The 114,934-nt window shown below is 44.8% G+C and overlaps 1 protein-coding gene across 1 annotated transcript; it reads left to right on the forward strand.

The window, feature by feature from the left end:
• The first annotated feature begins 7,474 nt into the window (after nt 1-7,474).
• HSPA4 (heat shock protein family A (Hsp70) member 4) lies at nt 7,475-99,705 on the forward strand. Its single transcript, XM_068277476.1, has 19 exons — nt 7,475-7,740; nt 47,230-47,287; nt 49,605-49,745; nt 52,993-53,115; nt 54,754-54,853; nt 61,751-61,884; nt 64,374-64,618; nt 67,500-67,576; nt 68,006-68,157; nt 78,615-78,721; nt 80,179-80,312; nt 80,760-80,941; nt 81,346-81,432; nt 81,703-81,855; nt 82,994-83,119; nt 85,755-85,862; nt 87,459-87,578; nt 94,053-94,214; nt 98,183-99,705. The coding sequence occupies exons 1-19, from the start codon at nt 7,634-7,636 to the stop codon at nt 98,381-98,383; spliced, it is 2,517 nt and encodes an 838-aa protein (XP_068133577.1). The 5' UTR covers nt 7,475-7,633; the 3' UTR covers nt 98,384-99,705.
• The last annotated feature ends 15,229 nt before the right edge of the window (nt 99,706-114,934 follow it).

Below are 114,934 nucleotides of genomic sequence, written 5' to 3' on the forward strand. Positions count from 1 at the left end.
ACCGACTCTGAATCAGCCTTCCGTTCCTGTACTGTTGCCGTCTCTCTGTTGCCGAACCTCTGCTTGTCTGACCTTTCTCCCTCCAGTGGAACGTCTCCCACTGGTGGGCTATCTCTGAGGCTTGCCTCTCCGAGACGCCTGCCCTAGCAGACGATTACTGCCAGGGGCTGAGACTCCTCTCTCTGCCTGGCTTGAGGATCTCACACACGGGGTTCCCATTCAGAGGTAACCACACTTCTGAGGAATTACCGTGTGGTGGATATTTCCACATATGTGTGAATTATTATTATTGTTGTCTCATTGTCAATTGTTGTATTGGGCGTCCAGACTTTAGCTGCGCTTGTATTATTGGTGATTCTGTAGATCATCAATAATCGGTAAACATCTGTATTGTTGGTGATACTGCAGATCGCCAACAATCGGATTCTCTCTGGTTGCTTACACCGATCCTTACACATTTCCTCTGCTCTCTGCAGAGAGCTCAGTCAGAGATAGGCAGAGCTTTCTCACACACATACAGAGTAAACAGATTCACTGTGAAGGAATGACCCTCCCCTCATGGCTCAGTCTGTCGTCAGAATTGCCGTCAGTAAAGTGTGAAAGAAATTAGATAACAGTAAACAAAGAATTCAAATGTATACACCAGTACTTAGTAGCACTTCCCAAACATTTCATATGTCAATTGAAAAAAACATGTTAATCAATAGTGTTCCTTTAACTAACTAAATATAGGTTGCTATGCAGGGGGGTAAAGAGGAGACAAGTGGCATGCGACAGAGCAGCTTGCAGAGGGCAGAGGATTGGTGATAAGAATGGCTTGTGTGGTACTCTGGCATCACTAGAGATCCAACAAAGGGGCCAGAGAGGGCAGTGAGGGAGTCCACAGACCTCATGGAGCCATAGGGAGCCCCAGGTAAGTATAAATAAACACATTGGGGCCATCTCAGGTTCCCTTTAAGCCTATGTGGATGGATGCACAGCTGCAGCAACCTTAACTACACAAAGAATTTTTCAATTTAATGAGGTTAATTTCAAAAGGTAATATTTTTCATTTACATGAATCACCATGGTTGCTAAATTTTTCATTGTTTAAGAGTGGGTTTAACCACTTCCGGATTCCGGGTGGTTTGGCTGATCTGTGCTGCGGGGGCTCTTCAGCCCGCAGCACAGATCAGAAATCAGGCAGGGCGATCAGACTTCCCCCCTTTTTTCCCCACTAGGGGGATGTCCTGCTGGGGGGGTCTGATCGCCGCCCTCCTCAAAGCCCCCCTCCGCAGCACTAGTCCTCCCTCTGCCTCCTTCCCTCCCTCTCCCGTCCCCTGTGTGCGGCGCAGGACGGAAAGCTGTCCTGCACCGGATAGGATAGGCTTTAGCCTATCAGATGCCGGCGATCCCTGGCCAATCAGAGGCCGGGGATCGCCGATCTCCTCTACGGCGCTGCTGCGCAGCAGCGCCGTATATATGTAAACACCGGGGAAGATCTTCCCCGCGTGTTTACATTTACCCTGCGAGCCACGATCGGCGGCTCGCAGGGTGTTCACGGAGACACCCTCCGTGAACTGACATGGAACGGCCGCTCATACGAGCGGCAGTTTCCATGCAATCCACTTCAGGATTCAGGGGCGTAGTTAAGCGTACGCAGAATCCTAAAGTGGTTATTTAGGCTTTAAAGGAGGATTCCACTCCAAAAAAAAGCATTAAAGTGAACATGAGGTGAGAAAAATGTGAAAAGTACATTTAAGTACAAGTCCCAAAATACTGCATGACCCTTCATTGTGCCGGCCTTCCCTCCGTGCTGCCACTATAGCCCTCATTTTTAACCCTAGAGAGAGTTCAAAGGAGCTGTAATGAATAGCGGAGATGCCGCCGCGTGGGCAAGCGGCAGGGCGGCTATCTCCGCGTTCCAGCTGGCGGCTTCTGCCGCGCAGCAACATACTGCTGGTTCGCCTGGTCTTTCTAGTGCACACAGATTGAGAGCTACGCGCGCGCGCCAGGCGACAGGACCTGCTAGCAGAAGGGGAGTCAGCTGATCCCAGCTATGCTCCGGATTGGCTGAGTGACTGGGGCGGCGCTGTGGAGCGCTCTGGGTATATATAGGACTTGCCTGTCAGTTGCAAGTTGTCTGCTGTTGCGAATGCTTACGTGTGAGCACTCAGACCCCAGTCAGATCTTGCAGTGTGTTAGAACCTCCCGGAGCTGGGAATTCACACTTAGTCAGTTTCCGTTGATAGCCTCAAAAGTATTATTGTATTGTGTATGTATTAGACTAGTTCCCAGGTGTTGAGACCAAGGACCTCACACCTAAGACTAGGATTGAGATATATACTGTTACCTGTTATGATCTCTGGCTTTCCTGACCACTCTCCTGCTTACTGATTCGGTACCTTTGCCTATCTGATAACCTGTTGCCAACCTTGCCTGTACATGGATACCGAATCAGTCTTCCGTCTCTGTACTTTATCTGTCCGTGTGTTGCCGACCTGGCTTGTCTGACCTTTCTGGCTGTCACTCATTCCTTGGGTGATTAGACTCACTGTACTATCCGTGACACTTGCTCTCCAGGTGTTCATTAGCTGCAAGGGTCACCTGCTCCTCAGAAAGACCATCTCGCAGTTCAGTCAGTGGTCTCTACCCCTCAGGAGTCCACTGGCTGCAGCCCGATCACATCTCTCACTTCACCAGTTTCCACTCTTGCAGCCCAGTCAGTGGTCCCTGCCCCTCAGGTGTCCACTGGCTGCAGTACCATCTGATTCCCTGCTCATCAGGGAATCCTCGGCTGCAGTTCTATTATACCTCTCTCTCACTCAGTTCTCTCTCCTGCAGCCCAGCCAGTGGTCCCTGCTCCTCAGGTGTCCACTGGCTGCAGTACTATCCAAGGTTCCCTGCTCCTCAGGGAATTCTGGGCTGCAGTACAGTCTGTATCTCCTCCACATTAGGAGATCATCTTCAGCACAGTCAGTGGCAACCTGCCCCTCTGGGGTCCACTGGCTGCAGTGCAGTCTGATTCCCTGCTCTTCGGGGAATCCTTGGCTGCAGTAGTGTCTGTATCTCCCGCTCCTCTCTGATTACTGTTGCACCAAACACTTTATCACATTGGGTGTCCCGTGTCTAGCTATACTAGTATCATTGGTGATTCTGCAGATCACCATATAATCAGGTATAGCATCTGTATTATTGGTGATACTGCAGATCACCAATAATCAGAAAAAACTCTGTGTTGCTGACACCAATCGTTACAGGAGCATGGTCTGTCCACTCCGTGTGCAGTCTCTGTGTGTGTGGTCCAGCACAGGTCTGTGTAGGAGCCATTGCGAGGAACATCCTGGGCATGTGCTGTTTCAATGTTTCTGAACTAAACATGTCCATGATGCTTTCAGCTGCAGCTCTTCTGTACAGCTGTTCAGGAGAGTGATCCACAAGGGAGTGGAGTGGATAGCGTGCAACCTGCTCCAACTATAAATATGCGGAGCTGTGAACAGGGCTTACAGTGGAAGCACAAGGGAGCGTTCAGACGCAATAAGGGGCAACGCAGTGTCTGGGGACCTTATAGATTATGCAGGGATGAATAACTTTTTTCATTTTTTCTTATTCACTAATTCATTCATTTTTAAGCAACTATTTTTTTGCGAAGCTTACAATCTACTTGAAAAAGATAGTACATACAAAGTTAAAACTGAGATAGGTACGCCATGCTTGCTTTCTTCTTCTTTTTGTTTTTTTTTTTGCATGTCCTCCTGTTCACTTCAATGCTGTTTATTTTTTTTTCCATTTTCTCTGCTCTCCTACCTTTACCTTGGCCTCTTTTCTTGGGGGTCACATAAACCATAGTAATTTGTACAGCGGGAGACATGGCAGCGCTTTCATACAGAGTCTGTACCCGAATGAGCTATCTGCATGGATGTGCAGAGCTCCAGAAACTGGAAAACATTACACAACTAGCACTGAAAACAGGTATAACAAAGGAGGTATGTTAGCTTCAGTAAATTATTTGTGCACAGATTATTCCATATTGGACTTTCCCACGGCGATGACGGACCCTCTCGGGGAAGACCTAACACTAGTCTAACAATAAAAACATAATTTTCCTTGTGCTGCTGATCATAAATGGTATACACATTTCATCAAGCAGGCAGACAAATGACAGCGCTCAAGGCTGCACCTAAAATGAAATATGTCTATGAAGTTTGAGACCTATGGGGGAAAAGCACTTTACAACCAGGGATGCTCATCCGGATTCCGGATATCCGGGTAATCCGGATATCCAAACTTTTTTACGCGATCCGATTCGGATTTCGGATTTTAAAAAAAATTTGAATAGCTATCTGCGGATATTTGGATGTATAACATGGATATTCGCGGATTACCAGCAGTTGCTGCTAAATGGCTTTCTGGGGTTCTCTTCGGACAACTGTTGAACACAAAAGGCAAGGCTGTCCCTGGGTGGGTTTAAACCACCAACCTTTCGGTTAACAGACAAATGCGCTAACCAATTGCGCCACAGAGACTGTGCATGCAGTTGCTGCTAAATGGCTATCTGGGGTTCTCTCCGGACAACTGTTGAACACAAAAGGCAAGGCCGTCCCTGGGTGGGTTTGAACCACCAACCTTTCGGTTAACAGACAAATGCACTAACCAATTGCGCCACAGAGACTGTGCATGCAGTTGCTGCTAAATGGCTATCTGGGGTTCTCTTCTGACAACTGTTGAACACAAAAGGAAAGGAAAGGCCATCCCTGGGTAGGTTTGAACCACCAACCTTTCGGTTAACAGACAAATGCGCTAACCAATTACGCCACAGAAACTGTGCACACAGTTGCTGCTAAATGATTTTATGGGGATGTATGTGTGTCTTTTGGAGGGAGGAAGTAAGTCTGCTCCAGGTAGTTTAACACCACTTTTTCCTACAGTGAAGCATTCACTGTGTGGCAGTATAGTGGTGAGCATAGCTGCCTTCCAAGCAGTTGGCCTGGGTTTTATTCCTGGCCAATGTATGTGAGCTTGCTTTTGACATCCTACAAATCCCTGGAAGACAAGATCCATGAACAGGGAGGAGAGGGAGGTGGAGGTGGTGTTTTTCACCTTCCAAAACGGTTTGGAAGCATTTAAAAGGGCACTTTCGTTTTTTTGTCCGAACACCTTCAAGAAGGCCCTCAAAACTCACCTTTTCTCTCTGGCCTACCACCCCTCACAATTGCTCAAAACCCACAGCTGAACTCTGGTCCCCTACCTCTCGTGTCCCTACCTCTCCCTCTAGATTGTAAGCCTTTGGGCAGGGTCCTCCTCCTTTTGTGTCCTACCTGATCATGCACCTCCATTACTGTGCACCCATGCTATGCATTTGAGTGAACCTAACTTGCCTAATCTCCATGCTCCCATCCAGTGACTGACTAAGAATTACCTTGTACTCATACTGTGCTGTGTGATCTGGTTTTTTTGTATTCCTGTATTGTCATATTGCTGTATGTCACCCCTAAATATTGTCTGTAACCTAAATTAATGTCCAGCGCTGTGTAATATGTTGGCACTTTATAAATACAATAAATAATAATAATAATATCCGCGGATAATGCGTCCGGATATCCCCTTTCAAACGGATATCTAAAAAGTCAGATTTGGATATCCGAACCTGATCTTGATATCTGGATATGCGGATCCGGATCAATTCGGATTTTAAAAAGTACTATCCGAGCACCCCTGTTTACAACTGCTGTACAGCTGATAATCAGCTTCTCCTTTGCAAAGCCTTAGTGTAGCGTACTGACCAAAGACAGAGTGTCAGGCTAGGATTTACCTCACAGGAGCCTATAGGCACAAATGTCCTGGCACCTTGTACTTCACCTTACATGAACCTACAAATCCACACCAAATCACACCGCAAGTGTGCTGGCTGTCCCAGCTGTTACCTCTCCCTTACTTCCCTTGTCCATCACAGATGGCTACAAATGCCCCTTAGTATTAGCCAGAATTAACAGCAATATTAAGTAGCTAGAGGTGCCCCAAAGTATTAGGTAGCTAGAGGAACCTCATAATTAAGTAGCTAGAGGTGCCCCCAAGTATTAGGTAGCTAGAGAAACCTCAGAATTAAGTAGGTAGAGGTGCCCCTGACTGAGGGGAGATCTCGTCAGTGGAATGCTGAGAGCTGGGTGAGTAACCTCTCATTTACACACTCATCAGGACTCTGCAACGCACAACAGTGCTATTTAAGGGTATAAGACGCTCTTACCACGCGGGAGAGGCTGAACCCGCGTGCACAGGTAAATACTAGGAAAAAAAAAATCAAACAAAAACAAACAAATAGGCGAACCTGTCCATTCGAGGACAGAAAAAAGAAAGGCTGGAGGGGGCGGGTTCTTTAAACTTATAGGTGATCTGTACTATCAGGGTTTGGGGCGGAGCCAATACCCATAGGTATGCCGCCATGTTTGGTCCAGGATAGATATGGCCCGAACCGTTCGCCGGGCGAATCTCTATGGGCCTTCAACTACTTTCGCGTCGCAATGACGTCACGACCACACGCGCAGAAAGTGCCCGGCAACAGGAGCGCGATCTAGGACGCGCTCCGCCGGGCAGCACAGGCGTACTACTCCGGGTCATTGCGACCCGGAAGTAGTTGAAGGCCCACAGATTTGGAGATGTTTCCTCTAGTCCAGGAAAGTCTAACTGACAAAATAGTGTGCAAGTGATTAGGGAGGCTGACTGGCATATAACTGTTTTGGCAGTTAAACTGTTGTTCAGGAAATGCTGTTGAAAACAAAGAAAACCCTGAGAATCCCCCATGAAGAGATGGACTGGCCCAAAACCTGTTGGTTCTGTCAGTTTTTAACTGCCTACTTTTTCGAGATACACACTCACGCACTCCAATGAGTTCTGGTCCACCATGAGCTTGCTGGTTAGTCTGTACTTTTCAAGATAGTGGTCCTTTAACCAATTTATTGACACTTTCAACCTCAGTACCTCATGAGACAAGACAAATAACAGGACAATGGTATGTATACCCATAATATTCAACACTTAAGTTAAATAACAACTGTATAGCAAGCCAAGTATATCGGTGAAAGAGAACAACTAGGGCGTGTATATAAAAAATGTTCAGTCACAAATATTTTAATATTTACAGTATAAATAGGTAATTATAATATTATTAATAATGTATTCGAAATAACAGAACATCATCATAAAAACGCTATAAATAGCTGCCGTGACGGCACATCACATCTTGTGGTTGGGATTGCCTCCCTACTTTGCAGTAACCTTAGCAACTGCATCAACGTGCGCGTGACGCAGTTGGACGCGGCGGAACTCCGCCTCCTCCCCTTCAAACGCTCGAAAATCGCAGCGTAAGGGGGTCAGCTTAGTCATTAAGTACCGCCTACTCCTTATGGTGACGATTTACTTTGCGTCTGTAGTTATTGGTCATGCAGAGGCGCAGGGAGGTGCGGATTGGTTGGGTTCGAGTGAGGTTATTACGTATTAGTTATCGCGAGATGTGCCGGCACTGTTTCTTGATTTTACTCCTCCTTTGACAGCGAGATCTTTCGAGATCTTCCAGGGCTCCATTCATCTCCCTGTGCCGGAGTGCAGTGTTGCCGCTCTCCTTCCTCGCGTGGTGCTGCTAGAGTCCCCAGCTGCAGTCATGTCTGTGGTGGGCTTTGACTTGGGCTTTCAAAGCTGCTATGTCGCTGTGGCCAGAGCCGGAGGGATCGAGACAGTTGCTAATGAATACAGCGACCGTAGCACCCCGTGAGTATAGCCGGCGCCGCCATGCTGTCTGCTGCTTAGCGCTTATCACTGAACAGGCGTATGAGATGCTACATTCTCCTGTATGCAACAGAAAATACTGCCTACCTCCCTGTACAGGTTCATACCTGTGTATGGGTAAATGCTTTTATTATTGCAAAATCGCTCATATCATTGGCTGCTAAATGGGAAATATAGTGTTAATAATTTTTCACTTGTTATCAGGCATAAGTCAGGAAAGGCCTAAAGGATGTATGATGAAAGATAATTATCATTAAATACAATTAACAGCTCTGTCTTTATATGTATTGTTTATTACTAAATATAACATGTATATTTTTTTTTTTTATACATTTGAGCTAATGTTTCAATAAAGTAGCATAGTTTGCAAAACAGCATATGTGTATGTTATATTGATGACTTTAAAGTGTACCTGAGATCATTAAAACAATCAAAAATGTTTACATACCTAGGGCTTCCTCCAGCCTCCTTCAGGCTCATCGGTTCCTCGTGTCCTCCCAGGCCAACTAGATCCTCCGCTAGGCTGTAGCGCAGTGCACTCCGGGTGATGGGGGGTGTGATAAGGGGCCTGCAGAGTACGCTCCTGGTGCCATCAGCGGGAGTGAGGACACGGCAACGCAGTCGCAAGAGTTTTCAAACTTTAAAGTCGGATATTCCAGAAGTGAACTGGAGGCGGGGTTGGAGCATCGGTGAATGGCTGCGCGGGCACAGGATGTCTGTGGGGGACCATTAGAAGCCCTGGGTAACTTCAACTCATTTTCCCCTGATCCCCCTACAGTGTCCCTTTAAAGTGTACATAAGATTATAAAAAAAAATATACATACCTGGGGCTTCCTCCAGCTCTCTTCATGCCGAACGCTTCCTTGCCATCCTCCATACCGTCTCGATGCCTGGCAAATCTGCCTGTTGGGGTTAGTCTGCATATGCACAGTTCAGCTGCACGCTCAATCATCGTGCTACCGGCAGGATCATCCTGCGCGGTATGCTCCCAGTGATGTAGGCGTGCATGTGTTGTGCGCCCTGAGTGGTGGATTTACCAGCCCGCCAAGCAGAGGATTGAGGTGAGGGACAATACGCATTACTGCGCATGCACTATAAAGTAGATGGAAGTTGTGCAAGCGCAGAAGAAAATGTATGCTTGCAGCTGTTGAATTAGATCCTTGCAGTAGGCTGATCAGATTTGCAGAACCTGGTGAAAAGTTTCAAATTTGGCAATTCTTTTTGCAAAGTACAAATTAACCTTTAGGCCTGGAAACCACTAGAAAATGCTATCACAATTGCTAGCGATTTGTGGTAGCGCTTTGCAAGTGAATTTGGGAGCAATTTCCCTGCTCCTATACATTTTATTAGAATGTAAACTCGCCCAAAATGCTTAAAGTGACTCTGAGCAGTGCAGAAGCTATGGAAAGATGCATACCATTTTGAAGCTCTTTCTCCTCTTTCCAACGATATATAAACCGCCGTCCTACACTTTTAGTTTTCGCGAGTGAAATCTCGCCTGCCGCGATTGCAGAAATATCATACTAAAAGGCGTAGGGCGGCAGTTTATGTGTCGTTGGAAAGAGGAAAGAGAGCTTCAAAATGGTATGCATCTTTCCATAGTTTCTACACTGCTCCGAGTCCCTTTAAATGGCGATTTCCCTAATCGCAATCACTATAGTGGAATTTGTCCCATCCATTTACATTCAGACCGTTGTGTTTTTTTTTCTTTTTTTATCACATATTTAGTTATTAAAATTTTCTCTTAAAACATTTAGTTTGAAAAAAAGTCTGGTAAAAGTAATACTTTTTTTTTTTTTTTTTTTTTTTTTTTTTTAATGGCTAATTAATAAAGTTAAATTATGCAAGCTTTCTGGGATCTAGTCCCCCTTCTTCAGGCATATTTCCAGATATTAGCTGAAGTAATACACTGATGTAGGTAAATAGTAAACACATAGATTGTAGGTGTGGTTCTCTTGAACCACAAAAGCCTAGTTTTTGAAGTGGTGGAAGCTTGTGATCACTAAGCAGCTGGGAGTCAAAAATGGCGATAAAAATTACCGTGTGTATATACTCGAATACAAGTCGACTTCATGAATAAGTCGACGCCAGTATTCAACACTCTTAAGCTGGACTTTTTTATTGACTCTTATTAAAAAGGTGGGTACACACATCAGATCAGTCTTTGGAAAATGAAAGATCACAGACCAATTTTACCCCCTTTCATGTAGTATGAGAGCCATACCAACACAGTCTATTCTTTTGAGCTGAACTCTCCATCAGACAGAAATCTTTACATGATGCTGTACACATGCAAAAGATCAGTATCTGCATAATTCATTCAAAGTCTATATCTACAGATCTCATACACACCTTGTTTAACAGACATTCATCTGCAGATCAGACAATTATCTGCAGATCTGAAGATCCATCTTCAGAGTTCTCCCTTGAATTTTTTTCCAGCTGGGTGGCATGAAAAAGTAGCCGGGTGGGGTGAGATGAGAGAATACAGGGCTGCGTTTCTCTACACAATTCTACTTACAACAGAGGAGGAAGTGAGCTGATGACAGCCGGGTGCTCGCCAAAACTAGCCCGGCTAAAACAGCCTGGAGAGAACACTGCATCTTGGTGGATCTGATCTGCAGATGAATGTCTGTTAAGGTGTGTATGAGAACTGCAGATATCATAGACTTTGAATGCATTTTGCAGGAACTGATCTTTTGCAGATACTGTTCTGTTTCATTTGTACTGCATCTTGCAAAGATTTTTATCTGATGGGGAGTTCAGCTCAATAGACTAAACTGTGTAGGTATGGCTCTCATACCACATGGAAGGGGGTAAAATTGGTCTGTGATCTTTCATTTTCCAAAGACTTTTATCTGATGTGTGCACCCAGCAAAGTTAATGGCTGCACTTGGGGCTCAGCAGGGCTTAATGACTGTACTGCATACAGTATTTGCATGCAGCCATTAACCCCTCCTGTCCCTTAAGTGCAGCCAATACCTCCTCCAGGCCTCCAAGTGCTACAATTTACTCCCTTTATGCAGCTCAGTATTTTCCCCTGCATGTTTTCTTGTGACTTCTTGTGGCCAGGATTTTCAGACTTGTATTTTCTTGACATTTCCTTTACTCAAAGTATCACTTACCACAAGGTAAATTGTTGCAATTGGGAATTTCACTAGTAGTTCACACATTACTCAGTGTTGCACGTGACTCGTGTATAAGTTGACCCTTATACTTTTATGAAGTGAATCAGACCTAAATTTCTAGACGTATACTTGAGTATATACAGTACATTAAATCCTATCAAGTAGGAAGTACTGAATCTGAGAGTGACCTGGAGGTCTACTGCTTATGTCATATCCTCTTCTCTCAGCTGTAAACATCCTGTAGGAGTTTTCTGCACTAAAGTGCACCCACCTTGTAGGCAGGGCTGTGGAGTCGGTCCAAAAATCCACCGACTCCGACTCCTCAGTTTAGGATTCCACCGACTCTGACTCCTTGACTCAGACTCCTCTAATTTGCATATTACAATTTTGTTGATTAAAAGTATGTAACATGAAATTCGTCTCTTAACTGCCAACGCTTAGGAATTTTACAAGACAACTGAAGTGAGAAGGATATGTAGACTACTATATTTATTCCCTTTAGACTAAAACTAGTCCTTGGTAAGAGTACTTGTAAAAGGTACAAACCGGAACAAAGAACATCTATCAGGCCCTAGGCAATGTAAGTGTGGGTACATGTAAGAATGATGTGCAGGTACTCTGCAGGGGGAATGAGGAGATTCTTCCTCTATTACACATTCTTCATGCACAATCTGAACAAGGTTTATGGGTGACAGACAACACCTCTGTGTTCAATGTGCACAGCATTCTCAGTGGATTCCCTGCAGCTCTGTGGGGAGTGCATATGTAGAGTATAGTACTACTGTGTAACAAAGTAAACCTGAGACAGATGAAATTAAAGTTTTATACAGACCTGGGGCTCCCTCCAGCCGCCTTCAGGATAATCAGTCCCTCGTTGTCCTCCTCCACCACCTCGATCTTCTGCTATGAGTCAAGGTACTTGAGCCAGTCGGGCGTAGTGCGCATGCACACACTCCGCCGCCAGGAGCATACTACACCTGTGCAGCACTATTGCGCAGGTGCAGAATGTTCCTGGCTGTGGGAGCGGCATGCGGCCGGACTGCGCTGACTGGCTGAATTACCAGGACTCATAGCAGAAGATCCGGGTGGTGGACAGCGAGGGACTGATTAGCCTGAAGGGGGCTGGAGGAAGCCCCAGGTATGTATAAAACTTTACAAATTAAAGGGTACCTGAGACGGATAAAAAGTAGTCACCAAACCAAATTTTAACAACCTATCAAATTATTTGATTTCATCAGCAAAGGGAGTGCATAAATTTGCATAAATCAGCATCAATGCAGAATTATTTCCATCTCATTGACCATCTCTATTAGTGACACAGCTACACATCAGGCTTTATTCTTACAGCATAGATGTTTAGTATATATGAGATTCCTGTGTACACATCATATATACAGTCACAATCAGATCTGTATATCTGACCTTAAAAATACGGGGACTGCTTTATTGAAGCAGCACAAGTAACTAATTTTGATTGGTTTATTTCATTTTTGTGGACCAAGCACAGCTATTACTGTATATATACATTATTTTTCATGACTATTATCTGAGAAATAGAACATTTTATCTTATTTTCTATTTTAATTACAGTTACAAATTCATTAGGAGTCGGTGCATTTTCCAGGCACCCAAAATTGCCCGACTCCACGACTCCGACTCCACAGCCCTGCTTGTAGGAGTGGCCACTGATGCACACATCTCTGCCCTTACACCGCTTTGTGAAATCTTACACCACACTGTTCACATCCAATACACTTTAATTCCCTGATCTCTAGCCCGTACAAGATGCCCCATCTTCTCAACCAAATGAGCAGCTTTTGCTGGCTTTTGTAATTCCTAGTAGTGTCACGTGCACTTATCCTAGTGAAGCTCATCTCGGCAGGTTAACAGGGTAGATTCTGCAAATATTGGGTAGATTCAGCAAATATAAACTATGGGCAACCGCTGTATAGCTTTCGGGATGGATTGTAATAAAGGGGCCACCCTGCATAAATGGTCACAGTACTGTTGCTTTGCTGTGACGTCCCTTTAGAGGTGGGATTACTGATTGTTCCTCTCCAAGAGGGTACATTTAAATTGGATAATATACATCTTTCTGAAAAGAAGTGCCGAAGAACAGCCTTTTTAAAATCCTCAATAAAAAGGTGTGGCACGCTTACTCAGGAGACAATTCAGGAGCTCCAATAGATTTTGACAAGTGCAGTGTCTTTTAGGGCGTGTTTCCACTTGAGCGGAAACTGCCGCGTATCCGCAACGTATCCCAGCAAGTGAATAGTGCGGGGAATCTCTGCCATAGGGTGCAATGGTAACGCCTGTTGAATTGCTACCGCTAGCGATTTGGCCGGCTTTTCCATCCGAATCGGCGCGGGAGGCTACGGATCCCATAGCCGTGCCATGGGATTCGTCTGCTTTCCCCGCAGACCCGGAAGAGCCGTCTCGTAGATGCGCGCCGCTCAAGTGGAATCGTGCCCTCAAACCTGACCTTTTCACTCTCCAACAGGGCATGGTTTGCAAGCAACCTCACCTATGCACAGGTGGTGTAATTAGTGCCTCAGCTTGGTGGATTCCATGTAGCTGAGACACTAATTACCCCACCTGTGCATAGGGAAGGTTGTCTGCAAGACATGCTCCGTTGGAGAGTCACGAGGACAGGTTTGAGAAACGCTGGACCAGTGCGTTATTTAGTACAACTTCCCTTCATTGGGTTTACAAAGTCTGAAAAGGTTAACCTCCCTGGCGTTTTGATTACACACGGCCGCTGGAGTTTTTTTTTTTTTTCTTTCATGTAGCTAGCCTAGCGCTAGCTACATGATTCCCCCACCCTTCCGATTGCCGCCAGCGTTAATACCCATCAGGAAATCCTGTTCTGAACGGGATTTCCTGTAGGGCTTCCTCCGTCGCCATGGCGACGATCGGACTGACGTCAGAGGGAGTCCCGATCCACCCCATAGCGCACCCTGGCAGTAATTTGCCAGGCTGCGCAAGGGGTCTGCGTGAGGGGGCTCTTTCGCGGCGGATCGGGAAAACGCAGCTAGTAAAGTGCTAGCTGCATATTTAAAAAAAAAAATAAAAAAAAAAATTATGCAAATCTGCCCACCAGGGCCTGAGCAATCCACTGCGGCGTTACTGCTCGTCTGTAACGCCCAGGTGGTTAATCCAGAAAAGTCTATTGCACCTAAGTTGTCCGTGTCAAGACAAGACACCAAAGCAATTTTACATCAAGATAAGTGAGTGTGTAAAAGTAAATGGTGATGACTTAACGACCAAAGTTAATAAACGGAATATGCATTATGTAGAGCAATATTAAAAGTACGGTAATATAATCAGCGTGTATCTACATGTAGGTAATCAATAAATCATAATTCTAGCTGAAACAGTTGTTAGTTAAAAAATAGGATCCAATACAGAACAGCCAAAACTTGAATTTTGGACCATTAAAGTGTAACTGTCAGGCATAAAATCAAAAATCAATTATTTTTATCTGGTAAATGAGTAATAAGGATACTGACCAGGCAATCCAAAATTAAAAATCGCTATTACTTTTCTTGTTGATAAATGATCATTCCTCAGTTATCTGACTCTTATTTGGTACATTGCCGCACAAAGGAAGTTGCAGGGCCTGTTCAGTTGTCCTTTTTTGCTTCTCTACTCCCTTTTAGACTTGACTAATGCAACGTGATTGGCGGAAGCCTCTTTCCCTCCTGTTTTCCCCTCCCACTCCTCTGTTCCTATCAGGCCAATATTTCTTATGCTAAGACAATGCATTATCTATTGCAGAGCTGGGTGGGAGTGCCTGAAGACTGGGGGGAGGGCGGGCAATGCATACACAATCAGGCAGAGGAGAGTAAAGGTCCGTACACACGCCGGACTGGAGGCAACGACTGGTCCGTCGTCGCCTCCCGCTGGGTGGGCGTTCCAACGATAGTCCGGCGTGTGTACGCACCAGGGCTGTGGAGTCGGGAGTCGGGCAATTTTGGGTGCCTGGAGTCTGAGTCGGGAAAAATGCACCGACTCCTAATGAATTTGTAACTGTAATTAAAATAGAAAATATGATACAATGTTCTATTTCTCAGATAAGAGTCATTAAAAATAATGTGTATATATACAGTAATAGCTGTGCTTAGTCCTCAAAAATGAAATAAACCAATCAAAATTAGTTACTTGTGCTGCTTCAATAAAACAGTCCCCGTATTTTTAAGGTCAGATATACATATCTGATTGTGACTGTATATATGCAGTGTTCTCCCCAGGATTTTTTTTCCAGCCGGGTGGCATGAAAAAGTAGCCGGGTGGGGCGGCACAATACATCGCTACCGCGCGGCTTTGTAAGCTGCGGTCGTTGCTTAGTTACGCACGCACGCTACACTCCTGTTGCTCGTGCTAATAAATCAATGCAACTTTTTTGATGAATCAACCCCTTGTTCTTTCTTTCATGCATTGTACTTTGTTTCATGTATTTACATTTATCATTTCCAATATTTAATAGTTTTTTTTTTTTTAATTCATTGTTTTCCCCCTCTCCTTCCATTGCCTTAATGTTATGCTGAGGGGGATCAGTGGGTATTGCAGATTGTGTGCAGGCAGAGGGGGTCTTAGAGTACGTGGGGCCTGGGGCGAGTGTCATATGCGGGGCATAGAGACAGGGGAAGGCGGAACACACTGGACGCTGCTGGGTGGGGGACGGGGGGGAGAGGGACGCGCTGGACGCTGCTGGGTGGGGGGAAGGAGGGACGCGCTGGACGCTGCTGGGTGGGGGGAAGGAGGGACGCGCTGGACGCTGCTGGGTGGGGGGAAGGAGGGACGCGCTGGACGCTGCTGGGTGGGAAAGGAGGGACGCGCTGGACGCTGCTGGGTGGGAAAGGAGGGACGCGCTGGACGCTGCTGGGTGGGAAAGGAGGGACGCGCTGGACGCTGCTGGGTGGGAAAGGAGGGACGCGCTGGACGCTGCTGGGTGGAAAGGAGGGACGCGCTGGACGCTGCTGGGTGGGAAAGGAGGGACGCGCTGGACGCTGCTGGGTGGGAAAGGAGGGACGCGCTGGACGCTGCTGGGTGGGGAAAGGAGGGACGCGCTGGACGCTGCTGGGTGGGAAAGGAGGGACGCGCTGGACGCTGCTGGGTGGGAAAGGAGGGACGCGCTGGACGCTGCTGGGTGGGAAAGGAGGGACGCGCTGGACGCTGCTGGGTGGGAAAGGAGGGACGCGCTGGACGCTGCTGGGTGGGAAAGGAGGGACGCGCTGGACGCTGCTGGGTGGGAAAGGAGGGACGCGCTGGACGCTGCTGGGTGGGAAAGGAGGGACGCGCTGGACGCTGCTGGGTGGGAAAGGAGGGACGCGCTGGACGCTGCTGGGTGGGAAAGGAGGGACGCGCTGGACGCTGCTGGTGGGAAAGGAGGGACGCGCTGGACGCTGCTGGGTGGGAAAGGAGGGACGCGCTGGACGCTGCTGGGTGGGAAAGGAGGGACGCGCTGGACGCTGCTGGGTGGGAAAGGAGGGACGCGCTGGACGCTGCTGGGTGGGAAAGGAGGGACGCGCTGGACGCTGCTGGGTGGGAAAGGAGGGACGCTGCTGGGTGGGGGGGAAGGAGGGACGCGCTGGACGCTGCTGGGTGGGGGGGAAGGAGGGACGCGCTGGACGCTGCTGGGTGGGGGGGAAGGAGGGACGCGCTGGACGCTGCTGGGTGGGGGGGAAGGAGGGACGCGCTGGACGCTGCTGGGTGGGGGGGAAGGAGGGACGCGCTGGACGCTGCTGGGTGGGGGGGAAGGAGGGACGCGCTGGACGCTGCTGGGTGGGGGGGAAGGAGGGACGCGCTGGACGCTGCTGGGTGGGGGGGAAGGAGGGACGCGCTGGACGCTGCTGGGTGGGGGGGAAGGAGGGACGCGCTGGACGCTGCTGGGTGGGGGGGAAGGAGGGACGCGCTGGACGCTGCTGGGTGGGGGGGAAGGAGGGACGCGCTGGACGCTGCTGGGTGGGGGGGAAGGAGGGACGCGCTGGACGCTGCTGGGTGGGGGGGAAGGAGGGACGCGCTGGACGCTGCTGGGTGGGGGGGAAGGAGGGACGCGCTGCATGCTGCTGGGTGGGGGGGAAGGAGGGACGCGCTGGACGCTGCTGGGTGGGGGGGAAGGAGGGACGCGCTGGACGCTGCTGGGTGGGGGGGAAGGAGGGACGCGCTGGACGCTGCTGGGTGGGGGGGGAAGGAGGGACGCGCTGCATGCTGCTGGGTGGGGGGGAAGGAGGGACGCGCTGGATGCTGCTGGGTGGGGGGAAGGAGGGACGCGCTGGATGCTGCTGGGTGGGGGGAGGAGGGACGCGCTGGACGCTGCTGGGTGGAGGAAGGAGGGACGCGCTGGACGCTGCTGGGTGGGAGGGGGGAGGGACGCGCCGGACGCTGCTGGGTGGGAGGGGGGAGGGACGCGCCGGACGCTGCTGGGTGGGGGGGGGAGGGACGCGCCGGACGCTGCTGGGTGGGGGGGAGGGACGCGCTGGACGCTGCTGGGTGGGGGGGGGAGGGACGCGCTGGACGCTGCTGGGTGGGAAAGGAGGGACGCGCTGGACGCTGCTGGGTGGGGGAGGAGGGACGCGCTGGACGCTGCTGGGTGGGGGAGGAGGGACGCGCTGGACGCTGCTGGGTGGGGGAGGAGGGACGCGCTGGACGCTGCTGGGTGGAGGGAGGAGGGACGCGCTGGACGCTGCTGGGTGGAGGGAGGAGGGACGCGCTGGACGCTGCTGGGTGGAGGGAGGAGGGACGCGCTGGACGCTGCTGGGTGGAGGGAGGAGGGACGCGCTGGACGCTGCTGGGTGGAGGGAGGAGGGACGCGCTGGACGCTGCTGGGTGGAGGGAGGAGGGACGCGCTGGACGCTGCTGGGAGGGACACGCTGGACGCTGCTGGGTGGGGGGAGGGACGCGCTGGACGCTGCTGGGTGGGGGGAGGAGGGACGCGCTGGACGCTGCTGGGTGGAGAAGGATGGACGCGCTGGATGCTGCTGGGTGGGGGGGAAGGAGGGACGCGCTGGATGCTGCTGGGTGGGGGGGGAAGGAGGGACGCGCTGGATGCTGCTGGGTGGGGGGGGAAGGAGGGACGCGCTGGATGCTGCTGGGTGGGGGGGGAAGGAGGGACGCGCTGGATGCTGCTGGGTTGGGGGGGAAGGAGGGACGCGCTGGATGCTGCTGGGTGGGGGGGGGGGGGGGAAGGAGGGACGCGCTGGATGCTGCTGGGTGGGGGGGGGGGAAGGAGGGACGCGCTGGATGCTGCTGGGTGGGGGGGGGGGGAGGAGGGACGCGCTGGATGCTGCTGGGTGGGGGGGGGGGGGAAGGAGGGACGCGCTGGATGCTGCTGGGTGGGAAGGAGGGACGTGCTGGATGCTGCTGGGTGGGGGGGGGAAGGATGGACGCGCTGGATGCTGCTGGGTGGGAAGGAGGGACGTGCTGGACGCTGCTGGGTGGGGGGGGGAAGGATGGACGCGCTGGATGCTGCTGGGTGGGGGGGGGGGGGGGGGAAGGATGGACGCGCTGGATGCTGCTGGGTGGGGGGGGGGGAAGGATGGACGCGCTGGATGCTGCTGGGTGGGGGGGGGGGGGAGGAGGGACGCGCTGGATGCTGCTGGGTGGGAAGGAGGGACGTGCTGGACGCTGCTGGGTGAGGGGGAAGGAGGGACGCGCTGGATGCTGCTGGGTGGGAAGGAGGGACGTGCTGGACGCTGCTGGGGGGGGGAGGAGGGACGTGCTGGACGCTGCTGGGTGGGGATGGAGGGACGCGCTGGACGCTGCTGGGTGGGGATGGAGGGACGCGCTGAATGCTGCTGAGTGGGGAAGGAGAGATGTGCTACATGCTGTGTTAAGTACTGCTGGGTGTGGAGAGAGGGTCATGCTTTATGGGGAAAGATGAATGTGCTGAGTGGAGTGTTAGCTAGTACAACACTGGGTGCTGCTGCCTACCAGGTCTCTCAGGCTGGTCAGCATGGCCCGCCCTCCTTCTCTTCTCCTCAGTCCCTTCTGGTGCACATCGTTAGTGAGAGATCTCGCTCTGTGCCTGCCACATGTGCCCTGGGGTTTCTAACTTCCCATTACCCCTTGCAGCGCAGCGAGATCTCTTGAAACTGACGTATGACGTCAGCTACGGCTCTCCGTTGGAAATCCCGCATCCACTGACATGCGGCAACTGGGGTGGAGGACGGGCATAATTGTAACTTATGTGTCAGCTGTGGGAATGCGGCTGCTCCCCAATATACTCAAACCACTGAGTAATCCGAGGCCTCTGAAGAGGGTGTGGGGCCTGGTCACATATAGCCCCATGCACAATACTGTCTTCAATACTACCGACTGACATCCCCCGCCCCCACCGGAAATATCGTGCAGCATATTAAATAAAGTTTTTAAAGTCAGCCGCAACCACGTGCAGTCAGCCGCCCCAGAGCTTATTTACAGCTCAATCAGTGTCCTAGACAGACAGCCTGCAATGCGCACCAGTGGAATATCGGCTTAGCCTCCCCGCCTCTACTGCCGCTGCACCAATCAGTGCAGGAGCTTGCCGGGAAGCGCGAGATAGATTCGTGCATAGAGGAGCAGATTCAGGACAGCCTACTGCCGCTCAGCCAATCGGTGCATGAGCTCGCCGGGAAGCGCGAGATCTCGTGCATAGAGCGGAGTAGATGAGGACAGCGCTGCTGGCTTATTTTTATGAGAGAGCCCGGCACGTCCTGACATCCGGGCAAGGGTGATGACAGCTGGAACCAGGCGGGCGGTAATTGATTTGACCCGGGCGGCCCGCCCACCTGTTTGATCCTGGGGAGAACACTGTATATGATGTGTATACAGGAATCTCTTATATATACTAAATAACATCTATGCTGTAAGAATAAAGCCTGATGTGTAGCTGTGTCACTAATAGAGATGGTCAACGAGATGGAAATAATTCTGCATTGATGCTGATTTATGCAAATGTATGCACTCCCTTTGCTGATGAAATCAAATAATTTGATATGTTAAAATTTGGTTTGGTGACTACAAATTAAAGAGTAACTGAGACGGATAAAAAGTAAAGTGTTTTTTTTTTTTTTTTTTTTTTTTTAAATATACATACCTGGGGCTTCCTCCAGCCCCCTTTAGGCTAATCAGTCCCTCGCTGTCCTCCACCACCCGGATCTTCTGCTATGAGTCCTGGTAATTCAGCCAGTCAGCGCTGTCCGGCCGCATGCCGCTCCCATAGCCAGGCACATTCTGCACTTGTGCAATACTGCACAGGTGTAATATGCTCCTGGCGGCGGAGTGTGTACATGCGCACTACGCCCTACTGGCTCATGTACCTGGACTCATAGCAGAAGATCCAGGTGGTGGAGGAGGACAACGAGGGACTGATTATCCTGAAGGCGGCTGGAGGAAGCTCCAGGTCTGTATAAAACTTTAATTTCATCTGTCTCAGGTTTACTTTGTTACACAGTAGTACTATACTGTACATATGCACTCCCCACAGAGATGCAGGGAATTCACTAAGAATGCTGTGCACATTGAACACAGAGGTGTTGTCTGTTTACAATCTCCTCATTCCCCTGCAGAGTACCTGCACATCATTCTTACATGTACCCACACTTACATTGCCTAGGGCCTGATAGATGTTCTTTGTTCCGGTTTGTACCTTTTACAAGTACTCTTACCAAGGACTAGTTTTAGTCTGAAGGGAATAAATATAGTAGTCTACATATCCTTCTCACTTCAGTTGTCTTGTAAAATTCCTAAGCGTTGGCAGTTGAGACGAATTTCATGTTACATACTTTTAATCAACAAAATTGTAATATGCAAATTAGGAGTCTGAGTCGGTGGAATCCTAAACTGAGTCGTCGGAGTCGGTGGATTTTTGGACCGACTCCACAGCCCTGGTACGCACTGTCGGCGGACTGATACGGCTTCAGAAGTAGCCATATCAGTCTGCCGACAGTGCGTACACACGCCGGACTGTCGTTGGAACGCCCACCCAGCGGGAGGTGACGGGCCCGTCGTTGCCTCCAGTCCGGCGTGTGTACGGACCTTAAGGGAGGAAATGACATCAGGATTGCCTTCAAAATAGACACAATTAAAACGGAGAATCCTAAGGGTGGTTTTTTTTTTTTTGTTTTTTTTTATCACTGCATCTCTTTAAAATCAAAGTGTGGACAGTGCAATACATATGTTATGTAAACAAAGCAAATATATATATATATATATATATATATCTATCTATCTATCTATCTATCTATCTATCTATCTATCTATCTATCTATCTATCTATCTATCTATCTATCTATCTATCTATCTATCTATCTATCTATCTATCTATCTATCTATCTCTCTATCTCTCTATCTCTCTATCTCTCTATCTCTCTATCTCTCTATCTCTCTATCTCTCTATCTCTCTATCTCTCTATCTCTCTATCTCTCTATCTCTCTATCTCTCTATCTCTCTATCTCTCTATCTCTCTATCTCTCTATCTCTCTATCTCTCTATCTCTCTATCTCTCTATATCTCTATATATATATATCTCTATATATATATATCTCTATATATATATATATCTCTATATATATATATCTCTATATATATATATCTCTATATATATATATCTCTATATATATATATCTCTATATATATATATCTCTATATATATATATATATATATATATCTATCTCTTTCACCCGGTAATTAATATTCATGAAAGCATGAACGTAATCTTCGCATAAAGCGATTTAGTGTGCGTTTTGCGCTTTTCCCTATATCTTCCAGGCATCAATGTCAAACCGTTGCTTTGAGGGCTAAGATCCTCACATTTTTTTACACAGCTCACATGAATTGATGGGTCTGAATCAGGAAAGGTGTGTTCCATCAGGTAGAACACATTCCTCTCTTTCTCAGTCCATTCTAAACACTGGCATGTATCTGGCCCTCCAGGCCTGGAGTTGGACACCTGTTCATCATAGCAAAATTGCCCCAGAAATGGTGCAGGCAGTGCTTTTGGTCAGTGGAAAGCAGATGAAACGTGCAGATATGAACTGTCCCATAAGGAATCATTGCACAATCGCTTTGAGGGCGATTTTTAAAAAAAGGCAAACGCAGAAAAAGCGAAAACGCCCTAGGTGTGAACAAGCTTTAAAGGAAACATGAGATGGCATGTGTGGGCCAATTTATACTTACCTGGAGCTTCTTCCAGCCCCGTGAGGGGTTTGGGGTCCCTCGACATCCTCCCCAGCCACTCGGAAAACCTCCCGGTAATCAGGCCAGCTGCGCTCTCCTGTAGACCACAGGAGGACAGCATGGGACTCAGATGAGCTTATGAGGCTGGAGGAAGCCCCAGGTAAGTATCATATCTTTAGATATGTTCATCTCTGGTACACTTTAACCTGCTAGCAGTATGGATATGTCTGGCTTGTCCAGCAAATAGATGCTGAAAGCAGCATTGACGAGCCAGGCTTGTCAATGCCGCCAGGGAGATTTCTAGCTTCTCTGCCCTTCCAGCTCTATTTTCTTTTCTGTGGGCTTCCCTAGGATGGCTGGATGTACCGGTATGTCTGCACACTGGTTAGCGATCTGTGCTACCCACAATGTGCAAACTACGCATCCAGCCATCATGCGGAGCGTATGAGCGATATCGGCGCAGGATACAGCCGGTATAGCTTATCTTGCTCCTGCACAAGTTCCCAGCGAAGTTAAATACTATTCCCCCTCCAGGCTGCCATGGATGGTGGAGAATGAAATAATTTGGCTTCCAGCAATTGCTGGAAGCTGAATTATAGTGTTTTTAAAAGTAACTTTAAGGGAACCTTAACTGAGAGGGATATGGATGTTTCCTTCTAAACAATACCAGTTGCTTGGCACTCCTGATCTCTTTTGCTGCAGTAGTGGCTGAATCACACACCTGAAACAAGCATGCAGCTAATACAGTCTGACTTCAGTCAGAGCACCTGATCTGCATGTCTGTTCAGGGGCTGTGGCTAAAAGTATTAGAGACACAGGATCAGCAGGGGAGTCTGCAACTGGTAGTATTTTTAAAGGAAAAATCCATATACTTAGTTTAGGTTTCCTTTCAGCTCCGTCTTCTGATGGTGCCTAAGTTAATCCCTGTGCACTGCTATAGCCGTAATTCCTATTACGACCTATGGTGGTGCCGGCTGCGCCCAAGTCTCCAGCGCTGGAATCACCATGTTCGTCCTGGGGAAGCCCATAAGCAGAAACCGGCAGAGCAGAGTAGTTGTGGGCTTCCGTGCAGTTATTTCACCCCCCTTGGTGATCCCATGCTTGCCCGGCTGCAGTGACCCACCCTCCCTGCTGTGATACCCCTTGATCCCCTGCTACAGTGATCCCGGTACTATACTCTGTGGAGGAGGGTGTGCGGCTGCCGCTGGATAGATGGATGGGGAGTAACCCACATTCCTGTAAGCACCAGGGATGGGGGGAGGAGGAGGAGCAAGGGGGGAGGGTTGCAGGGGGAAGTAGCTTGTCCACCTGTATACTGTGGCACCTAAACCTAGCTATACTACAGCACCTATACCTGTCTACCTATACTGCAGCAATTTAGCCTAGAAACTACAATTGGAAGCTTTGTTTCCAATGCGCACCCTGCATCAGGGCTGTGGAGTCTGTACAAAAATCTTTAGACTCCTCAGTTTATGAAACCTCCGACTTTGGGTACCCAAAATGACTCCTTAGTCTAATACCAGGGCTGTGGATTTTTGTACAAAATCATCCGACTTCTCAGTTTATGAAATCACTGACTCCAACTCCACAGCCCTGCGTCACACTTATACTCACTATTGGCATGCTGATCCCTCGTCGTGTACCTTTGATTGCTTCCCCAGTGTCTTCTTCCATGTCCCTCCGGTGGATTTGCTTCTCCCTCGGCAAAGATATGTTCCCCGGCGATCGATGTTGATGCCAGGGTTACGCAACGTCCTCAACATCTGGCGGGAAACTTTTTTTTTTTTTTAATGTATTGAATTATTATTTACAGTATTTATATAGGGCTAACCTATTCCGCAGCGCTTTGAATTCAATACAATAACCTGTATTTAATTTAATGTATAAAAATGCTTAAAGAGACTCTAACAAAAATTTCATCCGGTTTTCTTCCATCCTACAAGTTCCAAAATCTATTCTAATGTGCTCTGGCTTACTGCAGCACGTTCTACTATCACCATCTCTGTAATAAATCAACTTATCTCTCTCTTGTCAGACTTGTCAGCCTGTGTCTGGAAGGCTGCCAAGTTCTTCAGTGTTGTGGTTCTGTGATGCATCTCCCCCATCCAGGCCCCTCTCTGCACACTGCCTGTGTGTTATTTAGATTAGTGCAGCTTCTCTCTGCTATATTATCTTTTACAAGCTGGATAAATCCTCCTTTGAGCTGGCTGGGCTTTCACATACTGATGAATTGCATACGGGCAGAGCTGTCTGCACTCTGCAGGAAGAAACAGCCTGACACTTCAGTGGAAGATAGCTGCAGGGGGAAAGAAACACACAAATAATCTCTTGAGATTAAAAAGGAAGGCTGTATACAGCCTGCTTGTGTATGGATGTATTTTCTATGTGTGGACATACTGTACATCAACCTACTTCCTGTTTTGGTGGCCATTTTGTTTGTTTATAAACAAACTTTTTAAAACTGTTTTTAACCACTTTTTAATGCGGCGAGGGGCAGCGAAATTGTGACAGAGGGGAATAGGAGATGTCCCCTAACACACTGGAATGTTTACTTTTGTGTGATTTTTAACAATACAGATTCTCTTTAAATAATTTTAAAATGAATTGAACCACTTTTTTTTCATGGAAATCCAAGGGAAATTGAACGGTAGGGAGGTTAAGTATTGATTTAGATATTTGCTTTGCAATGGTCGCATTCAGAGATTTGATGGTAGAGGAGAGAAGATATAGGAGAAGAAAGATAAATAGTTGAGGAACCCACATTTAAATTTTTTTTTTTTTTTTTTTTTTTTTAAACTTTATGGCCACCTCTTGTCATAGTTTTGTCACATGATGTTTCTCAGTAGAGGAAATATGGGTAGAATCCTTGGCGTAGGACTTGGAGCTTAGCATAAACCTTAACAGAAGTCAGAGAATGTTGACAAATTCACCTGTAAGGGTATTTTCACACGATCTGTTGCATTCCGTCATGGACAATAACCTCGCAATGTATTCCTATTGTGCTTTCACTTTGTGTAGTGCGGCATGTCCCATTGGAAGAAAGCACAGAATGCTGTGTGTTTACCGCAAAACAGGCACATTTACAGTGGCAGTGAAGCACACTTCCTTTGTGCCGCTAGCTTCATTTTAGTCGCATTCGACACTGTTGTGATAAAGCAACATACAGTGTTAAACTGACCCTAAATGTTGGATGAAACCCACTTTAAAGTGTGACTGTCGGGCATAAAATCAATTCTTTTTTTTTTATCTGGTAAACAAGTAATAAGGATGCTAACCAGGCTATCCAAAAGTTAAAATCTCTATTACTTTTCTTGTTTGTAAATGAGCATTCCCCAGTTTACCTGACTCTTATTTGGTACGTTGCCGCACAAAGGAAGTTGCAGGGCATGCTGGTTTTGTTATGCTTCTTTTTTTTCCCTCAGACTTAACGAATAGAAGCAAAAAAAGACAACCCAGCATGCCCTGCAACTTCCTTTGTGCGGCAACGTACTAAATAAGAGTCAGGTAAACTGGGGAATGATCATTTATAAACAAGAAAAGTAATAGAAATTTTAACTTTTGGATAGCCTGGTTAGCATCCTCATTACTTCTACCAGATACAAATAAAGAATTGATTTTATGCCCGACAGTTACACTTTAAAGCAAGAGGAAAAAATTTAGATGCTTACCTTGGTAAGGGAAGATTCTGGATCCGCTAGAGGCATCCCCTGTCTCCCTCTTCCAGTCAGTTCCAGTGCTTGGGCTCCTGCTCCCATACAAGAATGTGCAGGCACAGGATGGCCTGTGCAGTAGTATGGAGCTGCTGCTCTGTCTTGGCAGCAAAAAGTGACCCTGGTTTGGCTCCGAGCTAGTGCAGACACGAGCAGACTGCGCAATGCAGCCGAGCTCCATTGACATCGCTGACAGGCTTTGAAGGGTCTTGGCATGGCAAGGTGGAGGGGATGGTGAAAGACTCTGGAAGATCCAGAGGCTTCCCGCCACCTTGGTAACCACTTTTTTTTTTTTTTTCTGTATACTTAAATACAAATGTTTTTAAGCAAATTTGCAGTACTAAAGGACATAAATCCTTTAGTTAATAATCATTGTCCTTTGAATTAGGATGTATTCTGATAAAAAAAATTCCTGAGAATCGAAGATCTACAGTATAAACACACAAGGCCTGAAAGCCTTCCTGCAGTATCTTATGGTCTGCCCACTGCTGAGGGGGAAGCGGTCTGTGGAAAACTCTCTATGTACTTTTTTTTTTTTTTTTTTTTTTTAAGTAAATACTTCTGTGCTCAAGACAGATCAGGTAGAAATGATGTACACAGTGCAGTAAACCATAGTATACACAAAGGTTTAACCTTTTCATCAGTTTTCAACAGGCCAAGAAACAAAATGAATCTATAGTGGTGTAAAAAACTATTTGCCCCCTTCCTGATTTCTTACTCTTTTGCATGTTTGTCACACTTAAATGTTTCTGCTCATCAAAAACCATTAACTATTGGTCAAAGATAACATAATTGAACACAAAATGCAGTTTTAAATGATGGTTTTTAATATTTAGTGAGCAAAAAAACTCCAAATCTACATGGCAATGTGTGAAAAAGTGATTGCCCCCCCTTGTTAAAAAAAAACTTAACTGTGGTTTATCACACCTGAGTTCAATTTCTGTAGTCACCCCCATGCCTGATTGTTGCCACACCTGTTTCAATCAAGAAATCACTTAAATAGGAGCTATCTGACACAGAGAAGTAGACCAAAAGCACCTCAAAAGCTAGACATCATGGCAAGATCCAAAGAAATTCAGGAACAAATGAGAACAAAAGTACTGTAATTGAGATCTATCAGTCTGGTAAAGGTTATAAAGCCATTTCTAAAGGGTTGGGACTCCAGCGAACCACAGTGAGAGCCATTATCCACAAATGGCAAAAACATGGAACAGTGATGAACCTTCCCAGGAGTGGCCGGCCGACCAATTTTACCCCAAGAGCGCAGAGAAAACTCATCCGAGAGGCCACAAAAGACCCCAGGACAACATCTAAAGAACTGCAGGCCTCACTTGCCTCAATTAAGGTCAATGTTCACGACTCCACCATAAGAAAGAGACTGGGCAAAAACGGCCTGCATGGCAGATATCCAAGGCGCAAACCACTTTTAAGCAAAAAGAACATTAAGGCTCGTCTCAATTTTGCTAAAAAAACATCTCAATGATTGCCAAGACTTTTGGGAAAATACCTTGTGGACCAACGAGACAAAAGTTGAACTTTTTGGAAGGTGCGTGTCCCGTTACATCTGGCATAGAAGTAACACAGCATTTCAGCAAAAGAACATCATACCAAGAGTAAAATATGGTGGTGGTAGTGTGATGGTCTGGGGTTGTTTTGCTGCTTCAGGACCTGGAAGGCTTGCTGTGATAGCTGGAACCATGAATTCTACTGTCTACCAAAAAATCCTGAAGGAGAATGTCCGGCCATCTGTTCGTCAACTCAAGCTGAAGCAATCTTGGGTGCTGCAGCATGACAATGACCCAAAACAAACCAGCAAATGCACCTTTGAATGGCTGAAGAAAAACAACATGAAGACTTTGGAGTGGCCTAGTCAAAGTCCTGACCTGAATCCTATTGAGATGTTGTGGCATGACCTTAAAAAGGTGGTTCATGCTAGAAAACCCTAGAACCCTTGACTAATAGTTAACGGTTTTTGATGAGCAGAAACATTTAAGTGTGACAAACATGCAAAAGAATAAGAAATCAGGAAGGGGGCAAATAGTTTTTCACACCACTGTAATTAGCAGCAATTTTGACATAGCTTTGACAAATGAAGCGGTTTCAGGCTCAAAGTTTTATTTTGTGTTTAATTAGTGTTGACATTCTGCTTTGCTTTACAGTATACTGCAGTGTTCTCCCCAGGCTCTTTTAGCCAGGTGCTCCACCCGGCTAGTTTTGGTGAACACCCGGCTGTCATCAGCTCACCTCCTCCTTTGCTGCCTTTCCGACAGCTGCATGGTAGGGAGCTTTCTGCGCTTGGGCAATACGTCAAAATTGCTACTGTGCATGCGCAGAGAGCGATTGTGGAGGCGACTGGGCTGTGCATGTGCAGTAGCCCACTACTGGCTGAGTTAGAGGGGTGCTGCAGCTGAACAGAAGATTAAGGAATCACTGCGAGGGCACAGGAGGACTGCAGGGTGCTGGATCTCAAATTGCTTGGAAAGCTCTTCCAACATTGATGCAGATGTTCCTGTACATTTCCCCCCCCTTCCCCATCTCTTAAAACCTACACTGTCTCCCCTCTCAAGACTGCTTGCTTCTGTTCCTGAGCTGGTTAAGTTTCAGTAGCAACTGAAAATATGAGTATTCTATAAATGTGAGTGTTAATACAAAAATGGAAATCATATTTTATGTGCTTTCTTCTGTAATGATGGGTCAGCTGCGTTGACTACAGGGATATTTCTGTTCTCCCCTCCATTGCAGCAGAATGTTAAATTCTATTTACTTAGGTTGCAGTAGAAATTGTAGGGGTTAGATTGCCTTTATGAACTTTTTGGGTCTATCTATCGATCGATACACAGTAGCTTGATAAATTTTTTGTACTTTTTATGATTACAAAAAAAAAAAAAAAGTCTCAAAGTATGGACACCTAACAATGTAGTTCAAATACTAAGAGAGATGAATCGGGACCTGCTTAGGTACACCAAACAGATATGGGAGCTGAACCTTCCCGAACTAAAACAGATAGGCTATCATTCATAAAGCATTACTGCATGCGGTAATGCAGAAAACGCCTGACTTTACCAAGCACTTAGCAAAATGTCAATTTATAAAAGCAGTTACCACATGGAAAGCTGAAATTCCCAAACAGTGAGGTAAATTACCAACCTGTGCGGTAATTACGTCCAAATGTCAATTCATGAAGATTAGAGCAGGTGGTAACGGCTTGGAGAATACCGCCTGCTTTGAAGAGGTGATGAGAGCAAATTTTAATGGAGACTCCAAGCAGAAGCAGTGAGATTTCACCAGGCAGCAGTAGCGAGAGCGGAACAAACAAGGCTTTCCCTGAATACCTTAGGCTGTGTGTTTAACATCTTGGTTTCTGCTTTTAAGATGTGTATTTCACATCAGAAAGCCTGGCATGTGTAAAGTTTCTTGAAGTTCTTCTACACTGTGGCAATTTAATAGATTAAGAAAGACTAATAAAGTCTACTAATTCTACTAAGTCTAATAAAGACAGATACCGAGCAGATTCAGTGCAAGCAGAGGCAGTTTAACTAAAGATGCACATCTAAAGGGAAGTTGGAAATGCCTCTTTTATTGTATTGCTGTCTCTGCACAGAGAACAGGAATATAACAATATTACCGACAGTTGGGCTTCGGTAAAACGCCTCACTTCTATTGCTGCTGTGAAAATGTTTATGAATTAGCACACAAGTCTTAAATACCGAATGCTGTATTTTCCTGACCAGATTTTTTTTTTTTTTTTTTGTAACCACACATGCTTTTATGAATGATAGCCGTAGTGTAGTAAATTTAGACACCAAGTAAGGCTTAGTTCACACCTAAATCTTGTACATTCAGTGTTCTCCATAGAAATTTTTTCCAGCCGGGTGGCATGAAAAAGTAGCCGGGTGGGACGTGATAACGGAATGCAGAGCCGGCGCTTCTCTGCATACAGCAAAGGAGAAGGTGGGCCGATAACAGCCGGGTGGTCACCAAAACTAGCCGGGTGGAGCACCCGGCTAAAAGAGCCTGGGGAGAACACTGACATTTCTGGTTCTCAATTTTGCAGTTTTCGATCAGTTGTATCTGACTTGACTGGAAATGTACACCTTTTATGTGTGAACACATCCCATAGAAACCCTTAGAAAATCGACAGAGAACTGACAGAGCGGACTGGTTGCGTTTTTGTGTGTTAACCAAGCTGAAGTTTTTAGAATATTTCTACAAAACAGGGCTGCTACCAGAGTGGTCAACTAAGCAAGAAATTAATTTGTCCCGTCCTCTAAAGGGACAAAAGTCTTTACATGTCTGGAGTCGCAACTCCAAAAATATTTAAAAATAAAAAAAAACTCCCTCCTACGGAGGTGAGCGTAGACCATAACCAAGTTGGATGGACCCAAAGAACATATGAAAAACAGCGTAGTAAGTGTTGGCTTACCTCCACACAGAGAAATGCTAACCGTAGCCAAAGTATTTGTTCAGTGAAAGAAGTAAAACAATGCAATTTTTTTCTGACTTTCTGCCTGTGTGGTTGTGATAAATAAGCCTGAGCACCTCTGACATCATAACTCATATGCGCGCACACACAGGAACACTCAGACAGAAAAGCGGGCCAGGAGTATTAGCTAGGGTGAAGAAGCAGAGAAGATGGTTAGAAAAAAGCTCAGGCACTTGTGCCCTAAAACCTGTGGAAAACAACATAAACACCATTGCTTTTATTGGAAGGGGTTGGCTGTGCATATTAATTGCAGATCAAAATGATGCATGTTTATTTACCAGGGTACCCTGACTGCCTCTCAGATCAGCTATCCCCTTCCCCTCTGAGGATTTCACGCAAAAGCATTTTGAGAATATTACAAGGGCCAGTATGTGATCCAGGGGTTAACTTTAAACCTGGGCAGCTGGAGGTTCTTGCACAAATTTATAGGTCCCTCAAACTTAGTTACCTATTCTCCATCCTCCCGAGACTTCCTCTCATAGTTGCCCATCTGTGATCCACTTCAGTAGGGAGTAATATTTTGTATTGCAGAAATTAAACCTTTTTGCAATTTTTTTTTTTAAATCTGCATCCTATAAGTGTTAGTGAAAGGTAAAGCCAGGTTCACACTTTGTCAACATTGCATGAGTTTTCCCACATGTGAATTTACATTCGTACTCAATGGGACTGTTGACACTTAAAGGGACACTATGGAGCAAAATTGTAAAATTTTAAAATGTGCAAACCTAAACAAGTACTTTTTTTTTTTTTTTTTTTTTTTTTTTTTCTTCCCAGAGTAAAAGGAGCCATAAATTACTTTTCTCCTATGTTGCTGTCACTTACAGTAGGTAGTAGAAATCTGACAGAAGCGATAGGTCTTGGACTAGTCCATCTATTCATGGGGGATTTTCAGGGATTTATTTATTTTTCAAAAGCACTCAGGGAATGGCAGTTGCTCTGTCCAACTGCCAAAAGAGTGTGTAGTGAGCAAGGAAGCTGGCCAGCATCATTGCATCATTTGTTTAAATTCTTTTAGGCTGCTTTCACAGTGGGACGTTACAGGCACTTGTTAGAGCAGCCTGTAACGCACCCCCACCGCACAGCAATGAAAAATCAATGGGTTGTTCAGTGCCTACGTCAAGACAACGTACTGCATGCAGTACTTTATACGCGGCTAAGCTGCGTTAGACTGTTTGCACATGCTCAGTACGGGTGTTTTTTTTATTTTTTTTATTTTAGGGGTGGGGAGAGGCCGCTATGTAGCCAGGCACATGGCTACTTGGCATTCACTGCACTTGCAGTGTTTTACTCTTTGGAGCGGCCGCTGATTAGCTGGCGGGATGCGGAGAGCTCCGCTCCGACAGAGCAGGCGCACAAAGAGCTGCTTGTAACGCGGCTCTTGGTAGCGTCCTGCTCCAACACCACCAGGCGTTGCGTTAGGGGCACGTTATGTGCCCTATAACGTCCCCTAAACGCAACGTCCTGGTGTGTAAGTAGCCTTAAAGGGAAGGTCCAAGCAAAATTAAAAAAATGAGTTTCACTTACCTGGGGCTTCTACCAGCCCCATGCAGCCATCCTGTGCCCTCGTAGTCACTCACTGCTGTTCCAGTCCCCCGCTGGCAGCTTGCCGACCTCGGAGGTCGGCGGGACGCATTGCGTACGTTTTTACGCATTCCCGCTAGTGTAAGAACATTAACACATACATTTTTACGCGTTACTGGTTCAATGCGTACATTTTTACGCATTGAACCAGTAATGCGTAAAAATGTATGTGTTAATGTTCCTGCACTAGTGGGAATGCGTAAAAACGTACGCAATGCGGCCCGCCGACCTCTGAGGTCAGAAAGCTGCCAGCGGGGGACTGAAGCAGCAGTGAGTGACTACGAGGGCACAGGATGGCTGCATGGGGCTGGTAGAAGCCCCAGGTAAGTGAAACTCATTTTTTTATTTTGCTTGGACCTTCCCTTTAAGGAAACATCTTTATAAAGAATAAAAGCCTTGCTGAGAATCCCCTATGAAGAGATGGACTAGTCCAAAACCTGTCGCTTCTGTCAGATTTCTACTACCTACGGTAAGTGACAGCCAACTAGGAGAAAAGTAATTTATGGCTCATTTTACTCTGGGGAAAAAAAACGTACTTGTCTGTTTGCACTTATTTTAAACTTTTAAAAAAATTTTTGTTTTCGCCATAGTGCCCCTTTTTAAAGTGGCACTTTGAGGAACTTGAACGCAGGATTGAACTTTATATTTATCAGCCTATACTACCTTTCCCATCAGAAAACTTTCTTTTTTTTGCCTCCAGTTGTCAAACACAAGGCCCGCTGGCAGAATCAGACCCCCACACCATTTTATGTGGCCCTCAAGATCTTCAAATCTGCATGATTATAAATTATGGTAACAAGTAAATATTTTTCAAATTGGACTTTTGAGAAAATTGTTTAAAAAACAAACAAAAAACAACTGAGTAGAAATGGGTTTTAAACTTTTATAAGCAGGTACAGAGGGCAGATGTGACACAGAGGGGGGCACAGGAGCGCACAGAGGAGATGCAGGGGACAGAGATGGCACAGTGTTCCGACTTAAGAACAGATTCAGGTTAAGAACGAACCTACAGTCCCTATCTCTTTTAACTGGGGACTACCTGTACTTGTGTGTGTAACAGAGGTCTTTGACATTTCCATGGATACGGCAGGCAACTGCAGATGTAAGCTTTTTTTGAATTGTGCACATTTTTCTCTAAATACAGGTCCTTCTCAAAAAATGTGCATATTGTGATAAAGTTCATTATTTTCTGTAATGTACTGATAAACATTAGACTTTCATATATTTTAGATTCATTACACACAACTGAAGTAGTTCAAGCCTTTTATTGTTTTAATATTGATGATTTTGGCATATAGCTCATGAAAACCCAAAATTCTTATCTCAAAAAATTAGCATATTTCATCCGACCAATAAAAGAAAAGTGTTTTTAAAAAAAAATCAACCTTCAAATAATTATGTTCAGTTATGCACTCAATACTTAGTCAGGAATCCTTTTGCAAAAATGACTGCTTCAATGCGGTGTGGCATGGAGGCAATCAGCCTGTGGCACTGCTCAGGTGTTATGGAGGCCCGGGATGCTTCGATAGCGGCCTTAAGCTCATCCAGAGTGTTGGGTCTTGCGTCTCTCAACTTTCTCTTCACAATATCCCACAGATTCTTTATGGGGTTCAGGTCAGGAGAGTTGGCAGGCCAATTGAGCACAGTAATACCATGGTCAGTAAACCATTTACCAGTGGTTTTGGCACTGTGAGCAGGAGCCAGGTCGAGACACTGCCCCGTTAATTTTTAAAGCGGAATATAATCCAGCATTTCTACTTAGCGATAATAGATTTTTTACTGGATCAGCATTCAAAGGGTTAACAAAGGTTAGAAGCTTCCCTGCCAGCAGAGCTGGACCATCCGAAGTTGTAGATCATGTTATTTTGTTTTTAATTGTATCAAGTGAGGAATGTAAACAAACACTTCTCTGACAGTGCCGGGACTCCTTAAGACCATGAGACAGTCGGAAAGCATTTATGCTTAAGTTAGATGATGAATAAAGCGTTTATGAATAAAATGCAAAGTAAGCTCTCAGAGTAAAAAAAAGTGTACTTTGGGAACGTATCATTTCTAAATGAATAATACTTATGCACAAAAGCAAATATGCTAACCGTATGGCGCATAAAAAGTAGGAAAACCTGTTTTATATTGAAGATATGTCAGGGTTTTATACCGCTTTAATAAACAATGTGGCCCGCAACTAAGACCTTGTTTCAGATTTTGGGCCCTTATGTGATTTAAGTTTGACACCCCTGTTTTAGCAGATCACATTGTTAGTGGGTCTGTTTATTGAAAACTGTTTTATGCTATGACTTTTAACAGTGCCTGCTGTAAAAACTTTCAAACAATAGGTGATATTTGGCAAGCCTGCAACAGAATCAGTTTCTTAGCTAGTGCTAAACATGTTGATAGTTCTGTGTGAAATATTTTGCTGGTTTTGCCCTGCCTTTGTCATATCTTTCTGTAATCCATTTTGACAGAACTGTAAGCATCTGAGACAGATCTGCCACAAATGTCAGATTCAGACAGCGTTTTTATATGAATGCCCTGCTATTCTCTGAGGTGATTTGAGTCAAGCTTCTCTACTATAATCTGTCACACATTGCTCCTGTTGGCGTTTGTTGCTTTTTTGATATAATACATGAATGGAGAAGGAAAGAAACAATTGTAGAAATATTACACTTCAGCTATAGTGTTTCAAATAAGTTCAAATACGGAGACTGGAAGGGTAATTTGATAAATATAAAGGTGCAGTTGCCAAAAAACAGCTGCAATAAAAACGTACAGGGTACATTTCACCAAATGATTTTCAGTCATTGCCAGTGGTTAGCAGTGCTCATCTACTAAATGGCAGTTGAGGCTGCTGTGTTGATAAACATACTGCATGCAGGTTGTGATGAGGCTCAATGTGAACTGAGCCGTTTAAAATGAACTGACTAAAGCGATGCAGAGATTTACAACAGCTAAAATACACATCCCATGATATTATGGCTTCGCCATAAACTTCACAAACTGGTTTCTCTTTGTCCCCTCCAAACCCAACCCCCCCCCCCCCCCCGCCCGCCAAGGTTTTCTACTGGTTCCCTGTCTGTAGCATGCATGCTCCCTCTCCCTGTACATGTATGGATTGCATATCCCACATTGTCATTCAAGTTGCTTGGTGGAAGCCCCAAACTTCTTAAAATACCCATTCCTGTCAGGAAAGTATTGTTAAAGTACACTGTATAGTCATAGACAAGCAATATTTACACACAGGCTTGTAAAGTAAGCTATAAGTTCCTTAACAAAGGAAAGAATCTATCCATTTCACTTGCTTCACACATTTAAATGAGTAATGCATCCTATGTAGCTAAACTGATTCCTTTTATGAAAATGCATGTTAAGTGTGTTGGCTGTGGTGATGAATAAAGTCTCAAATGGCACTCAATACTCTCAACTGAATGTATAATCAAATGTATACTGAAGTTACTGATTGCGGCATATATGTAAAATATCTATGCCTAGACAGGGCTGGGCAGATACTGAGGGCTGAGTCATGCAAACACTGTTGGCAGATTTAGTGTTGAATGGTTTACAATGAACATGCCTCTCCCAGGTCTAGCTTAAGTTGCAATTTTTTATCTGTGCTCATACAGTACATTTCCTAAAGGCTGCTTTTTCTATTCTTGTACACGTCCAAAATAACAAACATTGGGGTTGATGCACAGAAAGCCCATGGCAATATTGCGGTTACTACCACCAGCTGTGTACTGCTGGTTCTGCTATAAGTTCGATCTGCGGTGCTCTAGTATCACGGGTCATGTTATGAGCTTGAATCATTCACTGCTGGGGGCAGGAATTACAATATTGCCATGCTCTTTCTGCACACTGCAATATAACCGCAGCTTTGTGCATCAGCCCCTTTGACTTAACCACTTGAGGACCACAGTCTTTTCGCCCCTTAAGGACCAGAGCCTTTTTCTCCATTCAGACCACTGCAGCTTTCACGGTTTATTGCTCGGTCATACAACCTACCACCTAAAGGAATTTTACCTCCTTTTCTTGTCACTAATACAGCTTTCTTTTGGTGCTATTTGATTGCTCCTGCGATTTTTACTTTTTATTATATTCATCAAAAAAGACATGAATTTTGGCAAAAAAATGACTTTTTTAACTTGCTGGGTGGGAGAAATATCTCTGTAAATGATAATTGTTTGATTTTTTTTTTTTTACACACAATTGTCCATTTACAGAGAGATTTCTCCCACCCAGCATGGGTATGTGTAAAAATACACCACAAAACACATTATACTACTTCTCCTGAGTATGGCGATACCACATGTGTGACACTTTTTTGCAGCCTAGGTGCGCTAAGGGGCCCAACGTCCTAATCACAGGTCATTTTGAGGCATTTGTTTTCTAGACTACTCCTCACGGTTTAGGGCCCCTAAAATGCCAGGGCAGTATAGGAACCCCACAAGTGACCCCATTTTAGAAAGAAGACACCCCAAGGTATTCCGTTAGGGGTATGGTGAGTTCATAGAAGATTTTATTTTTTGTCATAAGTTAGTGAAAAATGACACTTTGTGAAAAAAACAATAAAAATCCAATTTCCGCTAACTTTTGACAAAAAATAAAATCTTCTATGAACTCATCATACACCTAACAGAATACCTTGGGGTGTCTTCTTTCTAAAATGGGGTCACTTGTGGGGTTCCTATACTGCCCTGGCATTTTACGGGCCCAAAACTGTGAGTAGTCTGGAAACCAAATTTCTCAAAATGACGGTTCAGGGGTATAAGCATCTGCAAATTTTGATGACAGGTGGTCTGAGGGGGCAAATTTTGTGGAACCGGTCATAAGCAGGGTGGCCTCTTAGATGACAGGATGTATTGTGCCTGATCTGATGGATAGGAGTGCTAGGGGGGTGACAGGAGGTGATTGATGGGTGTCTCAGGGGGTGGTTAGAGGGGAAAATAGATGCAATCAATGCACTGGGGAGGTGATCGGAAGGGGGTCTGAGGGGGATCTGAGGGTTTGGCCGAGTGATCAGGAGCCCACACGGGGCAAATTAAGGCCTGATCTGATGGGTAGGTGTGCTAGGGGGTGACAGGAGGTGATTGATGGGTGTCTAAAGGTGTGATTAGAGGGGGGAAATAGATGCAAGCAATGCACTAGCGAGGTGATCAGGGCTGGGGTCTGAGGGCGTTCTGAGGTGTGGACAGGTGATTGGGTGCCCGCAAGGGGCAGATTGGGGTCTAATCTGATGGGTAACAGTGACAGGTGGTGATAGGGGGTGATTGATGGGTAATTAGTGGGTGTTTAGAGGAGAGAAGAGATGTAAACACTGCACTTGGGAGGTGATCTGATGTCGGATCTGCAGGCGATCTATTGGTGTTGGTGGGTGATCAGATTGCCCGCAAGGGGCAGGTTAGGGGCTGATTGATTGATGGGTGGCAGTGACAGGGGGTGATTGATCAGGGGGGATAGATGCATACAGTACACGGGGGGGGGGGGAGGGTCTGGGGGGGTAGGTCTGGGGAGAATCTGAGGGGTGGGGGGGTGATCAGGAGGGAGTAGGGGGCAGATTAGGGACTATAAAAAAAAAAAAAATAGCGTTGACAGATAGTGACAGGGAGTGATTGATGGGTGATAAGGGGGGGTGACTGGGTGCAAACAGTGGTCTGGGGGGTGGGCGGGGGGGGGGGTCTGAGGGGTGCTGTGGACGATCAGGGGGCAGGGGGGGGAATCGGTGTGCTTGGGTGCAGACTAGGGTGGCTGCAGCCTGCCCTGGTGGTCCCTCGGACACTGGGACCACCAGGGCAGGAGGCAGCCAGTATAATAGGCTTTGTATACATTACAAAGCCTATTATACCAAGTTCATGCGGCGATCCGGGTGCTAGTAACCCGCCGGCGCTTCCGAACGTCCGGCGGGTTACAGCAAACAGGGGGCGGAGCCAGTCCCCGGCGGCTGATCGCATCACGAATGACAGGATCGCTGCATAGCAACACCCGCAGCCGCCCCAGCCGATGGACGTATTGCGGTCGTTTGGGCCCGGACTTTGCCGCCGCCCATCGGCTGGGGGCGGTCGGGAAGTGGTTAAAGCAGACCCAAACAAATTTTTTTTTTTTTTAAGTTCAAAATATTTAGTTGCACCACTCTGAAACATACAAAGATAAATAAACACTCCTTCAAACCTATGACCATTTCAGTGCATGCTTTTTACCCTTCTCTTTTCATAACTAGGGTTATACTGGGGGCAGCCATTAGCAATTCCTTCTTTGCCGGACACCTTCTACTCTACCAGTTTGCCAGATTCTGTCCCAGCAATATGAAAGGAAGGGAGGGGTTCCTCCAATAAATGTAAAATATTTTATATTTGTCATGCAGTTGAAAAAAGGCTGCTATTTATTATTATTTAGAAAATAGATTTTATTTCTGAAATCTTGTATTCTCAATTTGGATCCACTTTAAATGGAAAGAAGCTCGGGGCTTGTGCACACAAGCCTCGGAAGAAGCGAGGTTCACACCACAACGAAACAGTCGTAAGGCAGTCCACCCTCTGACAATATCACTGTACTTTTGCAAGCATCTTTATTAAAAGCTGCAGTGCCAACCTTCGCAGGCCCAGTAGCGGCTCTATGCTCGGAATCAGATTTGCGCCCACACAGTGGAGAGCCGACAGGGATCTATTTCTGCCTGATCCTACGCCGCTACTGCGCCTGCGCTGGAGCCTTGGAAGGTAAATATTGCAGGCGCTACTGACAAATTGTCGGCTGTTGCTAATGAGGGGCACAGCAAGACCACTGTGGGACAGAGGACGACAGGGGAAGCCTAGTTAGGATCCAGAGGCTTCCCTCTCCTGAGGTACTGTAGGCCCCCCCCACATTTGCTTAGCAATTTTCTTGTGCTCCCATTGATTTAATGCAAATGCGTATGTTTTCATTTGAGTGAGAATCAAATCTCAGCAGTGAAAAAAGGGCACCGTGAATGTTTACGTTCAGCAAAACTCATTCAATCTAAAGATGTGATCAGAACACGGCCAGTGTGAAAGGGTCCTTAACGGTGATGACTGACAGTGCTGCTAGGATAGTAAACGAAGTTTGTGCCTGGAGTGACAATTTAAAGACCAACCCGAATATTTTTTTTATTTTGGCCATGAAAGAGTTTGCAATCTTTTGATGACGATTATTACTGCAGTCTGCCTACCCCCCCCCTTCCCCCTCCATTGCTGAAATTTCTGTTGAAGTCTTGTCAGAACTTCCATGGAGGCTCATATCCCTAACCTGAAAACAAAGGAACAACATTTAAGTTGTTGCCATTGGAGAGATTTCCTCTTTTTACATATTTTCTTTTGCTAACAGAAGCAATATTCCCTTTGTGATAGTATTTGGAACTGCAAAATGATCATTATTAGAAGCTCTGCATTAAGCAATGAGGAACCATGTGGTCATTTTGTAGTAAAATGAATGCAGTGACATTATTGCCACACAGTCAACTCAAATGGATTAAAGCTGGCAGAGAACTGAACACTGCAGAGGGGTGAAATCGAGTAACTAGAAGAAAAGCTTATCAATACAGTTAAGTGCAGTTCCTCATAGTAACCAGTTAGCAGTATTGGTAGCGGTGGCTATTCTAATATAAAGTGAAATGCTTTTTTTCTCTGGGTTACAGAGCTATATACAACCACTGTGCACTTAAAACTGTGATACTGCAGCCCCTGAGCAGTTATGTAACTGTCTTGGAAAGCATGCAAGAAAACAAGGATGTAATGCGGTCTGTGAAATATCAGTCAAATCTAGTGGAAATCTCTCTCTCCCTCTCCCTCCCCAAGAGATTTCCTGCTTAATACTTTTAACAATTACAATATTAATACAACTTAAAAAAATTAAGTGAACCAAAGATGGTTCACTAGAGCTTATTTATTATTTTGGAGACTTCCTTCAGCCTCATGAACATCGTGGCCTCCCTCGCTGTCTTCTTCGGCCCCTCTGTTAAGCTGCTATGATTCCCGGTAATCCGGGCAGTCGCGGCCTTCTGCGCACGTGCACCCCTTCTCATGCTCCAGGGGACGGGGGGCACGCTTGCGGCCGTGCATGCACATAAGACCTCAACTGACGGCGACTGACCAGATTACCTGCAGTTGTAGCACCAGGATGGCGAGGGGAGCCATGCTGCTTATGAGGTATGTATAAAGCTAGGCCAGTATACCATCTCTGGTACACTTTAAAGAGTAACTTCAGCCTAAACAAACATACTGTCATTTAGTTACATTAGTTATATTAATTAAAATAGAGAGGTAATCTCTTACCCACCCTGTTTTAAAAGAACAGGCAGATGTTTGTGATTTCATGGGGGCAGCCATCTTTTTGTTTGAGAAGAGGTGACGAGGAGCATTCAACACAGTTCCAACTGTCCTGTGTCCTGATCACCCCTCCCAGCTGTATGCGCTAGGCAATGAGAACATCAGAAATCCCATCATGCTTTGCACAGAATCGGGGGGGGGGAAATGCCTGGGCATGTGCGGCTGTAATGCCTGTAATGTGCGCCTCATATATTCCAGTGGTGTTATCTGGATACTGAAATTTTCATTTAGAGTAGCTGCATTGTCAAACTAACATTTCCAGATTTTATTAAATCTATTTACACAGTTTATTTGCCTAATAATCCTGCAGGACAGATGCTCTGAGATGAGCTTTTTCAGAACAGCTGGAATCTTCAGTATCTCCCTTATAAATTATACAATGGTGTTTAGAGCTGGTCCATGAGATGACTGCAGCATAAATGGATTCTGCACATTCATGCAGCTTGAAAATTTACCAATTAAATTCCACCTTGGCATAATTTGGTTGATTTTTTTTTTTAAATCTTTATACATGTGCATTATTATGCATCAACTCAGAATTATTTGACTCTTATCACTAATGGCTTCTAATTGGAGGCAGAGGAGGATGCCACATAATTATGCGCAGATGTAGAGCAATCCAGTCTGGATCCACACACTAGTCTAAAAATCTAAGTTCAAAGTTTTTGTAGTAGATGCTTACTGATGCCATCAGGGCAACTCTTAATATAGTAGATGCTTGGGATGGGGTTGTATCGCTTCATGATAAACTGTACCAGCGCATGGAGGGAAAAATAATCCATTCTTTTTCAGGTTCATCAGACATTAAAACCAACCATTTTTAGACCATGTAAGGAACCAGAAAATAAGTTACTCGTTTTAAGTTAGCTAAAAGAATCCCTTTATGATGAATCTTGTAAAGTCTTGTATAATTGTCCCAGTCTGTATACTTTCTGTTAAAGCTGCCATACACTGGTCGATTGCCACCAGATCGACCAGCAGATAGATCCCTCTGTGATCGAATCTGATGGTGTGATCCTACCTTCTAGGTGTCCCCTTTCGGGAAGTATACAAACGGGAGTTTATGCGTTTGTAGTTTTATTTGGCACAAGACAACACGTTTCACAGTCAGAGCCGCTTCCTCAGGTCAATGATGGCGCCTTTAAAATCATAAAAAATACAGTGCTCAGATATAGTCAGATTAAAACTTAAAGGGAAGGTTCAGGGACTGTTTAAAAAAAATAAAAATCCGCATCCACTTAACACTTAGCCCGGAGGACGTCCGATGACGTCAGCGCGCCGCGTGAGGCGCATTTTGGAACGCGGAAGGAGCCCGACCTGGCCGCCGGCCTGGCCAGGTCGGGTCGGCCACCGGAGACCACCGGCAGCCTGCAGAGCTGCGCCGAGGGCACCTCCTGCCTGCCACGGGCTGGAGGAAGCCCCAGGTAAGTGGATGCGGATTTTTAATTTTTTTAAACAGTCCCTGAACCTTCCCTTTAACCATATAACCAGATTAAAACTTAAAATCGTATAGCTTTAAAACACATAATGTGTTTTAAAGCTATATGATTTTAAGTTTTTTTAATCTGGTTATATGATTTTATATTTTCCGTTCTACCGGGCGCCTCCTACCCTTCCCACAAACCTACCCTAACCCCTTCTCTTAGGGGAAGATCTATATCGAAAAGCCTCCGATAGCTCTATTTTTTTGGGGCAGCGACCAAGAACAAAGGCCGAGTGGGAACGGCATTTCCCCACAAGCAAAAACGAGTGGTTGTCTCACCCAGCAACTTACTTTTGTAAATATAAAATCTACTGTACTTACTAAATATCCCCGTACCAACTAACACATATTACACCAGTTTGGGCTCCCGGACCTCCTGTGCTTTCTCTTCCTCTACCTCTACGTCTTAGAGAGACACTGAAGTGAAAGAAACTGATTTTTCTATGTAGTACAGCTAAGAAATAAAAATTAGGAGCAGAGATGCAAGTCTTTTAATATTGTTTCCAGTACAGGAAGAGTTAAACTCCAGTTATCTATACAAAAAAGCCATTGAGCTCTACGACTTTAAGGGCTGGTGCACACCAAAACCCGCTAGCAGATCCGCAAAATGCTAGCAGATTTTTAAACGCTTTTTTTTATTTTTATGAGGCGTTTTGCTAGCGTTTTGCGGATTGCTGCTGCGGTTTTCAGTATAGTAGATTTCATATATTGTTACAGTAAAGCTGTTACTGAACAGCTTCTGTAACAAAAACGCCTGCAAAACCGCTCTGAACAGGCGTTTTTCAGAGCGGTTTGCGTTTTTCCTATACTTAACATTGAGGCAGAAACGCATCCGAAATCCAAAAAATGCCTCACCCAGGCATTTTTCGTTTCTGCAAAACGCCTGCCGCTCTGGTGTGCACCACCCCATTGAGATACATTGACCAAGCAGATCCGCAGCCGCAAGCGGATCTGAAAACGCCCAAAAAGCCGCTCGGTGTGCACCAGCCCTAAAAGTTGCAGAGAGCTTCGTCTTCTGAAGCTTGTTATCTCAACTGTCAATCACTTTTTTTTTTCTCCCTCTCCAGAGGAAAGGTCAATAGTTTGCAAGACTGCTTTGTAAGATATTTAAAATGCTGAGTAGTGTGTAAACTGCTATTAGAGAATGATGCAATGTTATAAAAAAAACACTATATAACTGAAAATAAAAATGAGAATTTTTTTTTATTTTTTTTGCTACTAATACTTCTAGTATTTATCCGTACTACACAACCAATTCATTATATCATTATTTTTTTTTTTTTTTTTTGTGCTTCATTGTCTCTTTAAGGGCTAGCTCTTCTGGCCTTAAGATATAAAATACCCGCCTTGGGTTCTCTTTAAGAGAACACAAAGGCATGTTCTGTGCATAATTACATGCCTCTGTGTCTCTATTGCTGCCTCTAGTCCCCCCGGGGTCTGCTGTGCCCACCCCCCCCCCCCCGTAAAAAGCGCCCGGCTAGCGACAATCTCCTTGTCGCTAGCCTTCTATTTACTTGCAGCCTGTCAATTTCGCGCGTCCCTGCTGACATGAGCTTCCTCCAATCAGCAGCTAAGCCGTGGCCCAGAAAGTACCTCCTAGGCACTGGGAAGAGCAGGCCACACCCACTATACTAAAGAAAATTGCTGTTCTGGCCAGTAAGAGAAAAGTCCATAGCACCAGGCATTGCTGCCTCTTTTTCATGTTTGCTTTTTTTGAAATGTGTACAGGTATCCCTTAAAGGGTATCTTCAGCTTAAACAAACATACTGTCATTAAGTTACATTAGTTGTGTTAATTAAAATCGATTGGTAACATAATCTCTTACCCACCCTGTTTTTAAAGAACAGGCAAACGTTTGTGATTTCATGAGGGCAGCCATCTTTTTGGTTAATTGGAGGTGACAGGGAGCATGAGACACAGCTCCTGTGTCCTCTGACCCTCCCAGCTGCGTGCACAAAACTGCAGACGTCCCTTTAAGCTTTGCACAGCATCAGGGGAAAAATGCCCGGGCAGTTTTCTTCTGTGCAGCTAAAGATGAGGCTTGGGTAAGAAAAAGAGAGTTCTGATGCTGTGAAACTGTTAAACACCAAGCCTTTTCAGTGCTGCTGAGTAATTTGTAGTCTTGAGGTTCACTTTAAAGAGGAGCTGTCAGCCATACTATCTCAGAAAAAACCACACATATATAAGTAGATACTTGTTCTACTTGCATAACATACTGTATGTATTGCACTGTGCACATTTTGATTTTAGTGATTTTTCTGCAGTAAAACAAGAGAAAATCCTTCTTAGCATCTCCCAATTTAACTGTGGCTATTTTGAAGCCAATCCTGATGTAGTTTCCTTCCTTATGCTGGGAAATTATCAATCGAGCCGCTGATGGCTCGATAATTTCCGACCTGTCCGATACCCCGCCGGATTGATTCTGTGCTCGATACAGGTGGGGAGAACAAAAGAAAATGCACGGAAGATTAGTAAATGCCCGTGGGGACAAGCGGGAATCGATCCGTGGGGACGAGCCGGTATTGAGCCAGCGGCTCGATTCCGGTGCATAAACGCACAGTGTATTCTGTGCATTACTCTCCTCTGCCCGATTTGCCCACCCTTTACTATAGAAAGTGCATTGTCTCAGCATGAGAAATATTGGCCAATCAGAGAGGAACAGAGATGTGGGAGGGGAAAACAGGAGGGAAAGAGGCTTCAGCCAATCAGGCTGCATTAGTTGTCTGAGGGGAAGTAGAGAAGCAAAAAAAGGACAACCCAGCATGCCCTGCGACTACCTTTTTGTGTACCAAATAAGTCAGGTGAACTGAGGAATGATATGAACAAGAAAAGTAATATTGATTTTAACTTTTGGATTGCCTGGTTAGCATCCTTACTTGTTTACCAGACAAAAATAAAGAATTGATTTTTGATATTATGCCCGACAGTTACACTTTAACATATGCAGGTTGGTTGTTTGCCAATAGTCATGCTGGAAAATTGCACCCTGCTGCTATTTTGTTCCCCACTGCAGCTCACTTAAACTTTTGCCTCCCCATGTAGCAGAAAATTAAGTTGAAAACAGTTTGTGTATGGTAATAATTTCTAGTAACCAAAGTTGGGAGTGTGGCATGTGTACTGAAAAAAGATAATTTACATTTGGCCAGGGTTGGTAACTTGGTGTTACCTGTGGCATATTAATAATCCATCAGCTGAGTAGCTATGGAATGTGGAAGTAGCTTGCAGTTCATGTTTCTGGACCATTTCAGAAAGCCATCTCTGGCTTGTCAGAGTTCCTGTTCTTTGTCAATCTGTTTCAAGTACAGTTGAATACACAGCCTAATAGTTCTTAATGGAGATGCAGACAATCTGAAGCTGAGCCATGGACCATAAGAGACTTGTACCATAAGCCTCTTTCGCTTCTCTTCCATAGCTACTATGCTTATTGCTTTTTGCAATATCTTGGGTCTATTCAGTAAGAAGTCCTTGGGCAAGACTTCCTAACACTGGGGGGAGGGGGGGGGGGTCCTTTAGCACACCTTAGTAGCTGCACTCTTGAGTGCTTTGAGTCCAATAGGAGAAAAGCGCTATACAAATCATAGAAAATTGTTACAGGGCTTATCTACTAGAATTCTAATCCAATAACCTTATCAGCTGGTAACACTCTAGCAGCAGTTTTGCTGCAAGGGGTTTAAACTTAAAGGGCACCTGAAGCAAGTAAAATTATTTAAAATACACATGACGTAGCTGCAAATTAATATTACATACTAACCTCACTGTTCCTCTCAGAAGCTCACCATTTTCTTCTTACAGTGATCCCTTCCAGTTCTGACAATATTTTGTCAGAACTGAAATATACCAGTTGTTGTCAGTTATTATATATCAACAGCTATCAGTTACAACTGAATGTGCAAGGTAATGTCCATGCTTCCCTATCACTCAAGTGGGTGATATTACAGTTTAACAGTGTGCTGACCAGGAAGCTGTTATGGGGTAATGGCCATTTTTAAAATGGAGGACAGAGAATTCCATTGATCAGTGGACAAACAGGACGCAGGAGAGGAGAAAGATTGAGAAGTAGACTACACAGGATGTAAGTATGACCTGTGTATGGGTATTTTGACTTTTTTTATTTTCAGGTTAGGTTCTCTTTTTAAGAGGGTTGTTTTTTTCATGGGCGTTTCGGAAACTGTCTGGGTGGAACATCGCTGCATGTTTAACCACTTGACGACCACCGTGTTAACCCTACCCCCCCCCTTCCCTAACGACCAGGCTGTTTTTTGCTGTACTGGGCTGTGCAGGCTTTTCAGCCTCCTGCACAGCCCAGCTATGGAGCCCAGCGCTCGGACTCCCCTCCTTTTTTTTTTTTTTTTTTGTCCCTAAGGGGACATGCCGCCTGAGGTGTCCGATTGCTGTGGCCTCTATGAGACTCTCTCCCTCACCTCCGTCTTCTGAATTGGAACAGGACGGCGATACGTCCTGTTCCGCCTCTCATAAGCATCAGCCTATGAGAGGACGGCGCTCCCCGGCCAATTAGAGGCCGGGGATCGTCTATCTCGTACAGCGCTGCCGGGGACCGCAGCGATGTATGGATGTAAACAAAGGGGATATCTTTCCCCTTTCGTTTACAAACAGCCTGCTAGCCGCAATCAGCAGCTAGCAGGCTAATCACAGAACTCCGTTCTGTGAAGTGGCAGGGAACGATCACACGTGTGCTGCCGTTCCCTGGGAAACTGCAGCCCCAGGACTTGATGCCAATTGGCGTTAGGCGGTCCCCAAGAAGTTAAGAACCAGGGCCTAAAGGAAACCTCAAGTGAGAGGGATATGGAGGTTGGCCATATTTATTTTCTTCTAAAGTGAACCAGAGACGAAGCACCTTCATGTATTTTACCATATATATCAATGGGAACATTAGAGAAAACACCTACCCTGCTCTGTTTCATTCTTCACTGCTCAGCCTGCTTCCTACCAGCCCTGATAAAATCCTAGACTGACCAATGAGTCCAGCTTTGCTCAGGAATCATTATAGCTGAGTCTGTCTTCTCTGTATTTTCAAGCCCAAGCCTGCCTACTTGTGGCTCTGCTATAATGACTGAGCTATGATTCCTGAGCAAAGCCAGACTGAATGCTCAGCCCGGGATTTTATCAGGGCTGATAAGAAGCAGGCTGAGCAGTGAAGGATGAAACAGAGCAGGGTAGGTGTTTTTTCTAATGTTCCCACTGATATATATGGTAAAATACATGAGGGTGCTTAGTCTCTGGTTCACTTTAAACGATGCAAATTGCCTCGCTGTCTTGGGGGTGTGTACACACATCCAGTTTTGATTGCCGTTTTACCACCTCCATGTGTAGTATGAGAGCTAACCTACCTAATCAGTTCATAGTCTTCTAGTCTTCTAAATCTGTTGGCCCTCATTCTACATAGGAGTAATAAAATTGGCCAACCCAAATTGGATGTGTATGCACCCTTACTGATCCTCTACTTCTAGTAGTTTGTCATAGACCATGAACAGTCCTGCAGAGCATCCAGACCTGTACAACAGAAAGCAATCAAATGATTAAATGAGTACATGTTTGCTGTTTCTATTTATTTTAACTTAATCATGTATGTGTCTTTACAGATCATGTATTTCATTTGGGCCTAAAAACAGATCAATTGGAGCAGCAGCAAAAAGCCAGGTAAGTTCAGAAATATCATGCTGTTGTGGAATTTCTGTGGCTACTCTTTGTTGAGCTGTATTTCATCTTTCCTCCCATATATAAGATCGAGTGGTCAAAAAGGCTCTATTTACCAACCAGTCAGAAGGCAGCTGTCCTTTGCTTACTTGCTTTGGCCTGATAACATTTGCTATTTGATGGGTTACTATAGAACAGCTGTATCATAGTCATTTTTGCTAGGGATGGTCAATGAGCTGAAAAATTGGTCGTACCATTGGTCTAGCACCATACAAAATAAATGGGATACAGTTGGGGACATCAAACTTGGAGAAGGACTTAGGAGTACTCATCGACAACAAGTTAAATAATCGTACTCCATGCCAAGCCGATGCAGCTAAAGCTAACAAAATTTTGGCATGCATTAAAAGGGAAATAAAAACTCGAGTTGCTAGCGTAATATTGCCTCTGTTTAACTCTCTAGTAAGGCCACATCTGGAATATGGAATTCAGTTCTGGGCACCACATTACAGGAAAGATATTGCAGTCTTAGAGCAGGTGCAGAGACTAGCAACAAAATGGATACGTCGGATGGAAGGTCTCACTTACCAAGAAAGGTTAGATAAACTGTGTTTATTTAGTCTAGAGAAAAGATGCCTTAGAGGGGATCTTATTAACATGTATAAATACATCCAGTGGGCAATATAATAGCTTGACGGATGAGCTTTTTGTCCCTAGGCCTTCTCAAAGGTTTTAAGGACATGATCTGCGCATGGAGGAAAAACGTTTTAGCCATTTATTTAGGAAAGGGTTCTTTACAGTAAGTGATTAAGTTGTTGAATGCATTGCCACAGGAAGTAGTTATGGCAAATTCTATACCGGCATTTTAAGGGGGTTTAGATGCTTTCCTTGCGTTGAAAGACATCCATGGCTACAAATTCAATTACTAGGTAATGCCCAATGATGTTGATCCAGGGATTTTATTTGATTGCCATCTGGAGTCGGGAAGGAATTTTTTCCCTTTTGGGGCCAATTTGGACCATACCTTGTAATTTTTTTGCCTTCCTCTGGATCAACAGGGATATGCGAGGGATCAGGCTGGTGTTTTTACTTTGTTCTCTGGTTGAACTCTATGGACGTATGTCTTTTTTCAACCCAAATAACTGTAAAATTGTTCGGTGTTGATACAGGATAAGACCTGGAACCCACTAGAGCTTTTTTTTAAGCACTTCGGTAGTGATTTTTCCAAAATGCTCTGCCAATGTAAATGGATGGGACAGATTCCGCTAGAGCAATTGCGATTTAAAGAAAATCTGTAACGAAAAAAACTCCCCTAGGGGGTACTCTCCTCAGGTGGGGGAAGCCTCTGCATCCTCCGTCCTCCTCTGTCCCACAGTGGCAGCGAAAATCCTCTCGGAGTGGCGGCGATGATGTAAATATTTACCTTTTTGGCTCCAGCGCAGGCGCGGTATCCGCCCCTTACCACGGAGATAGGCTGAAATAGCCGATCTCCGTCGGGCCGCTCTACTGCGCAGGCGCAAGTCGACCTGTGCAGTAGAGCGGACCCGACGGAGATCGGCTATTTCCCCCTATCTCAGTCAGAAGAGCCGAAACGCCTCCGCTGGAGCCTGGAAAGGTAAATATTGAACAGGCTGTCGGATCTGTCGGGCCGGCTTTGAAGGGCTGCAGCGAGACCCCTGTGGGACAGAGGACGACAGGGGAAGCCTCATTAGGATTCGGAGGCTTCCCCCTCTGAGGTGAGTACCCCCCCCCCCCCGGGACGTTTTTCTTGTTAGTGTCTCTTTAAGGAATTTGCAATTGCAGGACATGCAGCTTTTTGGGAGCGTTTCCAGTCTAATGAATTGTATAGGAGTGGTGAAATCGCTTCCAAAATCACTTGCTCTTCCTAATGGGTTCCAGGCTGTATGCAGAACTTGCATGCAAATTTTATGTGGCTTGAAAATGCACCAGTCGAATTCGGTCAAGGGAGAATCTGATTGGTCCACTTTTAAGCTGCATAAATTTGCATGGAAGATCTGCATACTCCCTGTCAACTTGAAGTATTTAGCATCTCATTGACCTGTATTTTGAACAGGTTTCCCTTCATATGACAGATTGCCGTTGATGTGTTTTATATTTTACAGAAAAAATATATTTGGATAATTGTAATGTTTTGTTATAGAAGCAGGCAATACATGTAACATTCTGTCCTCACTAATAACCCTGTCAGTTAATCTTGTACATTTTGGTTACTCATTTCCTTTCTGAAGCTTCTTATATTTCCTCTTGCTAATCACCGAGCCTAAAACTTGCTGAGTAGTTTTTCCCTGCTTTCCTCTAGGTCATTTCTAATGCCAAGAACACACTGCAAGGCTTCAAAAGGTTCCATGGGCGAGCTTACACTGACCCCTTTGTGCAGGCTGAGAAGCCAGGTCTGGCCTGTGAGCTGGTTGAGCTGCCAACAGGCGCTGCTGGTATCAAGGTAATAGAAATACCTGTGTGTTGATTAACATAACTTGTTCAGTTGGCCGTTTATTACTGGTTTTAAATTGAAGCTGAACTTGAAATAAACAACATCAAACACGTATTGACGCAAAGAACAGATTTGCATGTCTTTTCACAATCAACTGGATGATAAATATTAGTCAATCTTGTTCTATAATCTAAAAAGTCACTGCCTGAAGGAGCAGCCATTACCCCTTTATTGCATACAGAAGATGTACTTACCGTATTTTTCGCCGTATAAGACGCTCCGGCATATAAGACGCACCCAGATTTAGAGGGCAAAAATCAGGAAAAAAAGAAAAAACTAAACCTAGGTGTGTCTATGATGCAGGGGCGTTTTAAGGACTTTTTACCTCCCCCTTTCCAGTTACATTACATACTATTACACCACATATGGGGACAGTGTTATGTGCTGTGTCCCCCTGTGCCTGCTGTGTCCCCCTGTGCTGTGTCCCCCTGTGCCTGCTGTGTCCCCCTGTGCTGTGTCCCCCTGTGCCTGCTGTGTCCCCCTGTGCCTGCTGTGTCCCCCTGTGCCTGCTGTGTCCCCCTGTGCCTGCTGTGTCCCCCTGTGCCTGCTGTGTCCCCCTGTGCCTGCTGTGTCCCCCTGTGCCTGCTGTGTCCCCCTGTGCCTGCTGTGTCCCCCTGTGCCTGCTGTGTCCCCCTGTGCCTGCTGTGTCCCCCTGTGCCTGCTGTGTCCCCCTGTGCCTGCTGTGTCCCCCTGTGCCTGCTGTGTCCCCCTGTGCCTGCTGTGTCCCCCTGTGCCGCCTGCTGTGTCCCCCTGTGCCGCCTGCTGTGTCCCCCTGTGCCGCCTGCTGTGTCCCCCTGTTCCGCCTGCTGTGTCCCCCTGTTCCGCCTGCAGCCCCCTGTTGTGGCAGTGTCCCCCTGTTGTGGCAGTGTCCCCCTGTTGTGGCAGTGTCCCCCTGTTGTGGCAGTGTCCCCCTGTTGTGGCAGTGTCCCCCTGTTGTGGCAGTGTCCCCCTGTTGTGGCAGTGTCCCCCTGTTGTGGCAGTGTCCCCCTGTTGTGCCAGTGTCCCCTATTGTGCCAGTGTCCCCTGTGGCAGTGTCCCCCTGTTGTGGCAGTGTCTCCCTGTTGTAGCAGTGTCCCCTGTGGTAGCGTCCCCTGTGCCTGTGGCCCCGTTGTCCGTGTGTCCTCCAGTGCCGGTGTCCCCCTGTGCAGGTAGTGTGAGTACACATACATTACCTGCTCCTGCCGCCGCGCTCCTGGCTCCCCGATCCTCTTCTTCCATCTACCGCTGCCCGCTGCTGCCCCCGCCGAACATCGCTGGCCGGTCTTAGCCGCATGGATACGCTATCAGCACACCACGAGCCGGGTCACGCATGCCGCCGAACAACGCTGGCCGGTCCTAATTATCCGCGCAGGGATACGCTATCAGCGTGCGCCGGGTCACACATGCGTATGCGTGACCCCGGCGCACGTGGTGTGCTGATAGTGTATCCCTGCGCGGCTAATTAGGACCGGCCAGCGTTCGGCGGCATGCGTGACCCCGGCACGTGGTGTGCTGATAGCGTATCCCTGCGGCTAATTAAGACCGGCCAGCGATGTTCGGCGGGGGCAGCAGCGGGCAGCGGTAGATGGAAGAAGAGGATCGGGGAGCCAGGATTGGAGCCAGGAGCGCGGCGGCAGGAGCAGGTAATGTATATAGTGCTTCCCTGCGCACCTCTGCATCCCGAAATCCGTACCTTCGCCGCATAAGACGCACCCACTTTTCCCCCAACATTTTGGGGAAGAAAAAGTGCGTCTTATATGGCGAAAAATACGGTAATTGCAGCGGTCTTCAGACTACCTCCCCTATCCTGTTCTATGCTCTTAACGTACAGCAAACAAGATGATGTACACATCTAAGAATATCCCTGAGTGAATTACGGTAACACTGCAAAATAGGGGGGGGGGGGGGGGTTAGAGGTGCTTCTGTGGGTGGGAATAGGGGGTGTCTGTGGATGTTTTGTGGAAGGTGTCACATCATTGTGCCTACCTTTGTGCTTCTACAGTGCCTTTTAATTGTGCCAGAGACGAGTAAAAGAACAATGTATACATACCTGGGACTTCCTCCAGCCCCTTCAGGCTGGTCAGTCAGTCCGCGCGCACTCCCGTCGCCTGGCGCGTTCTGTCCTTGTGCAGGCACAGAACTCTGGTGACAAGGGTGTGATGGTTTGTGCTCAGCCAGGCAGGCACCTAGAGGAGGATCCATGTGGTGTAGGAAGAGGGCGAGGCACCAATGAGCCTCAAGATGGTAGGAGGAAGTCCCAGGTATGTATACTTTTTTTTTTTTTTTTTTTTTTTTTTTGTCTCTGGTTTGCTTTAGGGCCCTTTCACACCAGAGGGCTTTTTCGGCGTTTTAACGCCACGGCCGAAGTTGGCGTTTTCCTAGGTAAAAGAAAGTCCATAGACTTTCATTTTACCATTCACACTAAACGCTGCGTTTTGGAGTGTTGCGTTTCAACGCTCCCAGTCGCTTTTTCTGGGCCTACCGCAGCGTTTCTCATTACAATTGATTGTAATGTATAGGCATTAAAACGCCTTGAAAACGCCTGCAGCCAAAACGCAGCGTTTTAGCCTTTCACCGCTGCCTGTAGTGTGAAAGAGCCCTTAACGGCAGGCTACATTGCTTTAGGAAAGTAGGGCATTTGACGCATGACTACGGTTTTATATTTCATTTATATTGTGCTCTTATCGCTGAAAAATATCTGGTCTAACTTTTTTTTTTTTTTTACATTTCATGTACAATTTTAACACTCACATTAAATGGGCACTGTAGTGAACTGCTGGCCAGCAGCCTGCAGGTCAAGTTACTGACGGGAAGGTGGGGGGGGGGGGGTGCGCGACACACAGATGTAGCTAAATGTTTCTGTTATCCTCTTGCTAGCAGTGTTTCAGCTGCCTTCAGTTAAAGCTGTCCCCCCCCCCCCCTCATATACCTGGGTGCCATGCTGACAATACAAACTTTGTTTTTGACCATTGCTTTAGGCCCTGGAGGGGGATGGGTTTTTTTTTTTTTTTTTTTTTTTTTTTTTGGTAAGTGTCCCTCATCAGCTTTGGATAAATATTATGTAATTAGAATTTTGTAAAATGTTCTTTTAAAACAAATAAGTGGGATCCAGCCAGGACCCCAGCATAGTAAATAATGTTGACAAGCTAGGCTTAGTATATAGATTTCATTTAGCCAATGCAGGTCTGTATTTAATGCTACAACTTTGAACGTTTAGGTCATGTATTTGGAGGAGGAAAAGAACTTTACTACTGAACAGGTGACTGCAATGCTACTGACCAAGCTGAAAGAAACTGCAGAGAGCGCATTGAAGAAGCCTGTGGTGGACTGTGTGGTTGCAGTAAGTAACTTGCTAATTAAGAAGTAATATGTTTATGTGGACTCTACAGCACATATATTCTATAATGCTGATAACATAGAAGTCCTAAGACTCCATATACATTATACTATTGTATTGCTTTATTAAATGGCTGAGTTATGGCAGTGTACTTGATGACTTCTTATTCACACTACAGTTTCTGACCCCCTTTTTAGTTAGCTTCTCCTTCTCCCCAATAGAAGTTGGCCGTTGTGACCCCAGGGTAAATTAGCCCACTCTCACACAATAGGTAGCCTTGTGTGCCCCAATATTGACACCCCCCAATTTAAGGTGCCCGGTGTGCCCCAGTATTAGCAGGCCCCTTCCCAGTTCAAGTTGAACTGTGTGCCCCAGTATTAGTTGACCCATAAATACACATTTGACAGCATTCCCCCACAAAATACACATGATGTGGAAGCGTTTCCCCACAATATACAGGATGTGACAGTTTCTCCACAAAATACACAAGACGCGGCAGTGTTTCACCACAAAAACACATGAATAAAAACATAAGCACACCTCACGATCCCCAAAAAACCCACATTATCAGCATTTCCTCCATAAAACCTGAATGAAAATAAAGTTATGATGACTCCCTTCCTAGGTCCTCCAGCATTGCTCCCTTGTTTGTTTTTATTATAGCAGTTACAGATGTTAATCTCCCTTGTTGACAGGTAGTGATGGCACAAACTGTTCGACAGTGAACCATACACCATTTACCTAGTTCCGGGAGCGAACTGCAGTAGTAGTGTGCAGGCACTGGCTCAGCGGCAGGAGTCCGTTAGCACTCTGCACATGCGCACTACGCAGTGCACATGTGTAGAACACTACCTGCCGCGAGCTTGTGATCAATGGCTTGCCGCCTGTGCGCTACTGCTGCAGCCCGATCACCCACCCAGAAGTAGCTAGATGTTGAACAGTTCATACCATCACTATTGACAGGCTAACGGAAAATGGCCACCGGAGCCCAGTACTGAAGACCCCAATGCTGGGTCTCTGCCATTTTCCTGTAGCCTGTCTGCCGAACCACAGAGACTCCCGCAGCCATCCCTAGGAACTGGTGAGCTGTTGCTGATGAACTGGCACAGTGTCTGTAGGAAGCTACATCGTCAGTTCATCTACAGGGGGCAAGATGCACTCAATTTGGCCCTGAATTGTTGGGCCAGTTTAGACAGGCAAACGGGCCGCGGACCATAGTTTGCCCACTCCTGTACTAACTGAAGGTTGTAACTATGCATAGATTCTGACGCACATGTGGGCGGTGGCTTAGTGCAGTGGTTGTGGTGTGTGCATTGCACATGCTATTATTTTGAGAATCGTGGTTTTCTGGTTTAAAACTAAAATACCTTTTTGTTTTATGAAAATTGGCTTTCAGTGTTTTTAAATTTGTTTGCATTTCCTGTCAGTGTTGGTATATAAAATATATATTTATATGGCTAGTGTGGATCAGGAATTGGACAATTATGAAGTTATCTGAAATGTGGCTATTGAGTTTAACTTTTCCATTGCAAAGGGATGTAACCTGTATATGCCGTGTCACTACAGGCGTAAGCTTGTCTGTACTCTCTCACATGTAAGAAAGTGTAACGTGATGTGCTGTCCTGTGTTCCTTTATTCCAGGTTCCATGCTTTTTCACTGATGCAGAAAGGAGGTCTGTAATGGATGCTACACAGATCGCAGGTCTCAACTGTCTACGGCTAATTAATGAAACTACTGCAGGTAACAGATGACAGAAACAAATGAGTGCCCTGACTATCTGGAAAGGCAAAGTACTGAATTTTCTGTATGCTTTCAGAGCAATTGATGTTTTCTGTCTAATCACAGTAATCCTTACGCTATGTTACTGGTTTTCGTTTTTTTTCCTGGCTAGTACTCAGTACTAGTCAGACTAGCGCTTTACTGGCTTATATTTTATTCAGATGAAAGGCTCGGCCTATTGAAAACTGATATTTCAGCTTTGGGCAGTGGATTGAGTTGCATACTCTCCCATATTCTTAGCAGCCTGGCTATGTTGTATTGCAGAGTGGGCTCACGCATACTGAGTTTTTTTTTTTTTTTTCAAATATCATGTAATCTTGTCTTATGCGTCTCCGATATTTCAACCTTGGCCATTACAGGGTGCATAACTACAGTGTTCACATTTCAGTGCTGAATTCATTGCTCTGTTTCCTTGTAATAATGGTTACTGCACTCTGTTAAAAGTTCTTAGAAAATGCTGAAGCCGAGATAGGTCTGCTGAATGCAAGCTACTATTATTGCTTAGATAATCACAGCAGCACTCCTGAACAGTGTCTGGTATGTAAGCAGTAATCTTTTACAGGCCTTTAATGCTGGGCACACACGGCTCGATTTTGCTGCTCGCTCGATTCCGCAGGCTATTCTCTTCCGCTCGTTTTTCTTATGTTTTTCCATTGTGTTCAATGCGGAATCGAGCGGCGAGACGATCAGGCGGGAGATCGAAAGTGTCGGAAATTATCTATCAAGCCATCTAAATGGCTCAAACACGAACAGTGTATTCCCAGCATACGGTAAAAAATAACTGGCTAAAAGACCAGTTTCAGTTTCTCAATTTTGCTACCAGGGAGTATTGCCTCCTGTGGTGTATAACAGGCTTGAACCAAGCTGATGAGGCTCATTCGGTATGAACAGTACTGTCTATGGGTTCTTGGTCCTTACAGAAACCTGCCTTTCTGAAAGCAGAAGTTTACAGAACAAGAACCCATACACTACATATCTCATAAGCCTACTTGGCTTGGTCCTAACAGCCTGTTAAAGTTCTCATATAAAATGCTTTGTAACTGACCTGTTATATCATTACTGTCAGGGGTGTAGCAATAGGGGTTGTAGAGGTAGCCACCGCATCGGGGCCCTTGGGCCAGAGGGGGCCTGAAGGGTCCTCCCTCAACTACAGTATTAGCTCTGTGTCCTGTGCTCATAATAATCAATTCTATAGATACTTTGAATAGTGGTAATCGTTAACTAACTGTTCTCCATCCCCTTCTTGCACCTCTGACAGTTTAGTTGCCATTTGGCAGGTTTTGGTGTGCAGTATCAATTGCTATGTATAAAGTGCTTGGGGGGGGGGCCCATTGTAAAACTTGCATTGGGGCCCACAACTCCTTAGCTACACCACTGATTACTCTCTACCCTTTTTTTTTTTTTTTCTTCTTCTTTTTTTTTTTTTTTTATTAAAGAAAATATTCTGGCACTAGTGCTTTGGAGGCAGGTGGTCATAATGCAGACGTAGTTAAAGTGAACCCATCAGGCTTTCGTGTGGGGGAGCTGGAGGGGAGGGTATCCCTATACACAGACGACATGGAGTTGTACTTAGAAGACCCTAATAACCCTATTAAGGATATACTTGAGATATTTGATTCTTTCTCCCTGATATCAGGCTTGCAGGTTAACTGGAGCAAGTCTAAATTACTCCCTCACCCAGTGTACCTTAGCATGTACCCAGGGCAGTTTCTAGGCCAAAATGCACCCAGGGCGAGGGTTAAAATTGCGCCCCCCCCCCCCGCGAACCCGGGTATACATGTCCGCAGTGTAGGTTAGCCAGGTCTAGTTGCACTCAGTATAGGTAGCCAGCTATAGGTCCCCCCCAGTATAGGTAGCTAGGCATAGTATAGGTAGCCAGGCATAGGTGCCTCCAGTATAGGTAGCCGGTATAGTTGCCCCCAGTATAGGTAGATAGGCAGGTGCCCCCAGTATAGGTAGATAGGCAGGTGCCCCCAGTATAGGTAGATAGGCAGGTGCCCCCGGTATAGGTTAGATAGGTAGGTGCCCCCAGTATAGGTTAGATAGGTAGGTGCCCCTAATATAGGGAGTCAGAATAGTTGCCCCCATCCTAGGTTAGATAGGTGCCCCCAGTATAGGTTAGGTAGGTGCCTCCAATAAAGGTAGCCAGTATAGTTGCCACCAGTATAAGCTAGGTAGGTAGGTGCCCCCAATACAGGTTAGATAGGTAGGGGCCCTCCAGTATAGGTTAGATTAGGTAGGTGCCCGCAGTGTGTTTAGATTAGGTAGGTGCCCCCCAGTATAGGTTAGATTAGGTAGGTGCCCCCCAGTATAGGTTAGATTAGGTAGGTGCCCCCCAGTATAGGTTAGATGGGTAGCTTCCCCCCAGTATAGGTTAGATGGGTAGCTTCCCCCCAGTATAGGTTAGATGGGTAGCTTCCCCCCCGTATAGGTTAGATTAGGTAGGTGCCCCCCAGTATAGGTTAGATTAGGTGGGTGCCCCCCAGTATAGGTTAGATTAGGTGGGTGCCCCCCAGTATAGGTTAGATTAGGTGGGTGCCCCCAGTATAGGTTAGATTAGGTAGGTGCCCCCAGTATAGGTTAGATTAGGTAGGTGCCCCCCAGTATAGGTTAGATAGGAAGCTGCCCCCCCCCCATAATGGAGGGGGCAGCCGCGGGGAGGGCAACACGACCTCTCCCTCCCTCTCCTCTCCGGGCGCCCTCTGTGCTCCCCCCTCCGAGTCTGACTGCACAGGAAGCAATGCTGTGTACAGAGCGCATTAGCGCAACTCACCTCCCTCCCTGGTTCCGATCGCCGCCGGTCTCCTCCTCATAGCCGCTGACACGCTGCTTCCGGGTAAACAGGAAGCAGCGTGTGCATGAGCGGCTATGAGGAGAAGAGGAGACCGGCGGCGATTGGAACCAGGGAGGGAGGTGAGTTGCCCTAATGCGCTCTGTACACAGCAGCGCTTCCTGTGCAGTTAGACTCGGAGGGGGGAGCACGGAGGGCGCCCGGAGAGGGAGGGAGAGGTCAGGCTGCCCTACCCGCGGCTGCGGCTCCCCCCTCCGTTACTGCGCCCACAGTCCTTCGGCGGCCGCACGGCCCAAGAAACAGGCCTGCATGTACCCCACTAGATACTGTTACTAAAGTTAAATACTTGGGCGTTTGGGTATCTAACAACACTTTAGACTTTTATCAAGACAATCTCCTTCCATTAATACAAGAAACGAAACATAAACTTTCAGAGTGGAAATGCCTTCCTTTGTCCCTTTATAGGCAGAATTAACTTAATAAAAATGAAACTTTTGCCCAAATATACCTCCCTATTCAGAAATTCTTCTATATGCTTAACTAAAAATTTCTTTGCACAATTAAATTCACTGGTTAGCAGCTTCATTCGGAACAATAACAACCCCCCCCCCTCCCCCCACATCAGTCTCTGGAAACTACAATGACTTTGGATGAAAGGAGGGCTTGCCTTCCCTAACGCTTACAAATATTTTATAGCTAGTCAGTTGGTGGCTCGCTCAAGACAAATCCAACTCTTCCATGATGTTGGAAGCGACACACTTGGGCTCCTACGAGGCTCTTGCGCAAGTTCTATATAGGGGATTGAGCGCACCCTACCCTTTAACACCTAACATGAGTTAAGGCCTGGAATGTGGTACATTCATTGTATAATGCCCCATCTCAGAGTATCCCCAAATACCCCGTTATGGAATAATACAATTCTTGATCAACTCACAACTACACAATTCCTGACCCAATTTGGATAAAGGGCATTTCCCAATTATCACACATCATATCCAATGGTACTTAAAAGGTTTTCTCTGAGACTATCAAAATCCATTATTCTCTTCTGAACAACTATTCCGGTATTTTCAATTAAAGAGAACCCGAGGTGGGATTTACTTATTGCTAGTGGGGCACAGTGGCTGGTTGTGCACACCAACACCAGCCTCTGTTGCCCCATGGTGTGCCTCCAAGACCCCCCTGCGCGCCGCTATACCCCCCGCAGTGCTGGCGACACGCGTGTCGCCAGCACAATGTTTACCTCTCGCCTGTCTGTTAGCGCCGCTCCTCCGTATCGGCGCTACCCGCCTGCGTCCCTTCCCTCCCGTTGATTGGAGGGAAGTGATGCGGGCAGGTAGCGCCGATACGGAGGAGGCAGGGGAGTGGCGCTAACACAGGCGATAGGTAAACATTGTGCTGGCGACACGCTGCGTGTCGCCAGCACTGCGGGGGGTATAGCGGCGCGCAGGGGGGTCTTGGAGGCACACCATGGGGCAACAGAGGCTGATGTTGGTGTGCACAACCAGCCACTGTGCCCCACTAGCAATAAGTAAATCCCACCTCGGGTTCTCTAACTTTTTGGGGCCAGTTCGCCTCGTAAGTCCTTTAAATAACTGTATGAAATATCAATGCACGGAGGGCGCCGTCCGCCGGCTCCCCGCATCTCAATGTGCCCCCCCCCCCCTCTGGCTGGTCCCGACCCCACAGCCCGGGTCGGGCTCTCCTTCCTCCAGTAAGATGGCCGCCGGAGCTGGCCGCGGCTGCGCAGTCCGCATATGCGCGAGTGCGGCTGCGCAGCTCTAGGGCCTCCCCCGCGATCCACGCTATAGGCCGTATCCTGTTGCGTGGATCGGGCGGAAGGCCCTAGAGCTGCGCAGCCGCACTCTCGCATATGCGGACTGCGCAGCCGCGGCCAGCTCCGGCGGCCATCTTACTGGAGGAAGGAGAGCCGACCCGGGCTGTGGGGTCGGATGCGGCGGGGGGGCACATTGAGATGCGGGGACCCGGCGGAACGGCACGGAGGGCGCGGACAGCGCCCTCCGTGCATTGATATTTCATACAAGTATTTAACTTTTTGGGGCCAGTTCGCCTCGTAAGTCCTTTAAGGCATGCATTCCACCCTCAATTCAGTAGGGGTTTAGTGAATAAGCAAACGTCGGAATTTGAAGATATTCTTAGAAATTAAAATCTTTAAAACTTTCTACGCTCTACCAGCATATATTACTCACAGAGCCTCATTCCACGGTCTATAAACAGCCATGGTCCAACTTAATTCCAACCATTGATGATGATTGGGAAAATGCCCCCATAAAACCTTTCGAATATCCAATTGCCTCTAAAGATAAACTAATTCAATTTAAAATAATACACAAAGGCCTATATGACTCCTAGTAGACTTGCTAGATTCCACTCCTCAACTTCTGCTTCCTGCTGGAGATGTGGTGCGGAATTTGATCACATTTTTTGGCTATGCCCTAGAATAGCTTCACAATGGAAAGAAATTTGTGAGTACATTACAAAAATAACCAAAATAAGGGTTTCTCCTAAACCACTACATTGCCTCTTGGGGAAGTGACGGCCCTAGCCCCTAACAGACCTCAAAGAACGCTCCTGGGTTTATTATTATTTTATTACAGAAAAAGCATACTATTACAGTGGAAACAACCTGATCCTACATCGCTCTCATACTGGAAAAACCTTGTAAATTCATTCCTACACCTTTACAAGGCAGCATATATTGCCAGGAGCTGTCCTGCCAAATTTCAAAAAGTTTGCGGCGTATGGACAAAGAATAAGGTAACGCTCTCGTCCGATTAAAATATTCTACATTTTAAAACAAGTTTCAAACAAAACTCCCTTGAGATGATCTATATCTACATCATATATGACTCCTGTTAGAAGAAACTGAGTGTAATATAAACCCCAACATTTGGTAGCTTTTGTGTGGGTTAAAAAAAAACTATCTTCTTTTGCCTAAAGGGGTTTGGCTTGAGGGGAGGAGGCTGATATGGTATATTTAAAAATGCATGTTGAAAATATTAGGAGATGCATTGTTATAAGATACTTTATCGCACTATATATAACAATGATACCAAAAACATTATTTGAAAGTTGAAATTACAATATATGCAGCAAACTTGTTAATATACAGCTCTTTTTACGGACCTCTTCTTGATATTCGTATGTTTATAATCCCCAATTGTTTGTTGAATTTATATGTATGTTTTCTTTTTCCAAAACAACCCGAGGCAGAATTTTTAAATCTTAATAGGACCCAGAGGCATGTCATGTGCACAATGACATGCTTCTGAGTCCTTCTATTGCAGCTTCTAGCCCCCCCCCCCCCCTGAAAGTATTACCAGGCTAGGGACCATCTGCTTGTCGCTATCCGTTCTGTTATCTGAGGCTTGTCAATCAGCCTCCTCCGCATTGCCACCTCTGTTACAGGCTCTCCCTGCCTCTGCTAGCTTCCTGCAGTAGGAAGTCAAGCCGCGACCAAGGAAGCTTCAGGTAAACAGAACAGCTAGCGACAAGCAGATTGTTGCTAGCCTGGCGATTTATATTCAGGGGGGACAGGAGAGCTATGGGGGGGGGGGGGGGGGGGGGATTAGTAGCGGCGATAGAACACTGAGGCATGTCATTGTGCCCATGACATGCCTCTGGGTTCTATTAAGATTCAAAATTTTCTTCCTTGGTTCTTTTTTTAAAGGAACAACAAAAACGTTGCTGCTCAGCATTGTAGAGGGAAGCCTCTTGATGCTCCAGAGACCTCCCCAATACACCTGGAACTTTGAGCTAAAATTATTTGAGTCTGTTATTGTATCTAACCATTTTCTGTAAACTATCCATAGCTGTAAGAAGGGAAAAAAACAATCCACTATGATCTTTCTAACAATCACACTGATACTATGTCTAAGAAGAACTGCACATCTGCTGGCTCCTAATTTGAACAGTCTATTGAATTATACTTTTGCTTTATTTGGTTATTTGACTGCTTGACTCACCAGCTTATAAAAAGTGTAACACTCCTGCATGGAACATGGTTCATTTTATTTTTTTTTCCTTTTCTTTGTGTGAAAATCAAGTGGCACTTGCATATGGGATTTATAAACAAGATCTGCCTGCTCCGGAGGAGAAGCCACGGATTGTTGTTTTTGTGGACCTGGGGCATTCTGCATATCAAGTCTCTGTGTGTGCATTTAACAAGGGAAAGCTCAAAGTAAGCCACAGGTTTCATTTAATATTATTCTATGTATTAATGGCAGTCACCTTTTCTGTACTAGTAATAAGAGAATATAATATAATGCAATAAATGTTTCAGAATTTTAGTGGTTTCTGATTTTTGCATGGCTTGGGGTGAATTTTGCTTTTTTTTCTTAGTTTGCGCTTCCCTCGACTGCAGTCATGTTTGCCTCCTTTTGTAAAATATGACTTAGTGTTGAATCAGATGATGTCAGTTGTTTTGTTGGTGAGTCACACGTATATCACTCCAGGTGCACAAGGCAGTGCCAGGGAGGAGTAAAAGCTTCCCTACCATGTCTTGTTTGATTTTGTTAGACAGATTTCAGTAAGATTCTGCAACCTATAAGGCCTTATTTTATATAGAAGTACAAAGTTCGCATTATACAACTACTTCAATAGCTCTTCAGTGGAGCTTGGCAACTTTGAAAAATTTATAATACTTTCTAGATGCCGTGAAGTCCATTTTTTGACTCTGCAGCTGTTTGTATCATTGAAAGTTAGTTGACTTTCCTTTCCCTAAAGGGAACCCGAGGTGGGGTTCTGACAATGCTAGCTGCACACAGAGGCTGGGTCTGCCTATACAGCCCAGCCTCTGTTACTATCCCAATCCCCCCTAAGCCCACCCTGCGCTCTGCAATCCCCCATAAATCACAGCCGCCCTGTCGACACACAGCGTGTCGCAGCGGGCTGTGTTTACCTCTATAGTGTCAGTCTGCTGCTCCCTCCGCCTCCTGCATTTCTCCGGTCCCCACCCGCGTCCCTTCCCTCCCCGCTGATTGGAGGGAAGGGATGCGGGTGGGGAACGGAGCTATGCAGGAGGAGGAGGGAGTAGCAGACTGACAGTACAGAGGTAAACACAGCCCGCACAGCGCGGCTGTGACATATGGGGAATAGCAGAGTGCAGGGGGAACTTAGGGGGGATCTGGATAGCAACAGAGGCTGGGCTGTATAGGCCGACCCAGCCTCTGTGTGTAGATAACACACCTCAGGTTCTCTTTAAAGGGCACGTAGGCATTTTGAAAGGCTAGGTTGGGCATCTTCAGTGTATCCATGTCTGTTCTTTTTATATTAATGAGTTGCATGCCATGTCACGCTTCACGTGACTCCAATGTTTACACCATCCAAGCCGGCATTATCCTGGTTTCCAAATAAGGAAATCCACATTCGAACGCCACTACTTTGGCTGTGAACAAAGTACAAGCGCTACACCAATGGATACCACTAAAGAAAAGCTGCAGCAAAGATGCTCTAGTCTAGACAGTAGATCAGACTAATCTATCCAAAAAACTCAACACAAGCAGGGTAGCCGACAAAATTCATTGTGGGCTGTACAATCAGCTTTAGCAAGCAAAACCCTGCAGTCCTCAGTGCTCTCAAAGACAAGGTGACCATCACCAGGGATAAAAGCAATGGTGGATCCTGTATAACAGGGGCCCATTAAATTACAAGCCTTGAAGCACTAGAAGTGCTAATAATACAAATAGTAAAAACCTTGAGATGCCCACTCTCTAGTCAGTTCTGACCGGTTTCGGCTTTAGCAGTCCTCTGGGGGTTGCTAGAGAGTGGGTACAGTAGTGGGCTATATAGTAGGATATATAGTAGCTATTTGTGGTATCAATATTGTTTGAGTACTGCAATTCATGTTGCATTGTGAACTGATTCAGAGGTCCAGAGGCCCCTTGTAAGAAAACGGCAAAGTCTTTTTGAAAGGTGTTCTGTGTGTACTTCATACACACAGCATTTTCTGTTTTAAACTAATCCTTCACCACCCTCCTGCATCAGCCTTTATTTTATTTATTTAGCGCCAACATATTACGCAGTACTGGACATTTAAGTTTACAGACAATATGTAGGGGTGACATACAGCAATAAGACCATACAGGAATACATGCAAACCAGATCACGCAGTACAATATCAGTACTAGGTAATGCTTAGTCAGTCACTGGATGGGAGCATGGAGATTAGGCTAGTCGAGTTTACTCAGATCCATAGGATGGATGTACGGTAATAGAGGTGCATGTACAGGCAGGAGGCACAAGGAAGAGGACCCTGCCGAAGGCTTACAATCTAGAGGAAGAGGTAGGGACACGAAACGTAGGGGACCAGAGTTCAGCTGCAGGTTTAGAGCACCAGTGCGGGGGTAGGCCAAAGTGAAAAGGGGAGTATTAAGGACCTTATTGAAAATGTTGGAGGAGGAAACTCTAATGGGGGGGGGGGGGGGGGGGAATGGCCCTTACAAAAGATCTGTTATACAGGAAGATTTTTTTTGGGGGGGGGGGGGGGGGGTGAGATCCTCCTGAGAAGTATTGTTGTTGGAGGTAATAAACAGTGTATTAACCCTGACCGTAGTTTGCCTTAGTTCCCATAACTTATGCAGTAGGTAACTAATTGTATGTCATTCTCTGCAGTGTTAGTTTCACATGTCCTTTTAAGTATAGTCTCTAATTTGTCCTTATGTTTTTCAGGTTCTAGCTACTGCCTTTGACCCATATGTTGGTGGTAGAAAGTTCGATGATGTTCTGGTTAACTACTTCTGTGAAGAGTTTGGCAAGAAGTACAAACTAGATATCAAGTCTAACATTCGGCCTTTGCTGCGACTTGCTCAGGAATGTGAAAAGCTCAAGAAACTGATGAGTGCAAATGCTTCAGATCTGCCTCTAAATATTGAATGTTTCATGAATGATATTGATGTTTCTGGAACAATGAACAGGTAGTTAACCCACATTTGCTAAACCTGTCCCCCCCCCCCCCCCCCCCCCTCTGAATGAAGTCCCCCCCCCCCCCCCCCCCACCCTCTGAATGAAGTCTGTATCTCTGTGAATTTAATGCACACTTTCATTGGTCTATTTACATGGGTGACTAGACTTTCTGCCAGATGACTGTAAGGGCTAGTACACTCCTAGTGCTTCTCAGCGTTTGAAAAAGCTGTAGTGATTTCTAAGAGCTTGGCTACTGTACAGTGATATGAAAAACTATTTGCTCCCTTCCTGATTTCTTATTCTTTTGCATGTTTGTCACACTTAAATGTTTCTGCTCATCAAAAACCATTAACTATTAGTCAAAGATAACATCATTGAACCCAAAATGCAGTTTTAAATGATGGTTTTTATTATTTAGTGAGAAAAAAAACTCAATCTACATGGCCCTGTGTGAAAAAGTGATTGCTCCCTTGTTAAAAAAATAACTGTGGTTTATCACACCTGAGTTCAATTTCTGTAGTCGCCCCCAGGCCTGATTACTGCCACACCTGTTTCAATCACGAAATCACTTAAATAGGAGCTATCTGACACAGAGAAGTATACCAAAAGCACCTCAAAAGCTAGACATCATGCCAAGATCCAAAGACATTCAGGAACAAATGAGAACAAAAGTAATTGAGATCTATCAGTCTGGTAAAGGTTATAAAGCCATTTCTAAAGCTTTGGGTTTCCAGCGAACCACAGTGAGAGCCATTATCCACAACTGGCAAAAACATGGAACAGTGATGAACCTTCCCAGTAGTGGCCAGCCGACCAAAATTACCCCAAGATCGCAGAGAAAACTCATCCGAGACACCACAAAAGACCCCAGGACAACATCTAAAGAACTGCAGGCCTCACTTGCCTCAATTAAGGTCAGTGTTCACGACTCCACCATAAGAAAGAGACTGGGAAAAAACGGCCTGCATGGCAGATATCCAAGGCGCAAACCACTTTTAAGCAAAAAGAACATTAAGGCTCGTCTCAATTTTGCTAAAAAAAACATCTCAATGATTGCCAAGACTTTTGGGAAAATACCTTGTGGACCGACGAGACAAAAGTTGAAATTTTTGAAAGGTGCGTGTCCCGTTACATCTGGCGTAGAAGTAACACAGCATTTCAGCAAAAGAACATCATACCAACAGTAAAATATGGTGATGGTAGTGTGATGGTCTGGGGTTGTTTTGCTGCTTCAGGACCTGGAAGGCTTGCTGTGATAGATGGAACCATGAATTCTACTGTCTACCAAAAAATCCTGAAGGAGAATGTCCGGCCATCTGTTCGTCAACTCAAGCTGAAGCGATCTTGGGTGCTGCAGCAGGACAATGACCCAAAACACACCAGCAAATCCACCTCTGAATGGCTGAAGAAAAACAAAATGAAGACTTTGGAGTGGCCTAGTCAAAGCCCTGACCTGAATCATATTGAGATGTTGTGGCATGACCTTAAAAAGGCGGTTCATGCTAGAAGACCCTCAAAGCTGAATTACAACAATTCTGCAAAGATGAGTGGGCCAAAATTCCTCCAGAGTGCTGTAAAAGACTTGTTGCACGTTACCGCAAACGCTTGATTGCAGTTATTGCTGCTAAGGGTGGCCCAACCAGTTATTAGGTTCAGGGGGCAATTTCTTTTTCACACAGGGCCATGTAGGTTTTTATTTTTTTTATTTTTTTTTTCTCACTAAATAATAAAAAACCATCATTTAAAACTGCATTTTGTGTTCAATTATGCTATCTTTGACTAATAGTTAACGGGTTTTTGATGAGCAGAAACATTTAAGTGTGACAAACATGCAAAAGTATAAGAAATCAGGAAGGAGGCAAATAGTTTTTTCACATCATTGTATTTCTATGGGCTTGTGCACACCAGAGTGATAGGTTTTCCCATTCACAAAATCAGGTCCTGCAGCATTTTGGGAGCGGTTGCACTTCAGTGTTAAGTATAGGGGATGGTCAATGAGATGCAACTTATTTAGAGTTGATGCAACATTATGTACACCTGAATCTGGGAGGATATTGAATGATGACCATAGTGGGCTAATTACCTCCTCCTTTGTTTCCTGATGCTGATCCTTGACTCTGGGTTCCTCCCATTACTGTGCATTGCCCTCGTCTCTTCGAAGCCTCCCAGAAGTTCCTCCAAGCAGCGATGAGCAACTCTAAACTGCACATTCACTAGTTTTGAACTGCACATGTGCAGTGAAAGAAATCTGTCATGGGCAAGCCCTTACCTCTGCTGTGCACGTTCTGTATGCGTTGAGGAACTTCCAGAAAAGACTGAGCAATCCAATTGTACGTAGACCAGAGACAGGGAATGGGAGGGATCCCGAAGACTGAGCAGCAACAGTAGTCTATGGAAGAGGTAATCTAGCTGCCATGGGCTTCATTCAGATTCCACCCCCCCTCCCTCCCCCACCTGTGATTCAGTGTTATGTTAAATCGTTAAATATTGCGTGTAGTGTGCTGCATCTGTTTCTTCTCTAGGAAAACGTCTGAATTTGTTTTCTGTTTATTTTTGCAAGAGACCTAAACAAGCTTTTATGCAAGTTTAACATTTTTCTGCTCAGTGCATTTTATCTTGCAGTAGAAGCAGTTAAAAATAAATTGTTGTTCATCTGAGCATTGAGCTAAGGGTTTTTAGCTGATCTTGATGATGTTCTCAGCATTGAAGACCTGGCAAAGCTATACAGCCATGTTTGCAGAGGACAAAAATATTCAGTGTTATGGAGTTGTGTGTATGGTGATATAATCCACATATTTGACTTTTCTTTGTGTGTGTGTGGGGGGTAAACTTTTTTGCTTAATGATTGCACCAGTGGATCTATAATTTTTCATTTTTTTTTCCCCCTAAAAGGGGTCATTTTGAAGAAATGTGTGATAGCATACTGTCTCGGATTGAAGCTCCTCTGCGCAGCGTCTTGGAACAAGCCAGTAAGTAAAACTGATCAGTGAATTCATGGGGGGGAGGGGGGGGGGTATGGGGAAGGTGTAAAATGCTCTAGCACCTAGTATTTGGTAGCCTCCCAGTATAAGTAGATAGACAGACAGATGTGACACCCTGCTTAGGTTACCAGAGGAGCCCCAAGTCTTGGGTTGCTATATGTAGCCAAATGGAACCCCAGTATCTGTAACAAGAGGAGCCCCTAGTATTTGGTAGCAAGATGCAGCCCTCCCGGGGATAGGTAGCAAAGTATAGGGTGTCTTCTCTCGCCCCCCCCTGCACTACAGGTAGCCAGATGACCCACGCAGTATACTGTAGATGGAAAGAATGTACTATATCAATTAATCTGAATGTAATTTTGAGATTACAGAAGTCATGATTGTGGCAATTTCTCTCACTTAACTCTTTGTTTCCAATAGAGCTAAAAAAGGAAGATGTTTATGCAGTAGAAATAGTTGGTGGCGCTACACGTACCCCTGCTGTTAAAGAGAGAATAATGCGATTCTTTGGTAAAGAAGTCAGTACAACGTTGAACGCTGATGAAGCAGTAACCAGAGGCTGTGCATTACAGGTACCTGGTCCTTTACTACCTTATTTAGGCCTCTTGCGCACTGCGTCACTCCACAGTACGCTTCCGCGCTATGTAAATTGGTGGAGACTTTCACGGTTCAGTCGACGCAGTGCACAGGGTTGTATGAAGCCTTATTTTTGTGATGCTTGCATCGCAAACCTCAGGCGTGCAACTGGCCTTAAACTTCTCTTAAGCTTTTGCTTCTGAATAGCATGAGAGGTTTAGAACATAGGTCAGGTTTTTCTATGGCTGAACAATTAAGTCCTGTTTGCACTCCACACAGTGTCTGGCGAAATATATGGATGCCTGGGCCGATGGCGCCCTTCAATAATCATCCTGGTGAGAATGCTGCAAGCTCTAAAGGCAACATAATGCATTAAAGGGAACCTAAACTGAAAAGGATATGGATTTTACCTTGAAAATACCAGTTGCCTGACTCTCCTGCTGATCCTGCGTCTCTAATGCTGGGAATACACGGGTCTCTTCTGGCGCTCAAGCGGCAAAACTATTGAGCAGTGATCGAACATGTCGAAAATTATCTATTTAACCATCTAATTGGCTCAGAATCGAGCCGTGTATTCCTAGCATAATGCTTTAAACAGCCCCTCAACAAGCCTGAAGATCAGGTGTGCGCTGACTGAAGTCAGATTGGATTAGCTGCATGCTTGTTTCAGGTGTGTGATTCAGCCACTACTACATACAAATACTTTCAGCAGGAATGACAAGCAACTGGTATTGTTTAACCCTCCTGGCGGTATAAAAAAAATCCGCCAGGAGGGAGCGCAGCAGGTTTTAAAAAAAATTTTCTTTCCTATATCATGTAGCGAGCCCAGGGCTCGCTACATGATAGCCGCTGCTCAGCGGCATCGGGGGGGGATGCCGCTGAGCAGCGGCTATCATGTAGCGAGCCCTGGGCTCGCTACATGATATAGGAAAAATTTTTTTTTTTTAAAAACTGCTGCGCTCCCTCCTGGCGGATTTTTTTATACCGCCAGGAGGGTTAAACAATACCAGTTGCTTGTCATTCCTGCTGAAAGTATTTGTATGTAGTAGTGGCTGAATCACACACCTGAAACAAGCATGCAGCTAATCCAATCTGACTTCAGTCAGCGCACACCTGATCTTCAGGCTTGTTGAGGGGCTGTTTAAAGCATTATGCTAGGAATACACGGCTCGATTCTGAGCCAATTAGATGGTTAAATAGATAATTTTCGACATGTTCGATCACTGCTCAATAGTTTTGCCGCTTGAGCGCCAGAAGAGACCCGTGTATTCCCAGCATTAGAGACGCAGGATCTCCGATCAGGAAATCCCGTTCAAAGAAACGGGATTTCCTGGAGGGCTTCCCCCGTCGCCATGGCGACGGGGCGGGATGACGTCTCTGACGTCGGGACGTCATTGGGAGTCCCGGGCCACCCCTCGGCGCTGCCTGGCACTGATTGGCCAGGCAGCGCACGGGGTCTGGGGGGGGGGCATGCGGCACGACGGATAGGGGTGATCGTGCGCGGGGCGGCGGCAATCAGTGTGCTGGCGCAGCTAGCAAAGTGCTAGCTGCGTCCAGCAAAAAAAAAATTAAACAAATCGGCCCAGCAGGGCCTGAGCGGCACCCTCCGGCGGCTTACCCCGAACTACGTTCGGGGTTACCGCCAAGGAGGTTAAAAGGAAACATCCATATCCCTATCAGTTAAGGTTCCCTTTAAAGGACAACTGAAGCGAGAGGGAAACGGAGGTTGCCAAATTTATTTCCTTTTAACCTCCCTTGATGGTTATACACGTCAATACAAAACCTGCTTTGAACAGTATTGACGTGCATACACGTTAATACTCTCCTGCAATGTATACTAGACCCTTGCTTGACACATTTTGGCAAGTTACAGGAAAAAATGTTATGATAATTAATTGAATCACTTGAAGAAATTGAATGCTAGGGAGGTTAAGCAATACTAATTGCCTGGCTGTCCTGCTGGTCCTCTGCCTCTAATACTTTTAGCCATAGACCTTGAACAAGCGTGATGCAGATCAGGTGTTTGACATTGTCAGATCTGGCAGATTAGATGCATGCTTGTTCCTGGTGTGATGCAGACACTACTGCAGCCAAATAGGGCAGCAGGGCTGCCAGGCAACTGGTATTGTTTAAAAGAAAATAAATATGGCAGCCTTCATATTCTTCTCACTACCGTTGTCCTTTTAAAATGTGGTTTACACTTTGCTATAATTAAAGGGAATCTGGAGTGAAAATAAACTTATGATATAATGAATTGTATGTGTAGTACAGCTAAGAAATAGAATATTAGTGGGTCTTGCATGTTTTCCAGTACGGGAAGAGTTAAAATTTACTACTTTATGCAAAAGAGCTTCTCTGAGCTCTTTGATTAATTTTGTCAGAGGGCAATGCTATTTTCTGGAGTACTTCTACATCAAAGAAACGATGAAAGACCATTTCAGATATGATTTTACTGCAGAGTAGTTCAAAGGGTAATTAGCTCTGCTCTGTTTCACAGTTTAAAATGCAAAATGTAGTTTGTAAACTGCAAATATTAGAGAATAATGCTAAAAAAAAAAAAAACCTATATGACTGAAATAAAAATTTAACTTTTTTTTTTCTTTGCTTATAATGTTCTATTAATTATCCATAATAAACATACAATTCATTATATCATAAGGTTTTTCTCGCTTCAGGGTCACTTTGTTAAATTTGTTAAGAGAACATTCTCACTTAGCTTTATATTATTATTGAGGTATCCTAGATGGGAAGCAAGGGGAAATCTCTGCATGAATTTAGTAATGAGTCAAATTGACCTAGACCTTGTCCAGTGGCACAAACTGTTCACTCACTTGAAAAATGTAACTAGAACTGCAGCAGTCAGAGATGTGGTTTTGAAGGTGGCCCTTCGTTGGTATAGGACTCCAGCCCGATTACATAAAATTTTCCCATAGACCTCTAATTGCCAGTCCGAGGGCACTATGCCTCATATTTTTTGGGATTGCTCAGTGGTTGGAGTTATATGGACTCGGGTACAGTATTTTGTAGGGGGACTTTTCTCCAAACAAATTTCTCTAACTCAGATTCAGACATTGCTTCTGGTTCCAAATGGCTCTGTCCCTAGGAATTGGAGAAGAGTGCATATTATGCCTTGCTTAGTGCTGTACGTTGGGTAGTGGCCCTTTCTTGGAAGCAGACAATTCTACACTTTGATCAGGTTTCGACCAGGGTGAATGGCATTATGCTTGCAGACTCTTGCATACCATGAACGATTGGATTGAGATATATCACGAGCATTGAGATAGTTGGGCACAGGCACGTCTCAGTGATAGACTGTAAATGGCTTAACATTGTTTATAGTTTATGAACAGTTAATGGGCATCTATTTTGTTCTGGACAATACTGTTCTTCTGCTTCTACTTTTTCAGTGTCCATTTTTGATAGCTTTATAAACTTTGACCCTATTCCGCTAGGCACCTTATTACTAGGTGCTATCTCCATTAAGGACTTTTTCAATTACTGCTGAATGGTGTGTTTTTTTTTTGTTTTTTTTTATTTGCCACCTTTCATGAGCAATACAACTTAGTGAAAATTTAGTAATGAGTTTCTAAACCATACATTTCAAAAGGTGTTTTTATTTCCTTTTGTGTCCATAGTTAAAAGATCCCTCTTGGTGCCATGACTCCCTGTACAAGTGTTAAGGCTTTGGAATGCTTTAACACTAATTGAGTGTGGATATAACTCTAATAAAAAAAAAAAAAATTTTTTCCATTGCCTGACAAAACTAAAACCAATGTTTGAATGGAGTCCTACTTAAACCAGTTCAGCCTTCAGTCGTTTTTCACTTTATGCATCCGAGCAATGTTCACCTCCCATTCATTAGCCTATAACTTTATCACTACTTATCACAATTAACTGATCTATATCTTGTTTTTTCCGCCACCAATTAGGCTTTCTTTGGGGTGTACATTTTGCTAAGAGCTACCTTACTATAAATGCATTTTAACAGTAGGAATAAGAGAAAAAATGAGAATTCATTGTCAGTTTTCGGCCATTATAGTTTTAAAATAAAACATGCCTCCAAAATTAAAACCCACGTATTGTATTTGCCCATTTGTCACGGTTATTTCACCGTTTAAATTATGTCCCTATCACAATGTATTGCGACAATATTTTATTTGGAAATCAGAGCATTTTTTCCGTTTTGCATCCATCACTATTTACAAGCTTATTAAAAAAAAAAGAGAGAAATATTTCATCTTTACATAGATATTTAAAAAGTTTAGACCCTTAGGTAAATATTTTTTTTTTTTTTATAGTAATGTTTTTGTTTTTTTCTATTAAACATTCTATGTGGGCATTTTTGGGAGGGTGGGATATAAATAGTGTTTTATTTGGGGAAATATTTGTGTATTGTTTCTTTACTTTTACTTGTAGTTTTACTTTTTGGCCACAAGATGGCAATCTTGAGTTTGTTTACATGATGTCACTCTAAGCGTACAATGTACGCTTAAAGGGACATAGCTTCAGAAAAAGCGTAGCTTCCGAGAGAAGCTGTCGCTTTTTCAGCGGGGGAGAGGAATCAGTGATCGGGCACCATAGCCCCGATACATTGATTCCTGGGCTACCGAATCCGCGGCCGGGAGTGCACGCGCGGGAGCGCACGTGGCCTCCTGGACGTAGTTACTACGTCTTGGAGGCATAAATGGTTAAAATGTGAAGTGACCTAAAGTTAGTCAAATACTTGCCTATGAACAGGGAAATCTCTGGATCATTTAGAACCTTTCCTGTGTACTCTTTGTTCTCTTCATGGGAAGAGCGATCGCCGAAATGACGTACCATGGTCTCTTACAACTTCTAGAACGATGTTACCTCAAACCGTAGTGGGCTGCAAAACCTTGATATACATAATCCGGACTACTAGTAAACAACTTTCAGTGACAAAATGTAACTAGTTTTTTGGTGCTGCAAGGTTTTGGCCCAGAGAACTTTCCCACCACCCACCCTTCTCCATGTGAAATTGGCTCTTGAATGGTAGACATTAACCACCCTGGCGTTCTATTTCCCCAGGATTTCCGTGCAAAAAGTGGTTAAATTAATTTCCCATAATTTTCAACCAATTTTTTTTTTTGCAATCTTTTTTTTTTAATATTGAATTCAATACAGGTTATTGTATTGAATTAAATTTAAAAAAAAAAGTGTTTGCTGCGAGATTTTGATGCTGTGTGACACTGGTTCCATCAACGCCGATCGACGGGGGACATGTGATCTCCATGGGAGAAGCAAAATCCGCCAAGGGACATGGAAGAAGGCACTGGGGAAGCTATCAGAGGTACGCGACGAGGGATCAGCATGCCAATGGTGAGTATACGACCCAGATGTATAGCCAGGTGTAGTTAGCCAGATGTATAGCCAGGTGTAGTTGGCCAGATGTGCAGCCAGGTGTAGTTAGCCAGATGTATAGCCAGGTGTAGTTGGCCAGATGTGCAGCCAGGTGTAGTTAGCCAGATGTATAGCCAGATGTATAGCCAGGTGTAGTTAGCCAGATGTGCAGCCAGGTGTAGTTAGCCAGGAAAAGTTTAGCCAGATGTTTTGCCAGGTACAGTATATAGGGAGCAAGATGTTTGCCAGGTGTATAGGAGACAGATGTGGATGTGCAGCCAGGTGTAGGGAGTCATATGTATAGGGAGCCAGGTTTGCGGGTGCCTCTGCCCCCCCCCCCATTGTCCCCGATGCCCCCTGACTCTGGCCGGGTGTCCCTTCTGTGGGGAGGTTCCCCTTCTGTGCTGGCTGGTAGTGGCCGGTGGGGATCCCCTCTGTGGGGGGGGGATCCCCATACTGTGCGTGCAGGTGGCTGGGTGGCCCTTCTGTGTGTGTGTGGGGGGGTATCCCCTTCTATGGGGGATAGTCATGGTCGGTCGGGGACACCCCCTTCTGTGGTGGGGGGGAGGTGAGTGTCCCCATCTATGAGGGCTGTGGGTGGCCTCTCCCTCCTCTTCCCCCCCCCCCATCCCTTCCGATCCCCCGTGCCCCCCCCCCCCCCCCCCAGTCCCGTGTCTCCCCCCTGTCAGAAGCCCTGATCTACTACTCACCTGAGGGCTTGCTCCTGCGGCGGAAGCGGCGCACTTCCTCCTCCATCGCGAAGTCTCGTGTTCTCTGTAATTACTGTACGCGGCTTGGTGACGTCACCAAGCCGCGTACTGTAATTACAGAGACCGGGACTTCGGCGATGGAGATGGAGGGTGTCCATCTCGGCCAGCGCAGGAGAAAGCCCTCAGGTGAGTAAAGCAGGGCTTCTGACTGACAGGGGGGAGACACGGGATCCGGCGGGGGGACACAGGATCGGGGGTGAGGGGGGCACGGGGGACAGAGAGGGAGGAGGGAGAGGCCACCCACAGCTCTCATAGAAGGGGACACCTACCTTCCCCGCGCACAGAAGGGGGTGTCCCCGACCGGCCAAGACCAGCCCCATAGGGGGGGATACCCGCCCCCCACACACACACACACTACAGGGTCACCCGCACGCACAGTACGGGGATGCCCCCCCTCCCTCCCCACAGAGAGGATCCCCGCCGGTACCGGCCACTACCAGCCAGCACAGAAGGGGACACCCCCCGCTGCACAGAGGGGATCCCCGCACCAGCCACCCGCAGCACAGAGGGGATCCCCGCACCAGCCACCCGCAGCACAGAAGGGGAATCCCGCACGCTGCTGAGCACATTCTCTGCTCCGATGGTTGCACAGGGATTGCCCAGGGTGGCTGGATGCTAGTTCTGCACGCTGTGGGTAGCACAGATCGCTACCCACAGCGTGCTGACAGGCATCCAGCCATCCTGGGGAATCCCTCTGATGAGGGAAAAGTGCAGCCGGCGGGGCAGAGAAACAAGAAATCTCCCTGGCAGTATTGACGAGCTCAGCTCGTCAATACCGCTTTCAGCAAGTTTTTCCTGGACGAGCTGAGCTTGTCAATACCACCAGGGTGGTTAAACAGCTTTGTTTAGTGGTGCAAGGTGCACGAGAGCCAGTATAGTAAAATCTATGCCACATCAGGCTTAAGCAGCCACAAGCGTGGAGTAGATTTTACTATGTGATGTCCCCAAATGGATGAGAAGCCTTTGAAGAATAATTGCTATGATCTTGCATTATAATTGGGTTAATTTTAGATGTATAATATAGGCCATTGATGGCTAACCTTGGCACTCCATCTGTGACAAAACTACAAATCCCATCATGCATCTGCCTCCCCGAGTTATGCTTAGAGCTGTCAGAGTATTTGCAATGCCTCATGGGACTTGTAGTTCCACCACAGCTGGAGTGCCAAGGTTAGCCATCACTGATATAGGCTATTGGGAAAGCCATCTTTGCGCGTCTGGTTGGTTCAGATGCCACTTACTACCTTCAGCTGTTTTTTGTTTGGCATCTTTTCCTGTTTGAGCCATACAGAATTGTGTATTACGGCCTGATGAAGGGCGATTTATAATACAAAAAAAGCCCGAAACGAACATGTTGTTGCCTCTAAACGTATGCCTGTCACAACTATTCATCAAGCCAAATCACAATACCAGTCAGTTCTTAATATTGTAAAAAAAGGAAGAACCAAGAGCCCAATATGGTGTAGCAAGTCTAGGCAATTGGTAGAATGTGTGAGTAGTGTATATATATGTGTGTGTGTGTGTGTGTGTGTGTGTGTGTGTGTGTGTATGTATATGTATATATATATATATATATATATATATATATATATATATATATATATATATATATATATATATATATATATATATATATATATATATATATATATATATATATACACTCACAAACCCGGGTTACCTCCAGGCAACCACTGTATAAGCAGGTGAGGAGATTGACCTGTCTTCACTCAGGATTAGAAAGTCGCTCTCTGTAGACGTGAAAAAAAGGGGTATCCCCCTCCACCATGGGTGGATATATAGTGTATTATAGACGGCGCCAAAAGGATAAAAACAATATTTAAAATGTTTAAAATTGCTTAGGAGGCAGTGGTGGACTTACCTGATTTTTTTTTGCGATGTGTCAGTTTTCTAATTTTTTGTACTACAAGATTGCACTATAGTCTTTTTCAATAGTAGTCCTTCTCTAAAGAAACAGGAGTCAGCACTGAGTCAGCCACTTAAAGAGTAACTGTCAGGCTGCAAAAGCTAATTTAGACCTCTATCCTCCTGTATTAAACAGTTTAGAAGGAAGCCAAAAAGGCAATACTGAAGTTAAAAATCTCTCTTACTTTTGATGTGTGCTGAACAGCAAGGCTGTTATTCCCAAGCTTGTAAGGAGGACGACAGGCTGCAAAGCATTCTGGGGCTGCTTCTCCCCAGTGCACTACCTTGGGTCCTCCTCTTTATTTCCCTAACAGGCCCTAAGGCTGTGAGAAGTTACAGGCTCATATTACAGCAGCCTAAACTCACAGCACTGAAAAATCACAGGCACAAGTTCTTAGAGTATACTGCATGAGTCCTATTGTTCCTATTAATATTCACTGCACAGTAGCGTTGTCCATTACGATCTTTTTTGTGAGTGGAGTCATCAGGAAGCAGGGAGGATATGACCTCACAATTGGCTTCATAGGAGACAGACAAACATGGAACCTGCCATGAGCTGTCAGGAGCATCATTCTCTGCAAATACTATATAAAAATTCTGTGAAATCCAAACGTGGACAGTGAAATGCATATGTAATGTAAGTACAGCCAATATTTAGCTACTGATATGTTTTTTTTTTCTCTGAGACCCTATACGTAACAGCTCCTCTTTAAATACCTGATATTTAACTCTTTTTCAGGTAGAGAAAGAAAAAAGTAACACAGCATAGTTATTTGTGTGCTAGGCACTGTACATATGTCTATCTCACTTGTTACATGTCACTTCGGGTAGCCTTTAATTTTATAATGTATGGCAAAGCTGGACAAATGTGTTCCTATTATGACTAGGAGTAGTGTCTAGTGACAAGATCTTGTAGCCTGGATGACAAAGGGGAGAGTCTTACTAAGATAAGTGCATTTTAACCTAAGCCATCCCCTTTGGTTCTTGCCATGTGGGTTTGATGTCACATTTAAGGATCGCATAGGACTGGATTTTCTTTTGAACTTTTACAGCATGTGTAAAGGAGATGCAGTAGCAAGGTTTTCTTGCATCTAGAAGTGAGCTCCTATGTTTATAACTAAGCTGCTGGATACAGATCTCTACTGTACCTCAATATTATTTGAACACTTGGTCAGGTACAAACTGATTTTATTTTATTTTTACTCCCAAACTTTTTAGGAACTCGCTCCAAGATTTTGGGAAGATTTTAATGATTCTTAGGTTTGTCATGGCTGGGGAACCTCTGCCATAGTGGGGAACATCATAACTAGGCTTTGCAGTCATTACATCCTTAACCTATTTTGGTTCCTGGACGTAGAAACTACGTCCAGGAACCATGCGCGCTACCGCGGCCGATCGCGCGCGTGCACGCGCGCTCCCGGCCCGCGGTTCGTTAGCCAGGCAATCAGTGAATCGGGCTATTGTGCCCGATCACTGATTACTCTCCCCTGCTGAAAAAGCGACAGCTTCTCTCGGAAGCTTCGCCTTTTCTGGCTGTTACCTCCCCCATGCCTCGCTCTAAGCGTGTTTTACGCTTAGAGTTACGTCATGTAAACAAACTCATGGCCGCCATCTTGTGGCCAAAAAGTAATACTATAACCAAAAGTAAAAAAAAATTAAAATCAACACACATTTACATTTTAAACCTATTGTTTACATCCCACGCTCCCAAAACTACCCCAAATAAAATATTTAATATAAAAAAAAAAATTACAATAAAAAAACAAAACATATGTAAATATTTACCTAAGGGTCGAACATTTTTTAAATATTAATGTAAAGATGATATAGTTCTATATTTTTTTTATTTTAAACTTGTAAATAGTGATAGATGCAAAACAAAAAAAAAATGCACCTTTTATTTCCGAATAAAATATTGTCGCCATACATTGTGATAGGGACATAATTTTAACGGTGTAATAACCGGGACATATGGGCAAATACAATACGTGACTTTTAATTATGGAGGCATGTATTTTAAAACTATAATGGCTGAAAACTGAGAAATGATTTTTTCCGTTTTTTTTATTTTTTTTTATTCTTCCTGTTAAAATGCATTTACAGTAAAGTGGCTCTTAGCAAAATGTACCCCCCAAAGAAAGCCTAATTGGTGGCGGAAAAAACAAGATATAGATCAGTTCATTGTGATAAAGTTATAGGCTAATGAATGGGAGGTGAACATTTCTCAAGTGAAAACGACGGAACGCGAATGGGTTAAGCAAAAACTGTAATATTTGGGTGGGAGCATGTCAACACTGAGTGCTTGTCTATATCAGAAGTCTGTATGTTTCTGTAATGTACTTTGGAGTTGGCCTTCCATAGAAGTTCTTTGATAATATCTGTTTCGCTTGTCTTAGTGTGCCATACTGTCCCCTGCCTTCAAAGTGCGAGAGTTCTCCATCACTGATCTAGTACCATATCCAATATCTCTAAAGTGGAATTCGCCAGCAGAAGAAGGGCTGAGGTGAGATTTAGAGCATGCTGTATGCATTTTGTTTTCTTGCCGTAAATTGCAGATAACTTTAACATTGGAGTTGTTTCCTATTTTGGGGGTGTAACTATTCACTTTGTTTGTGTGTGTGTATGGCTACTTTCACAGTGGGAATTGCATTCCCTGTAATAGCAGGAACGCAACAGATCAGGAAAGTGGCGCCGCACGTTATCTGACAAGATTAAACCGCAAACCATCCACCACACTATGAGCGTCACTGAAGTGGTGCTATACAGTGCTGCAAACCGTCTTACAAAGCGGACGTTATGCCGCAACACACCACCGTGGATGTAGCCTAATGGTGTAGAGAAATCTAGCTTTAATAGTGAATGCACAGTGAGTAGATCTTTACTCTTCATGTTCAGTACTAGAGATGGTCAATGAGATGCAAATAATTTTTGGTTGCATGCATATTTAATGCAGATTGTATGCAGAATGGAACTGGTCCAATCACATGCAGTTCCTGCAGATGTTGATTAGCCCAATTCCACGCTCCATACAATCTGCATGCAAACTGGAATTTATTTGCAACGACTTGTCTGCTCAGTATCATCAAGAGCTAATAGGTGTTTCATCCACTTTCCCCAACATACAAGGTTTATTTACGGGACAGGTACAGTTTGAGATGCATACATTTAATGATGCTGCCCCAATAATTCAGACCGTGCCACGTTATGAAGAGGAATTCTGCTGAGGGAAAATTAAATCAAAGGCAAATGTCAGAGGCAGAAAGACCTTAACCTCCTTAGCGGTAACCCCGTGCTGGACACTGGGTAAGCCGCGCAGGAGCATTTCTCAAGCCCCGCTGGGCCGATCTGCATAATTGTTTTTTTTTTAATACACGCAGCGAGCACTTTGCTAGCTGCGTGTTACTCACGATCGCCGCTGCCCCGCGCAGATTCGCCGCTACCCGCCGCATCAGAGGGTGCCCCCCCCCCCCCCGAGACCCGTGCACTGCCTGGCCAATCAATGCCAGGCAGCGCTGAGGGGTGGATCGGGACTCCCTATGACGTCGTTTACGTCATCGCGGGCCGTCGCCATGGCGACGGGGGAAGCCCTCACGGAAATCCCGTTCAGAACGGGATTTCCGGATGGGCATATGCACTGGCGGCGATCGACACATACGGGGGGACGCCGCAGGTAGGGGGGGGGGAAGCATGTAGCTAGCGCTAGGCTAGCTACATGCTAAAAAAAAAAGTTAAACCCGGGAATCATACCGCCAGGGAGGTTAATGGAGTGTAATACATGTGTTGGTACCAGTTAGTTTTTGTGTCTGGGAAAGGCTCTCGTTAACCCATTTTGAAGTCTTTAGTCAAGAGTGTTTAACCACTATAATGAATATATTTACATTATTCATCAGGGGACCATTTGATGCTCTTTCGTATGTGTATATCCATTGTTCACTCAGCCAGTAAGATTTGTTGTTGCAGTGATTGTGAAGTGTTTCCCAAGAATCATGCAGCTCCTTTCTCCAAAGTGCTGACCTTCTACAGGAAAGAACCTTTCACTTTAGATGCATACTACAGTGCACCCAAAGAACTTCCCTATCCAGACCCTTCTCTAGGTAAGTGGTGCAGTTTTTTTCATGGATTATACAAAGTAATGTGCTGTGAATCTGTTCAGATAATGCAGACAGAGGACCTTCTATATTTACAGTTAGCTGCATAGTAATATTTTGCATCTACAAATGGTGTGTGTGTGTGTGTGTGTGTCTACTTATCCTTATTCTGTGTTGAGTAAAACTACATTAGTGGATTAGTACAATCTGATCGGATACCAAGTGTTGCAATGTGGTGATCCAGACAAATGGACAACGGGGAAATATTTTTTTCCTGATCTACTAAAGATCAAATGGTGTATGAGCAGCTTAGCACTTCAGTCAATTTGTCGCTATGGGGTCTGTTTTACTTCTCACAGAACACCAACATGCACAAATTAACTAGTTATGAATTCAAAGTATGGATATGTGAAAAGCCATTAATTTCTATGCAAATTTTTGTGCTCTTTTCAGGCCAATTCCATATACAGAAGGTAGTTTCCCAGGCTGATGGCACTAGCTCTAAAGTGAAGGTGAAAGTCCGTGTAAATGTTCATGGCATTTTTAGTGTATCTAGTGCATCCCTTGTTGAGGTTCACAAAATGGACGACTCTGAGGAACCCATGGACACTGACCAGACTGCAAAAGAAGATGAGGTAATCTCTCTGATCCTTTTTTTCTGCTTTAAAAGAGAACCTGAAGTGAAAGGGATATGGTGGCTGCCATATTCATTTCCTTTTAAACCATACCAGTTGCCTAGTAGACCTGCAGTAGTGTATGAATCACACACCTGATACAAGTATGCAGCTAATCTTATCTGACTCAGAGCATGTGATCTGCATGTTTGTTCAGAGTCTATAAATGTCAGCCTCCTTCATATTCCTCTCAGTTAAGGTGTACTTTAAACCTTGTGTACATTGGTGATTTGTGCAGATGCACCTGTGCAGTACACCCTTGCTGATGGGTCTCAAACTTAACACCTGTGTGAACAAGGATGTAGTGTAGTCCAATCAAAGTGATTTTATGCTTCTAATATAATATGTTCATATATTCTTAACAGAAAATGCAAGTTGATCAAGAGGAGTCTAAACAAGAAGATTCTCAGCCCACACAAGCAGAAACTAAGCCTAGCACTGAAGAAATGGAGGTGCTTTGAATTTCTTTTCTTTATAGTTATTCTGTAGACTACCCACTGCTACATTATATTTAGGTTGGCATTAGTGCTACTTTATCCCTACACCATGTTGACTAGCACTTAGCTTCATTACATGCACGCTTTCAAAAGCAGTTTGAAGAAAGCGAAGTTAAGAAGTGGCATCAGTGCATCCCCTTAGATCACTGATGTCTGTAAGGTACCTGTTTGTGTATCAGTTGATGTTTAGTTTTATTTTTCTAATAGCTTAATAATCTTTGCCAGACTTCACAGGGTACACCCAAGGACAAGAAGACAGATCAGCCTCCACAAGCCAAGAAAGCTAAAGTGAAAACCAACAATATTGAGTTGCCCATTGATCATTACCCTCCATGGCAAATTGGACGAGATATACTGAACTTGTTTGTTGAAAATGAGGTTTGTAAATGTATTATTTGAAGTGTCCCAGAGCCAATATGTATAAACTATTGTTTTTTTTTATCTATCCCCTGCACTCAAGCTGTACTTTGCAGGCAAGAGTTTTATGGCTGTGCTTTCTAATCAGTGAGGATTATGCTACAGTCTTCCTACCTCAGGACTGCAGAGGAACTGGCAGTTGCATAGCTGAATTTTAACCCTTTCAGACGGAAAAAATAAAAGGAACAGACTAGTTCTTTGTGTGTGTGTGGCACTGTACATACAGGTCTATCTCATGTCATATGTCACTTCGGGTACCTTTAATGCTGAAATGACAGATCAGATTTTCATTTAAGATTACATATCCAAAGTAATCATTATTTTGGAAGATCTTTAGAAGGCTATTTATTAGTATGAAGTTAGTCTGAAAGGGTTATATCAAATCTTTGCTCCATGTATGTGTTTGTCTCTTCGTTTCATGTGACAAGTTTTGCCAATATTTAGCCCAACCGCTTTTCACACAACTGAATGCTGCTTCTAAGGCCTTGAAGTTTGTGTGAGGCTGAGGTCTGGGTGTTGGCTTAGCTGGCATGAATACAGTAGAGTGCACTACCTGTAAAAATGGTTTAAAATTTATTTATTAGATGTAGAAGATTATATTTTATGGAGTATAATTCTATTCTGGTTAGGCTCAAATACTTTTTTTTTTGGGCAATACCGATCCTCTTATTTCTGCAGTGGTACCAGTTACCATATGCAATTTTGGCCACACTCTCTGAAATTTATTTTTTCCTTGCACAGTGTACCATATATATTTCTAATTTGCTCGGATACCTTTGTCTAGATGCCCACAATGCTTCTATATATCTGGCAAACTTACTTATGTTCATGGGTACTATCATCTTAAGAAAGTGAAGAACCTATTTAGCAAAATATGAGACAAACCTCCCGTAGACACCCCTCCCGCTGCTTTCCTTAAGCGGGAGGGGCATGTGATCACAGCTCATTTATTACTATTTTCTTTCATGTAAAATTAAAGTACTTGCACTCACCTTTACCAGCAAAACCATAATTAAGTTGAGCAGTTTTCTCTGTTTATAAACTAGCCAATGTCTTTAACTGAGTGTTGCACATTAACCTTCACCCTCTCTTCTCACAGGGTAAGATGATAATGCAGGATAAACTGGAGAAGGAGAGAATCGATGCCAAGAATGCCGTGGAAGAATATGTATATGAGATGAGGGACAAGCTTTGTGGCCTTTATGAGAAATTTGTTAATGAAGATGTAAGTGGAGCCTCTAACTTAATCCATCATAAATTGCTCACTGATGATACAATCTTGGTTGTACAAACTAAATGGAGTAGAAGGGAAAACTGAATATAGAAGCAAGTGAATGTACTTTGAGTGGATACTTTAGGTCAGGGGTGTCGAGCTCAATTACATAAGGGGACAATATCTAAAACCTAGTCTAAGTTGCGGCCCAAATTGTATATAATCTCAAACTAAGTGGTGTACCTATGGTGGGGGGCCCACTTCTCCCCCTTCTGCAGAGTAGCACAGTTTAAGATTTACCTGCTTCAGGGCTGTTTCGGGTCTCCTCTGATCTTGCCGACATGCTCTATGCTGCATACCTCTGGCTCCAGATGCATGTCATGTGATCAGGGCTGGAGTTGTGCAAGCACAGAGCATGTGGCCGCCAGGAAGAACAGAAGAGACCAGATGCAGCGCTGTAGTAAATATAACACTGCTCCACCTTAAGCTGAAGTTCTTTACAAGGAAGAGATAAAGTTTTTTTTTTTTTTTTTGTTTTTTTTTTTTTTTGGGGGGGGGGGGGGGGGGTTGGGTTGTACAAGAAATACTTCAGGTTGGAGTTCTTGCGAGAATACTGGACCATGAAACAGTGATTCAGAGCTTAGGCTCATGATAAATGCCAGATTTGCCCAGGTTTCAGTTTGAAGAGAAAAAACGGTTATAATACACCTTAAAGAGGAACTCCAATGAAAATAATGTAATAAAAAAAGTGCTTCATTTTTACAATTATGTACAACTGATTTAGTCAGTGTTTGCCAATTGTAAAATATTTTAAATCCCTGATTTACATTCTGACATTAATTACATGGTGACATTTTTACTGTTGGCAGGTGATGTAGCTGCTGCATAGTTTTTTGGCAGTTGGAACCAGCTGTAAACAGCTATTTCCCACAATGCAGCAAGGTTCCCAGACAGGAAACTGCCAGGAGGACGTACTCAAGAGTTTCTTGTGGGAGGGGTTTCACCACAATCAGTCATACAGCGCCCCCTGATGGTCTGTGAAAAGGAATAGATTTCTCATGTAAAAGGGGGTATCAGCTGATTGGGATAAAATTCAATTCTTGGTTGGAGTTTCTCTTTAAATGGGATGTTGAGGCTGTCATATTTATATATGTTTCAACAGTGCTAGTTGCCTAGCAGTCCTGCTGAATTTTTTTTTTTTTTTTTTTTTTTTATATAAAATCATATGCCAGCCAATAAAGCAATGACATTTCACTTCAGAACTATAGCAATTGGTCATCCCAGTGGGTGTGGCCACATGTTCGGTGGGAGGCCATCTAGCAACAGTTAATGGAACAGGCATAATTACTAGTAGAGCAATAAGAAACAAGCCAAAAGTAGGTGTAGGTAAAATTATCAATCCAGAAGGTTACCTGAAGTTTCCCAAGTCCGTTACATGGGCAAATTGAAAATGCAGAGCTACGCATTACATGATCACAATAACCTTCTTGTGAACGCGGTGTGCTTTGTTACTGCGCAGATTTAGGTTCACAAAGTGGTAACTGGGTGAGTACGGTTTCGTTATTAATTTTTTTTTTTTTTTAAATTCCATCAAGTTTTGAATCTGGATGATACTAATTATTGGCTAACTTAGAGATGAATGAACAGCCAATAGATGGTAACATCCTGATTCAAAACTTCTTGCTGTTACTGATAGCTAACACTGTACAATACCCTACTGCTTTATTTTCCTTTAAAGAATTAAAGGATCAGGACTAGTTCACTGTGCTCAGTTGCGTTGCAGAATAGTTTTGCATGTCAGCTCACTGCCCATACAATTCTATGGGCCTGTTCACAGTACTACGTTGTAACTGATCGCATTATTCTAACTCACTGCAGGCAGGCTTTGTATAAATCTGTCCAGTCTCCATTGCAGTTCACACTCATAACATGTGCATTAAAGACTCTGTAATAAAATGTTCAGCCTTATTTCTTCTATCCTATAAGTTCCTATACCTGTTCTAATGTGGTCTTACTGCAGCCTTTCCTAGTTGCACATTGGCTGTATCTCTGTTATATAATCTAATCTTTCCTGTGATGGCTTTGTTGGACTCAGGCAGGAATCTGCTGCTCTGCTGTGATAGGATAGAAGCTACACACCCTCTCCAGGCTCTGTATGAGTCACAGAATGAGCTTATCTGAGCCTATCACAAGGTGGTTAACAACTATGTCTTTTTTGTTTATAAACACTGCCTGAACTGGCAATTACAAGCCAGGATTGCAGCAGGGAGTGGCAGAAACAGCTCAGAGGGGCCCAGGATAACATAATGAATAGAATGGTATGCTTTTTATTGTAAGAATTTCAGAGTACAGATTCTCTTTAAGCAACTGACCACTGTGAACATGGCCTCAGTTTAAATAAGTAAATTTGACGGTTTGGGAGCGCTGCAGGTTTTAGCATCCTTGTTGGTTAGTTAATTTACAAAAATTGATGCTCATACAAGTGAAGACAGGAGTGTATAAAGCTGAATGCAGGTGTAGATGACAAGTGATATTTGAGAATCATAATGCAGTGAAAATGTAGGCCATTTCTCTCTGTATCTGACATCACAACACTTGTCTTCAGTTTTGTTTTTCTCTTTGTGACCTGGATTCTTTTGTTTTTCAGGACCGGAACAGTTTTATCTTGAAACTTGAAGACACCGAGAACTGGTTGTATGAAGATGGAGAAGATCAGTCGAAACAAGTGTATATAGATAAATTAACAGACTTAAAGGTAGGTTGCTTGGGAATTGCAACATTTTATTTAATTTTTTTTTTACTATAATTTACGTAATGTGAATTGAGGAATGTTGACCTTGTGTCGCTAGTTGAAAGTGAACCTGTGACTCAAAAAATACATTTTATACTTGCCCATGTAGACGCAAGCCTGTGAATGGTCCTGAGGCTACCCTTGTCGTCCTTGACCCCATCGCTGCTGGCTAGGACCCACTTTTAGTTCACAAGTATGGGTGCACCTGCCCAGTAACTAAGCTGCTTTGGCTTACTGTGCTGGCGTGCCTACACTTACACATGCGCAGTATGCAGTGATTAACCTTGCCCACAGAAAAGATGCTGATGTGTCTCGAATACATCTGACATTGCAAGTGGGGGGTAAGATTTTACAATGTGCAAATATTGATTAAACAATTTACAAATATTGTAAAAATAAGCAATTTTATTCAAGAACTAGTTGACCTAAGCCCGTTTTTATAAACGGGCTGTAGGTCTCTTCACTCCGCCACCGCTGCCAGTCAGTGCGCACCCATCCGGTTGGCCCGCCCACCCTGTGTCCTGTCCCAACGGCTGTCAGTGCTTGACATGCGCAGTAGCGCAAAGCAATGTCACAGGGACTGACGCAGGGACACTTGTATTTTATTATATAGGATTATACCGTTAAGTTCCTCTAAACGCCAGTTTGTCTACAGCAAGGCCTATTGTGACCTTTGCCAATAAGAAATCTACAGTGTCAATTTTTTTCTATTTTGTACACATGCTTGTGCCCATCTAGGGAGTTTAGTTCTTGTTTCCAAGAGGGTGTTCTAGGTTTAACTGCATAGTGCCTCTGCTAGTACAGGGAATGCTGTTTTATTGTAGTGTGCCTCTAACATTACTATCCCTTAACCTATTATACACAATAGGTGGTGTTTTTTATTGGCATCCATTAACCTGCCTGGCAGTATGATTTATGTATTTTAGGGTCTTTTTAAAACGTTTCAGACCATAAAATCAGGAAAAAAAAAATCATGCCACCAGAGTGTCTGCAGCAGCCCCTGCTCTCACTCACCTCCCTGGACTCCAGTGCTGCACTTTTACTTCTGTCCTCCAGGTGGTGCTGTAACTCTGTTGAGATTGCCGTCATTGATCTCACTACAGAGTGATTCAGAGCCTCAGAGGACAGGAAGGAGAACTGCAACAGACATCTGGATCCCCCAGGAGGTGAGTAAAAGAGCCCGCTATGGGCTGTACTCTGCATTGAGCTCCTGGCGGCTAGCCCCAGCTACACTCTGGATTACCGCCAGGGAGGATAAGTAAGTTGCATCATCAAATATGATTTTGCAATTCTGTTTTTCCCATACTGCACTTATACAGGTTACCTGCTGGTGGTGAAGACCGGGTGACTAGTCATACTACTGATACTGTCCCCACTTATACTTAATCTTCATATACTAAACAATAGAGGCTCTACCAACCCTTGTTTTGTTTTACTTCACCCACTCCCTTGGTAGGATTTTTTTTTTTTTTTTAATCTCCACAAATTTTTTCGTAATTCTTATGTGAATGGTTTTCCATTACATTAAAATTATTTCATATATTTTTTTTCATTTTCCAGAATTTGGGTCATCCTATACAATTAAGATACCAGGAATTTGAGGAAAGACCAAAGGCATTTGATGAACTTGGAAAACAGATACAACTTTATATGAAAGTTATTCATGGCTTCAAAAACAAGGTGTTTTTTTTGTTTGTTTTTTCCTTGGGATACTTATCTGTATATATCATAATAGCAGCAGGTTTTGGTTTTCTTCTGTGGTTTTTGAACTGAGGAACTTTTTAAAAATTAAAGCTTTGGAATTATTTTTTATTTATATAGCGCCAACATCTCCCGTGGCGCTGTACAATAGCATACAACGTATAACAATACAGAGTCTACAATACAACAAATGATACAAGACAAGAGGGTATAACCGCTAATACAGTGAACAAACATATTTTTACAAAAGGTGGGGGGATATGTACACACATTACACAGCATTGTGAGACGAAAGGGGAAGAGAGCCCTGGCCAAAAGGCCTTACAGTCTAAACATTTGAGGTATAGGAGAGTAGGTAAAGGGAAGCTGTGTGTGGAGTGGTAGAAATGGTGTTTAGTGGGCAGGGTCCTAGGTAGGAGAGTATGCTTGCCTAAAGAGGTGAGTTTTCAGATTGCGCCTAAAAATAGTAAGTGTGGGTGAGTGGCGAATGTGTTGAGGGAGAGTGTTAAGGGGCCCATACACTCAGCCGATTTTCTGGCCGACCGATCGACCCCGATCGATCGATTGAGATTGCTTATCAGTTTGCATTGGCCTTAATGGAAATCTGATGGCAAAAAAATGCCATCAGATCGAATTTCAATAGATTTCAAACTGAAATCTATTGGAATTCTATCCTGGTAAAAAAATGTTCTAAAAACGCATCAGATAGATCAACAGATGCATTTCTTATCTATCTGCTGCCAATCTGACGAGTGTATGGGCACCTTTACAGAGGAGGGAAGAGGATTGAGATGTCTTGCAAGCGGGAGTGGGAAGAGGTGATCAGGGAAGAAAACAGAAGGATATTATTAGCAGAGCGGAGATTGAATGTAAACAGCACTGGCTTACAGTGTGTCCCTGCTTTGATTTCTGGTATAAGCAAGTTGCTGTTCAGTTAATGTCAGAGGCAGAAATAATCCTTTATTGTGCGCAACAACTGTCAGGTCTCTCTATGTGACAAACATAATATTGTGGAGGCAAAAAAAAAAAATCTAAACCATGTGAATCTTCATGGTGCGGGGGCATTTGCTTGTGTATGGTCTCACCCCAGACTCTCTCCTGCTATTAGTTTGGAAGGGGACTATGGTGCCAGCCCCAGAGCTGTGGAGTCGGGCAATTTTGGGTGCCTGGAGTCGGGAAAAAATGCACCGACTCCTAATGAATTTGTAACTGTAATTAAAATAGAAAATATGATAAAATGTTCTATTTCTCAGATAATAGTCATTAAAAATGTGTATATATAGTATATATACAGTAATAGCTGTGCTTAGTCCACAAAAATGAAATAAACCAATCAAAATTAGTTACTTGTGCTGCTTCAATAAAGCAGTCCCCGTATTTTTAAGGTCAGATATACATATCTGATTGTGACTGTATATATGATGTGTACACAGGAATCTCTTATATATACTAAATAACATCTATGCTGTAAGAATAAAGCCTGATGTGTAGCTGTGTCACTAATCGAGATGGTCAACGAGATGGAAATAATTCTGCATTGATGCTGATTTATGCAAATGTATACACTCCCTTTGCTGATTAAATCAAATAATTTGATATGTTGTTAAAATTTGGTTTGGTGACTAAAAATTAAAGGGTAACTGAGATGGATGAAAAGTAAAGTTTTATACATACCTGGGGCTTCCTCCAGCCCCCTTCAGGCAAATCAGTCCCTCGCTGTCCTCCACCACCCGGATCTTCTGCTATGAGTCTTGGTAATTCAGCCAGTCAGCGCTGTCCGGCCGCATGCCGCTCCCACAGCCAGGAACATTCTGCACCTGCGCAATAGTGCTGCACAGCTGTAGTATGCTCCCAGCGGCGGAGTGTGTACATGTGCACTACGCCCGACTGGCTCAAGTACCTGGACTCATAGCAGAAGATCCAGGTGGTGGAGGAGGACAACGAGGGACTGATTATCCTGAAGGCGGCTGGAGGAAGCCCCAGGTATGTATAAAACTTTAATTTAATCTGTCTCAGGTTTACTTTGTTACACAGTAGTACTATACTCTACATATGCACTCCCCACAGAGCTGCAGGGAATCCACTGAGAATGCTGTGCACATCGAACAGAGGTGTTGTCTGTTTACAATCTCCTCATTCCCCTGCAGAGTACCTGCACATCACATGTACCCACAGTTACATTGCCTAGGGCCTGATAGATTAATGACCTAGTAGATGCAGTAGTGAGCAATGTTGCTATTTTTGCAGATGATACAAAATTGTGCAGAAGCATCAACTCTCAGGAAGATTGACATATTGCAACAGGATCTGGATAGGATGGCTATATGGGCGCATAAATAGCAGATGAAATTCAATGTTGAAAAATGTAAAGTCATGCATTTTGGTCGTACCAATGGTCTAACACCATACAAAATAAATGGAATACAGTTGAGGACATCAAACTTGGAGAAGGACTTAGGCGTACTTATCGACAAGTTAAATAATCGTACTCGATGCCAAGCCGCTGCAGCTAAAGCTTACAATTTTGGGATGCATTGAAAGGGAATACAAACTAGAGATGCTAGCATAATATTGCCCCTGTTTAAAGAGAACCTGTACTGAGTAAAATTATTTAAAATAAACACATGAGGTAACTTCAAATGAACATTACATAGTTACTTTGCCATCAGTTCCTCTCAGACGCTCACCATTTTCTTCTGACAATGATCCCTTCCAGTTCTGACATTTTGTCAGAACTGAAATATATCCGTTGCTGTCAGTTATATATCAGTTGCTGTCAGTTACAGCTGAGAGGAGAACTGATGTGTCCATGTTTCCCTATGGCTCAAGTGGGCAATGTTACAGTTTAACTGTGTGCTGACCAGGAAGCTGTTATGGTGTATTGGCCATTTTCAAAATGGAGGACGGAGAATTCCATTGATCACGGTGGACAAACAGGACGCAGGAGAGGAAAAAGAGATTGAGGAGTAGACTACGCAGCAGGTAAGTATGACTTGTGTATGTTTATTTTGACTTTTAATCTTCACTTCAGGTTTTCTTTAAGTCTCTAGTAAGGCCACATCGGGAATATGGAATTCAGTTCTGGGCACCACATTACAGGAAAGCTATTGCAGTCTTAGAGCAGGTGCAGAGACGAGCAGCAAAATTGATACGTGGGATGGAAGGTCTCACTTACCAAGAAAGGTTAGATTAAGGTTAGATTAACTGGGTTTATTTAGTGTAGAGAAAAGACACCTTAGAGGGGATGCTGTAATGGTTAAGGGCTCTGCCTCTGACACAGGAGACCTGGGTTCGAATCCCGGCTCTGCCTGTTCAGTAAGCCAGCACCTATTCAGTAGGAAACCTTTGGCAAGTCTCCCTAACACTGCTACTGCCTATAGAGCGCGTCCCAGTGGCTGCTGCTCTGGCGCTTTGAGTCCGCCAGGAGAAAAGCGCGATATAAATGTTATTTGTCTTGTCTTGTCTTATCTAATTAACATGTATAAATACATCAGAGGGCAATATAAAAGTTTAGCGGATGAGCTTTTTGTCCCTAGGCCTTCTCAAAGGACTAGAGGACCTGATCTGCGCATGGAGGAAAAACATTTTAGCCATTTATTTAGGAAAGGTTTCTTTACAGTAAGAGTGATTAAGATGTGGAATGCATTGCCACAGGAATTAGTTATTGCAAACTCTATACCTGCATTTAAAGGGGGCTTAGATGCTTTCCTTGCGTTGAAAGACATCCATGGCTACAATTACTAGGTAATGCCTAATGATGTTGATCCAGGGATTTTATCTGATTACCATCTGGAGTTGGGAAGGAATTTTTTTTCCCTTTTTCGGGCGAATTAGTCCATGCCTTGTAAGGGTTTTTCGCCTTCCTCTGGATCAACAGGGATATGTGAGGGAGTAGGCTGGTGTTGGTGTTGTCCTTTGTTCTCTGGTTGAACTCGATGGACGTATGTCTTTTTTCGACCCAAATAACTATGTAATTATGTTTGATGATGGCAGCCATCTTTTGGTTGAAAGGTGACCGGGAGCATGAGACACAGTTCCAACTGTCCTGTGTCCTGAGCACCTCTCCCAGTTGCTAGGCAACATGAATAACATAGGAAATCCCATCATGCTCTGCACAGCATCAGGGGAAAAAACCCCGGGCTTTTTTTCTTTGAAAAAAATGCAGCTAAAAATGATGCTTTGGTAAGAAAAACAAAGTTCTGAGGCTGTGAAACTGTTAAAATCTACTCAGCAGAACTGAAAAGGCTTGGTGTTTCTTTTAGTCCGGAGGTTCACTTTAAGGTGGCCATACACTTATAGATTTGCAGCAGATTCAACCAGCAGATTTGTCAGATGCCTGTCAAGTCGAATCTGACAGGAATCTATCTGATGTGTGCCACACACTAGAAACATTTCCAACAGAATTCAGAATAAAATCTATTGGAAATCGATCTAAATGCATTATTGGACCATTAGATCCAATGCAACTCTATGGGCCATCAATCTGCTGCCAGCAGCAGATCGACCTAGATTTTCCATCCTGTCAGATCGACCGGAATCGGCTGCAAATCGACCAATTTGGGAATTTGAAAGAATCTATTTCTGATGGCTGAAATCGACCAGTGTATGGGCCCCTTTAGAGGTATGAGGGTCAACAGATAATTTTAGGAGTGGATTGTGTAGGTAAACTCTGATACTACATGGAGGTGGCAAAATCGGTCAGTTATTGGCCAATCATAATTGAAAGTGTGTACCAGGTTTAACAGTGAAAAGTGAGACTCACAATAGTATTTTAATACTAAAATGGCAGCAGTCCGAGTACTACATAGGGTAGGATGGACTGAATGAGGTCAGTCTGGATACTCCTGCTTTCATAAAGGATTGTCTCTCCTATCTCACAGTATAGCTGCTAGCTGGACTTTACAAGGAAGAAATGTAACTGGCTGTGAAAAGGCACAAGCTGACAGTTCAGTCCCCCGTATGGCAACGTTACATGAGATTTAGAAGTGCTATAAACCACTTCTGCTTTCTGCCAGTTTTGCACTGGTTTCCATTGTTCTGCACTAGTTTCCAGAAATATACTGGTAGAAGTCTTCTGAGAGTGAATATTCTACTTACAAAATTAGAACACATGCAGATAATTGCTTTCTTCCAACTGTGATTAAATAGGTAAGAAATGGTTGATCTGCTAAAAAAATAAATAAATTAGGAAATGGGAAGCTTTGATAAATCTGCCCCACTTAACATCCCTAGTTCAAACGTAGGGAGTTTAATTGTACAGGTAGTCCCTGGTTAACGAACGAGCAAGGGATTGTAGGTTCGATCTTAACCTGAATCTGTTCTTAACCTTCTGCCGCCTGCGTCACGCCAGTAGGCGTGGCCACGGCGGCAGCCCCAGGACCGCCTAACGTCAATTGGCGTAAAGTCCTGGGGCTCTGTTTAGCATGAGATCGCGCGCATGGTGCGCGCGCATCTCATGCTCGGAGGGCGGAGCTTCGCCCCGCCTTCAGTCTCCGAGCGGCTATTGCCGCTCGGGAGACTGTTAGCCGGCGATTACGCCGTCTATTTACTTGGTGCAGCGCTGCGATGAGCAGCAGCGCTGCACTGGGGACAGCCGTGTGACACGGCTGTCCCCATGGGGGACAAGAGAGCGATCGACTCTCATAGGCAGAAGCCTATGACAGCCGATCACCATAATTGGCCGGCTGTGGGGAGGGAGGGAATAAATTTAAAGAAACGGGATTTTAGAAAAAAACAAACAATATTTATTTTAAAAAAAAAAATAAACATGGGGGGAGCGATCAGACCCCACCAACAGAGAGCTCTGTTGGTGGGGAGAAAAGGGGGGGGGGGATCACTTGTGTGCTGAGTTGTGCGGCCCTGCAGCTTGGCCTTAAAGGCTAAAGGCCTTTAGCTAAAAATGGCCTGGTCACTAGGGGGGTTTAGCCCTGCAGTCCTCAAGTGGCGGAACATTGGGCCATCTCTGTCCTCTGTGCCTCCAGTTCCCCCCTATGTGTCACCTCTGCCTTCTGTACCTGCTTATACAAGTTAAAAGCCATTTTTTTCTTTGAATTTTTTAAAATCGATTTTCTCAACCTACAAGTCCAATTTGAACATTTTTTATTTTTTTATACTTTTTCCCATGGAAACACAGAATCCATGCCATTCGTATCGGCGGGTCGTTCGTAAGTCGGGCATTAGTAAGTTGGGGACTACCTGTATAGGCAATTGGAGGAGCTGTAAGAGAGGTTTTAGTTGTACATTATGCCAGACATTTATTCTGCTTTTAATGGATGCAGGAGGCAGACCACTAATTAACTGAAAGGAATTAGGAAGGTGCTGAAGGTAGGTAAAATTGTTGGTTGTGTTATTGGGGTCCTGTGTGCAGTGAATGTTTGGCATCTTGTATTTGGTCATTGCGATTTGAAGAGCATAGTTTTTGCCTAGGCTAATCCTACCTTTTTATCCAACTAGGAGGAGGCGTATGACCATCTGGATCCCGCCGACATGGAAAAAGTTGAAAAGGGTATAAATGAAGCCATGGAATGGCTGAATAATAAAATGAATCTACAAATGAAACAGATTCTCACCGCGGATCCTGTGGTGAAAACAAAGGACATCCAAGCAAAAACAAAGGTACGTAGTTTGTTTTATTCCCCTCCTAATAACTCTCTCCTTTGGTTACAACTCCATTACTGCTGATTAGCCTTGTTCACATTTTCTCTATTAACCCTAGTACATTGCAGCCATTTTATTGTGTTTTTGATAAGATTTCGTTTTGAGGACTTAAAGGAATACTTAAGTGTCCTAAAAAAAATGACTTGTACTCACCCGGGGCTCCCCTCAGCCCCCTGCAGCTCGCCGTGTCTCTCCGATGCAGCTGGACTCGTGGCGGCCACTTCCGGTTGCGCCTTCACCGGCCGACAGGCTGGGAACGCGGCTGATTAGCTGCGTTCCCGGCCGCAATAGCGCCTTCTTTAATGCTATTGTGGCCGGGAACGTGGCTAATCAGCCGCGTTCCCAGCCTGTCGGCCGGTGACGGCCAAACCGGAAGTGGCCGCCGGCAAGTCCAGCTGCATCGGAGAGACACGGCGAGGGCACCGTTCAGCTGCAGGGGGCTGAGGGGAGCCCCGGGTGTAAAAGTCATTTTTTTTGGGACACTTAAGTTTTCCTTTGAGTGTTAAAAAAATACCTCCTTTTTTATTTTAGAATCCTCTTTATTTTAGAATCCTCTTTAGCAGTATGAGCTAAGATGATTTTCTGCATCCCCGAGGCCGTACGAGATCTTTATACCCCCACCCCCAAATCCCCCTGGCAGAATCCTCCAGTTCTTCCTGGAGGAGGCGGAGCTTTGTGCTGTAGCTCTGCCTCCAGTCCATCCAATCACCACCGCCGATCGCCGCCTCTCCCTGCCCCTATCTTTGAAAGAAGTTTGAGAGGGGCAGGGAGAGGTGGCGATCAGCGGTGATTGATTGGACTGGAGGCAGAGCTACAGCACAAATCTCTGCATCCCCAGGCAGCAAAACCTGCGACTTTGAACATCATAGAATCAGCTTAGCTCATACTTGTGAAGAGGATTCTGAAATAAAAATAGATATTTAACGCCTCTGAGGCAGACCTGGAAGAATTAAAAAAAAGAAAAAATCACTTACCTGGGGCTTCTGCCAGCCCTCTGCTGCCTCCCTGTGCCTGCGATGTTTACAAACTATCCTCCTTTCCCCCACCGCGGCTCACTTTTGGTTCTGGCAGTCGCTGTCCACTGCGCCTGCGCAGCCCTCATTCGCACTCCCGCCACCGGAAGAGTACTGCACAGGTGTAGAGATTTTCTCCTGGCCATGGGAGCGCGAACAAGGATGCGCACGGCCAGAGCCACGCTGGAGCAGTGGATGTCGACTTGCAAGTCGGCATGAACAAAAGTAAGTCACTGCAGGGAAACGGAGGATCGCTTTTTAATGTCGCATTCACAGGGTGGCTGCAGAAGCCCCAGGTAAGTGGTTTTTTTTTTTTTTTTTTTTTTTTAAATCATCTGGTCCACTTTAACCTCTTGCCGACCAATCCACGCCAATTGTGGAGATGGCACGCGCATCTCCACTTTGATGACAGAGCTCCGCCTTCAGTCTCCCATGGTGATCGCCGCTCAGACGGTTAGATGGTGAAACCGCCATCTAATAAGTCTGCACAGTGCTGCGATCTAAGGAGGATCGGGTTTGCGCAGGATGTCGATGTCATGTGCGATCCTCCCCATAGTGAAGACCGGAGCTGTGTGGGGAGGCTGCGCCGATCGCTGGAGCCGGGCTGGGTAGTGCATAAACGGGGGGATCGCAGGCGATTGGGGGGTGCTGGACACCTGTACTAGCTAGCCTAGTGCTAGCTAAAGGTTTTGCAGCCAATTGATCAAATTAAGCTGGGGACACAAACTAGCAAAACCCTCCTGAGCGACGTAACGGTCAAGAGGTTAAACTGCAAAAAAGGATGCACGAAAAGCAAAAGTACAGAGTGAGTATGTATGTATGTCAAGGGGTACTGTGGATGATGATCACATCAGGGGGTACTTTGCAAAGACTCTTTCATAAAGTGGGTACATATTATAATAATGTGAAACACTGTTAGAGGAATGTGACACATGGCCGAGTTTGAGTCCAACAATTGACAGTCTTAGTAAATGAGATGCTAATGACTTCAAGATCATGCAATTTACATTTTTATGCAAATCTCAGAGACTTGGAGATGGACCAATCAGATGCAGTAGCTGATTTTGATTGGTCTGATTCCAAGCCCACACACTTTGCATTACCCGTATTTCGCGCCGTAAAAGACGCTCCGGAATATAAGACGCACCCAGGTTTAGAGGTCACAAACCAGGGAAAAAATATATATATACTAAACCTGGTGCGTCCATATTCCAGGAGCGTCTTATACATGTTCTCCCCCAAATTGTGTCCGCCTGTGTCCCTTATGTGCCCTCTTGTGTCCCTTATGTGCCCTCTTGTGTCCCTTATGTGCCCTCTTGTGTCCCTTATGTGCCCTCTTGTGTCCCTTATGTGCCCTCTTGTGTCCCTTATGTGTTCTCCTGTTTACCTTTATGTGTTCTCATGTATCCTTTGTGTTCTCCTGTGTCTCTTTATGCGACCTCCTGTGTCCCATGTGTGTACCTGTGTCCCTTTATGTGTCCTATATGTGTGTACCTGTGTCGCTTTACTGTATGTGTCCCATATGTGTGTACCTGTGTCCCTTTCTGTTTCCTCCTGTGTCCCATATGTGTGGCCATTCCCTGGTGCCAAGTGGGTGGTCGTATCTCTCCTCATGTCTCTGATGCCTGTGTACAAGTGTATCAGTAATGTTCAGGCAGCTGGATCACATACCGCATGGCCGCCGCCGCCGGGAACTGCCTCCTGTGTAATGCTGCTGGCGGCTCTTGTCCCGTGTGCCCGCTCGTTCTACTGCATCTCCGCTCCACCATTTGCCAGTGTAAATATCGGGCAGCTGGCTTCCCTATCGCCGCGAGGATTGCAGATCTTGTCCCCTGTGCGCGGCTGGCTCTATTGAAAGGCTCGTACTGATGACGCAATCAGAACGAGCCTTTCAATAGAGCCAGCCGCGCACAGGGGACAAGGTCTGCAATCCTCGCGGCGATAGGGAAGCCAGCTGCCCGATATTTACACTGGCAAATGGTGGAGCGGAGATGCAGTAGAACGAGCGGGCACACGGGACAAGAGCCGCCAGCAGCATTACACAGGAGTCAGTTCGCGGCGGCGGCCATGCGGTATGTGATCCGGCTGCCTGAACATTACTGATACACTTGTACACAGGCATCAGAGACATGGGGAGTGGGCACACACAGGCAGGGAATCCCCGACATGGCGGCGGTTCTTATCGGCGGGCGTTCGGAGGTCGGGGATTCCCTGCCTTTGCCGTATAAGACGCAGGGACTTTTTCTCCCCATTTTTGGAGGAGAAAAAGTGCGTCTTATATGGCGGAAAATACGGTAATTAGAACAGTGGCATCATCTCAATATTACCAGCATCTCTTTGACCATCTCTGTTGGCTGAACAAAACTACAATCCTTGGTGACTAACCTTACAATTAAATATTCTAACCTGTCCATGCTCAACTCAAAAGATGTCTGAAGTCGTTTGAAGTACACCTGTAGAGAAAAAAGTTCCCCTGGGGGGTGTTTACCTCAGAAGGGGAAGGCCTCATGATCCTAATGAAGCTTCCCCTGTCCTCCACAGCCTGCTTGTTCCAGCACTGGCTGCCTCGCAGCGTCACTGACCATAATATTTACATGCTGCGACGGCGGACTAGCGGCTTCCCACTTGACCTTCAGCGGAAATGGCTGAATAGATCGGGTCCACTTTACTGTGCAAGCACAAACTCTCTGTAGATCTGACCCGATCGGGCTCTGCTATTTCTAACGGAGCCCATTGGAAAGCAGCTACTGGGAATTTGGGGGGGAGCCAGCGCTGGATCCCCTCTAGTGAGGAGGTGGGGGGGAGCCTCTTTAGGATCTAGAGGCTTCCCACTCCTGAGATAAATGCTTCCTTTTTTTCCCTTTCAGGTACACTTTTTAAGAAATGTAACTTTCATATTTCTTTTTCTTTTAGGAATTAATAAGCACATGCAACCCTATAGTTTCAAAGCCGAAGCCTAAAGTGGAACCCCCAAAAGAGGAGCAGCAAGCGGGCGAGCAGAACGGACCAGTAGACAGTAACACAAATAGCCAAGGGCCACAGGCTGCAGAACAGAGTCAAGATACAGCTGCCTCTGAGGCAGAAAAGAAACTCCCAGAGATGGACATTGAATAAATTCCATTATCTATTTCTATTATAAAACAGTATAACAAAGCTTTAAGTTGTTATCTTCATACAGCTCAAAATACCGATCAGAGAAAAGTGATGACTGCAAATTTCTTGTAGTTTCTTAGTCCTTGTATTTCCTGCATTTTTTTTTCTACTCCCTTTGACATTTGTATTGTTTTGACTGTCCATTTCCCCCCACATCTTATGTTGCTTTACATGAAATCCTTGTTGCTACTGTTTTTAGCAAAGGCTGTAACTTGCACAATAACCGTTAGGCTTGTGTCTGGAGTTACACCAGGTCTCTAGCTTACCTGAGTAGTTTTCAAGATCTAAAAATAGATGAATTGCTTGGGGAAAAAAGCGCCTATCCCAATGAAAGCAACACTTTTTTTTTTTTTTCTTCTGCATTTTAAGTTTCTGAGCAGATGCTGAAGTCTTGATTTGCATCTATTTGTGTACACTGCATTTCTGCTCCATTGACAAGCTGGTTAATGGCAGTAAGCTCTTGCATGTAAGCCCGGTTGCTTCATGGGGCTAGAAAGATATAGGATTATTGAAACCCAGCACCAACCAGTGTCTTCTGATAGTAACTTGTACATCCATTTTTCCTAAAGAGCTAGGATGGCTTGATTCATTAAGTGGTGTACGTTCCATACATCTATGGAAAGGGCACTCTGTGTATGTTCTATAAACATACTTTTAACGAGGGAGCGCTAATGAAATTGGAGTTGATTTTTTTTGGCTTTCCGCCACATCAGAATTTGAACGCTGTTTGAGGAAAGCTCATATTTGGATTTCCAGATACCACACAAAGCCAGGAAGCATTCTTTGTAGTAATGTTGGGTCTGTGAGAACCGTGTGCATTACCACCCCCATCTTTCCTGTAGAAGAGCCAATTGCTGTAGAACTGGGGGCTAATGTTGATCATCATCACTTGAAAGGCAAAGTTGGATTTACTTGCACTGAGATGCCAAGCAACTTGTATGTCAATCATCCTTCATGTTATTTTAAACATGGGACAAGTGTTTAGTATTTGTTTTGTGATATACATTTCTAGTAACCATACCGATCCCAGAAGAAAACTGGATTCTCTTCTCAGCACGTGTCCATTATGCAGTGATGTTGGACACTGAGGATTTCAGGTCATCTGGAATACTTCTGTGCAGCATTGAAGCATAATTATATTCGGTTATAGTTAATATCCCATTGCAAACACATATTTTTGTTTTTGTTTTGTTTTTTATTATTATTGTTGTTATAACCAGAACTCTTAAACACCTACAGCAGTTCCTGTCTGAAAATAAAATTACTGGGTTGCAACAAAGAAACATGTATGTTTTCTTTTCTTGTTCTAAACTTGTATACCATATACCCAATATGTATGCAGGGCAGACAACTGTGGCAGTGATAAGACTGAAAAGGGGACACATTGTGAAAATATCAGCCCAAGAAAGAGACTGGTTGTCCAATGAATAGTCTAGGCTTAAATTTTAGGTGCATTTGTAGCGATTCGAGTCTTTAAAATTAACAGTAAAGTTTTCCTGCCATGCCTGTTATCGGCAATAAAAGTTGCTATTCAGTTTCACATTAATACAGAATACGGCAGCTCGTATGGGGTGCAATTAGCACAAACCATCAGAAATGCATAGACTGCACTATCTGAAGTTCAGACTACATGTGTTTCACAGCAGTGAATGCGCTGTCGCACTGCTGCACGCAATTTTCGGCAAAGTGCTGTGCCGAAACCATTCACTGTAGTGAATGGGATTGGCAGTGCAACAAACTGCAGTGCAGATAGCTGTGCAATAACAGGTGTTGCATGCCAATCTGCTTTTGTCAGTTTGAACAAAGCTTAAGTCAGAGGATCTCAAACTGGGTGCCGTACTTCCCAGGGGTGCTGCAGCTGCCCTCTGTCGCGTGGCTTGATTCCCTCTGCTTTGAATTGTGTATAGCTGCAGACTGCCTGATCCTGTGTGCAGTGTGAGTGAATCCCTCTTCTGCACCTCAGCGAGAGGCAAGGGGAATAGGATCAATAGGAGACTGGCTAGAATTCTGACTAGCCCCGTCTCCCCACAAAGTAGAGCTAACCAACGTGTAAACTCAAAGGAACTTAATGATGCTGTGCCAAACCAGGGAGAGCAAGGTTCAACATATTTGTGCATTCTTCAGCCCACACTTCCCTGCATTCTCCACATGTGCAAAATATCTGCTTGCTGTAGCTCTTTCCCCCATTAGCAACCTCAACGTGCCCACACTTTCTGCTCCCCAGCACCCCAACTCTACTTCCCAACTCTCTTCTGCTATGCAGCATCCTCATTCTTCTCCCTAGCGCCCTCACTCTACTATGCAGTGCCTTCACTCTGATCCACGATACCCCTGTTCTGCCCAGCAGCACCTTCAATGCTTTTCTTTGGGTGGAACTTGGCCTTTGTTTGGGGAATATGTTTAATTATGTTTGGGGGTGCTTTGCATAATCTTGTCTGCAGATTTAGGGGCTAGTAGTCCTTATATTTGAGAATTTAATGGACAACTTTAGCAAAGGGCTATAAAGGCTTCAATATTTATTTCCTTTTAAGCAATGCCAGTTGCCTGACTGTGCTGCTCATCCTCTGCCTCTCATGCATTTAGTAACAGACCCTGAACAAGCATATGCAGCTCAGATGTTTCTCACATTATTGTCAGATCTAACAAGATTAGCTTCATGCTTTCTTCTAGTGTTGTTCAGACACTACTGCAGTCAAATAGATCAGCTGGGCTGCCAGGCAACTGGTATGTTTTAAAAGAAAATTGCTTACCTAAAGGAATTTAAAAGGGGGTCATTACTTGTCTAAAGTGGATGCAGCCTATATATAGGGGGCTACTGCCTACCTAAAGAGGTACTCTACCTAGAGAGGAACACTACCAACTAGAAGGGACACTGCATAATTATCCAATTTAGCCACCACCACAGTATGTCTACGTCCTCTGTTACTTCATCTAAACCACGAGGACGTAGATAGAAATCTTGCAGCTGTGCACAATTGGGCTTGCTCCTGTGCAAAACCCCTGGCACTATCTGCTGCTGCACTAATTAGTGAAAAGGAATTTATGTTCCCTGAGCCAATAAGTGTTTTTAAATTGTAAAAATCAATCTTATTTTCTCAGTTCATAGTGAAAAATACACACTGTAGCATTGTTTCAGGATAAAATATCTTCAGCATAAATTGTGACAGGGACGTACCCGCATTTTTCGCCGTATAAGACGCTCCGGAATATAAGACGCACTTAGGTTTAGAGGCCAAAAACAAAGGAAAAAAAAACCCTTAACCTGGTGCGTCCATATTTCAGGAGCATCTTGTACATGACCTACCCCAAATGGTGTCCTATGTCCCCATGTCTTCCCCAAGTGTCCTGCTGTCTGCCCCATGTGTCCTGCTGTCTGCCCCCAATGTGTCCTGCTGTCTGCCCCCTATGTGTCCTGCTGTCGCCCCCATGTGACCTCTGGTCTCCTCCATGTGTGTCCTGCTGTGGCCATCTAATCCCCCCCCCCTCTGCCGCCGCTTGCCCCCCTTGTCCTGGTGTGGTCGGGTCCCCAGTGTGAGCAGCAGCTTACCTCCTCCATCTTTCCTGCGGCGACTGAAGACATCCGATTTCTGTGGGCAGCTTCCTCTAGTGCCGGCTTGTAATGATGCGTCATTACAAGCCGGCTCTAGAGGAAGCCACCCACAGAAGTTGTATGTCTTCAATTGCCACGGGCAAGATGGAGGAGGTAAGCTGCTGCCGCTGCTAACACGGGGGACCTGACCACACCAGGACAAGGGGGTAGAGGCAAGCGGCGGCAGGGGGACTAGATGGCCACAGCGGGACACACGGGCAGGGAATCCCTAATGACGGCGGGTCGCGGTTCGTATCGGCAGGCGTTCGTAAGTCGGGGATTCCTTTTTTTTAAATCTATAATAGCACTTTTTATTTTTAAGCTGGAATTAGTAAAACTGAGAAATGTTTTTTGTTTTCCTTTTTTCTATTAAAATGCATAGAAAATAAATTTGTTGATGGGAAAATTGACATACAATGAAAGCCTAGTTAGTAGTGAAAAAAAACGATATACATTTCATTTAGGTGGGGAAACAAGGTCTGGATGCAAAGTGGTTAAAGGGAGCACTGGAAGTTGAACTGGGAAGGGATAATGCCTAAAGTGGGACACTTACTAACTAAAGCTTGACATTGCCTACCTAATGGGGATGCTGTGTAACTAGAGAAATGTTTGGTATGGTCTTTTGTAATGCATATTCTTCTGCCATATTCAGCAGTAGTTTTTGTCAAGGGGTACCTTGAAAATGTTTGTTGCCAAGGGTGTTTTGAGTCTTTGACCTCTATAGGACCCAGAACCTTACCTCAGCTTGTATCTGGCTTTTTTTTTTTTTTTTTTTTTTTTTTACTACAGTAGAGCCCTGGTTATACAGAACAATCAGTCTCAACCAACCAGCACAAAGTAGGCTGTTTGTGAGCTGTGCTGTTAAAATGTATGCCAATGTCGCTCATTACAAAAAAAGAAAAAAAACTTCAATTACCTCATCTTTTTACACTTTTAGAACACACAAGTTTTTAGAGGCTTTTTACCCTACTTCTACAGTCTGCCCCTCAGCAGAAACTTCAGGCAAATAAGGACTTATATAATTACTTTTTGCACACATCAGCAGAAGTTTTCATCAGCAGGGGCTGGAGACATACTACACCATGCTTCAAAGACTTTAGAGAAGTCAGATTATATCTTGGGCAGCTAGAAGGGGAGGGGGAACATGACAGCTCCTATGGCTATTAGAAATCAAGGGGAAGCTTTTTTTGACACTGAAGCAAAAAAAACCCTCATGATATAAGAATTGGTTGTGTAGTACGGATAATTAATAGAACATTAGTAGCAAAGAAAATGGTGTCCTATTTTTAGGTATATAGCTTTTTTTATAACATTGCATCATTCTCTAATAATTGCAGTTTTTCTACAGTACACTTAGCATATTAAATGATTTCACAGAGCAGGCTCGTGAGCCTTTGAACTTTTCTCTGCAGAAAAACCATAAACAAAGCAGAAACAATGAGACAGTTCAGATAAGTGCTTCAGAAGACAGTGTGGTCCACAACTTTATAAAGTTACAGAGCTCACAGAAGCTCTTAGGCATAGATAACTGAAGTTTCTTAACCCTTCCTGTACTGGAAACAATATGAGACTCATATCGGTGTTGATGATGTTTTTCTTATCAGTACTACACTTACAAATCATTATATCATAAGTTTATTTTCACTTCAGATTCCCTTTAAAGACTGGGTTCCATGGTTCCCCCAAGGTTAATATACTTTATTTAACTTAAGTTTAATCTTTATTATTCAAACACCGTAGAGTCCCAGTTATCTGGAACTCGACTAACTCGACTGGAACTCGACTAACCAGCCGTCTCAAATAACCAGCACAAATTGCCAGCAGTACTCTGGTGAAGGCCAAATTCTTAGGCTGTTTGTGGGCTCTGCTGTGCTAACAGACTGGGTTCCACGGCTCCCCTAAGGTCTCAACAATGCTGAAAAACATAAAATGACCTTTAACACATAATTCTTATATTTTTGCAAAGGAGGCTATCAAACACATTTGGCAAATACAGCCCATGAACTGAAAAGTAAATAGAAGGTGAAACACTTTCTGACTGGGAAAGTATTACGCATTTTAGAGCAAAAAAAGTTCAAATGGGTCATTACTTCTTTGTCTTGCAATTAAATGAACCCAATTGTAGCACTACTGTTCATAAGTTTTAAAATTTAAAGGATACCTGAGGTAACATGATGAGAGAAATATGGGTATGTACAGTGCCTAGCACACACATAGCTATGCTGTGTTCCTTTTTTCTTTCTCTGCCTGAGAGTTAAATATCAGGTATGTAAGTGGCTGACTCGGTCCTGACTCAGACAGGAAGTGACATCAGTGTGACCCTCATTGATAAGAAATTCCCCTTTTTATCTCTTTCTTGCTCTCAGAAGCCATTTTCTGCTAGGAAAGTGTTTTATAGTTGGAATTTCTTATCAGTGAGGGTCACACTGTAGTCCCTTCCTGTCTGAGTCAGGACCGAGCCAGCCACTTACATAACTGATATTTAACTTTCAGGCAGAGAAAGGAAAAAAAAAAAGGAACATGGCATAGTTATTTGTGTGCTAGGCACTGTACGTACACGTCTCATGTCACTTCGGGTATCCTTAAAAGCGAAGATGAAAATTCTCTCCTAGGTGATAACTCAGGTGAAAAAATTAATTGCATATGGGCCCTTAACTTCCTGATTCGTGGAAGCAGGCATATTGTTAATGTCCTGTGCTTTCAAATTATCTGCCATCTCTACCATGGCAGTCATGTGACACAAGGGAGAGATCAAATTACAACCTGTGATTAGACACAAATGAGGGGGTATTCAACGGGCTAATCTAAATACATACAGGGTGTATTTCTCGGTTTTCCTTCTGTCCTGTGCAAGAGTTCAGGTCCACTTTAAATTAAAAATGACCTATCTTAATGTTTTGTATACCATTAGTGCTACACATACAATTTATCTCGTATGTTTATTTTTAGTTCAGGTTTGCATAAAGCTGATTAATGCATATTTGGTGACCTGTAGGAATGCCTACATGCACATACTTGTACTAAAAGTGTTCTTGGAGGTTGACAGGAGAGCTGTCTGAAAGTCCTCTGTTAAAGGGAACCTAAACTGAGAGGGATATGGATGTTTCCTTTTAAAAAAAAATACCATTTGCATGGCTGTCCTGCTGATCTCATTGGATGTAGTAGTGTCTGAATAACACACCTTCAACAAGCATGCAGCTAATCCAGTTTGACTTCAGTCAAAGCGCCTGATCTGTATTCTTATTGAGGGGCTGTGGCTAAAAGTATTGGAGACACAGGATAAGCAGGAAAGTCAGGCAACTGGTATTATTTTAAAAGGAAGAATACATATCCATCTCAGTTTAGGTTTCCTTTAACCACTTGAGGACCCACGCTTTACCCCCCCCCCCCCCCCCTTAAGGACCAGCGCTGTATTCTGTGATCTGTGCTGGGTGGGCTCTGCAGCCCCCAGCACAGATCAGGTAGCAGGCAGAGCGACCAGATTGCCCCCCTTTTTTCCCCCCTATGGGGATGATGTGTAGGGGGGGTCTGATCGCTCCTGCTGGCTGAGGTTTGCGGGGGGGGGGGGCACCTCAAAACCCCCCTCCGCGGTGACATTCACCCCCTCCCTCTCCTACCTCCCTTCCCCTCGGAGATCAGAGGCTGCACAGGAACGGATCTGTCCTGTGCAGCCTCTAACAGGCTCCTGCCTGCCCGCTCGCGTGAGCGGCTGCTTCCCGATTTAATTAGCCTGCAGCCGGCGACGCAGAACTGTGTCGCTGGTCCTGCAGCTGCCACTTTGCCGACGCGCGTTATGAGTGCGCGGTCGGCAAGTGGTTAAGCAACAACCATTCTGCAATTTTTCTCTCCTCTCTCCCCAAGCTTTGGTAGTAACCCATCGTAGAGGGAAGAACTTAACATTCACCTTTTGATCTTGTTCTATTTGCCTGGAATTGGGATTGCAATGCACCTTTCAAAGTATGTGAGTGTTGCCTAAACACTTCAGCTTGATTGAATCGGGCTGTTTTTGGTGTGGTGGGATTGGGGCTCAACACTCTACTACAGTCATTTCTGGCCATGTAAGGAAAGATTGGGTACATGTGGAAGTTGAGGATCGTGCACTTGAGCGCTAAAGTAAAAACTGATGAGGAAGGGAGAGTATAGGTAAGAAATAACAAAGGTGAGTTAGCACCCCCTCCTTTGTTGGGGACTCTTGGATGTACAGAAGCACAACATAACACCCCAAAAGGGGTCTGCATCAGTTAAGGTCAAACAAATGAGTAGTCTAATAAAGCCAAACTAAATACCAGCACCTGTCAGTGTGAACAAGCTGTAAATGTCAGCTATGTGGAGGTGCATTGTGGTAAGAAGCACCATGATTTACCAATTTTACCGCCTCCTTTAGGGTCGTAACTAGACTTTATAGGGCCCCCCTGCAAAAATGATAGCATGGGGCCCCATTTGCTGGTTCCCAATCTGTGGTGGTTCGGAAACCGTGTTCTGCTGCGAAGCAGCATCTAAAAGCAGAAAAAAAATTACACATGCTCCTGAACATGGTTTTCGAGAGTGAATGGGGAGGTTTCTTTGCTAATTGGCTGCACTTGCGGTTGTGGAGGTGGAAGGGCCCCCAAAGCCTCTGGGCCCCCCTGCTATAGGAGGGGTAGCAGGGGTGATTACTACGTGGTGCCCATGACCTTGTAGTATGAGGGTCAATAGATATTGAATACTATGAGTAGATGGTAAAGCCTCATACTACATGGGGGTGGTAAAATTGGTGAATTATAATTGAAAGTTTGTTTTAGTATAACAGTGCAGAGCCTGTGTAATTTGGCAAACCTTCACTGAATTCTTCCAAAGTCTGTTTATTAGGTGGCAAAGCTTTGTAACCCTTGCTCATGTGATATCCGATCACAGAGTGGATTGTCAACAGTTTAATGAGAAAGCGGTCATACATATGCAGCCCTATGCTCATGAGCAGTGTAAAATCGTTATAATCTATACATTAGAGCAGTGTTCCCCTACCCTGTCCTCAACACCCACCGACAGTGCATGTTTTGTGGAAATCCACAGAGGTAGTAATTCAGCTCTGCTGAGGCACTAATTACCTCACTGATTGCCATTGACGTGCCAGATCAGAATCTTATGTCTATGGACACCAGGCAGTCAAGCCTGGGGGTCTCTGTTGTCTTCATAGGTGTTAGCAGAGTTCTTTTCATGAGAGCCAAGTATGCTCTCTGATAAAGCCTGTGTGGTTAATTAACTTGATCAAAAGAGTCCCTTTCCTGGCCAGTGACACCGAGGTGTGAAATCTCTCCAGCAGTAAGCCCCAAATGGCAAGTGGTACTGCCTTTTGAAGAGACAGGATAAACTCCGCATGAGACCAGACTGCCTGACTCCGTTAGAAGCAGAGAGAAAATGAAGGCTGTATATGATTTTTTTTGCCTATTTACGTAATACCGGATCTGGGATAGTTATGAGAGGTGTATCCTTGGGTTTGTAGGGTCTTGCTGAACCTTTTGATACCAGTCTTGAAGGGTAAGGGGTACGCTACAATCAAGTTATTAGACTTCTCAGGAATTGGACCCTCTACCCTAATCAAGTCTGATGTCATAGGAATTGTCATAATCTGAGAAATATTAATCTGTTATCAGCGTAAATGTGGCATTTATCGGTTTTGAATTACAGCGTTTTATAAGTTTAAACCCAAATCTCTCTCCGAGGGAATGAACTGTGATTGGTTTGTGAACTGGAGGGGGCTGGCTTTGTTCCACCCCCAAAACAAGCTTCCATAAAACCAGGCTGCATACAGGGAGGGGCATTCCTCTGATTCCATCTTCATATGAGCCTGCTGCTGCCTTGAGGACAGGCTGCGGCCATCTTGTCTGAACTTTGGCTCCTGAACTAAAACTAAGAACTGCACGTGTTTTCCCAGAAAGGACATATTTCCACGAACTTAAGTATTTTCTCCCTTTTGATTTTTTACTGTGCTACTAATGCCTCTATAATTGTTGATTTTAATGTTTTTCTGTATATTTTAATTATTTATATTGCATTAATAATAAACGACTAAAAAGTTGTTTTATTTGTTCGGCTACACCTGCTATTCAGCCACACAGAAAGAATTCTAGCTTCTGAAGAATTGCTACTATTGTTGATAGCTAGACAAAATAGAGAGTGTGTTTAACCGTTTTTATTTGAATCAGAATCGGGTTTATTTCGCCATGTACAACAAGAGTTGTACCCGGAATTGATTTTGGCACAACAGGGTCGGTACGGTAGCTGAATGGTGCAATTTTGCATACAGTAGGTACATACATTACATACAGCAAATATGCACGGCATAGAATATAAAACATAGAAGGAAACTCAAGAGATTGACCCAGGAGAGGACCAGGGGAGTAATCCGCTGCCGTCTAAGGCACTCAAAATGCTTCTACAGCGATACTTTGAATCAGATGCCCTCCCCAGTCCATCCTTGGGGGAGAGAAAAGAGAGGAAAAAGAATGAAAATTAAGGACAGTGAAAAAGTGAGTCCCCTTTGGCCGGGCAGCCTTTAGTTGGATCAGGCATTTACACAGGCGGCAATAGTTTGTGTTTGTTGTCCCATGGCGGAGCATCAGGGTCGGCGGGACCCAGAGCAGGGACAAGGTCCTCCAGCACCCAAGGCTGAGACACCAAAGTGCGCCCCTCCACCCCAGCTGTCACTCACTGATTGCTGTTAGACTAAGAGGTGCCCCAGGGCCTCCAACACCTTAATATCTAGTTATCTGGCTTGCAGTCACTGCTATGTATCCCCTTTTTTTATTTCTTTCTGCTTCATACACAATTAGGAATGACAGCTGAATGAATTGTGCGCCCCCTCCTTCACTGCGCCCTGAGGCTGGAGCCTCTCCAGCCTATGCCTCGGCCCGGCCCTGGCGGGACCGTTCAGCAATGGGGCTCCTGCACTGGGAAGCACGAAGACACATTCAGAATGAATGTGTTCTAAATTTCCCATAGGGCAATAGATGATCCTGCTGCATTTTTCTTGTGTTTGCTATTGTATCCAATGAAAGATTCTATAAGCGCAAAATAAAAAAAATCGTTTTGCAGTACAACTGTGGTTGCAGTGTGAAAGGCCCTTACAGTAGTGGAGAGTTTGCTGGGTAGACATTTGATCAGCAACTAAAGATACTGTAGCTGGAAGGGGATAAGAAAAAGTGGATGCCTGTTGCTTGAGGGTGGGAGCTCACTAGGCAGTGCAGAAAATGCAAAACCATGCGTTTTCTGCACTGTGCGGTTTAATTTTTTAGTTGTGTATTTGTTTTGCGTTTGCGCCATTAATGGGGTTTTTTGGTGCGCTTGCATTTTTTTATTTACTCAATCAATGGAATAAAATACAGTAACATTTAAAAAAAAAAAAAAAAAAACACATGTAAAAACCAGGGCTGTGGAGTCGGAGCAATTTTGGGTACTTGAAGTCGGAGTCAGTGGTTTCAGTAAACTGAGGAGTCGGAGTTGGATGATTTTTGAACAAAATCCATAGCCTTTGTAAAAATTAGACTAAAGAGTCGGGAGTCGAGGAGTCGGAGCAATTTTGGGTACCTAGAGTCGGAGTCTGTGGTTTCATAAAATGAGGAGTCTGAGTCGGATGATTTTTGTAACGACTCCACAGCCCTGGTAAAAACGCATTCCTCTGCGTCTCCATTGAGATACACTGTGTATTTTACATGCATTTTTGAAAATCATGCAGCAAGTTGTGCATTTTAACAATGCACTATATAAAATGCACACATATGCATTTTTACATGCAGCACATAGACTTTCATTATCAGCAAGAACACTAGCATTTTCTGCAACACTGGTGTTTCTGCCTAATGTGTTTTTAGCCTGAGGGGCCTTTCACACTGGTGCGGTGTGGCATTTTACCAAAGCCTAAAGCTAGGTCAATGAAAGTCTATGGGGCGTATCATACTACATGAGACACAGTGCAGTAGAAGTGGCTAATCTATTATGAGCGCAAACCTACATTACCGTGCAACCTCTGAGGTGACATGCGGCAGACCGGAAGTCATGTAACTCCATGGCGACATGCAGGTTTTAAAATGTCCGCCGCAAATTGTACGCGTCACACATGCCCGAAAACATATTTTAACAATACACTTCTGCGCATATCTTCGATTCCATCACAGAAGGTGATCATCACTTCCTGGTTGGCCTGCTGCCAGACGGGGATTACCACATACTAACTCGGTAATTCTGAGGCTGTTTTCGGCCGTGTTGTGTTGCCCACAATGGCAGAAATTCTGTGTGAAACTGGCCTGAGAGTTCTGGATAACTGAGAGATTCTTTTGTACATTCTGGTTCAATTTAGCTAAAGGCGTTTTTGCCCTTTTTTCAAGCACAGACGATTTTCAAAATCGCACTAAACGCTTGTGCAATGATTCCCTTGAGAGAATTCACAACTGAGCGGTTCGTTTGCGATCTGCTCAGCAAAGTGGTGCATGTACCATTTTTGAGGTGATTTTGCCTCAATAGAAGGTATAGTAAAACCCAAAACGCTCACAAAATCGCTTTGTGCAGCAATTGTGTGAGTATTTTTAAGAATAAATACATTGTATTTATTCTTTTCCAGGTCAAAGAGTTCACTTCCTGACTTGCATCAGGGAGTGAGTTACAAAACCGCTCTGGAAAAGCACTTAGAAAAGTGCTTTTACCAGAAACGCAGCACGCAGTGGAGTGCCGGGAGGGGGAAACTCACAAAAACGCAAAATGCTGTGTTTGCATTTTTGATTTTAGGTGTGAATGAAGCCTTACTATGGTCTGATATGACTCAAGTTAGTTGTAAACGTGCCACCAAATAAAATCATTTTGAATAGCATCCACAGGCATAACCGTTGCTCTATGACCATAGTGGATCAGTTAATGATGTCACATTGCATAGACGCATGCATTTCTGTGCAATCGCTTAGGCTATGTTCACAGGGGGAAGTTATTGTCCTGTGTTAATAAAGTCTTAATGCAGTTTACCGCACTGCAATATTAACCCTATGCGACTTTCACAGTGCGACGTTAAAGTCGCATTGTAAAAGATGTGTTATGGTAACTCACTGCTGCAGTGCGTTACCTCTAAACGCAGACATTAACAGATACAGGAAAACATACTTTTCATGCCTGTATGCTCCACTGTAACTACTGTATGCGATAGTAACGCAACATTAATGTGCGTTACCACTTTTTTTCTGCGTTGCGTTGTAAGGCTGTGTTGCATTACAACAGAACATCCCACTGTGAACCTAGCCTTATTGAATGTTTTCATTTGGATCTAGGTTGAAGTGGACTGCACCACAATACAATTAACAATTTAACATATTGTACAATCAGAATCAAAATCAATTTATTTCACCAAGTAAGTTTGCACTTACAAGGAATTTGTCTTGGCAACTACATAACGACAGCATCACGCCAAAGGACAGCCCCAGGCCCGCCTAACGCCAATTCTCGTCAAGTCCTGGGGCGGCTATTGCAGGAGATCGTGCGCAGGCTGTGCGCACATGTCCTGCTTGGTAGGCGGAGCTCCGCCTTCAGTCTCCCAGTGGCGATCGCCATTCGGCCGTTGTCTAATAACTGTGTACAGCACTGCAATCTGCAGCAGCGCTGTACTGGGGACAACTGTGTGACACGGCTGTCCCCCTGGGGCACAATACAAGGACTGGCAGTATGTACTGTATATTACAAGTCAAGGACATTATGCAAGTATAGTGGCAGTAAGCAAGGTGAGAAATGTTCATTTTCACTTCTGTGCTGATTACTTTCAAGTCCTATACAGATGTCAAATATAGGTGTGATCAATTAAAATGTCTACAATTACAGCTACATCAAACAAAGCCTGATTAATGTTTCATGATTTGATCAGAGGCTATTAATATACATATATTTTCAGTATTTTTGTGTAAACACATAATTTAGACACACTGGAACCAGATTGCATCCTAGCATGAAACTGATATGGTGCAGTCATCTTCAGTGCACATCAAACAGTCTACACCACTTCACCATGCACCGTGGTTTGACAGCTCATTAAAGGAAGAAAGAAAGAAGTGCACAAACAAGAAAGACAATGGCACAAATATCAGACCATAAAATGAAATAAATATAGCTTCCTCCATGTCCCTCTCACTTCAGGCGTTGTTTAAATCACTGTATACTATTTTTTAAGTAGATTAGCTCCTCACATTGCATAGTGGTCAGTGGCTTAGCTAAGGAGCTTTGGGCCCCAGTGCAAGTTTTACGTTAGCCCTCCAAGCACTGTATACATAACAATTAATATGGCGCAACAAAACCTTCCAAGGGCATCCACAGTATGAGAGGTGTAAGTAGAGGAAGAGGACATCATTACCAGCATAGCACCAGTGAAGAGCTAATACTGTGGTTTAGGGAGGGCCCCTCTGGTCCAAGGGCCCCAGTGCACTCGCAATCTCTGCATTCCCTATTGCTCCGGCACTGATAATGATAGTAACCTTTTCATACCATTCCCTTTTTTCTAGTTGTCCCTCTCTCTGTCTGTTTTCCAGTATAGTAAGAGACTATTTGTTGTTTCTAACTGGTTTATAACTTGAGGCATAGCAATAGTAGTCATAGCAGCTGCTATGGGGCTCTGGAGCAGAGGGGGCCCAAGTGATATTTGCTGTATTCACGATTAACTTTCTTGTATTCAACCACCCTCTACCAGTGCCCATAGACTGTATGCAGTGTACATTACACAAGAATGTAAATTTCCAATTAACTCATATCCATAGGGTAGGGGCAGGTGGCATAGCTAAAGAATGCCTACATCTGAGGGCCCTGAAATTTTTGCTATCGGCCCCATAATCTCTAGTTACTCCACTGTGTATAACACACAAAAATCACCCTCACCCACCACTAACTGCCTTCCCCCCGCTCCACAAGACCAGTCTCCCACTCTAACATCTTTCACCACACTAACTGAACAGTGTCTTTCCTCACTAATCTCCAAAGCGCATCTCACTACCTGTGCCCTGGACCCCATTCCCTCTCATCTAATCCCCCAGCTTTCCTCCTCCTTTAATCCCGCTCTAACAACTCTATTCAACCTTTCTATCTCCACTGGCACTTTTCCTTCCTTATTCAAACAAGCTATCATCACACCACTAATCAAAAAACCCTCTCTTGATCCAACTTCTCTATCCAACTACCGTCCTGTCTCGCTCCTCCCCTTTGCTTCTAAACTGCTGGAACGTCACATCCATTCAGAATTGTCTGCCTTTCTCTCTACCAACTCCTTACTTGACCCCTTTCAATCTGGATTCCGCACACACCATTCCACTGAAACTGCCCTCACGAAAGTTGCTAATGACCTACTGGTAGCTAAATCCAAAGGCCAGTTCTCCATTCTAATACTCCTTGACCTTTCCTCTGCCTTTGACACGGTTGATCATGCTCTGCTACTGCAGACACTGTCATCTTTAGGAATCAAGGGACAAGCACATTCCTGGATCTCCTCTTATCTCTCTGGACGCTCTTACACTGTCTCCTTCTCTAACACCAAGTCCTCTCCACACCCACTATCTGTTGGTGTACCTCAAGGCTCTGTTCTTGGGCCACTTCTTTTCTCAATCTACACCCGTGGCCTGGGACAACTAATTAACTCTTTTGGCTTCCAGTATCACCTCTATGCGGATGACACCCAAATCTATCTCTCAGCTCCTGACCTGTCCTCACTACTATCCAGAGTCCCCGACTGTCTACGTGCCATTTCTGCATTCATGTCCTCCCGCTTCCTCAAACTCAACATGACTAAAACGGAAATTGTGATTTTTCCACCATTGCTATCTACACCCCCACCAATAGCAACCATAACGGTAGACAACACCCCAATAACCTCAACCACTAAGGCCCGCTGCTTGGGGGTTATACTTGACTCAGAGCTCTCCTTTAAACCTCACATTGCCTCATTAACCACCACCTGCTATTTCCAGCTCAAAAATATATTCCGTATCCGTCCCTTCCTCACACAAGAGGCCACCAAAATGCTTGTTCATGCCTTAATCATCTCCCGCCTAGACTACTGCAACACCCTGCTCTGTGGCCTACCAAAAAACAGGCTAGCTCCTCTCCAATCCCTTCTAAATGCAGCGGCCCGCCTCATTCACCTTTCCACACGCTCTTCCGATGCAGCCCCACTGTGCCGTTCTCTCCACTGGTTACCCATTACCCAGAGGATCCAGTTCAAACTCCTGACTCTAACATACAAAGCCCTCCACGAGTTGTCTCCTCCATACATCTCCTCACTAATCTCAAGATATTGTCCCTCCCGCAACCTTCGCTCCTCCCAAGAAATTATCCTGGCCTCTAAGCTGATCACCTCCTCTCATGCTCGCATCCAGGACTTTACACGAGCATCAGCCCTTATCTGGAACTCTCTTCCACAGCCTGTACGTCATGCTCCAAACCTGGACATCTTCAAACGCACTCTTAAAACACACCTTTTCAGACAAGCTTATAACATTCTATAGCCCTTTATTTACTTATTTGTCACAATGTAATCAGAGGCAAAGAATCACTGCCTCATCCATCCTCCACCCCCTTACCTAGTGTGTCCCCCACTACCCATTAGATTGTAAGCTCGCAAGGGCAGGGTCATCCTCCTAATGTTTACTGTCTTTGTAACAATATTTGTGCTGCTTGGAACTCTGCTGTATATTTGTTAGCTGTATCTATGTTCCCCTTGTCGTCTTATTGTGCTTTGTAAAGCGCTGCGGAATATGTTGGCGCTATATAAATAAAAAATAATAATAATAATAAATAGTGAGTGATAACGTACTTGCCAAATAAATAGGGACAGCGCTCAAAGGTGAAAATTGGCGGTATGAGTAAAACAGCCTGTGGCATGAAGTGGGGTTAAACCAACCCCCACTCCTACAGAGTTAACCAGCAGTTCCTGA

The sequence above is a fragment of the Hyperolius riggenbachi genome, chromosome 3 (genome assembly GCF_040937935.1).
Source record: "Hyperolius riggenbachi isolate aHypRig1 chromosome 3, aHypRig1.pri, whole genome shotgun sequence".
Taxonomy (NCBI): Eukaryota; Metazoa; Chordata; class Amphibia; order Anura; family Hyperoliidae; genus Hyperolius; species Hyperolius riggenbachi.

What these genes read in the sequence shown, in the direction of transcription:
- HSPA4 (XM_068277476.1), top strand. Translation starts at nt 7,634, where the DNA reads ATGTCTGTGGTGGGCTTTGACTTGGGCTTTCAAAGCTGCTATGTCGCT. An exon ending in TGGTGGACTGTGTGGTTGCA is followed by an intron (nt 53,116 to 54,753) that starts GTAAGTAACTTG and finishes CCTTTATTCCAG; the next exon opens with GTTCCATGCTTTTTCACTGA. An exon ending in AATTAATGAAACTACTGCAG is followed by an intron (nt 54,854 to 61,750) that starts GTAACAGATGAC and finishes GTGAAAATCAAG; the next exon opens with TGGCACTTGCATATGGGATT.